The 144,179-nt window shown below is 45.1% G+C and overlaps 1 protein-coding gene across 1 annotated transcript; it reads left to right on the top strand.

Moving 5' to 3' along the window:
• The first annotated feature begins 24,020 nt into the window (after positions 1-24,020).
• On the top strand, positions 24,021-130,081 carry LOC309601794 (spindlin-Z). The gene is made up of 6 exons (XM_082334922.1): positions 24,021-24,322; positions 81,812-82,037; positions 107,414-107,462; positions 125,626-125,879; positions 126,869-127,102; positions 128,954-130,081. Exons 2-6 carry the CDS (start codon positions 81,986-81,988, stop codon positions 129,151-129,153), a joined length of 789 nt encoding a protein of 262 aa, XP_082191048.1. The 5' UTR covers positions 24,021-24,322; positions 81,812-81,985; the 3' UTR covers positions 129,154-130,081.
• Positions 130,082-144,179: the final 14,098 nt, after the last annotated feature.

Below are 144,179 nucleotides of genomic sequence, written 5' to 3'. Positions count from 1 at the left end.
TTTTACAACCAGGTTCTCTAACCGAACAGCAATATCTTGCCACAATGCGGCAGCCCAGATGGGTTTGCCTCTGCGCTGCCAGTTGCTCTGCTTCCATTGCTGCAACCACCCCCACAGGGCATTTGCCACCATCCATGAGGCAGTATAAAGTACTGGCCACTTTTCTCATTCAGCAATATCCAAAGCCAGCTGGATGGCTTTCACCTCTGCAAACTGACTCGATTCACCTTCTCCTTCAGCAGTTTCTGCCACTTGTCGTGCAGGACTCCACACAGCAGCTTTCCACCTTTGATGTTTTCCCACAGTAGGACAGGATCCATCTGTAAACAGGGCATATTCCTTTTCATTTTCTGGTAATTTATTATAGAGTGGGGTCTCTTCAGCACGAGTCACCTCCTCTGGAGATACTGAAGTTTCGACCTTCTGGCCAGTCCACAGTCACTTCCAAGATTCCTGAGTGGTCGGGGTTTCCCATTTGAGCCCATTACGTTATCAGTGCGACCCACTTACTCCATGTAGCATCAGTTGCATGATGTGTACAGGGGATCCTCCCTTTGAACGTCCAGCCCAGCACAGGGAATTGAGGTGCCAAGAGGAGCTGTGCTTCGGTACCAACTAATTCTGAAGCGGCTTGAATTCCTTCACATGCTGCTAATATATCTTTTTCAGCTGGAGCATAGCAGGCTTCGGATCCTCTGTATCCCCGGCTCCAAAACCCTAGAGGTCGACCTCGAGTCTCTGCAAGTGCTTTCTGCCAGAGGCTTCAGGCAGGACCATGGTCCCTAGCTGCGGCATAAAGCACGTTTTTCACATCTTGTCCTGTCTGGACTGGCCCAAGCGCTACTGCGCGAACTATCTCCCGTTTAATTTATTCAAAGGCTTGCTGCTGCTCAGGGCCCCATTCAAAGTTGTTCTTCCTCCAGGTCACTCGACAGAGAAGGCTTACAATGAGACTATAACCTGGAATATGCATTCTCCAAAAACCCACGACACCTAAGAAAGCTTGTGTTTCTTTTTTGCTAGTTGGTGGAGACATAGCTTTTATTTTATTGATCACATCCATTGGGATATGACGACGCCCATCTTGCCATTGTATTCCTAAAAACTGGATCTCCGGTGCAGGTCCCTTGACCTTACTTTGTTTTATAGCAAAACCAGCTTTCAAAAGAATCTGGATTATTCTTCTCCCTTTCTCAAACACTTCCTCTGCTCTGTTGCCCTACGCAAGGATGTCATCAATATATTGCAGGTGTTCAGGAGCTTCACCTTGTTCCAGTGCAGACTGTATCAATCCATAAAAAATGGCAGGACTGTGTTTCCACCCCTGGGGCAGTCGATTCCAGGTGTACTGGATACCCCTCCACATGAAAGCAAACTGTGGCCTGCACTCTGCTGCCAAAGGGATTGAGAAAAACGCATTAGCAATATCAATCGTTGCATACCATTTGGCGGCCTTTGACTCCAGTTCATACTGGAGTTCTAGCGTGTCCGGTACAGCAGCACTCAGCAGCGGCGTGACTTCGTTCAGGCCACGATAGTCCACTGTTAGCCTCCACTCCATTAGATTTTCACACTGGCCATATGGGACTAGTAAAGGGTGAATGAGTCTTACGGATCACTCCTTGACTCTCCAATCGCCAAATCATCTCATGGATGGGAACCAGGGAGTGTCAATTGGTGCGATATTGTCGCCGGTGCACTGTCGTGGTAGCAATTGGCAACTGCTGTTCTTTAACTCGCGGCAACCCCACAACAGACGGATCCTCTGAGAGACCAGGCAAGCTAGACAGCTGTTTAATCTTCTCCATTCTCAAGGCAGCTGTACCAAAAACCCACCAGTACCCTTTTGGGTCCTTGAAGTACCCTCTCCTGAGGTAGTCTATGCCAAGGATACATGGAGCCTCCGGGCCAGTCACAATAGGATGCTTTTGCCACTCATTCCCAGTTAGGCTTACCTCAGCCTCCAACACAGACAGTTCTTGGGATCCTCCTGTCACTCCAGAAATACAGATGGATTCTGCCCCTTTGTAACCTGATGGCATTAGAGTACACTGTGCACCGGTGTCCACCAGAGCTTTATATTCCCGTGGGGCTGATGTGCCAGGCCATCGAATCCACACAGTCCAGTACACCCAGTTGTCCCTTTCCTCTGCCTGGCCAAAGGCAGGGCCCCTCTGTTCCTGCTCAGAATCTTCATTACTTGATTTTTGTAACTACAAACCAAAAGTCCCTTCATCAGGGTTAAAAGTAAGATCAGCCCTTCTACTCTGCCCAACAGACACTGGAGCAGTCATTTTCCTGGATGGATGCCTCTTGGCTGTTGTTTTTCCTTGCAGTTCCTATATCCGAGCTTCTAGTCTCCAGGTAGGTTCACCATACCACTTCCTCGTGTCCTCCCCCGCTCACGCAGGAGGAACCACAGGGTTGCACGTGGTGTGTGCCACCGGTACTCTCTCCCTTGAACAGAAAAAGGCTGACTCTTAATAGACCTTGGTTGGTATGAGTGAGGAAGATCTATCCTTCTCGGCTTGCTCGGACATTTTTTGGGTCACTTCTTTCGCAGCCGAGATGCAGGCCCACATGGAGGAAGTGAGATTATCTTCGTATTCTTGGAGTTGTCTGGCCAATCCATCCACAGTTGGTGCCTCTGTGTCTGTCCAGCTCATTATTGCCAGGGTGTTGGCGTACGATGTCGATGCATTTTGTATAAACTTTCGCCACATGGACCGCCTGCACCGGATTTCATCTGGGTCTTTGGATACCTGGTCATCATCCAGGTTGTTATATATCACCTCCACCTCGGCTAATTCCCTCAGATACTGGATACCTCCCTCAATGGTGGTCCATTTGCTTTGGGAATTTGCCAGATCTTCCTTGAAGGGATACCTGTCCTTCACACTCAACAGGAGTCGTCTCCAGAGGCTGAGGAACGTTGCCCCTTTTCCAATCCCTTTGTCAATGGCCTTCCTTACCCTCTAATTCCTGACTACCGGCCCCAACATCCCAGCATCAGGGTAACCAGCTGAGAATTAGCTCACCTGATTGACGGCTAAAATCTTTTTGCATATCTCGCAGATCACTCAGGGATAGGGATCGGGTGGTTTCTGTCCCATTTATGATTTCAGTCCCTCCTCCTCCTGTTCTTGTGACTGCTCTGCTACAGAACAGGCTGCCTCTTCTGATTCTTTCTCCTGTTCCCTCTTAGGAGAAGCTTCTTCATCCCTTACTAAATGAGTTGACTTCCACTTCCATTGTTTCTTCTTGATTATAGGGGCGACAGATACAGTTGAGGGCTGGGTCTCTGGTTCAGCCATAGCGTCTGTTTGTATGTCTTCAGATCCAGAGACCCTCTCTTCTCCTTGAGGGTGCTGAATAGTGCTGAACAGTATTCGGTAGGCATAGACCAGGCCCCAGCACAGTATGATAAGTTGTGCCTCTTTCTTTGGAATAGCCAGGGCATATTTTTTTCAAACATTCTATCACTTCATCAGGATCCTGCGCTTGTTCAGGAGTGAAATCCCAGACCATCGGAGGTGACAACCTTTCTAGATACCTGCCCACATTCTCCCACATGCCTTGCCACTCATAACCACATTGCCTCAGGGCCTGGGTGATATTCCTAAATAGTTGGTTAACCATAGAAAAAGCCAAAACAATATTCCTAAGAAGTACCAATAGGAGTATTTTGGTTACCCAAGGATGTTCAAGATACTGAGGAATTATTGTAATGAAGGAGAAAACATCACAGAAGAAGGTGGTGAAGGTGCCATTCTGTATTTCCTCCACAAAAAACCTCTTGGAGAAAAAAGTGTAATTGTTAATTGTCTCCATGAGATGGTACCCGAAGTACAGTAATGGCTTCAGTACAGTGCCCAAATACCAGAATAAGCTCAAGGCCAGTGCTTTAACAATAAATCTCCCAGGGAAAGCATCACTAATCACTATAGAGCACAGCAAACTGCAAAAGCCAAAACCAGTCTTTAACATGTACAGCAAAAAAGGGAGCATGGCACAGATCAGATAAACTAATGTCTAGAACAGATAAGTCAAGATCACGCCCAGCAACTGTTAGCAGATATAATTATAAATTCCTTCTAATATGCTCTGGTTAAATCTGTTGTTATCTCAAACCTTTCAAGCCCCACGTTGGGCACCAGAAAGGACTGTCATGGTTTAACCCCGTCTGGCAACTAAGCACCACACAGCCGCTCGCTCACTCACTCCCCCAGCCAGTAGGATGGGGAAGAGAGTCAGAAGAGTAAAAGTGAGAAAACTCATGGGTTGAGATAAAGACAGTTTAATAATTTAAATAAATAAATAAATTAATAAATAAATAAAATTTGTAAGAAAAAAAAAAAAAAACCAGAGAGAAGAAAATAAAACCCAAGAAAAACAAGCAATGCAAAAGAAAACAATTGCTCACCACCAACTGACCAATGCCCAGCTAGTCCCTGAGCAACGGCAGCCCCCGCCAACCTCCACCTCCCCAGTTTTCTTGCTGAGCATGACCTCATATGGTATGGAATATCCCTTTGGTCAGTTGGGGTCAGCTGTCCCGGCTATGTCACCTCCCAACTTCTTGTGCAGCCCCAGCCTACTCGCTGGTGGGGTGGTGTGAGGATGTGCTGGTTTTTGGCTGGGATAGAGTTAATTTTCTTCACAGTAGCTAGTATGGGACTATGATGTTCTGGATTTGTGCTGGAAACAGTGTTGATAACACAGGGATGTTTTAGTTATTGCTGAGCAGTGCTTACACAGAGTCAAGGCCTTCTCTGCTTCTCACACCACCCCACCAGCAAGTAGGCTGGGGGTGCACAACAACTTGGGAGGGGACACAGCTGGGACAGCTGATCCCAAATGACCAAAGGGATATTCCATACCATATGACATCATGCTCAGCAATAAAAAGCTAGGGAAAGAAGAAGGAAGTGGGGGACGTTCAGAGTGATGGCGTTTGTCTTCCCAAGTAACCGTTATGCGTGATGGAGCACTGCTGTCCTGGATAAGGCTGAACACCTGCCTCCCGATGGGAAGTAGTGAATGAATTCCTTGCTTTGCTTTGCTTGTCTGCGCAGCTTTTGCTTATTGTGTCAGAGAAAAAGAGGGGTTTATAGGGACAATCTTTTTCCAGTGTCCTACTTGCAGTCATTAAAGCATTAGGTTTGAAAGGAACGTGAATAGTACCTGATATCAGAGGTCTGGGAACCTGCCCGGGTCCCACTGCAACTTGTTTTAGAGGAGCCTGAATCTCCAGTGCACTAGGAGATTCAGGGTCCTCAAAGTTGGGGGAAAATCGAGGGGGTTTAGTTTGGAAAAACTCCTCATTCGCCTGATCTTTATGGTTGAGTGGAGGGGGGCACTTCTTTCGTCAGGCGTAATTATTCCAAATATACCAATAGTCCATTTGTCCTGGGAATTGATTCTCTAATTGTAGATGCAAAACCTGCTGTCTACCTTCATGCAGACTGCCCATCTTGGGCCACTGTTGGTCTACAGTTCCAACAGAGGTCACCTCAGGACAGTTTAATTGGCATTACCATAATGCCCTTTTTTCTCGAGAGGCCATGAGTCCCACCTATTTTCAGCCAATCCTTTAGAACTTCTTCTAAGGTTGACTCTTTCACTATACTAAGTCTTCCTCCCATCATTAACGCACTTCTTTCAACACCCAAAAAGGATTCTTCCACTCACTAGCCTCTGCATTCAAGTTCCCGGGTGAACTCACCTTCTTGCCAGCAGCGGGACATTGAATCACAGGGGAGCGTAGCAACATGGTGAATCAGGCGAGTCGGCGGTATCCCATCTGGGGTGCCAACTGTAAAAGTCAGTTCTTCATCAGCTGAGGAGGGAGACAAGGACACTTAGCATAGAATTACCAAGGGAATTTATTCTCTTATTTTAGCTATGAGCATAGCGGTGCCCCAGCCTAATGCATGGAGGACCCCGATACAGAGGAAAGCAGGGTTTATATATGTTACAATACAGTTGTGTAGATCATTCAAATTATTCATGTTAAGGGGTGGGCTAATCAGTTACTATTGCTTACGTAATCAGTATGTGATTGTCCCATGCAGGATCAGTACATGCCTGTCCTGTGCAGGTGGTGTGGACGTATGGTCAGCAGTGTGTTAATCTTCATTGTTCTAAACCGATGTCCTGTGCAGGTGTGTGGGGGGGTTATACTAGATTCTGGTCGTTTGCTGTTCTGGCTATGGTTATATGCCTGGTTTTTTTGAAAGGTAAATCTTCTATTGTTTTATTGGAAGTATGGGATGTTCTCAGCTGGTGAGAGCTGGCTTAGGTTGGGTCTTCAGGTCACATTGGCCCTGAGGTAAAAGCTCATAGTCTCAGGTAGTGTTCATTCTTCTAAGCAAGTCATATTGCAGTTAGCATCTTGCCTTTCACACCAGTCGTCCAGACTGCAGTAGCTACAGAAACATATCGGGCTTCCTCCCCGCCTAACTGCACAGGTCATCTTGCAAAAGAAGCCAGGGTATGCAGAGGTATCCCCTCAGATCTCATTCAGTTGGGATGTAGTGTGGACCCAGTGAAATGCTTTTAAGTTTTCCCATCTAGATGTACTCAGTGCTCTACAAATCTATTCACTGAAGTAATTTATGCGATATCCCTCTCCAGTATCAGTCACAGCTCCTTATTTAATGCTTGCAAGTCTTCTTATCCACTAATGCTGTGTGTGTGTGTCTATATGTAGAGAGTGTTTATTTTCAGGGTGATGATACTCAGAGATATTTTGATGTAATTTTACTACCAGCATGTCCTTTTTTTCCTGTAAGATAATAGGTATATCATGTTATACTGAGCATAACAAAGAAGTTTTTAAATTGTGTAAGTGATCTCCATTCTCTGTTTTAAATAATGTTGTTTCAGTTTTGTTCCATTCTTCCATCCCATGCTCACTACTGAACGACAATAACTAAATCATTAAAAATGATACAAATGCAGATCTAAATATCAAATGTCAAGTTGTTTTCTTCTTCTTTCTCTTTAGGAATGGATTGCCAATTCATATGTCTTTCACTGGATCTTAAGCAATATATTAGCATCATAAAAATGTAAAGTATTCCTGCTGGAAATATATATGTGGTAAATGTCTAAATAGATTCAGGCTTGCATGAATCTTGTCTGACTTGGTGTATTTACTAAAACCTGATTATCACAGCCTTACTGTATTTTGAAGTCAAGGAGTTAGGGAGAACATAATTCCTTATAGATAAGTGTTAATAACAGCTTCTAGATGAAATTCACAAAAAATTGCAAACTCTTATTTGTTTAGATATTGCTTCTTCAACAAGTTTGTGCTGTGACTATGAAATTATATGCTACCACTCACAGAACAATTATAGTTACTTTAACATTTCAAAATTAACTGCATTAGACAGTATTTTAAAAATGTCTATATAATTTATTTCACTGGTTCTTATTTTCCTCTGTTGTATCTCATGGCATGTTATCAGTTCAGGTGAACCCATGCTCTTAATTGTATGCAACTGAGGACAGAAGAATGTGACTGGTCCCCACACTCATGTGTGAAAAAAGGTGATGGAATTGTGGAGTTCTTTTTGCTCGTCATCTAATAATGTTGCCCATAGTGGGATGCATATTACTGCTTGCTTTCCTAGAAAGATGTAGAAAAAGGTAACGTCTGGCTATAGAAGGAAATGAACCTTGCACCTTTATTGTATTCATGGGAGAGTCTAGTTTAATCCTCTGGATTGTTTCTGGACAAGATATTTAGTAGATATGTTAGCAAAATACAATGTAAAGAACAGCTTTCCCACTGTACTGGCTCTGGCTGGGATGGAGTTAACTTTCTTCATAGCAGCCTGTATGGTGCTGTGTTTTGCATTTGTGACCAAAACACTATTGATAACACACCAGTTTTCTAGCTATTGCTGAACAGTACTTGCACTGCATCGAGGTTTTCTTTTTCCCACTCTGCCCCCCAGCAAGTAGGCTGGGGGTGCGCAAGTAGTTGGGAGGGATCACAGCCAGGACAGCTGAACCCCAACTGACCAAAGGAATATTCCATACGATATGACATCATGCTCAGCAATAAAAGCTCAGGAAAAGAAGGAAGGGGAGGGACACATTCATGGTTATGGCATTTGTCTTCCCAAGTAACTGTCATGCGTGCTGAGGCCCTGCTTCCCAGGAAGTGGCTGGACATCTACCTGACGATGGGAAGTAGTGAATGAATTCCTTACTTCACTTTGCTTGCACGTGCAGCTTTGCTTCACCTATTAAACTGTCTTTATCTCAACCCATGAGTTTTCTTGCTTTTGCTCTTCTGATTCTCTCCCCCATCCCACTGGGGGGAAGGGTGAGCAAGCGACTGTGTGGGGCTTAGCAGCTGACCTGGCTTAAGCCACCACAGTCCTTTTTGGCACCCAGTGTGGGGCTCAAGAGGCTCAAGATAATAACAGATTTGATCAGAGTGTGCTAGATTGAACTTCTAACCCTTATACCTGTTTAGCTGAGCTGCTACCTGCAGCTGTTACTGTAGCTGGTTATGATGCTGACATATTTACTCTGGATGCTGATGTACTTATGTGTTCCTTTGCCTGCTCTGGTGCTTGATCCCTTTCCTGCTGTACAACAAACTCCAAATTTCATTAATGACTGTTTTCAATTTTTGCTGTTGCTTATCACTTTGTTTGCCTGAGAGAGCTATGATAAAAGCACTGGCCTTGAGCCTAATCTGTTATTTGGGCCTACATTGCTGCTGTCCCAGTACTCCAAGAACCATCTCATGGAGAAAATCAGCAATTACACCTTCCCCCTTTTCTCCTCTGAGAATGGCACTTACCCCTTCCTCTCCTCCAGGGCAGGTCTTTCCAGCCTTGTTGTAATGGCCCCTCAGTTTCTTGAATATCCCTATGCAATCAGATTGCATTGATGTGTGTCCAGTAGCCTGGGATTCTATGCTTGAACAGGCATGTAATCCTTTTGAATTGGAGGAGAGCCTTGCCTGCACCAATGAAACACAGCAACTTCTAATGCTCTGTTGGGGCCTAGCCCATGCCTATCAAGACACTGTCCATCACTTTCAAAAGCGTAAGAGGGCCTCCCAATCTATGGGCACACAAATTGACACTAAGAGGATCTCTCAATCAGAGGGTGTCCTGGTTTCGGAAGCAGCTGTGTGGTGCTTAGTTGCTGGCTGGGGTTAAACCACGACAGAGGGTCACAAACAGACTCTGAAAGGACCGCTCAATCTGAGGGCACACAAATGAACACTGTGGCTAAACTGGAGATGCAACCCTCAACTGTAATAGTTACTCCTGTAGTCAAGGAGAAACAATGGAAGTGGAGGTTGATCTGGTTAGTAAGAGAGGAAGAAGCTCTTCCTGAGAGGGAGCAGGAGGAAGAATCAGAAGAGGCAGCCTATTCTGCAGCAGGGCAGCCACAAGAACAGGAGGGGGAAGAGACAGAAAACATAAAAGAGGTAAAAACCACCTTGTCCCTATCCCTGAGCAAGCTGTGAGATATGCGGAAAGATTATGGCCCTCAGGAAGGTGAGCAAATTGCTACCTGGTTGCTCTGATGCTGGGATACTGGAGCCCACAGTCTGGAACTAGAGGGTAAGGAAGCCCAGCAGCTGGGATCCCTCACTAGGGACCATGAGATTGACAAGGGGATCAGAAGAGGGGCAGCAATCCACAGCCTCTGGAGATGGCTTGTATTGAGCATGAAGGCAAGACATCCCCTCAAGGAAGATCTTGTAAACTACTGAGGAGGCTTTTTATGTTTCAAAGTCCATATAAAGAAAATGAAGAGGAAATAAGAGGTATATTTTGGACTTCTTTGACTATCATAGAGACTTTCTCTACCTACATGGAAGTTATCTAGGGGAAAAAATGCTATACTTTGTCTACCAAAAGCCTGAGGAGTACTCTGTGTGTGTAAGGGAAAAATGAAGATACAAGCAAGGAGTGGGAGAAGGGTTTAAATTTCTGCAATAGTAGTATGATTCATTTGGTATTGTCTTGCTGTGACCAAAGACAGTCTGTTGAAGAATGGTTTCATCTTACATGACAGTAAGTCATATCTGTTTTAAAGGGATGTCTGACTAATATCAGTGACTTTTCTCTCCAGGCACATTTATTAGACTCTCTTTTTCCCCTTCAGTGGTTTATCATTCTTTGAGACATAGTAGGGATCATTTATTTACAAAAGCAATGTAACTACACTGGTAAAAGTGAAGAATTTTGTTGATATAAAGAAAAAATCTAATCATGGATTGATACTGAAATTTGGGAGGGGGAGGCACTAAAATTTTCCCATATAGACCAAAACTTGAGGATTAAAATCTTGACCTATATGTTATATATTTTTACAGCAAATCTACCAGCTCTCTAGTATTAGTTGTTGCTTTTTGAAAACCTTTTTACTGAGTTGAATTTATCTGTCCCAATAAACTGCAGGTTGAACTCATCCAACCTCTTAAATCTCAATTAGTTTTTGGATTTTGCTCAAATTGAAGTACTGACTTAATTTCTTTTAAATATGGTTTTCAATCTTTTTTTACGTATTTTCCAACTCTAAATAAAACTGATTTGTTACAAGCCTGTTCCTAGAAGTTAAATATGTTGTTCAGAAGTCACTGCTGGCAGAAGGAAGTAATATCTGATACAGCTGAGTTTTAATTTAGTAGTAATTGGAGTATTTCTCTTAAAAGCTGGGCTTTATTCACCACTTCCTGTAGTATGCAAGAATTTGCTTAAAGAAGGCAAATTTTCCTGAAGTGGTCACACAGTTGGACTAGATGATCATTGTAGGTCCCTTCCAACTAGAACTATTTATTTAATTTACATCATCTGAATTTGAAACTTACTGCTGTTTTATTCAAGTTGCTAAAAGATGGTTGGTTCCTGCTGGCATGACAAATTTCATCAATGTTGTAACCATGTCAGAGAGCAAACACATTGGAAGGAGGCCTCTGTTTCTGTTGACATTTAACTGATAGCTTTATAGTAGCTTGCTTGGAAAAGACAAATTAGCCAGGTAGCCAGATAGTTATCATCTCAAACGGATAACTGCTCCTTTAAGGTTAAATTAAAGCAAAAGTAGCTGATTGAAAGATATTAATTGAAGATCAAGCTCAGAAGCAAGATATCATTCCTCTTCAAATTCAGATCAAGCAAAGATCTGGCCACTTGAATTCTGAGGGTTCTTGATTCTACCATCAAATCAAGAGGGCTGTGATTTTTTTTTTCAGTAGTTAAGGCTGATTCTCTTTAGGCTGGGAGGATATCAAGAAAGCAAAATTTTCTGGGACCAGAGGGAACCTGATTCTCACCCAAACCTACTCAATAGCATTCAAAGCTTCTGGAAGAGTTCAGCCATTCTATTCCTAACCAAACTAGGCAGTACTTCAAAGCATCCAAAAAGACTAGGAAGTTTATGTACAGCTGTAACTGGTACCCCCTGCTCCTGACCCCTAGTAATATGCTTAGCATAACTAATGCCATTTTATAAGGTAAACGGCTGTTCTCTGTTAGCAAGCTGGTCACGTATCGGTCCCCTTATCCCTCCTCATCAGGCCTTGAAGATCCTGCACACCAGGCAGACTTCTTCTCCCCTTCCCTATCAGACTCAAGGTTTCTGGGCACCAGGCTGACTACTCCCCTCTTTACCAGCCTTGAAGGTCCCAGGCACCTGGTGAACCAGGTAGTGGTGACCCCGACACAGAACAGGGAAGCGTAGCAGCACACAGAGCACTGTCTATAAAATCAAGCAGTTACAAGTCTTAGGACTGGAACTGCTGCTGGATGGCAAAACCCGTGATCCTCCGGTGGTCAGGGATGCCTCCACCGTCATCTGCTTCTTCCAAGGATTGAGTGACTCATATTCTTTTGCGTATTTTGAGTCTAGATTATGATTGTTATATTGATATGCCAAGCCAAGTATTAAGATTTGACCTGAAATGCAGAGGGTCCAGGTGATTAGAAACCATAAGCTAAGCTGTGCTATAAAATTCTGTGCTATGCTACTTCTTATAAAATTGTGCTACACTGATTCTGCTTATTAAAAATCCTGTGCGACTCTGATCATAAGATTCTATGCTATGCTAATCATAAAATTATCCCTCACAAACAGAGACATAGACAAAGCAGAGATGTTTAATGATTTCTTCGCTTCAGTCTTCAACACTGAGGATGGGCTCTGGGACTCCCAGAGCCCTGGGCTAGAGAACCATGACTGTGAGAATGATAAACTCCCAGGCAACCCCGAACTTGTGCGGGATTTGCTGCTCCAGCTGGATCCCTATAAGTCAATGGGGCCCAATGGGATTCATCCCAGGGTACTGAAAGAGCTGGCTGATGTCATTGCGGGACCTCTCTCAATGATTTTTCAATGCTCTTGGGAATCTGGGGAGGTCCCAGCTGACTGGAAGCTGCCAAACGTTGTCCCAGTCTTCAAGAAGGGCAACAGGGATGACCCCGGTAACTACAGGCCTGTCAGTCTCACCTCTGTGCCTGGCAAAATCATGGAGAAGATTATTCTGGGAGTTATTGAAAAACACCTGAAAGACAACGCAGTCATTGGTCCCAGCCAGCACAGGTTCATAAGGGGAAAGTCCTGCTTGACCAACTTGATTTCCTTCTACGACAAGGTTACCCACCTAGTTGACCAAGGGAAGCCAGTCGATGTAATCTTTTTGGACTTCAGTAAAGCCTTCGAGACTGTCTCTCACAGTATCCTCCTGGACAAAATGTCCAGCATACAGCTGGATGAACTCAGAATGCAATGGGTGAGCAATTGGCTGATGGGTCGGGCTCAAAGGGTTATAGTAAATGGGGTTACATCGGGCTGGCGACCAGTCACTAGCGGGGTTCTGCAGGGATCTATCTTGGGGCCAGTGCTCTTTAATATCTTCATAAATGACTTGGATGCAGGACTTGTGTCCCGATCCAATGTCGAGAGAGGTTTCGATACGATCCCAAGGACGAGATTAAGACGCAAACGAGGTCAAATGCCGTACAACCTTTTGACTTTATTTTGGCGAACGAAGGGGTGAGGACCGGGTAGGGAGATAGGGGGAAAAAAAAAAAAGAAAAAAGGAAAGAAAGAAAAAAAAAAAAAGAGAGAGAGAAAAAGAGAGAAAAATAGAAAGAGCGTGCTCAGGCGGGTGAGAAAAGAGCCACGTAGGGGAACTAGCTACCGCCACTCCGAGTCCGGCGTTGTCCCGTCGATCAAAGGTCCAGTCGGTCCAGCCTCTGTGTCCGCAGGAGCAGCTTCCAAGGAGGTGCACGGTGAAGGACGAGGAGAAAAAAAGAGGACCTCAAAAGGCGCACGCGGTCCTTTTATAGGGCCATGCACATGCGCAGAGCAGGTCTGCGTACATGCAGTTTGCGCTTCTGCCTTTCGCGCCCTGGTCTCTGCGCAGGCGTGCGTGCAGCCCATGGCCCCGCCTTCCGCGTCCTGGCCTCTGCCTTTCGCGCCCTGGTGTCTGCGCAGGCGTGCGTGCAGTCCATGGTCCCGCCTTTCGTGTCCTGGTCTCTGCATGGGCTGTGGTGGTTTCATCGGGGGCTGGATGTCGGACCCAGAAGATGGCGGTAGAACGGCAATGTCGAGACAATTCTGATTAGTCCTCGACACCACCCCGTGGCTCGACATTGCAGTCTTCACAGTGGTAAGAGAGGTGGGAAGGGAAAAAGAGAGAGAGAGAGAGAGAGAGAGAGGACAGAGCAGAGGTGGAGACAGAAGCAGAGAAAAAGGGAACATGGGACATGGCAAGAGTGTTCAATTGCAAACAAACAGGAACATTGTCCAATGTAAACACTCCTTTTTCCTTAATCTTTCTAAGTTTAACAATGTTCAACAACCCTGAGAAATCCATTGCGCGAGGTAGTTCACCATTATAAGAAGTATAGAACAACTAGTGAGTATGACATGGGTAGGAATATGCAATTTTTTTTTGTTGTTGTTGTTTTGGTGTGTTTTTTGTTTGAGGTCTAAACAATGGTTATTGTGGTGGGTTCTACCCGGTGAACGGCACGGATTTGTTGTATGCCCTCGGGTGAGGTGGTAGGTATGAACTGCATATTAGATACCACATGTCGTATTAGCTGAACAAAACAGGGTATTATACAGGGTAAAAACATTAAAGTGGCAAATGCACATAGCAAATATAACAGCAACTGTTTCACCCAGGGCGCCCCCGGCAGCCAGGACCATAAATTACCATTCCAACCATTCCAGGTCTGGACGGGGACGTGGGCTATTTTCCTAATGTCTTTGGTTAATTGGAGGACTACTTCGCCTACATCGTCTATTTCTAAACAACAGTTAGAGACATTTAATTTCCCACATACCCCTCCTTCTTCAGCCAGTAAATAATCTAAAACCATACGGTGTTGAAGGATTGCCGTGCGCATTTGTTGAGACTGTTGAGTTAAAAGATCTATAGCGTTGGCGGTTTTATTGGTAACAATTTCTAAAACCGCTTGTAATCGGATTATACGGTTCAAATTATAGATTGGTTCCCTTGCCCCTGATATCGGTTCACTGGGGTTCCAGGTGGCAGGCCCATAATGTTGGATTATTCTTTCAGGAGGCCACTCATTTTCCCCCCATTTTTGTGTTCCACCTATGTTCACCTCAACAGCTCGCTTGCGGCGGGCAATCTTTCCATCTTCCAGATTATCGTACAATCTTATCCCCAACTGAGAGCCACCCGTTTGCGGAAGAAGGAAGAATAAAGGCCGGATAATTCCCACATAACAGACCCCTGACCAATGCGCTGGCAGTCGTTTATAGGCAGTATGTCCACAAATCCAATAATGGCCCCTTTTAGCTGTGGCCCCGTTGGCGAATGGTCCCGCTGCATCCCCGGGGAACTGGAAATACATTGTTTTGTCGTTGCCCACAGGGCTAAAAAAGACGGTTGGGTTATTATTCATCCGGCCGGTGCAATACCAGGCCCCAAAGCTGCTTTTCCATTCACAGGTTTGCTTGTAAGCGTGGTCCCTAGATTGTTGGAAAATTAACGTTTCATTTTTATTTGCCCAGTACCCTTTGAACCCTCGACTGCGTCCGGCACTATCAAGCCATGCCCATATGGAGATACCCCTATCTGCATTTACCAACTTGTTCGTAAGTGTCCATTGGCACTTGCTTTCTCCCACATAGACCCCTCCCTTTTGAGTACGATTTAAACAATATTGCCCCACAGCAGGAAATTGAACTGGCCATGTTCCACTATCACCCCAAGTGTCATTCGTGGTTTCACTATAATTACTCACAATTTGGGCTGGGGTGAGGGGTGTGGACGTCCACGGCCAACTCGACAGCCCCAGAGGTCCCCCACAAACCCAGCAATGACTTAAATTAAAAGCTCGGCTTATAGCTTTGGCTAATAATACAAATTCATTGTCCTTGAAGGGATCAAACGGGTCAGGGGAGGGTGAAGGAATTAGCTCTCCGCCACTGTTACAGGTACATTTCCAAACTAGTACAGCCACCAATAACGCGCGCATCCTGATTAAGCAGCAATCGGCGTCTGTCTAGTCTCCGTCGGGTGGTGTGTGTCCAGGTCAGCTGCTTCCTCCTGGAAAACAAAAATAGAAGCAAACTCGCTTCTCGGGTCAGAAGGAAGGGACAATCCATTTAGCATGAATTTTGTGGATCTTTCCACAAGCATCTTTTGCCTTCCACGTGTATTTATTCACTGGGGTGTCTAATGTTAGTGGTACTGCTCCCACGGTGGGGAGTTCAACTAAGACGGGTTGTCCGGGGAAACAGGATGGGTTGACGGAGTGGTCAGGGCCAGGTGAGGTGGGCATGATTGTAGGCGCTAGTGGGCAAAACGCCGTAATTTTTGGGCATCCGTTTGTTCCCCAACGGCTATTGACGCTAGTCACTGCATCTCCTACCCGCTCAGCCCACCCCGGTTTGTGCGGTTTCAGGAAGCGCTTCAGCAAGCCGTTTGTTCTCTCCACAATCCCATTTGCTTGAGGGTAGTATGGAGTGTGGAATACCCATGAAATCCCCTCCCGAGCCGCCCATTCCTGGACCATCTTGGCTGTGAAGTGTGTACCATTGTCAGATTGAATCAACTGCGGTTTAGGGAAGGTCCCAAACCATTCTTTCAGGGCCTTCACCGTATTCTCCCCTGTTGCCTTAGCGCAGGCTTTAGCCTGTGCTAGGCCAGATACTATTTCAACACCCACTAATACATAGCACTTCCCTTCTGATTTACGGAACGGACCAATGTAATCAACCTGCCAGGCCTCCCACAAACCTTTTCCCTCTCTCAAATGTAGGGGACTGTCTTCCAGGGGGTGCCTGTCTAAGCGGATACGACATTGCTCACAGGCCGAAATGCAAGTTTTGCAATTTTCTCGGGTAACCGGCCAGCCTCTGGCCTGAGCCTCTCGGTAGAGGTCTTGGGCTCCAGTGTGCCCTCTCTTAAGGTGCAACCATTCCAGGAGTCGCTCCCAATCCTCTGCTACTGGATCACTTTGCAAGGGGGCGAGGCGGGCCAGCTCATCAACCCTATTGTTCCAATGGCCGGACGGATTTTCTCCCGTCTGATGGGAGGCTACCCATCCTACCGCAAAGTTCCCCCGTCTGGCAATGGTTAAAATATCTTGCCACTTCTCCTTTTGCCATACAGGTATTCTGTTAACCTCCCACCCATTTTGTTCCCAAAAGGGGAGCCACTCTGTACACCCCTTAAAGACAGCAAAGGAGTCAGTGTAGATATAGATTGGAGAGGCAGATTGGGCTTCATGTTGAAAGACACTCCATACGGCCACTAATTCCCCTACTTGAGCGCTGCCTTCTCCTTCGGTAATTATTTTTTGGTCGGTCCTTATCTGTAGGGCGACAGCACGGTATTTCCAAGTTCTGCCCTCTCGTTTAGCAGAGGCATCAGTGAACCAAGCGTTCTGTAATTGTTCTGAAAATGGGGGGGCTACCTGCACAGCAGAAGGAGGCACGTCACCTTCCCGGTCTGGGGCCACTCCCTCTTGGATAACTAAATTTTTGGCAGCGCCCTCAGAAACTTCAAAAATACCACAATAATGTTCTATTTGCGCGTACCATTTCCGCACCGAAGCTCTTTGTGCCACCCCGTCAGGGGGAGGTGTCCCAGTTAAAACTGGTTTAATCACTTTGAAAGGACCTCTGAGCACTATTGGTTGCTGGCGAATGGTGCGCTCTGCTTCTCGTAAAGCCAGGCTGACTACGAACAGCCCCTTTTCCCACATGGTGTACCGTTTTTCTGCATCCTTGAAACTCCGAGAATAAAAGCCAATGGGCCGGATGGGCCCTGCTGGCCCCCGTTGCCACAAATGAATCGATAGCCCGGTTGCGGCAAACCCCCATTCGATCTGCACCGGGTCTGTCGGGTGGATAGGCCCCAGGGCTTGGTATGCATTTGCCTCGAACACCAACAGCCGTAGCGCCTCATCGTGGACCGGGGTCCACTCCCATTGCGCCCTTTTCCGTAGTAAATCATATAGGGGTCTCGCGATAATTGAGAAATCAGGGATATGCTTTCTCCAGAACACAAGCAGCCCTAACGCATGCTGTAAGTCTTTTTTCGATTCGGGTATCTTAATTTGGTCGAGGGAGGAAAGGGTGTCTGGTGGGATACATGTCATCCCTCCCTTCCACCAAATTCCTAAAAATTTCACCTCACTTGAAGGGGTTTGTATTTTCTCAGGTGGGATTGTCAATCCTATGCTCTCTAGATGGGTGATGATGTCCTTCTGGACTTCCCCAACTTCTTCCACCTGATTTCCCCCTATGAGTACATCATCTATATATTGGTAAACTTTCACCCCCGCCCTTATGGGAATTGCTTCCAGCTCCTGTGCTAGAGCGTGGTGGGCTAAGGTGGGGGAGTGCTTGTATCCCTGAGGGAGCCGTGTAAAGGTGTACTGTTGCCCCGCCCAGGTAAAAGCAAAGCGGTCCTGGTCCTGCGGCTGCAGGGGGACCATAAAGAACATGTCTTTAACGTCAATAGTCGCCATAATAGGGTGTGATTGCTCTTGAATGGCGGCTATAAGCTCGGCAATGTTCGGTACAGCAGCTGTTAATGGGCCTGTGTTGGCATTCAGCCTCCGGTAATCTACTGTCAACCTCCACTTGCCGTTTGGTTTTCGGACAGGCCATACCGGGGAGTTAAAGGGGGAGTGGGTGGGGACTATAATCCCCCTCCCCTTCAAGTCCTCCAGCACTGGCACGATTCCATCTCTTGCTCCTATCGGTAGCGGGTAGGGTTTCACGCTTGTCAGTTTGGAAGGGGGGAGGGCAGGCGCCGCTTGCAACAGGCGCACCCCCACGCCGGGGGCTTCGGCCAGCCGCCTGATCTGTGGGACGCCGAAAGACCACGAATTTCCCTGGGTGTCGCGCCACTGTCTGCCCTTTAAAACGTCTATGCCCAAGAGGTTCATTTGAAAGGGTCCTATGGCTGCCATGGTGTTCACCGGACTCTCATCTCCTGGTAGCCATAAGGTTACCGGGGTCATGGGCACAGATTGGGTTTTCCCTAGGGCGTTTAATACTATCAGGCGCTTAGAAGGAGTTGAGATGCCGCACCGTTCTGCCTCGCTTTGTTTTATTGCTGTAATTTGGGCCCCCGTATCAATTAAAAAGGTCATGGGCCTCTTCCTCGGCCCTACTGCGACGGTAATGAGGAGGTCCCCTTTATTGTTGCAGGTGAGTTGTCTAATAAACATCCACTCCCCGCCTCCCCCCTCACCCTGAGGGGGCGGAGGTCTTAGTTTTCCGCCACCCTTTCGTCCCCCTTGAACCCCTCCTCCTTATCCAGTGCCGGCACGGAGGGCGCGTTTGGTTTGGGAGAGGGTCCTTGCCCGGACCACCTCCGCACCAGGAGCTCTAATTTTTTGGTGGGGAGCCCATCCATTAGGTCTCGGGGCACACCCTTTTGCAGTCCCTTCTGCCACAATTCTTGTCGGAGCAGGGGTTTTTCCCTTTTTGTTGGGTCGGGGCTTGTCCCCGAAAAAGCCAGCGGTTTATTTGCCGGCTCCGCTGCCCGCACGGCCCTAGTTTCCACCTTGTGGTAAGTTCTGCCTACTGGCCCGTATTTCCTCCCATAGTTTATCAGTTCCTGAGCTATCTCCCCCCAGGTCCACACCTTCCTCCCCCACTGCCGCTGTTCGGGGGTTACTGTTCCCTCCAGGGCAGCTGCAATTCGCTCTTCACGAGGCACATTTTGGATTTTCCCCTGTAATTGGATCCCGATAGGTTTTAACGAGTCGGGGAGTCCTCTTATTAGCGGTGTCAGCCGCTCGGGGTCTACCGGTAACAACATCGGAGAGCTTAAATTTGGTTTAAGTTCCCGGTCATACATCATTTGCAGGCATGCTGCCTTTTGTACGTTTTCTAGCAGTTGCTCAACCGAACCAGTTATAGCTAGGGGATCCCCCCTTTCTAAGGGGTTCAGCCCCCCCGCCCAATATGCTGCCCTCTGGGTCAGAGACCATGGGGCCCGGCGATCGCCCGTGGTGAGGAAGACGCCGGGGCCCCAATACCCCTCTGCTTCTTTTTCCGATAGCGTGATCCCGTCCCCCCCCGACAGGGATATCCTCCACACATATTCGGTTTCGGACTCCCTTGCCGTCCTAGCAAAATCCTTTCGGAGTTTAGCCAGTTCGGTGGCGGTAAAAGGGATTTCTTTGGTTACAACTTGGGGACGGTTGTCGCTATCGTCCTCATATATATATTCCGTTTTTACCAGCGGGCACATATGGGGGGGGTTATCCACAGTCTCCCTTAATTGCTTTAAGTCTTTCTGGGGGTAGATTTGGCGTACCCCTTTCTCCTCCAACATTACCTCCGCCTCAGCGAGGGTGTCTGCCTCCCTCAGGAGCTGAACCCTCAGCTCCTCCTTCAAAATCATATTTTGGCGCTTCTCCTCCTCTAGCGCCCGTTTGGTCTCTAGTAGTTGCTCCCGCAGCGGCGCTATCGCCGCTTGCAACGCAGCGGCCACAGCCTCCGATTGGCAGGGCGCTCGTTTCTTGTCCTCCGCCGCCGCTGCCAGACACGCTCCTAACACGGCACAAACAACAGCCTTCCCTTTTCCCTTCTTCGCTCTAGCTTCTTTATGCAAAACCGCTATTCGGTCCATAACACTTTGCAGTTGGAACCAATGGTCCCGTGCCCAATCTCGTCCCGGAGGTGAGGGGCGAGAGCGGTACGTTTCTAAAAACTCATATAATTTCTCTGCCTCTTCACAAAAATCGCCTGCCTTTTGGGCGGCCATATCCTACAAAGGGGAGTTCGTCCCGGGAGGGTCAAACCTTAAAATAAACACCTTTCCCCTATACGCTCCCAGGAGGCCAATCCGCACACTACTAGAAGACAAATACGAGCCTACAAAGGGGATATCGTCCTGAGGGGGTCACACCGTACAATCCAAACTTCCCCTATACTCCCCCAGGAGGCCAGACCATAAACTACTGTAAGACAGAGCAGAGCCTACAAAGGGGATATCCTCCTGAGGGGGTCACACTATAAAATTCAAGTCTCCCCTATACGCCCTCAGGAGCTCAAATCACAAACTGCTACGCGCGTTTCAGTGCAAAGGTCTCAACATCCACTCCGTCCTTGCGCTTCGTTCGTCTCCGGCTGCTTCCCTCGCGGGAGAGCAGAACCGCGGATCGGAACTCCGCACTCGCTTCGTACTTGCTCGTACGTCTCGTTCACACACACTCGCTCAGCACACCGTAAGGTTGTATGACACTCTCGTCTCAAGGGATCCTGTCCGTGACGCCAATTAAATGTCCCGATCCAATGTCGAGAGAGGTTTCGATACGATCCCAAGGACGAGATTAAGACGCAAACGAGGTCAAATGCCGTACAACCTTTTGACTTTATTTTGGCGAACGAAGGGGTGAGGACCGGGTAGGGAGATAGGGGGGAAAAAAAAAAAGAAAAAAGGAAAGAAAGAAAAAAAAAAAAGAGAGAGAGAGAAAAAGAGAGAAAAATAGAAAGAGCGTGCTCAGGCGGGTGAGAAAAGAGCCACGTAGGGGAACTAGCTACCGCCACTCCGAGTCCGGCGTTGTCCCGTCGATCAAAGGTCCAGTCGGTCCAGCCTCTGTGTCCGCAGGAGCAGCTTCCAAGGAGGTGCACGGTGAAGGACGAGGAGAAAAAAAGAGGACCTCAAAAGGCGCACGCGGTCCTTTTATAGGGCCATGCACATGCGCAGAGCAGGTCTGCGTACATGCAGTTTGCGCTTCTGCCTTTCGCGCCCTGGTCTCTGCGCAGGCGTACGTGCAGCCCATGGCCCCGCCTTCCGCGTCCTGCCCTCTGCCTTTCGCGCCCTGGTGTCTGCGCAGGCGTGCGTGCAGTCCATGGTCCCGCCTTTCGTGTCCTGGTCTCTGCATGGGCTGTGGTGGTTTCATCGGGGGCTGGATGTCGGACCCAGAAGATGGCGGTAGAACGGCAATGTCGAGACAATTCTGATTAGTCCTCGACAACTTGAAGGTTTGTTATCCAAGTTTGCTGATGACACAAAACTGGGAGGAGCCATTGACACTTGAGGGCAGAGAGGCCCTGCAGAGAGATCTGGACAAATTAGAGAGCTGGGCAATCACCAACCGCATGAAGTTTAACAAGGGCAAGTGCTGGATTTTGCACCTGGGACATGGCAACCCTGGATGTACATACAGACTGGGGAACAAGAAGCTGGAGAGCAGCCCCGCGGAGAGGGATCTGGGGGTTCTGGTTGACGGCAAGTTGAACATGAGCCAACAGTGTGCCCTGGCAGCCAAGAGGGCCAACCGTGTCCTGGGGTGCATCAAGCACTGTATTGCTAGCCGGTCGAGGGAGGTGATTGTCCCGCCCTACTCTGCGCTGGTGCGGCCTCTTCTTGAGTACTGTGTGCAGTTTTGGGTGCCATAGTACAAAAAGGATATGAAGCTACTAGAGAGTGTCCAGAGGAGAGCCACGAAGATAGTGAAGGGTTTAGAGGGGAAGCCGTACGAGGAGCGGCTGAAGTCACTTGGTCTGTTCAGCCTGGAGAAGAGGAGACTGAGGGGAGACCTCATCACAGTCTACAGCTTCCTCACAAGGGAAGGAGGAGGGGCAGGTGCTGATCTCTTCTCCCTGACGACCAATGACAGGACCCAAGGGAACAGCAGGAAGATATGCCAGGGGAGGTTTAGGTTGGACATTAGGAAAAGGTTCTTCACCCAGAGGGTGGTGGAGCACTGGAACAGGCTCCCCCAGGAGGTAGTCATGGCGCCAAGCCTGACAACATTCAAGAAGCATTTGGACAACGCCCTCAGACATATGGTATGAATTTTGGGGTTGTCCTATGTAGGGACAGGAGTTGGACTTGATGATCCTTGTGGGTCCCTTCCAACTCAGGACATTCTATGATTCTATGAAAATTCTGTTAAAAAATAAAGCTTTAATTGAAACTACAACATAGTGTTGTCATCATTCTGCCAAGGATCCCTAAAAGAACCTATCTATCTGTCCCCGTAGCATCAGGTGACAACAGCACTTAAAAAAAAAAAAAAAAAAGGAAAATTTTAGGATATTATTAATTAGGTTAAGTTGCATTTTGGTTTTACAATATGATGGCCTTCAATCAAACTCTTCTTGACTCAGATAAACAACTCTTCATGGCTGTCTTCATGCATTGAAGTTTCTTTGGTTTATGATGTTGTAACAGAAAAATGTCCTATCATGTCATGCTATATCTGCCAAGGTCTACTTTGAAAAAAATACCCATTAGATTTGTTAAGGCAGACTGTGCCTCAGCTGTTCACCTGTTTTGATTTTTGAACCAATGACTTGATTTGACAGAGAAGAACATAATCTTACTTATCGATGTTTTCCATTTTGTTCTTTGTCAATCTAAAGCTATGAACAGTGCTTGAAGTTATATCCTTGAATAATGGAGAAAATGTGATAGACTATGATTTGGTGACAGTGCATCTTATTTTTATCATTTTGTCTAAATCTTTATTTTCATTTCTAGTAGGCATGATTGATATAAATTATTGAGACCACACATTCATTAGGAGCTAAGAACATTATTAGCATATAATTGCTGCATCATTATCTGGAGACCCAAGACCCCAAGGACAAGCGATCGACTAAGATAATTTTTTCAAGAACAGAGGTTTCCTTAACTGAAGGATCCATATCTAAGAGAAACATGAATTGCTGATGCCTAATAACTTTGCAGAAGTTGATGATGGAAACATCTGGATTAACAGATAAACCACAAGGATGCTGACAGATAATGATGCTGCAAGACCTACAAAATATATTTTTGTAGTGTATGTTGCTATGCTGTACCACGTTTATGGTTGGGTAATTAGAAATATGCATTAGTAGATAACTGGATGATTCATATCATACCCTTGTAGTGTAAGGTATAAAACCCCTAAAGAAAAATCCCTTGGGTGCACCCAGTTTGGCTGAGACATCTCATGCACGTGAATAAATGTTTACCTTCATAATTCTATACTTTGCATCCTAGCCTCTCTCCTCATTCGGCACGGGCAAAATTTGTAACACGGGATATCCATAACTGATTTTTCTTTCTTATGATGGCTCACACATTTTATTTCCTATGATGGCGAGGGGGCAGCGGGGAGCTGCTGGCTCCCAAGGCCCGTTTGGGGAAGCGGTACCGCTGCCATAAAGCACTGTGGCCACCTCGCGAGGCAACACTGGACTCACCGCGGCGGGCAGGCGGACGGGAGGGGAAAGGCGGACGTTCACCGCCCCAGGGCCTAGTGGCCTGCGTTTGGAGAAGGGCCAACAGACAACCATCTGCGAACGAGCACACACCACCCTCCACTACGAACGCCGACAGAGAACCGGAAGACGGCAGTGGAAGTGGAAGTGGAGGAGGAGGAGGAGGAGCAGGAGCAGCAGCAGCTACAGGCGCGACTGCGCGCTAGCGAGTAGTGGTGGACTGGGTGGAGGATTGCTTCCTGCACTCCTGTCGCAGTTCGGAATTTGCAGTGCGCCTGCGCGTTGGTAGAGGGGAGGAGGGCGGTGTCCGGCCCTGTGTTTTGAACGTCTCGATGCGGTTAGCTCACTATTTGGCAGGAAGGTGAGGAGGCCTCTATCCTGGTGGTGGAGCTCGTGGACGGAGAGGAGAATCCAAATGTGGCAGAGGCGAACAGGAGACAGCAGTGGTGACGGTGGAGGAAGACAAACAAGACAAGAGAAGCAGCTGTCTCTGCTGCTGTTGCAGAGAATCTGAGTGGCCTAGTGAGACAGGAGGACTGTTGCGGCTGCAGCGCTAACGCTCCTAAGCCGTCCTCCTGGGACTCCCAGGCGCCTATCCCCCTAGCAGGTAAGTGAGTAGCGAATGCGGGGTGGGGGGGGGGTGGGGGTGGGGGGGAAGCGGGAAAGCGTAGCCCGTCGCGCCGCCCTTGGCCTGGCTTAGCCTAGCTTAGTACCGGGCAGAGCCGGAGGGAGTCGCTGTGGGATGAGCTTGGAGCCGCTGCTCCTAGCTTTCTCTCCCCTCCCCCGAGGGTGACGTTATTTATATACTTGCGGTGTTCCGTCTTTGTTACCCTTTCTTCTTCACTGCCTGCCTCAACGGCCCGCCCGGAAGCCGCGGGAGGCGGGCGAGAGTGGGGGCCCTCGGGCTCGTGTTGCCGTTTCTATCTTCCCTTCCCACGTAGCGCCCCGGCTCCTTGGCAACCCCCACTCCTCCGGGCACCGGAGGACTGCTGCCTTCCTTTGGCACGGCCCCTCTCGGTATCCACCCTACACCACCCCCGCCCCTTACTGGAGGGGAGGGGTCGGGTTGCAGCTGCACATTCCCCCTTCCTCTCTGTGGACCTATTGTACTGTGGGCTGGGGCCTGCCGAGGGGCCCCCGGCAGATAAGCCTCTCTACCGATAGTGCACGTTGGGGGAGGCATGCCTCTGTCCTGTTATCCGTCCGCTCTTCCCACGAGAAAATGGGGCGAAGGTGATGTGAGGGTGGTGGCGGGGCTCGGCCGCGCCGCTGTAGCCAAAGGCTGGAGCTGGGAGAGTTGCTAACGTGCCGGGCTGGCAGTGCTGGGGTTGCACACGCCGCTGTCTGGAACACCCAGAGTGTGTGTATGTGCGCGCTCTGCTCGGTTCCTTTGTCTGCTGCTGCCGCCGCTTTCCCCTCCTCCCTCGATTCCCTCTCTCTCCTCCCTCCCCTCCTTTCTTTCCCCCTCCCTTCTTTCCCCTCTCTCCCAGACTTAAAACGCTACTGCAGCTGCAGGTTTGTAAATACTGGACCAACACACACAATATGGCTGACGCTCGCCCTGCTCCTTCACCAGGCTCTCCTCTTTCTCCCTCTGTCTCCGCTGCTTAGCCTCTCCTCCATTTAGGCTTTTGTTTCTTCCCCTTCATCTCCCATTTTAAAAAAAAAAAAAAAAAAAAAAAAAAGAAAAACAATTCACCCTCCTTATTGCGCGCATGGCGGGATTTCAAGGGTAAGGATCCTCGCTTTGGAGGCTTTCTCCTTTCGTTTTGCTGTTTACAACAAAATGAAACCTAAAATCAGAGGGGATTTGGGAACCTAGCAAGTCCGGGAGGGAGGGGGAGAATTGACTGAGCCCTGCTGAGAGAGGTTTGATTGGAATGCGCGTATCTCGGCGGGGGGGGCGGGCTGGTGCACGAAAGCGCTGGTGGAGATGAAATACTGTATTGTGCTTGCAAAATGATCTAGTGCCGTTTCTTTCATTTTAGGATGTAGTTCAATATAAGGTATCAACTCGGCACAGTCTTATTGAAAAGATCTGAACTAGTTATGTTACAATAGGCATTGTGTAGTGAAAAACCATAGTGTAGGTTTTTTGGGGTTTCTTGGCTTTCTCTGTATCTCCTTGTCAGTATCTTAAATAGCTTGCAGATCACAGGATATAAAACTGGAATTAACACTTGCCAGGTCTCTTTGCGTTGCTAGTTTTCTGTCACAGATTAATTTGCCCTTGTGATGACAATAGCACAAAGGGAAGCATTATTTTGGTTGTTAAAAGGAGCACTTTTTTTAAAAAAAAGAAAAGATACGGCATCGTGAACTGAAGTGCGATACTGAACTACAAGACAGCATGTTTCTGACCTCTCCTAACACAAGGCAAATGTTCAGTTCAGCACCTCCCAACCTCAGTTATTCAGAGTACCCCCTTCTGGCTTCGATGAAAATAGCTTATATTGTGATTTTTTTTTTTTTTTTAAATGACTTAAAGCCAAAATAACATTTGTATTTCTTGGGCATATCTAAAATGATCTGCTGGGGAACAGCATATCCAGGTTTTAATTTAAGGATGAATGCTCAAGGTGCAAAGGATGTGATGCTTTCTAAACATATGTGTTACTGTAACTCATAGTAAATGTTTCATTTTTCAAATATTATATTTAAAAACACAGTCTTTATTCAAAGCATGTACACATTGATAGCCATGACTTCTATCAGAGCAGTGCCCTAAAGTAATGTCCTGACTCTTTACTTTGGCTACTTTGCTTTGGAAGCTTCTAGTGGAGAAGCACTGGCATAGCATAATCATAGTTTTTATTGAGATAGAAGTAGTTACTGCATTTTAATGCTAGAAGTATCATATATTAATAATTTCTTTAATCTATGTTTTTTTCTCCCACTTTTTCCATCCCCATTAACAAGTGTTGATTAACTGGAGGAGAAAATAAATTATAGTATTGAGTTTACCACAATGTAAAACTTGAGTGGAGTCATACAAATTGCATTTTGGAATGTGTATTCATGTCATGGCTCCCAAGCCAACTGTAATAGTTCTAGATGGAAAAGTCTGAGCAAAAGTCTGTAACTTGATATGTTAGTGGATTTGTGCAGCACTCAGTTACTCTTAACTATTGTTAACTAATTAACAAATTAGTTAACTAATTTGTATTTTATCTATGAACAATGAAAAATGGGCCTGGGATCACTAAAGTAATTTTCAAGTAATGGTGAAATTATTTAATTGAATAATATACAGTACTTATTACTGTTTTCACCATGTGACAGTGATTGGATTTAACTTTCTGTCTTAATCTAAAATGTGAATTTGGTGATGGCATGCAGAATTTTGGAGATGAATTGATTTGGCTATCAGAGAGGTTGAGGAGAATGTTTCTACAATTGGAGATTGCCTTTTTATATTTCTTTTGTGTAACGTACGTTGTAAAACTGCTGTAAATCCATGTTAAGTCAGGTCTTGTTTGACTTGCTTGCTTGGAAACTTTATTGTATGTATTTCAGCAGGTTGTGGAACCATTACAAATTGTTGTCATTAACTGTGATGACTCTATTAGATTTATATGTTACCTAATTGCATTCTAGTATTTGCAGTTATTGCAAGGTGGTTGAGATGTGTTGTTAAATTATCTTTTATGATGGGATTTTTTTGGAGATCTGTAAAATAAGAGTTACCTACAGTATACTGTAAACATTTACAGGTAGGTTTCTATAGTGTTTTTTTGCTAAGGTTAGTTTTTAGTGTGTCTTTTTTTTTTTTTTAATGTTATTGTTGAATGCTCTTATGTGCTATTCAAGGTCTGCATCTCCAAATAGTGGTGAGAGTAGATCTTAAAATTAAGAGTAACTCTATGGATTTCAGCAATGCTTAACATGCAGATGAGCTGCTGAACTTTAGACCTTCAATTGCAGGTGGTAGTTTGAGCAGAGAACTTTATCTCTTTGTTTGTTTGTTTACTAATAATATTCCAGTTGTTTTTATATGGATGACTTACCATAGCCATTTATAGTGAGAACATTTTTATCATTGTGACCAATTGTTGAGTCCACTTGTTACTTCAAAAGATGACCTCTTTATTTTCACTGTCACTTCAGTGATCAGTGGCACGAAGTCTAGTTGGAGGCCAGTAATTAGCGGTGTACCCCAGGGGTCAATGCTGGGTCCAGTCCTGTTCAACATCTTCATTAATGATCTGGATGATGGGGCAGAGTGTACCCTCAGCAAGGGAGGAGTGGCTGATACACCAGAGGGTCATGCTGCCACCCAGAGGGACCTGGACAGGCTGGAGAAATGGGGTGACAGGAACCTCATGCAGTTCAACAAGGGGAAATGCCAGTTCCTGCACATTAGGAAGAACAACCCCAGGCACCAGTACATGATGGGGGCCAATCAGCTGGAAAGCAGCTTTGCAGAAAAGGACCTGGGGGTCCTGGTGGATGCCAAGTTGAACATGAACTAGCAATGTGCCCTTGTTGCAAAGGCGGCTAATAGTGTCCTGGGCTGCATTGGGCAAAGCATTGCCAGCAGGTCGAGGGAGGTGATCCTTCCCTTATATTCAGCACTGGTGAGGCCACATCTGGAGTACCATGTCCAATTCTGGGTTCCACAGTACAAGAGAGACATGGACATACTGGAGAGAGTCCAGTGAAGGGCCACAAAGATGATTCAGGGACTAGAGCATCTCGCACCTGAGGAAAGGCTGAGAGAGCTGGGAATGTTTAATGTAGAGAAGAAAAGGCTCAGGGGGGATCTTATTAATGTATATAAATACCTGAAGAGAGGCTGTAATGAAGACGGAGCCAGGCTCTTTCCAGTGGTGCCCAGTGACAGGACAAGAGGCAATGGGCACACAGTGAAACACAGGAGGTTCCATCTGAACATCAGGAAACACTTTTTTACTGTGAGGGTGACCGAGCACTGGAACAGGTTGTGGAGTTTCCTTCCTTGGAGATATTAAAAATCTGTCTGGATGTGGTTTTGGGCAAGTGGCTCAAGGTGGCCTTGCTTGAGCAGGGGTATTGAACCAGATGATCTCCAGAGATCCCTTCCAACCTCAACCAGAGGTCCCTTCCAACCTCAACCATTCTGTGATTTTGTGATTTCTGAGAGAGAGCGAGCGCACGTGGTTTTTTGTTTGTTTCAGTAACAATTGGTAATTAGAAGTTTTTAATTGATAATAAATTAAATTGTTTGAAATTCCCCAAAAATCAGTAAACTTTTTTGCCCTCAACACATTTATGTTAAGTTTTCTTGCTATCCTTTTTCAAATGCTGTGTCAAACATAATGTCTACTAAAATTCAGTACAGTTCTCTAGGTCTCTGGTATGCTTAGATAACTACCTATCATACTGATGAGCATTTCGTCTGTTCTTCTGTATGTCTGTAACTTATCTCTGGTCTTCAACTTGAACTGTAAAATGTTTGGAGTGTAAGCTATCTTTTGTAATTTTCTAGGAATGATACAAATAATGAAAGTAAGACTTGGAGGATGTAGGTTATCTAACCCATCTTTTACTCAAAAGACAGTCAGCTACATCTGTATGATTCTGGATGGTTGTTTGCCCATCCTGTTCCTTAATCTCATGTATTTTGGGCAGTCAGAAGATCTTTGTCTTAATGTTGAAAGAAGACACGAGGTTTTGTTAATGGCTGGTTTACCATCAGTGGAACTGCAGTTATAAGAGATCTGATCTGTCAAAATATATGCTGACAGGAGTATATTCAAAAAACAGCTTAACAGAAAATTCTGTCTCCTGTGTGGTGCAAATACTTTTAAAAAAATCTGACTCTAAAAGTGTTTAAGAGTTAGGGAGTACACAGGTGTTTGACATATTTGGAAACTGGAGGCCATTGGGTACTTATGCTTGACATCTTGTGAGTAGGGGGAGCATTCACAAAGGCTGCCCTAAGATCCCAGAGGGTCATCTCTCTACTGAGGAAAAAGCTTTTTCTAGAAGTGAATGAAGATAGAAATCTCTCTTGGTCCATTGACTACTGAGGGCACCTCAGGTGACTACTGTCTTTTTTTTTTTTTTGTTGTTGTTGTTGTTAGCATTTGTGTATTACATCTCTTTTTGATCTTCTGCCCTTCCTTATTGGTATAAACGTACTTTACTGTTAGGTGTCAGCCATAAGACAGAGGGCAAGCAACCTCTCTTCTGGTTTATGTGCTGTCCTAACAGTTTACTTGTTTAAAGTTGGGGGGGTGGATTCACTCCTACCCTCAGTTATAGTAGTGCTGGCCTGTATAGAGAGGATGATGAGGCAAACTTACCTTATTTCATATGACTAGAGATGTAGCTGTATCAACATTGGATGAAAAGTACATTTTTTAAATGGCAATGACTGGGAGAATGAAGAACCGCCCACTGTAGGAGATCAGGCTCAAGACCATCTAAGGAACCTGAAGGTGCACAAGTCCATGGGACCTGATGAGATGCATCCGTGGGTCCTAAGGGAACTGGCAGATGAAGTTGCTAAGTCACTCTCCATCATATTTGAGAAGTCATGGCAGTCGGTGAAGTTCCCGCTGACTGGAAAAGGGGAAACATAACCCCCATTTTTAAAAAGGGAAAAAAGGAAGACCTGGGGAACTACGGGCCAGTCAGCCTCACCTCTGTGCCCGGCAAGATCATGGAGCAGATTCTCCTGGAAACTATGCTAAGGCACATGGAAAATAAGGAGGTGATTGGTGACAGCCAACATGGCTTCACTAAGGGCACATTGTGCCTGACAAATTTGGTGGCCTTCTACGATGGGGTCAACTGACGTCATCTACCTGGACTTGTGCAAAGCATTTGACGCTGTCCTGCATGACATCCTTGTCTCTAAAATGGAGAGACATGAATTCTGTGGACGGACCGCTCGGTGGATAAGGAATTGGCTGGATGGTCGCACTCAAAGAGTTGCGGTCAACGGCTCTATGTCCAAGCGGAGATCAATGATGAGTGGTGTTCCTCAGGGGTCGATATTGGGACCAGCACTGTTTAACATCTTTGTCAGAGACATGGACAGTGGGATTGAGTGCACCCTCAGCAAGTTTGCAGATGACACCAAGCTGTGTGGTGTGGTCGACACGCCTGAGGGACGGGATGCCATCCAGAGGGACCTGGACAGGCTGGAGAGGTGGGCCTGTGTGAACCTCATGAGGTTCAACAAGGTCAAGTGCAGGGTCCTGCACTTGGGTCGGGGCAATCCCCGGTATCAGTACAGGCTGGGGGATGAATGGACTGTGAGCAGCCTGCCGAGAAGGACTTGGGGGTACTGCTGGATGAAAAGCTGGACTTGAGCCAGCAACGTGCTCTTGCAGCCCAGAAAGCTAACCGTATCCTGGGCTGCATACAAAGCAGCGTGGCCAGCAGGTCGAGGGAGGTGATTCTGCCCTTCTACTCTGCTCTGGTGAGACCCCACCTGGAGTCCTGCGTCCAGCTCTGGGGTCCTCAGTACAGGAAGGACATGGACCTGTTGGAGAGGGTCCAGAGGAGGGCCACAAAAATGATCGGAGGGATGGAACACCTCTCCTATGAGGAAAGGCTGAGAGAGTTGGGGTTGTTCAGCCTGGAGAAGAGAAGGCTGCGGGGAGACCTTATTGCAGCCTTTCAGTACTTAAAGGGGGCTAATAAGAAAGATGGGGACAGACTTTTTAGCAGGGCCAATAGTGACAGGACAAGGGGTAATGGTTCCAAACTAAAAGAGGGTAGATTCAGACTAGATATAAGGGAGAAATGTTTTACGATGAGGGTGTAGTGAAACACTGGAACGGTTTGCCCAGAGAGGTGGTAGATGCCTCATCCTTGGAAGCATTCAAGGACAGGCTGGATGGGGCTCTGAGCAACCTGATCTAGTTGTAGATGTCCCTGCCCATTGCAGGGGGGATGGACTAGATGACCTTTAAAGGTCCCTTCCATCCCAAAGCATTCTATGATTTTCCAGAGATGTCTTTATCACTGTTAATCAACCAACCTCTATAAACTTGCTCACAGCTACAATAAATTATTTGGGTCAACTTCATTTGTAAGAGAAAGAGGAAGGACAAAATACTAGCATTCTACTACTCAAAGTTCACTTGCGTCTACCTATGGTGGGTTGTCCTTGAGTGGCTGCCAGGTACCCACCAAGCAGTTCTGTCACTCCCCCTTGTCAACAAGGACAGGGAGAAAATAAGATGAAAAACTCATAGAGATAAGGGCAATGTAATGAAGAAAAGCAAAGGCTGTGCACAGAAGCAAAAAAGCAAAAAGATTTATTTTCTACTTCCCATCAGCAGGCAATGTCCAGCAACTTCCTGGGAAGTCCTGTCTAATTAAGTTGATATCCTACTATGATAAGGTCACCCGCCTGGTGGATGAAGGGAAGGTGGTGGATGTAGGTTTTCTGGATTTTAGTAAGGCTTTTGATACTGTCCCTCACAGCATCCTTCTGGACAGGTTGTCCAACTGTGGGATGAGAAGGTACACGGTGCGCTGGGTGAAGAACTGGCTGATCGACAGGGCTCAGAGGGTTGTAGTGAATGGGGCTACATCTGGCTGGGGACCGGTCACCAGTGGTGTTCCTCAGGGCTCAGTTCTAGGGCCATTTCTGTTCAATATTTTTATCAACGATCTGGATGCAGGAAATGAATGCACCCTTATCAAGTTTGCTGACGATACTAAACTGGGAGGTGCTGTTGACTCTCTCAAGGGACAAGAGGCCTTGCAGAGGGATCTAGATAGATTGGAGCATTGGGCAATCATCAAAGGCATGAAACTTAACTAGAACAAATACTGGATTCTGCACGTGGGATGGAGTAACACTGGAGACAAGTATAGATTGGGAGAGCAGTGGCTGGAGGGCAGCCCTGCAGAAAGGGATCTGGGGGTGCTGGTCGACAGCAGGCTCAATAGGAGTCAGCAGTGTGCCCTGGCAGCCATGAGGGCAGTCAGCATTCTGGGGTGCATCAAACACAGCATAACCAGCCGGTCAAAAGAGGTGATTATCCCACTGTATTTAGCACTGGTGCGGCCTCACCTTGAGTACTGTGTGCAGTTCTGGGCCCCACAATTTAAGAAGGATGTGAAGGTCCTTGAATGCGTCCAGAGGAGGGCAACAAAGCTGGTGAAGGGGCTGGAAGGCATGTCCTATGAGGAGCGGCTGAGGACTCTGGGTTTGTCTAGTTTGGAGAGAAGGAGGCTGAGGGGCGACCTCGTTGCTCTCTACAGCTCCCTGAGGAGGGGAAGTGGAGAGGGAGGTGCTGATCTCTTTTCCCTGGGATCCAGTGACAGGACACATGGGAATGGTTCAAAGCTGCGCCAGGGGAGGTTCAGACTTGACATTAGGAAACATTTCTTTACTGAGAGGGTGGTCAAACACTGGAACAGGCTTCCTAGAGAGGTGGAAGTAGGGCCCCAGTATGTGTAGTGGTTGCTTCTGAGACAAATGCCTTAATAAAGAATGTTACATCCTCCCCTTCTTAGTTTTTATTGCTGAACACGATGTCATATGGTATGGAATATCCCTTTGGTCAGTTTGGGTTGGCTGTCCTGACCTTTTGGGTGGGTGAGGGGGGTTGGAGAGACAGCCTTGATGCTGTGCAAGCACTGCTCAGCGATAGCCAAAACATTGGTGAGCTAAAAATGCAAAGCACAGCACTATGAGGGCTGCTATGGGGAAAGTGAACTCCATCCCAGCCAGACCCAACACAATCTCCACCCCTTTATTTCATACCATTTGCATCATGCTTAGGTCCTACATAATTTGATACATTCCGGAAATCCCCTCTTACCAATACTTCCAACTTGTACTATATACTTAAGCCATCTTTATACCAAACATATGGACTTACACATTCTCATTAACTACTGTTCCCTGTCCCTTAACTGATACATATTATTTCCCCATTGCATGGGCCTCCCCCACCCCCAAAAACGTCCATAAGAACAGGCTATGACTTGGGCCCCATCAGTCAAGGTGGTCTCTTAGGACAGGAGAAGCAGCATCTTCAGTCGTTAGGTGCAAACACCAGCTTGGTTTGGGTCATTGCTGCACTCACCCGGTTCCTTGCAAAGCTCACTCTTCATCGGTTCAGGTAGTTCCTGCTACATTACTTCCTACAACATACAACTCACATCACAGATTATTTTCCCTCAAGGTTAAATCTCCTTGAGGCACACACTGGGTCTCCCCATCCTTCCGCATTACCCACCAAGTATACCCAGGTCCTTGAGCGAAGAGAGTCCCATGAATGGGCTTGCCTTTTCCCAAGGGAGGAGCAACCCACGCCACCTTCCCCAGCCACTTCTCTTTTTCCCTGCCCTGGCTTCTGCTAAATTTATATCCCAGTGCCCAATGCACTCAGCATAGTCTTTAACAGTCCGTTATATCTCTCAGTCTTTCTGGAGGCTTGTGGGTGATAGGGCATGTGTACACCCACTCAATGCCATGTTTCTTGGCTCAGGAGTTTATGAGGTTATTTCAGAAATGAGTCTCATTGTCCGACAATTCTTTCTGGGGTACCATGTTGCCACAAAATTTGCCTTTCAAGGCCTAAGATGGTGTTTCGGGCAGTGGCATGGTTTACAGGGTATGTTTCTAGCTACCCGGTATTTGCTTCCACCATGGTGAGTACGTAGCGCTTGCCTTGGCGTGTTCATGGCAGTGGTCCAATATAGTCAATTTGCCAGGCCTGGCCATATCGAAAACCCAGCCACCGCCCTCTATTCCAGGGAGACTTTACTCGTGTGGCTCGCTTGATTGCGGCACACGTTTCACATTCATGGGTGACCTGCGTGATGGCCTCCATGGTCAGGTCCACCCCTCTCCCATCTGTATGTTGCATCTCTCCCTAGATGTCCCGATGTTTCATGGGCCCACTGAGCTACAAATAGCTCGCCCTTACACTCCCAGTCTAGGTCCCCCTGAGGCACTCCAGTTTTGTCAGCCTTGTCTACCTGTTCATTGTTTCGATGTTCTTCAGTGGCATGGTTCTTGGGCATGTGAGCATCTATGTGCTGTACCTTTGGAGCAATGCTTTCTACGTGGTGCAGTGATGTCTTGTCACAGCGCAACAGCCCAGATGGGTTTACCTCTGCGCTGCTGCCAATTGGTCTGCTTCCACTGCTCTTCTGTCTAGGTGGTGCTCTCGCTTTGACCTAATGGCGCTACTCCCAACATACATCAGGCCTTAGCATGAGCTGTGATAGCCAAAATCTGAGCAGGAGTTGAGTGAGCAGTCACACAATGCAGCTACCCAGATGGGTTTATCTCTGCGCTGCTGCCAATCGGTCTTCTTCCACTGCTGTAGTCTCCCCCTTAGGGCTTAGCCACCATCCAGGGGTCAGTACAGAGACAGAGTACTGGCTGCTTTTCTCGTTCAGCAATCTCTAGGTCTATCTGGATGGCTTTCACTTCTGCAAACGGTCTCAACTCACGTTCTCCTTCAGTGGCTTTGGCAACTTGTTATGTGGGACTCCACTCAGCAGCTTTCCACTTCCGATGGTTTCCTACAACACGACAGGATCTATCAGTAAACAAAACATAATGCCTTTCATCTTCTGGTAACTCCTTATATGGTGGTGCCCTCTTGGGCACGAGCCACCTCCTCAGGCAATGCTCCAAAATCTCTGCCTTCTGGCCAGTCCGTGATCTCTTCCAGGATTCCTGGGCAGTTGGAAATCCGCGTTTAAGCCCGTTGCATGATCAACGCTATCCATTTACCCCATGTAGCATCAGTTGCGTGATGTGTAGAGGGATTGTTTCCTTTGAACATCCAGTGCAGCACGGGCAAGCGCGGTGCCAAGAGGAGTTGTGCTTCTGTACCAACAACTTCTGAAGCGACTCGAACCCCCTCATATGCTGCTAGTATTTCTTTTTCACTTGGGGTGTAGTGGGCTTCCAATCCTTGATACCCCTGGCTCCAAAACCATGGAGGTCGACCTCAGGTTTCTCCTGGTGTTTTCTGCCAGGGGCTCCAGGTGAGACCATGCTCCCTGGCTGCAGTGTACATTTCGCACAGCTGGTCCTGTCCGGACAGGCCTAAGGGCTACCTCATGAACTACCTCTGGCTTTATCTGTTCAAAGGCTTGTTGCTCAAGGCCCCTGTGCTGGTTTTGGTTGGGAAAGAGTTAGTTTTCTTCAAAGTAGCTAGTATGGGGCTATGTTTTGGATTTGTGGTGGATACAGTATTGAAAACACAGGGATGTTTTCGTTATTGCTGAGCAGTGCTTACACAGAGTCAAGGCTTTTTCTGCTCCTCTGTCATGGTTTAACCCCAGCCGGCAATTAAGCACCACACAGCTGCTCGCTCACTCCCCCCCGGTGGGATGGGGGAGAGAATCGGAAGAGTAAAAGTGAGAAAACTCATGGGTTGAGATTAAGATAGTTTAATAGGTAAAGCAAAAGACGTGCACGCAAGCAAAGCAAGGAATTCATTCACTACTTCCCATCGGTAGGCAGGTGTTCAGCCATCTCCAGGAAAGCAGGGCTCCATTATGCATAACAGTTACTTGGGAAGACAAACGCCATCACTCCGAATGCCCCCCCCCCCCCCCCTTCCTCCTTCTTCCCCAGCTTTATATACTGAGCATGATGTCATGGTATGGAATATGCCTTTGGTCATTTGGGGTCAGCTCACCACTAACCGACCGATGCCCAGCCAGCCCCCAAGCAGCGGCCCCCCTGCTAACCTCCCTCCTAGTTTTATTGCTGAGCACGACCTCATATGGTATGGAATATCCCTTTGGTCAGTTGGGATCAGCTGTCCCAGCTGTGTCCCCTCTTAAGTTCTTGTGCACCCCCAACCTACTCACTGGTGGGCTGGCGTGAGAGGCAGAAAAAGCCTTGACTCTGTGTAAGCACTGCTCAGCAATAACGAAAACATCCCTGCATTATCAACACTGTTTCCAGCACAAATCCCAAACATAGCCCCATACTAGCTTCTGTGAAGAAAATTAACTCTCTCCCAGCCAAAACCAGCACATTCTCCACTCCTTATTCCATACCATTTATGTCATGCTCACGTCACACTATCCAATACATCCTCATTACCCCTGCTTCCCATCCTTTGATATAATAGACAGATATCATTCCCTTAGTCTATGGATCACTCCTGTAAAATGTCTGTAAATTGTCCATAATTGTCCACAAATGTCCATTGAGTTCATTTAGACGCATCTTCCTTAATTCCCCCCTAAAAAATCCTTGATGAGTGTAAACTCTATTCAGCAAGAACTAAAACATCAGTGTGTTATCTACATTATTCTCATCCTAATCCCAAAACATAGCACTATAGCAGCTACTAGGAAGAAAATTAACTCTATCCCAGCTCAAACCAGGACAGTATCCACCCCTTATTCCATGCCATTTACGTCATGCTGAGGTCCCACATTATCCAATACATCCTCATTAACCACCACCTCCCTTCCCATCCTTTGATACAATATACAGGTATCATTCCCTTAGTCTATGGACCACCCCTGTGAAATATCTGTAAAATGTCCATAAACATCCACAAATGTCCACATAATGTACATTGAGTTCATTTAGTCCATGACTTTGGGCTCCATCTGTTATGATGGTCACTCAGGACAGGAGAGGTGGTGTGTTGCGTGGAGTTACTGGGCACCAAAGCCAGCTCAGGTCGGGTCGATGCTGCACTTGCACTGCTTCTTGTAAGGCTTCTCCTCCATTGGTTCAGGTGGTTCCTGCTATAGTAATTCCTATAACATGCAACTCAAATCATGGGTTACAACAATTTAAAGGTATTTCCATTACAATCTCCACCTCTGGTCCCTTTGGGCCAGCTTATAGGGTTTAACATTGCAATGAACTCCTCCCCTTGCCCCTGCTCCAGCTTGGACTTAATCACAGACTGCAGTCCCTTAGGGGTGTACCTGCTCCAAGTGGAGCCTTATCTATGAGCCACAGTCTCTCCAGGGGTACACCTGCTGCGGCATAGACTTATCCACAGCCACAGTCGCTTTGAGGTGCACCTGTTCCAGCGTGGACATATCCTTGGGCCACAATCCCTTCAGAGGTACACAACTGCTGCAGCACAGATATAACCATGGCCACAGACGCTTCGAGATGTTCCTGCTCTGGCATGGGCTTATCCACGGCCACAGATGCTTTGGGGTCTCCTGCTGCCATGTGGACTCATCCACAGGTCACAGTCCCTTCAACTTGAGTTCACACTGGAGTTCCAGCCTTCCCAGTGCAGCAGCACATAAACAGCAGCAATGCCTTGGCTATCTGCCAGCCCAGGCTCATGTCCATTGTTGTTATCAAAATGTTCCCAGGCACAGAAGAGTAAGATGATAAGCAGTACAGCAAGCAGCAAAAGCAAAAAGCAGCCACTAACGAGCACTAGACTCTAATATACAGTAAGGCGAACAAGCCCCATGGCAAGCACAGGAGCTTTCTGATTAATAGCTAAACAGCAATAACGGCTATAAGTTCTATCTAGCACATTCTAATCAAATCTGTCGTTATCTCGAACCCTTCGAGCCCCACATTGAATGCCAAATAGGACTGTCGTGGTTTAATCCCAGCCGGCAACGAAGCACCACACAGCTGCTCAGTTGCTCCCCCCACCCAGTGGGATGGGGGAGAGAATCAGAAGAGTAAAAATGAGAAAACTCATGGGTTGAGATAAAGACAGTTTAATAGGTAAAGCAAAAGCTGCGCAGACAAGCAAAGCAAAGCAAGGAATTCATTCACTACTTCCCATCGGGAGGCAGGTGTTCAGCCTTATCCAGGACAGCAGTGCTCCATCACGCATAACGGTTACTTGGGAAGACAAACGCCATCACTCTGAACGTCCCCCACTTCCTTCTTCTTTCCCTAGCTTTTTATTGCTGAGCATGATGTCATATGGTATGGAATATCCCTTTGGTCATTTGGGATCAGCTGTCCCAGCTGTGTCCCCTCCCAAGTTGTTGTGCACCCCCAGCCTACTTGCTGGTGGGGTGGTGTGAGAAGCAGAGAAGGCCTTGACTCTGTGTAAGCACTGCTCAGCAATAACTAAAACATCCCTGTGTTATCAACACTGTTTCCAGCACAAATCCAGAACATCATAGTCCCATACTAGCTACTGTGAAGAAAATTAACTCTATCCCAGCCAAAAACCAGCACATCCTCACACCACCCCACCAGCGAGTAGGCTGGGGCTGCACAAGAAGTTGGGAGGTGACATAGCCGGGACAGCTGACCCCAACTGACCAAAGGGATATTCCATACCATATGAGGTCATGCTCAGCAAGAAAACTGGGGAGGTGGAGGTTGGCGGGGGCTGCCGTTGCTCAGGGACTAGCTGGGCATTGGTCAGTTGGTGGTGAGCAATTGTTTTCTTTTGCATTGCTTGTTTTTCTTGGGTTTTATTTTCTTCTCTCTGTTTTTTTTTTCTTACAAATTTTATTTATTTATTAATTTATTTATTTATTTAAATTATTAAACTGTCTTTATCTCAACCCATGAGTTTTCTCACTTTTACTCTTCTGACTCTCTTCCCCATCCTACTGGCTGGGGGAGCGAGTGAGCGAGCGGCTGTGTGGTGCTTAGTTGCCAGACGGGGTTAAACCATGACAGTCCTTTCTGGTGCCCAACGTGGGGCTTGAAAGGTTTGAGATAACAACAGATTTAACCAGAGCATATTAGAAGGAATTTATAATTATATCTGCTAACAGTTGCTGGGCGTGATCTTGACTTATCTGTTCTAGACATTAGTTTATCTGATCTGTGCCATGCTCCCTTTTTTGCTGTACATGTTAAAGACTGGTTTTGGCTTTTGCAGTTTGCTGTGCTCTGTAGTGATTAGTGATGCTTTCCCTGGGAGATTTATTGTTAAAGCACTGGCCTTGAGCTTATTCTGGTATTTGGGCACTGTACTGAAGCCATTACTGTACTTCGGGTACCATCTCATGGAGACAATTAACAATTACACTTTTTTCTCCAAGAGGTTTTTTGTGGAGGAAATACAGAATGGCACCTTCACCACCTTCTTCTGTGATGTTTTCTCCTTCATTACAATAATTCCTCAGTATCTTGAACATCCTTGGGTAACCAAAATACTCCTATTGGTACTTCTTAGGAATATTGTTTTGGCTTTTTCTATGGTTAACCAACTATTTAGGAATATCACCCAGGCCCTGAGGCAATGTGGTTATGAGTGGCAAGGCATGTGGGAGAATGTGGGCAGGTATCTAGAAAGGTTGTCACCTCCGATGGTCTGGGATTTCACTCCTGAACAAGCGCAGGATCCTGATGAAGTGATAGAATGTTTGAAAAAAATATGCCCTGGCTATTCCAAAGAAAGAGGCACAACTTATCATACTGTGCTGGGGCCTGGTCTATGCCTACCGAATACTGTTCAGCACTATTCAGCACCCTCAAGGAGAAGAGAGGGTCTCTGGATCTGAAGACATACAAACAGACGCTATGGCTGAACCAGAGACCCAGCCCTCAACTGTATCTGTCGCCCCTATAATCAAGAAGAAACAATGGAAGTGGAAGTCAACTCATTTAGTAAGGGATGAAGAAGCTTCTCCTAAGAGGGAACAGGAGAAAGAATCAGAAGAGGCAGCCTGTTCTGTAGCAGAGCAGTCACAAGAACAGGAGGAGGAGGGACTGAAATCATAAATGGGACAGAAACCACCCGATCCCTATCCCTGAGTGATCTGCGAGATATGCAAAAAGATTTTAGCCGTCAATCAGGTGAGCTAATTCTCAGCTGGTTACCCTGATGCTGGGATGTTGGGGCCGGTAGTCAGGAATTAGAGGGTAAGGAAGGCCATTGACAAAGGGATTGGAAAAGGGGCAACGTTCCTCAGCCTCTGGAGACGACTCCTGTTGAGTGTGAAGGACAGGTATCCCTTCAAGGAAGATCTGGCAAATTCCCAAAGCAAATGGACCACCATTGAGGGAGGTATCCAGTATCTGAGGGAATTAGCCGAGGTGGAGGTGATATATAACAACCTGGATGATGACCAGGTATCCAAAGACCCAGATGAAATCCGGTGCAGGCGGTCCATGTGGCGAAAGTTTATACAAAATGCATCGACATCGTACGCCAACACCCTGGCAATAATGAGCTGGACAGACACAGAGGCACCAACTGTGGATGGATTGGCCAGACAACTCCAAGAATACGAAGATAATCTCACTTCCTCCATGTGGGCCTGCATCTCGGCTGCGAAAGAAGTGACCCAAAAAATGTCCGAGCAAGCCGAGAAGGATAGATCTTCCTCACTCATACCAACCAAGGTCTATTAAGAGTCAGCCTTTTTCTGTTCAAGGGAGAGAGTACCGGTGGCACACACCACGTGCAACCCTGTGGTTCCTCCTGCGTGAGCGGGGGAGGACACGAGGAAGTGGTATGGTGAACCTACCTGGAGACTAGAAGCTCGGATATAGGAACTGCAAGGAAAAACAACAGCCAAGAGGCATCCATCCAGGAAAATGACTGCTCCAGTGTCTGTTGGGCAGAGTAGAAGGGCTGATCTTACTTTTAACCCTGATGAAGGGACTTTTGGTTTGTAGTTACAAAAATCAAGTAATGAAGATTCTGAGCAGGAATAGAGGGGCCCTGCCTTTGGCCAGGCAGAGGAAAGGGACAACTGGGTGTACTGGACTGTGTGGATTCGATGGCCTGGCACATCAGCCCCACGGGAATATAAAGCTCTGGTGGACACCGGTGCACAGTGTACTCTAATGCCATCAGGTTACAAAGGGGCAGAATCCATCTGTATTTCTGGAGTGACAGGAGGATCCCAAGAACTGTCTGTGTTGGAGGCTGAGGTAAGCCTAACTGGGAATGAGTGGCAAAAGCATCCTATTGTGACTGGCCCGGAGGCTCCATGTATCCTTGGCATAGACTACCTCAGGAGAGGGTACTTCAAGGACCCAAAAGGGTACTGGTGGGTTTTTGGTACAGCTGCCTTGAGAATGGAGAAGATTAAACAGCTGTCTAGCTTGCCTGGTCTCTCAGAGGATCCGTCTGTTGTGGGGTTGCCGCGAGTTAAAGAACAGCAGTTGCCAATTGCTACCACGACAGTGCACCGGCGACAATATCGCACCAATTGACACTCCCTGGTTCCCATCCATGAGATGATTTGGCGATTGGAGAGTCAAGGAGTGATCCGTAAGACTCATTCACCCTTTACTAGTCCCATATGGCCAGTGCGAAAATCTAATGGAGTGGAGGCTAACAGTGGACTATCGTGGCCTGAACGAAGTCACGCCGCTGCTGAGTGCTGCTGTACCGGACACGCTAGAACTCCAGTATGAACTGGAGTCAAAGGCCGCCAAATGGTATGCAACGATTGATATTGCTAATGCGTTTTTCTCAATCCCTTTGGCAGCAGAGTGCAGGCCACAGTTTGCTTTCATGTGGAGGGGTATCCAGTACACCTGGAATCGACTGCCCCAGGGGTGGAAACACAGTCCTCCCATTTTTTATGGATTGATACAGTCTGCACTGGAACAAGGTGAAGCTCCTGAACACCTGCAATATATTGATGACATCCTTGCGTAGGGCAACAGAGCAGAGGAAGTGTTTGAGAAAGGGAGAAGAATAATCCAGATTCTTTTGAAAGCTGGTTTTGCTATAAAACAAAGTAAGGTCAAGGGACCTGCACCGGAGATCCAGTTTTTAGGAATACAATGGCAAGATGGGCGTCGTCATATCCCAATGGATGTGATCAATAAAATAAAAGCTATGTCTCCACCAACTAGCAAAAAAGAAACACAAGCTTTCTTAGGTGTCGTGGGTTTTTGGAGAATGCATATTCCAGGTTATAGTCTCATTGTAAGCCTTCTCTGTCGAGTGACCTGGAGGAAGAACAACTTTGAATGGGGCCCTGAGCAGCAGCAAGCCTTTGAATAAATTAAACGGGAGATAGTTCGCGCAGTAGCGCTTGGGCCAGTCCAGACAGGACAAGATGTGAAAAACGTGCTTTATGCCGCAGCTAGGGACCATGGTCCTGCCTGAAGCCTCTGGCAGAAAGCACTTGCAGAGACTCGAGGTCGACCTCTAGGGTTTTGGAGCCGGGGATACAGAGGATCCGAAGCCTGCTATGCTCCAGCTGAAAAAGATATATTAGCAGCATGTGAAGGAATTCAAGCCGCTTCAGAATTAGTTGGTACCGAAGCACAGCTCCTCTTGGCACCTCAATTCCCTGTGCTGGGCTGGACGTTCAAAGGGAGGATCCCCTGTACACATCATGCAACTGATGCTACATGGAGTAAGTGGGTCGCACTGATAACGTAATGGGCTCAAATGGGAAACCCCGACCACTCAGGAATCTTGGAAGTGACCGTGGACTGGCCAGAAGGTCGAAACTTCAGTATCTCCAGAGGAGGTGACTCGTGCTGAAGAGACCCCACTCTATAATAAATTACCAGAAAATGAAAAGGAATATGCCCTGTTTACAGATGGATCCTGTCCTACTGTGGGAAAACATCAAAGGTGGAAAGCTGCTGTGTGGAGTCCTGCACGACAAGTGGCAGAAACTGCTGAAGGAGAAGGTGAATCGAGTCAGTTTGCAGAGGTGAAAGCCATCCAGCTGGCTTTGGATATTGCTGAATGAGAAAAGTGGCCAGTACTTTATACTGCCTCATGGATGGTGGCAAATGCCCTGTGGGGGTGGTTGCAGCAATGGAAGCAGAGCAACTGGCAGCGCAGAGGCAAACCCATCTGGGCTGCCGCATTGTGGCAAGATATTGCTGTTCGGTTAGAGAACCTGGTTGTAAAAGTACGTCACGTAGATGCTCACATACCCAAGAGTCGGGACACTGAAGAACATCAAAACCACCAGCAGGTGGATCAGGCTGCTAAGATTGAAGTGACTCCAGGTGGATCTGGACTGGTAACATAAATGTGAGTTATTTACAGCTCGATGGGCCTATGACGCATTAGGACATCTAGGAGGGGATGCAACATATAGATGGGCTCGTGATCGAGGGGTGGACTTTAATATTGATGCCATTGCACAGGTTATCCATGAATGTAAAACGTGCGCCATAATCAAAGAAGCCAAGCAGCTGAAGCTTTTTTGTTATAGAGGACAATGGTTGAAACATCAATATGGGTAGGCCATGTGCTTACCATGGTGGAAGCAACCACCGGATGGCTGGAAAGATATCCCATGCCCCATGCCACTGCCCGGAACACTATCCTGGGCCTTGAAAAGCAAGTCTTATGGTGACATGGCACCCCAGAAGGAATTGTTTCAGACAATGGGACTCATTTCCGAAACAACCTCATAGACACCTGGGCCAAAGAGCATGGCTTTGAGTGGGTATATCACATCCCCTATCATGCACCAGCCTCCGGGAAAATGGAACGATACAATGGACTGTTAAAGACTACGCTGAGAGCAATGGGTGGTGGGACATTTAAAACATTGGGATACAAATTTAGCAAAGGCCACCTGGTTAGTCAGCACTAGGGGATCTACCAGTTGACCTGTCCCGGCCCAATGAAAACCCCTGCGCACTATGGAAGGAGATAAGATCCCCGTAATACATATAAGGAACTTGTTGGGAAAACCAGTCTGTGTTATTCCTTCCTCAGGAAAGGGTAAACCTATTTGTGGGATTGCTTTTGCTCAAGGACCTGGGTGCACTTGGTGGGTGATATGGAAGGATGGGAAAGTCCAATGTATACCTCAAGGTGTTTTAATCCTGGGTGAAAATAAGCTATTATTTGAGTTGTATGATGGCAGTATTAGATGATGCTGTATGTCACCACTGCTGTGGCTGCCATATATCGATGGTATAGCAGGAACCTCTCGCTGTTAGCCAACCTAGAGGCAAGAGGAGGAATTCATTGCAATGTTAAAACTTAATGCCTAGTCCAAAGGGGCCAGGGGTGGTGATTGTAATGGATATACCTTTAAATTGTTGTAACCCATGATCTGAGTTGCATGTTGCGGGAATTGCTGTAGCAGGAACCACCTGAACCAATGGAGGAGAAGCCTTACAAGAAGCAGTGCAAGTGCAGCATCGACCCGACCTGAGCTGGCTTTGGTGCCCAGTAACTCCACGCAACACACCACCTCTCCTGTCCTGAGTGACCATCATAACAGATGGAGCCCAAAGTCATGGACTAAATGAACTCAATGGATATTTTGTGGACATTTTACAGACATTTCAAAGGGGTGGTCCATAGACTAAGGGAATGATATCTGTGTATTGTATCAAAGGATGGGAAGGGTGGTGGTGGTTTATGAGTATTTATTGGATAGTGTGTGACGTGAGCATGACATAAATGGTATGGAATAAGGAGTGGAGAATGTGCTGGTTTTGGCTGGGAGAGAGTTAATTTTCTTCACAGAAGCTAGTATGGGGCTATGTTTGGGATTTGTGCTGGAAACAGTGTTGATAATGCAGGGATGTTTTCGTTATTGCTGAGCAGTGCTTACACAGAGTCAAGGCTTTTTCTGCCTCTCACGCCAGCCCACCAGTGAGTAGGTTGGGGGTGCACAAGAACTTAAGAGGGGACACAGCTGGGACAGCTGATCCCAACTGACCAAAGGGATATTCCATACCATATGAGGTCGTGCTCAGCAATAAAACTAGGAGGGAGGTTAGCAGGGGGGCCGCTGCTCGGGGACTGGCTGGGCATCGGTCGGTTGGTGGTGAGCAGTTTTTTTCATTTGCATCACTTATCTTTCTTGGCCTTTATTTCTCTTTGTTATTTTCCTTTTCATTACAAATTATTATTATATTTTTTTCAATTATTAAACTGTCTTTATCTCAACCCCCGAGTTTTCTCACTTTTACCCTTCTGATTCTCTCCCCTATCCCGCTGGGGTGGAGCGAGTGAGCGGCTGTGTGGTGCTTAGTTGCCGGCTGGGGTTAAACCACAACAGTCCCACTCAAAATAGTTCTTCTTTCGGGTTACTTGATAGAGAGGGACTATAACATGGAATATGCATTCTCTAGAATCCCACAAGGCCTAGGAAAGCTTGTTTTTTCTTTTTGTTAGCTGGTGGGGACATAGTTGCTATCTTGTTGATCACATCCGTAGGAATGTGACGACGTCCATCCTGCCGTTTTACTCCCAAGAACTGGATTTTCCATGCAGGTCCTTTGATCTGGCTGTTTTTTTTGTTATGGCAAAACCAGCTTTCAGAAGAATCTGAATTAATCTTTTTCTCTTCTTAAAACGCTTCTGCTTTGTTGCCCCATACAATGTCATCGATGTATTGTAGATGTTCTGGGGCATCACCCTGTTCCAGGCCACGATAGTCTACTTCTGTCAGACTTTTGCACTGGCCATATGGGACTATTAAAGGGTGAGTGCGTCTTGCTGATCACTCCTTGGTTCTCCAGTTGATGAATTAGCTTATTCATGGGACCCAGGTAGTCTTGGTTGGTGCAATATTGTCGCAGGTGCACTGTCGTGGTAGCAATTGGCACCTGCTGTTCTTCGACCTGCAGCAACCCCACAACAGAAGGTTCCTCTGAGAGGCCAGGCAGGGTAGACAGCTGTTTAATTTGCTCTTTGTTCATGGTGGCTACACCAAAAGCCCATCAGTACCATTTTGGGTCCTTAAAGTACCCTCTCCTGAGGTAGGCTGTGCTGTGTATACACAGGGCCTCCAGGCCTGTCAGAATAGGGTGCTTTTGCCACTTGTCTCCTGTGCCTCCACTCCCCAGTTTTATTGCTTAGCATGATGTCATATGGTATGGAATATCCCTTTGGTCAGTTGGGGTCAGCTGTCCCAGCTGTGTCCCCTCCCAACTTCTTGTGCACCCCCAGCCTACTTGCTGGTGGGGTGGTGTGAGAAGCAGAGGCGGCCTTGTCTCTGTGTAAGCACTGCTCAGCAATAACTAAAACATCCCTGCATTATCAACATTGTTTCCAGCACAAATCCAGAACATAGCCCCATACTAGCTACTATGAAGAAAATTAACTCTGTCCCAGCCAAAACCAGTACAGAACCTTAGGGTGCCATGTGGCATGCGCTTGGGGCTCCCTTTCCCTCTAAACACGGTGGGAGGGGACTGGCTCCGTGGTGTGCCCCTGATAGCCGAGGTGTTGGCCTGTGGGAACAAGGAGGGAGAGAGATTTTCTTCAGTTTTGGAGCCAGGAAGCTGCTCACTCCGCAGTTGGTGTATCTGAATCTGGGCAATACATTGTTGCTAAGCTGTTAGAATATGATGCTGGGGCATTTTGGACCACCTTTTTCCACATGGCCCGCATACACAGGATGTCATCTGGATCTTTGGAGACCTCATCATTATCTAGATCACTGTAGATGACACCCAGCAACGCTAATTCTCTCAGGTACTGGATGCCTTCATCTGCGGTAGTCCACTTTCCTGGGGAGTTCACAAGATCTTCCTTGAATGAATATCTTGCCCTCACACTGGAGAGGAGCCGCCTCCTGAGACTGCTGCCTCTTTTCCAGTTCCTCTGCTAATTCCCCAGTCCCTAGCAAGGGATCCCAGCTTTTGGGCTTCCTTACCTTTTAATTGCTGACTGTTGGCCCCACTATCCCAGCATTGGAGCAGCCAGGCAGCAATACGTTCACCTGGCTGGTGGCTGTAATCTTTCTGCATGTCTTGAAGTTTTTTCAAGGTCAGGGACTGGGTAGTTTCCCCCTCTTGTGTGATTTCTCTCACTTCTTCCTCCTGTTTCTTTGCTGAAGGACTGGCTTCCTGATCAAACCCTTCCTCCTCCCTTACTAATTGATGATATGGACCCGTTGACCTCCTTGTCCACTGTTTCACTACTGGGGCAATTACTGTAGTTGTTGTTTGGGTCCCTATCTCAACCATGGTGTCCTCAGATGCGGTTTGGGTCCCTGTCTCAACTATCATGTTCTTGGATGTAGTTTGGATCTCAGTCTCAGTCATGGCATTCTCAGAGGTGGTTTGGGTCCCTGTCTTAACCACAGTCCCCTGATAGTACTGATTTGTGGCTTGATAGGCACAGGCCAAGCCCCAGTACAGTGCTAGAAGCTGCTGGTTTTCATTGGGGTAGGCAAGGCACCCTTCTATCAGGTGGCGTGTCAGTTTACCAGGATTGCTTGCCTGTTCAGGTGTAAAGTCCCAGACTATGGGAGGTGATAACCGCCCTAGGCACCTGTCCAAATCCTTCCACACACCCTGCCACCCAGGTACCAGCCGCCTCAGGGCATGTGTCAGTGTCTTCTCACCCAAAAGTTGTCTTCTCTTACACCAGGATGATACCAGATTCCACAAACCCGACAATAAGCCGACAGTGTTAATTGGTAGTATTAAACAGCTCACATAAGGGTGAACAAGGACCTTGGGAGCCTGCATAATAAAGCCACCCATGTCAATCCTGGATGAGAAGAGGGAGGTGTATTCCCTCATCCTCTCCACAGGATAGCTCCCTCAGCACAGTAAGGCATCAATGCCAGGGCCAAGTGCATAACCATTGTTTGTATTAACATGTTCCCAAGCTCAGCAAAATAAAGAGATAAGCAGTGCAGATAGCAACTTCGTGACCTACACAGAATCCTGCTACTTAATAATGACTATAAGTATAGCATGCTGAATTCAAAACTGCCGTTGCTTCGTGCCCCATTTTTGATGCCACAGTGTACTGAGGTGGGTTGACCTTGGCTGGCCACCAGGTGCCCACCAAGCTATTCTATCACTCCCCCTCCTCAGCAGGACAGGGGAGGAGAAAATACAGTGGAAAAGCTCATTGGTCAAGCTAAAGGCAGTTTAATGAAGAAAAGCAACAGTTGTGTGTGGAAGCAAGCAAAAAAGATTTATACTCTACTTCCCATCAGCAGGCAATGTCCAGCCACTTCCTGGAAAGTAGAGCCTCAGTACATGTAGTGGTTTCTTTGGAAGACAAATGCCTTAATAAGGAATGCCTCCTTCTCGTCCTCCTTTCTCTTAGCTTTTATTGCTGTACATGGTGTCATATGGTATGGAATCACCATAAGTTTGGGTCAGCTGTTCTGGCTATGTCCCCTCCCAACCTCTTGCCCACCCCCAGCCTACTGGCCTTTGGGGGGGTAGGAGCTTGGAGAAACAGCCTTGATGGGGCACTGCTCAGCAGTAGCCAAAACACTGGTGTGTTATCAACACCTTTCTAGCTACAAATGCAAAGCACAGCACTATGAGGGCTGCTATGGGGAAAGTTAACTCCATCCCAGCCAGACCTAATACATTACCACAGAATGGTAGCAAACACATAGGTTGTATAGTAATAAGCTTCTGCTATCATATCCTGGGTAGTGGTTATCTTTGTGCACATGTTTTTGGGTTTAATGGAAGAGGAGGATGGTTAGCTGTTATTAATGAGAAGCTAAGCTACTTCATATTTGCCATGATGCAAAAATGTTCAAATTAAGGCAATTACGCTAACCTGTGACAGCTTGTTACCCTGGTGTCTGTGCATGTTCTTTCCCTGCTGTTAAATGCAAGGTGACTTGAAGTTGAGTGAACAATTAAGGGTGAGTTAAGAGTACCTTTCTATCTTAGACTTAACATTTATTTTTGGGTGAAGGCATATGGGTAAAGATTTCTTGGGTTTGAATAAATAGTAGATCTCTTCTTTAAGTTGTCGATGAAAGCATTATTTTGTAAGATTTTTTTAAATATAGAGGACTGTGCATTTATTAAATGAACAGTCAGTAAGTTGTAACATATACAAGGTTTACTCAGCAAACAGATTTGTATTACCTGTATGTATGTGGATGCTTTAAAAACTCTTTGTGCTTTATAGAGTCCTGTCATATTGTGTCAGGGGGAATTGTAGCAATGGGATGAATAGAAATGAAGTCACATTGTAATATTTCCAAATAAGTGATAAACTTTGCCACTTTTTTTAAAGCTAGTTGGCTAAACTGTTATTGCTGTTTACAGTGGTTCCGTAGAGGGTAGAATACTGAAATTGAACTGTTGAATTCCTGCCTTCCTAATCCTTGTTCTGTTGGCATAGACAAGTCATTTCAGAATAAATATGCATCCATGCTGCATGAGGGAGTAGAGCTCTGAAGGAATTCTTTAAAAATGCTCTGTGTATATGTCTAATTTTATTTAGCATGAGACTAAATTTGAAACCTATAATTAAAATGAGCTTTTTTTTTCTCCCCCTCATCACTTTCTGAATATGGTATGCATGTGTAATTTCCCACTCCCATCCCTATTACCTCAAATTTTTCATTTTTCTGTACTGTTTTCATCACTTCAGTTTTGTGTCAGTGCTTTTAATTTTTGCCTCTGTGTGTTGATATCCAGCTTTTTTTCCTTTCGGCAGAATCCTATGCCTATAGCTAATTGTAACCACCAGTTGACATATTGATAGCTTGTCTGGTTTAGTGAACATGTAGTGTTATCACTGTCATTTATCTTATAATTAGCCCGCATGTCTTCAGGTTTAGTGTTTAAAGTCCATAACAACTGGTATGGTTCTTTCAGTAGTGGGTTATAGGACTTCCTTGGTCTTTTTTTCTTTTTCTAAAGAATTGCAGGGACATACAGAGCAGCATACACTTAAATAGAATGGCAAAGACTGATCATATGTTCCAAAAGTATTTCCAGTTTATTCAAAACCCAGCACAATGGGAGAAGCCATAATTTGTGAACTATTGAACTGGACCAGCCAAGATGATCGTCCTTTTTGCAGGTACCTCTATCTATTCATCAAGGGAAGATCAAGAACATTGAAAAGCTCTGGACAGAGACGATCTAATTCCTACACAGCAATACTGGTCTGTATGTTATATCCATAGATGGTTACATTCCTAATAAATTCTTCCTACATTTTGTATGAAAAGCAAAGGATGAAAAATAGATAAAACATTATAAAAGCACACCTTTCTTCTGATGAAAGCAAAGTTAGTAATCCCCTTTCTGTCCTTCGTCTTATATGTTTTTGCAATTCCACAAATGAAAAAATTAGCTGTCCTCTGGTTAGCTTATTTGTTTGGGGAGGGGAAGGAATTTTGCCTCAGTCTTTAATAGTCAGAACAGTTGTTCTCAGGGTACCCAGCCTTCTGAGCTGGAATACAGGGACAGGGAGCAGAATGAAGTCCCCATAATCCAAGGGGAAATGGTTAGTGACGTGCTACACCACTTAGAGACACACAAGTCTATGGGGCCGGATGGGATCCACCCAAGTATACTGAGGGAGCTGACAGAAGTGCTCACCAAGCCACTTTCCATCATCTCTCAGCAGTCCTGGCTAACCGGGGAGGTCCCAGATGACTGGAGGTTAGCAAATGCGATGCCCATCTACAAGAAGGGACGGAAGGAGGATTTGGGGAACTACAGGCCTGTCAGCCTGACCTCGGTTCCGGGGAAGGTCATGGAGCAGATCATCCTGAGTGCCATCACGTGGCACATTCAGGACAACCAGGGGATCGGGCCCAGTCAGCATGGGTTTAGGAAAGGCAGGTCCTGATTGACTAACCTGGTCTCCTTCTATGACAAGGTGACCTGCTTAGTGGATGAGGGAAAGGCTGTGGATGTTGTCTACCTGGACTTTAGTAAGGCCTTTGACACTGTCTCCCACGGCATTCTCCTGGAGAAACTGGCTGCTCATGGCTTGGATGGGTATACTTTTCGCTGGGTAAACAACTGTCTGGATGGCCAGGCCCAAAGAGTTGTGGTGAATGGAGTTAAATCCCGTTGGTGGCCAGTCACAAGTGGTGTTCCCTAGGGCTCAGTATTGGGGCCAGTTCTGTTCAATATCTTTATCAATGATCTGGACGAGGGGATCGAGTGCACCCTCAGGAAATTTTGTAGACGACACCAAGCTGGGTGGGAGTGTTGATCTGCTGGAGGGTAGGAAGGCTCTACAGAGGGATCTGGACAGGCTGGATCAATGGGCCTAGGCCAACTGTATGAGGTTCAACAAGGCTAAGTGCCGGGTCCTGCACTTGGGTCACAACAACCCCATGCAACGCTACAGGCTTGGGGAGGGGTGGCTGGAAAGCTGCCTGGCAGAAAAAGACCTGGGGGTGTTGGTCAACAGCTGCCAGAACATGAGCCAGCAGTGTGCTCAGGTGGCCAAGAAGGCCAATGGCATCCTGGCTTGTATCAGGAATAGTGTGGCCAGCAGGACCAGGGAGGTGATAGTGCCCCTGTACTTGGCACTGGTGAGGCCTCACCTCGAGTACTGTGTTCAGCTTTGGGCCCCTCACTACAAGAAGGACATCGAGGTGCTGGAGCATGTCCAAAGAAGGGCAACGAAGCTGGCGAAGGGTCTGGAGAACAAGTCTTATGAGGAGCGGCTGAGGGAGCTGGGGTTGTTTAGCCTGGAGAAGAGGAGGCTGAGGGGAGACCTTATTGCTCTCTACAACTACCTGCAAGGAGGTTGTAGCGAGGTGAGGGTCGGTCTCTTCTCCCAAGTAACAAGCGATAGGACAAGAGGAAATGGGCTTAAGTTGTGCCAGGGGAGTTTTAGGTTGGATATTAGGAAAAATTTCTTCACCGAAAGGGTAGTCAGGCATTGGAACAGGCTGCCCAGGGAAGTGGTTGAGTCTCCATCCCTGGAGGTATTTAAAAGACGGGTAGACGTGGTGCTTAGGGACATGGCTTAGTGGTGGATTTGGCAGTGTTATGTTTGCAGTTGGACTTGATGATCTTAAAGGTCTTTTCCAACCTCAATGATTCTATGATTACAACAGTAAAACTTTTACTTTTAAGTAATTAGCACGTTTGGGAAATGCCAGTGAAACTACCAGTATTGACTGTGGTGGATGGTAGGTGCTTAATAAATAGGAAGATGCTGTGAGTCAAGTTCTCACATTATGAGCAGGAAGGAAAACTTATTTTTTGTTTATCTTGTCCCATATATGAATTAAATAGCAATGCATCTCTTGGGTTGATCTAAAAAGGAATAAAGTTGCTTTGTTTCTTTGGTTAGCTACCCTTCTTCAAATCAGAAACATTGCTTACTTTAACTTATTTATGGAAGCTGTAGTATAAGAAAGAAGCAAATTATAGGTGCACACTGAGAGGTAGTTTTCATTAGGAAGGTTAGTTTCTTCTACCTACAAGAATAATCTACAGCTGAATTTCTTGCATGGTCTCCTAGGGAGTTCTGATAAACCATACTTGGCATGTCATTGGATTAGTTTTCATTCAAATTCCATTAGTGATTTGAAAGAGAAAATATAGGTATGCTTTCAAAATTTCAAAGAAGCATTTTGGGCTGCATGCTTCTTCAAAAATAATTGTAAAGTACAGAAAAACAGTAAACGGCAAACACAAGACTTGGAAAATGTGGCTTAGCTATAATCAACTTAACCTTCTGTCAAGAAAACCATTTAAATTAGATGATAGTTTTGAGGACTCTTCCAGGTCTATTTATCTATGATGCTATTTCATTATACATATTACAGAGAGGGAGAATGCACTTAACATCTGTCTCTGAAGCCTTCAGCATACAGAATAGTTCAGGAATAATTGGAAAAGCTGTAGACTGGTAATATAGACATTTTTATGAAAACCGTTGCTTTCTTTTTTGTATGAGTTAGTAACCTTTTTTTCCAGAAATGTTAGTAAAAGAAAATGCTGATAAAACTCAAATATACTTGAGAGTTTAGTTAAAGCATATTGTTTTGCATAACTGTTTTTAAAAAATTATTTGGGGTTGTATGGATCATGTTGTTTACTGCTGAGGAAAGTCGTCTTCCGCTATTCTCCAAAAAAAGCTAGAATAACATTTTTCTTAAGCTGTATGAAGAGAATCGAACGGCGTGATAAATTCTTCTGACTTCTGAGAGCCAGGATTAGCATACTTCATTAGGGGATTGAACTATCTACATAGTAGCAGAATTAAGTGTTAAGGCTCCCAATAGAAGAAATAAAATTCACCAACTTGTCAGTGAAGTCATAACTTAATTGCTAATGATGTCCTGGGAAATTAAGGGAATAGAAAGGAGAGGTTTCTTTTCTACCAAATGTTGTTCATATTTTTTATGTCACTACAGGAGAGACATTTGCTGAGTTCATCCATAACTTTACAAATACAGAAAAAACCCATCCCTTTAACGCTTCTCACAGAAACAAGATTACATTAAATCCCAGTGTTAACTTTTTCTGCTTAACAATTATACTGGATTAGTAGGAAAACTCAGCCAGTATTTGCATTGGTTATGGAACTTGATTCAAGCTCTTCAGGTGGACAGATCTTGCATGTGATAGAAACTAGGAGTTTTAGTTCTTCAAAGATATGATTGCACAAGATGTTAAAACAGATGGTCCAGAGGACTCTTCAGCTTTGACATTAATAGGTGGAAAAGTTAGCTTCTGTTTTAGAGGACAGGCAAGATTCAACCTTATGTCTGACTATTTTACAAGGAGGTTCAACTCACATGTCCAAGGCCGAATTACAATAATTTTTCATTTATTCAAAAAGAAAAAAACAATGCATTGTTAGTGGAGCTAGCTACTTGTGCTGCTTCTGAAGTTCTTCTAGAAATAGCTATGCTTGTAGAGAAACTGGGGATGAATTTTGAAATGCTTAGATCCTATAAAAAACAGCATGAGAGGCAGATGTTGAGTTTCTGGAAAATCTGGCCAGATGTTCTGTGTATTGTTCGCAACTGGAACGTTCTGCCTCTAAAAGGATATTGACAACGTCTGAAGCATTTTTAATACCAGTAGCTCTTCTTGTCGCAGGTTGCCCGCTATGTAGAGGAAAAAAGTCATGTCTCAAACTTGAAGAAAGATACTGTTGGAAATGAGAAAACACTAAAGGAACCATTTCTCCTCTGAAAACTTCAGCTGCAGAGAACAGGGAAGAAACTAATGTGTAGTTAGTAGTCATGCTTACACGTATACTGTTTCAACAAAGCAATGAGTGGTAAGCAGGTCTGAAAGAAGGATATTATATGAAAAACAAAACAACTATGAGCTGTTGGGTTTTATGTACCGTAATGAAAAAAATTGCTCTGGTTTAAAGTACAAAGGAAATAGTTTGGCAATAGTTCAGAAATTTAATTGTAAATGAGAGATCACCAGGTGGAAGGAGGGAAGGGACCACTGATTCTAAAACTTTGAAGCAATATGCTTCCTCTAACAGAATGAAAACACCAGTGTCTAGGAGCTGGTCAAAATTTGGACTGCTCCAAGGTTAAGGATTAAAAACGGTGTCCTCTTATTTCGGAGTTAATACAGCGTGCTAGGGTAGATGACATAGCAGATGGGAAATGCTTCTGAAGAAGGCATAGAAGAATCCTTTGGTACTGAGAGAAAATAAAAATAGTGCTGTGAGTTTGTCTATGGCTCTGTTTATGCTGGAAGCTACTTCATATTTAAATTTGGAAGTCCTTGTTTGCAGTTGCTTTTGAATGCTCAAGATCAGCCATTAAGACTTGTATTTCTCATTATAGATGTATGCTTTAAGCTACTTGGAATGAACTTCTAAGAAAACTTCAGCCAAAGAAAGAAACTGTAGCCTTTCTGGATCTAATATCTTAACTTTTAAAGCAGAGAGATGAAATTTTAGAGCACATATATCTTTGATAAGGACATAGCTTGTCCTAATGGAAAAACTAGTGAACTACTAATTAAAAAATTCAAATCTGGACAAATAAGCACTCAGCAATTGCTGTTCATGCATGCTTAGCAAAGACTCACTGGGGTTTGGCAACAGAGCTCTCTGAAGCCCACACGTATGTCTTCTTTCTATCCAGTATTATGTGGGGTGGGTAGAATTGCAACCATAATTGGGGAGTGTGGCATTTGTTGTGCTGCTGAAGACCAGAGAGGCTTTTTGTGTTTGTCTTGTGCTCTGCTTTACACTCTTTATGTGGTTTGGGTATTGACTGAAATGCAGAGTTTTTCCGAGGTGAAAGCTACAAGTTCTTTGTGACAATCAGCCCTCAGTGAGAAACCAGAAACCATGGAGAGGCCATGTATTGCAGCTAGCTGTGCAAAGGAAGAAATGCTGCAGTGATCCTGAGAGAGAGTATTGTTATGAGCAACTGATATGCAGAAAAGTTAGGCAAGTGATTGGACTGCTTGTTGTCAGATGACTGAAAGAATTTTTCTGTAAAGCGATGGTAAAATGACTTGGATGGAAGCTGAAGCTAGGGGGAAGGATAATACAGAAAGAACATTTGTGTAAGGCAATGCTTGGAAAGTAAGGTCTTTAAAACAAGTTTAGGAAGAAGTGAAAGACTTTTTGTCTTGTTTTGTTTGAACTCAGTATTCCGGAGTGGCAGGTAGCTTTAACAACCATGGTTTAAAGACAAATGGTTTTGGCAGGTCAAGAGACCTAGCCAGTCTGAAAGGAAAACTGACGTGTAATAGATGTGGGCAGAGCCAGGCAAACAAGATACTGTCAGTGGCAAGGACTTCTTAACCTGATACCCTCAATGGAAGTGCTTGGATGTATTGTGAGCTGTGGGATGAACACTTGCAGAAGGCTAAGTACCCTTACAGATTTAGAATGTAACCTATGTATGCAGTATTAATGGATACTTTTGTGCACTCATTAAGGCTTATCTCACCTCTAAAACAGTTAAAATCCAAATATTTTAAATGTTGTGGACTTTCAGAAGAGCAGAGCTCTAAAGAACTTGGAGATAATTAGTTCAAAGCAGTATGTGACTAGAGTGAAATAAATGTAACGTGTGCAAGACTGCCTTTAATATTTGTTTAACTCTTATTAAATAGTAATGTATTGTGCATGAAAAGCACCAGGGATCCTATTGGAGGAAAAATTTTGTAATGATTTAGCTACATACTTTAGAGCAACAGAAAAATTTTCCGGAAGCTTCTGTAGAATAAAACTCTTGAAGAAAAAATAAGTATTTGTAATGAATTTAGAAGGTGTGGATGGTAGGGTTTTTTTTTGTTTCGTTGTTTTTCTTTTATTATTTATCAAGCAATGTTTGTATGCAAAGAGGTTGAATTTTATATTTCTGGGGACTGGTTTTTCTTACATGCAATTTTTTATAAGGTTCATTTTTTTTATTATTTTATATTTAAAAGAAGAGAGATCAGTGAGTTAATAAATAGGATTTTTCAGAGGTTGAGATTCCTACCTAACTTTATACTTAGGAAAATTAAGCGGACGCTTCCATGTCTCTGATGGATCAGACTTGAATTTCTGCATTTTCTAACTAAGAATCTTTAGACATCTTGTTCTTAAAGCTTTTTCCTGCCCCACTGAAGATTAAATTGAAAATCTGAACTGGTACAACCTGGGGTGTCATAACCCTGAAGATAAATACCGGTTCTCTTATGGTGTGTTCAGACATATTTAAAAGGTTAAATTGTGTTTGAATAGGATGAAAATACTGTGTTTATACACACAGAAGGTTCTGCAAAGGAAGAAAAGCCTACATTCTTTCTAAGGGTATACCTGAACAGCAGATGAAGACAATGGTATTATGCAAAAGTGCCTGTCTACACATTTAGGTAGATAAAAGATGATATGAAGATTGGTGGCAAGGAACTGAGAGAGAAAGAGGGAAAGAAATAATAATGAAGTCCACACAGGCTGTACCACAGTACATGCTGTCTAGTTTTGAATGCTATAAAAAGGCTAACTCTGTACTACCTTTAATTTAGATAAAAAAAAAATATAAGCCAAAATGTATCATCTGAGGTACATCTGTGCTATCACTGTACAGATGTTCAGATAGCTATAGGGCTCTACTAGACTAACAGCTGACCTGCCATTTGAGTCATCACAGGTCAATTTATCTTGGACAGTTCTGGTGGGTTGACCTTGGCTGGTTGCCAGTTGCCCACCAAGCCACTTTATCACTCCCCCTTCTCAACAGGACAGGGGGAGAAAAATATAATGAAAAGCTCATGGCTCAATATAAGGACAGGGAGATCACTCAGCAATTACTGTCTGTATTGGGTTTATGTAGCAAAGTTTTGGTAGCAGGGTGCGCTGCAGGGGTGGCTTCTGTGAGAAGATGCCAGAAGCTGCCCTCATGTCTGACAGAGCCAGTTCCAGACAGCTCTAGGATGGACCCATCGCTGGCCAAAGCTGAGCCAATCAGCGACATTGGTAGCGTCTCCGTGACAACATATTTAAGGGGTAAAAACTGCTGTGCAACAGCAGCTGGAAGAGAGGAGTGAGACAATGTGAGAGAAACAACTCTGCAGACACCAAGGTCAGTGAAGAAGGAGGGGGAGGAGGTGCTCCAGGCGCTGGAGCAAAGATTCCCTTGCAGCCTGTGGTGAAGACCATGGTGAAGCACGCTGTCCCCCTGCAGCCCATGCAGGAGCAGGTTTTCTGGCCGGACCTGTACTTCGTGGGGGACCTGCACTGGATAGTCCAACAAAAGAGAGACATTAATTGTTGAGTGATCTCCCTGTCCTTACCTCAACCCACGAGCTTTCAGTTGCGTTTTTATCCCACATGTTGTTGATGGAGGGGCAGTGACAGAGCAGCTTGGTGGGCACCTGGTGGTTAGCCAAGGTCAGCCCACCACAACGTCATGGGCAAAACAGAATCGACTTGGGGAAATTAATTTAATTTATTACCAGTCAAATCAGAGTAGGATAATGAGAAGAACAAATCTAAAAAACACCTTCCCCCCACCCCTCCATTCTTCCCAGGCTCAACTTCACTCCTGACTTCTTTACCTCCTCCCCTCAAGCAGCGCAGGGGAACGGGGAATGGAGGTTGCGGTCAGTTCATAACATTTTGTCTCTGCCACTCCTTCCTTCTCATGCTCTTCCCCTGCTCCATCATGGAGTCCCTCCCACAGAAGACAGTCCTTCACACACTTCTCCACCGTGGGTCCTTCCCACAGGCTTCAATTCTTCAAGAACTGCTCCAGCATGGATCCCCCATGGGACCACAGGTCCTGACAGAAAACCTGTTCCAGCATGGGCTCCTCTCCACAGGCCGCAGTTCCTGCCAGGAGCTTGCTCCTGCATGAGCTCTCCATGGGGTCACAGCTTCCTTCAGGGCACATCATAGAATCATAGATTCATAGAACAGTTAGGATGGAAGGTACCTTTAAAGGTCATCTAGTCCAACCCCCCTGCAACGAGCAGGGACATCCAAAACTAGATCAGGTTGCTCAGAGTCCTGTCCAACCTGACCTTGAATGTTTCCAAGGATGAGGCATCTACCACCTCTCTGGGCAAGCCATTCCAGTGTTTCGCTACCCTCACTGTAAAAAATTTCTTCCTTATATCTAGTCTGAATCTACCCTCTTTTTAAAACCATTACCCCTTCTCCTATTGCTACAGGCCCTGCTAAAAAGTCTGTCCCCATCTTTCTTATAAGCCCCCTTTAAGTACTGAAAGGCTGCAATAAGGTCTCCCCGCAGCCTTCTCTTCTCCAGGCTGAACAACCCCAACTCTCTCAGCCTTTCCTCATAGCAGAGGTGTTTCATCCCTCCGATCATTTCTGTGGCCCTCCTCTGAACCCGCTCCAACAGGTCCATGTCCTTCTTGTGCTGAGGACCCCAGAGCTGGACGCAGGACTCCAGGTGGGGTCTCACCAGAGCAGAGTAGAAGGGCAGAATCACCTCCCTTGACCTGCTGGCCATGCTTCTTTTGATGCAGCCCAGGATACAGTTGGCTTTCTGGGCTGTGAGAGCACATTGCCGGCTCATGTCCAGCTTTTCATCCAGCAGTACCCCCAAGTCCTTCTCTGCAGGATGCACTCAATCCATTCATCCCCCAGCCTGTATTGATGCCAGGGGTATCCCCAACCCAGGTGCAGGACCTTACACTTGGCCTTGTTGAACCTCATGAGATTCACATGGGCCTACTTCTTGAGCTTGTCCAGGTCCCTCTGGATGGCATCCTGTCCCTCAGGCGTGTCAACTGCACCACACAGCTTGGTGTCATCTGCAAACTTGCTGAGGGTGCACTCGATCCCACTGTCTATGTCATTGCTGAAGATATTGAACAGTACTGGTCCCAATATGGACCTTTGAGGGACACCACTCATCACTGATCTCCATCTGGACATTGACCACTACTCTCTGGATGCGACCATTCCTTATCCACCGAACAGTCCATCCATCAAATCCATATCTCTCCAATTTAGAGAGAAGGATGTTGTGGGGGACCATGTCAAAGGCCTTAGAGAAGTCCAGGTAATAGAATCATAGAATACTTAAGGTTGGAAAAGACCCTTAAGATCATCGAGTCCAACTGTTAACCTATCACTGCCAAGTCCACCACTAAACCATGTCCTCGAGCACCACGACTACCCGTCTTTTAAATACCTCCAGGGATGGAGACTCAACCACTTCCCTGGGCAGCCTGTTCCAATGCCTGACCACCCTTTTGGTGAAGAAGTTTTTCCTAATATCTAACCTAAACCTCCCCTGGCGCAGCTTGAGGCCGTTTCCTCTTGTCCTATCGCTTGTTACTAGGGAGAAGAGACCGACCCTCACCTCGCTACAACCTCCTTGCAGGTAGTTGTAGAGAGCAATAAGGTCTCCCCTCAGCCTCCTCTTCTCCAGGCTAAACAACCCCAGCTCCCTCAGCTGCTCCTCATAAGACTTGTTCTCTAGACCCTTCACCAACTTCGTTGCCCTCCTCTGGACACACTCCAGCACCTCGATGTCCTTCTTGTAGTGAGGGGCCCAAAACTGAACACAGTATTCAAGGTGCGGCCTCACCAGTGCTGAGTACAGGGGCACTATCACCTCCCTGGTCCTGCTGGCCACACTGTTCCTGATACAAGCCAGGATGCCATTGGCCCTCTTGGCCACCTGAGCACACTGCTGGCTCATGTTCAGGTGGCTATCAACCAACACCCCCAGGTCCTTTTCCACCAGACAGCTCTCCAGCCACTCTTCCCCAAGCCTGTAGCGTTGCATGGGGTTGTTGTGACCCAAGTGCAGGACCCGGCACTTAGCCTTGTTGAATCTCATACAGTTGGCCCCAGCCCAATGATCCAGCCTGTCCAGATCCCTCTGTAGGGCCTTCCTACCCTCCAGCAGATCAACACTTCCACCCAACTTGGTGTCGTCTGCAAACTTCCTGAGGGTACACTCAGTCCCCTCATCCAGATCATCAATGAAGATGTTGAACAGGACCGGCCCCAGTACTGAGCCCTGGGGAACACCACTTGTGACCGGCCGCCAACTGGATTTGACTCCATTCACCACTACTCTCTGGGCTCGGCCGTCCAGCCAGTTTTTAACCCAGCGCAGAGTGCACTTATCCAAGCCGTGAGCAGCCAGCTTCTCCAGGAGAATGCTGTGGGAGACTGTGTCAAAGGCCTTACTAAAGTCCAAGTAGACAACATCCACAGCCTTCCCCTCATCCACTAAGTGGGTCACCTTGTCATAGAAGGAGACCAGGTTAGTGAAACAGGATCTCCCTTTCATAAACCCATGCTGGCTGGGCCTGATCCCTCGGTTGTCCCGCATGTGCCGCGTAATTGCACTCAAGATGACCTGCTCCATGACCTTCCCCGGCACCGAGGTCAGGCTGACAGGCCTGTAGTTCCCCGGATCCTCCTTCCAGCCCTTCTTGTAGAGGGGCGTCACATTTGCTAGCTTCCAGTCATCTGGGACCTCCCTGGTTGACCAGGACTGCTGATAAATAATGGAGAGTGGCTTGGCCAGCTCCTCTGCCAGCTCCCTCAGTATCCTCGGGTGGATCCCATCTGGCCCCATGGACTTGTGGGCATTCAGGTGGAGGAGCAGGTCAGTGACTGCCACCTCTTCGACAACTGGGACTTTACTCTGCATCTTATCTCCATCTCCCAGCTCAGGGGCCTGAAAACCCCGAGGATGACTAGCTTGACTATTAAAGACTGAGGCAAAGAAGGCATTAAGTACCTCTGCCTTCTCCTCATCCTTTGTGGCCAGGTTACCTTCTGTATCCAACAAAGGAGGGAGATTCTCCTTGGCCCTCCTTTTGTCGCTGATATATTTGTAAAAACATTTTTTGTTATCTTTAACGGCAGTGGCCAGTTTAAGTTCTAGCTGGGCCTTTGACCTTCTAATTTTCTCCCTGCATAACCTCATGACACCCTTGTAGTCTTCCTGAGTTGCCTGCCCCTTCTTCCAAAGGTTTTAACTTCTCCTTTTTTTCCCGAGTTCCAGCCAAAGCTCTCTGTTCAGCCAGGCCGGTCTTCTCCCCCGCCTGCTCGTCTTATGGCACATGGGGACAGCCTGCTCCTGTGCCTTTAAGATTTCCTCCTTGAATAACGTCCAGCCTTCCTGGACTCCTTTGCCCTTCAGGACTGCCTCCCAAGGGACTCTGTCAACCAGGCTCCTAAACAATCCAAAGTCTGCCCTCCGGAAGTCCGAGGCGACAGTTCTGCTGACCTCCCTCCTTACTTCTCCAAGAATCGAAAACTCTATCATTTCATGGTTACTGAGCCCAAGACAGCCTCCGACCACCACATCACCCACCAGGCCTTCTCTGTTCGTAAACAGCAGGTCCAGTGGGGCACCTCCCCTGGTTGGCTTGCTTACCAGCTGCGTCAGGAAGTTATCTCCCACACACTCCAGGAACCTCTAAGACTGCTTTCTCTCTGCTGTGTTGTATTTCCAGCAGATATCTGGTAAGTTGAAGTCCCCCACGAGAACAAGGGCTAGGGATTGTGAGACTTCAGCCAACCGCTTGTAGAATACTTTGTCTGTTTCCTCATCCTGGTTGGGTGGTCTATAACAGACTCCCACCACGATATCTGCCTTGTTAGCCTTCCCCCTGATCTTTACCCATAAGCACTCAACCTTATCATTGCTGTCGTTGAGCTCTAGACAGTCAAAACACTCCCTAACATACAAGGCTACCCCACCACCTCTCCTTCCTTGCCTATCCTTTCTAAAGACCTTGTAGCCATCCATTGCAGCACTCCAGTTGTGTGAGTAATCCCACCATGTTTCCGTGATGGCGACCACATCATAGTTTTCCTGCCACACAGTGGCTTCCAGCTCCTCCTGTTTATTGCCCATGCTGCGTGCATTGGTGTAAATGCACTTCAGTTGGGCTATTGATCTCTTCTCCAACACAGGCATGCAACCCCTAGGCTCATCCCTAGCCAGCCTGGTTTTATCCCCTTCCCCCTTCGCATCTAGTTTAAAGCTCTCTCAATGAGGCCTGCTAACTCCTGAGCCAGAATCCTTTTCCCCCTTTGCGACAGGTGGACCCCATCTGTCTCCAGCAGGCCTGGTGCCATGTAAACTGCCCCATGGTCGAAAAACCCAAAATTCTGTCGCTGGCGCCAGCCCCCGAGCCACGTGTTGATGAGGTGGGTCATCCTGTTCCTTTCCGTATTCCTCCCGGCTACTGAAGGGATGGAGGAAAACACTACCTGCACTCCTGATCCTTCAAGTAATCACCCCAGTTCTCCAAAATCCCTTTTGATTGTCTTGATGCCACTATCAGCTACCTCGTTGCTGCCAACCTGAACAACCAATAGTGGATAATAATCGGATGATTTTACCAGCCTAGGGAGCTTCCTAGTAATGTCTCTGACCCAGGCCCCAGGGAGGCAGCAGACTTCCCTATGGGATGGGTCCGGTCAGCATATTGGGCCCTCTGTTCCCCTCAGAAGGGAGTCGCCTATGACAATTATCCTTCTTTTTTTCTTACCAGTGGCCGTTGTAATGTGTGGGGCTGACTGGTTCCCCCTAGTCAACCCCTTGGATGGATCACTGTCCGTATCTTCATCCTCCTGGCCCTCGAGTTCCAGAGCCTCATACCTATTGTGTAAGGGCACCTGGGAGGGTGAGGTAGGCCGGGAGAGGATTTGCCTGCTGCGCCGAGCAGGGATCTGTTTCCATCCCCCTCCATCTCTTAGGTCCCCTCCTTCTGCCTGGTGGCAAGAGGGTGAGGGAGCCTCTCCTTCTCTTGATGCTTCCATCTGGCGTGCTCGTCTCAGGGATGGTAGGGAGTGGCTCCACCAGTCTATCTCCCTCTTGCACTCCCTGATACTCCTCAGTCTTTCTACTTCTTCTTTCACCTCTGCCACCAGGCTGAGCAGATCCTCCACCTGGTCGCACAGTAGACGACATCCATAGCTCTTCCCTTGTCCACTGATGTAATCACTCCATCATAGAAGGCCACTAGGTTGGTCAGGCAGGACTTGCCCTTGGTGAAGCCATGCTGGCTGTTTCGAATCACCTCCCTGTCCTCCATGTGCCTCAGCATAGCTTCTAGGAGCATATGCTCCATGGTCTTCCCAGGCACAGAGGTGAGGCTGACAGGTCGATAGTTCCCAGGTTCCTTCTTTTTACGCTTTTTAAAAATGGGTGCAATTTTTCCCTTTTTCCAATCTCCAGGGACTTCACCTGACTGCCGTGACTTTTCAGATATCATGGAGGGTGGCTTGGCAACTACATCAGCCAATTCCCTCAGGACTCTCGGATGCATCTCATTGGGACCCATAGACTTATGTACGTTCAGGTTCCTCAGGTGGTCTCAAACCTGATCTTCTCTTACAGTGGGAGGGACTTCATTCCCCCAGTCCCCATCTTGCGGTCTATCCACTCGAGAGGTGTGGGAAGAGAGATTGCCAGTGAAGACTGAGGCCAAGAAGTTGTTGAGCACCTCAGCCTCCTCCTCGTCTGTTGTTACCAGTTTGCTAGTCTTGTTCATTGGGAGGGGGGGTGCACTTTCTTTGACCTTCTTTTTCTGGCTGACATACCTGTAGAAGCCCTTCTTATTATTCTTTGCATCCCTCGCCAGGTTCAGCTCCAGCTGCCCCTTGGCCTTCCTGATCCCATCCCTACACAACCGGGCAGCGTCCCTCTGCTCTTCCCAGGATACCTGTCCTTGCTTCCACTGCCTGTGCATTTCCTTCTTGCCCTTTAGTTTGACCAGCAGGTCTTGACTCATCCATGCTGGTTTCTCACCTTCCTTTCCTGATTTCTTACACATGGGGATCGAGAGCTCTTGCACTCTATGGAAAGCATCCCTAAAGATCTGACAGCTCTGTTCTGCTCCCTTGTCCCTGAGGGCAGTTTCCCAGGGGGTCCTATTGACTTTGAAGAGCTGGAAGTTTGCTTTCCTAAAATTCAGGGTCCTGACTTTACTCTTCACCTGACCCATATTCAATAGGCTCCCCACTGATCGGACGGCCTGTAGTAGACCCCAACCACAAGGTTCCCTTTCTTGCCTCGGTCTCTAATTCTTACCCATAAGCTTTCAACCTGCTCATGGCTGTTCTTTGGAGACAGCTCTTCACAATCTATCCATTTCTTGATGTGGAGGGCAACCCCTCCGCCCCTCCTTCCTCACCTGTCCCTTCTGAACAGCTTGTAGCCATCGATAGCAGTGCTCCAGTCATGGGATTCTTCCCACCAAGTTTCAATAATGGCAACTGGGTCGTAGCTTTCTAGCAGCACAGTGGCTTCCAACTCCTTCTGTTTGTTGCCCATGCTGTTTGCATTGGTGTAGAGGCACTTCAGCTGGGCTGTTGGCCATGTCACCTTTTTGGAGGAACACACGTTAATTCCTTTGAGGTATTTCACTGGTGTTTCCCTGTTGGCTCCTATTACCTCAGGAGCCCCTGGCTCATCTCTAAGACTTCAAGTGTGCTCCAGTGTACCCAACACATCACAGAGCAACAGGCTGAGGGCCCTCGCTAGCACCCCATCCCTCAAACCTTGGCGTGTTGTCCCACGGCTTGTCACGGGCGAGCCTGATGTTATCCCCTTTCCCCTTCAAGTCTATTTTAAAGCTCTGTCAGTCAGTCCCGCTAGCTCGTGAGCAAAGACACTCTTCCCCCTTTGAGAGAGATGAATCCCATCTGATGCCAGCAGGCCTGATGCTGTGTAGCCCATCCCATTATCGAAAAACCCGAAATTCTGTCAGTGACACCAGCCACAGAGCCATGCGTTAATAGACTGGGTCTGTCTGTTTCTTCCAGTATTGCTGCCCACAACTGGAAGGACAGAGGAAGAAATAACCTGTGCTCCAGATTCCCTTACCAAGTGTCCCAAGGCCCTGAAGTCTCTTTTGACTGCCCTTGGACTATGCCTGGCAGCTTCATCACCACCCACATGGAAGAGCAGTAACGGGTAATAGTCTGAGGGCCATACCAGGCTAGGAAGTTTCCTAGTGATTTCCTTAACCCAGGCCCCAGGGAGGCATCAGACTTCCCTAAGAGGAGGGTCTGTCCAGCATATTGGACCTTCTGTTTCCCTCAGAAGGGAGTCACCTACAACTATAACCCATCTTTTCTTCCTCATGGAGGTGGTTGTATGTCCTGGTTTCAGCTGGGATAGAGTTAATTTTCTTCCTAGTAGCTGGCATAGTGCTGTGTTTTGGATTTAGGATGAGAATAATGTTGATAACACACTGACGTTTTAGTTGTTGTATAACAGTACAGTATACCAGTATACTGTATATACGGTATACTACCAGTATATAAGCTGGGGGAGTTGGCTGGGGGGCAACGATCGCTGCTCGGGGATGAGCTAGGCATTGGTCGGCAGGTGGTGAGAAATTGTATAGTGTATCACTTGCTTTGTATATTATTATTGCATTATTATTATTATTATTACTACTACTACTACTACTACTATTACTACTATTCTATTTCATTTTACTTCAATTATTAAACTGTTCTTATCTCAACCCACGAGTTTTTCTGACTTTTACCTTTCCAGTTCTCTCCCCCATCCCACTGGGGTTGGGGGGAGTGAGCGAGCAGCTGTGTGGTGCTTAGTTGCTGGCTGGGGTTAAACCACGACAGTCCTTTTTGGCGCCCAACGCGGGGCACGAAGGGTTTGAGATAATAACACCAGAGTGTATTAAGGAATTTGTATCTGTTAACAGTTGCTGGTCATAATATTGATTCATCTGCTCTCAGTATTAGTCTACCTGATCTGCACCATGCTCTTGTTTTTGCAGTACATGTTAAAGATTGGTGCTGGGTGCTGCAGTTTGCTGTGCTCTGCAGTGATTAGTGATGTTTTGCCTGGGAGATTTGTTATTAAAACACTGACCTTGAGCGCTATCTGGTATTTGGGTTCTGTAGTGAAGCCATTACTGTACTTTGGGTACCACCTCATGGAGACAATTAGCAATTATGCCTCTTCCTCTGAGAGGTTTTTTATGGAGGAAATACAGAATGGCACCTTCGCTGCCTTCTTCCATGATGTTTCCTCCTTCATTACAACTTTTCAGTATCTTGAACATCCTTGGGTAGTTAAGATACATCTATTGGTAGTTCTTGGGAATATTGTTTTGTTTTTGTCTAAGGTTAATAAGCAGTTTAAGAATATCATCCAGAGATCTGCCCCAAGGCTGGATAGTTATGAGTGGCAGGGTGTGTGGGAGAGCATGGGCAAATGCCTAGGACGGTGGGCCCCTCCAATGTTTTGGAACTTCACCCCCGAACAAGTGCAGAATCCTGAAAAACTTGTAAAGTATTTGGAAAAAGTATGCTGTCACCCTGGCAACTCCAGAGAGACACAAATCACTGCAACATGCTGGGGCCTGGCCCATGCCTACCGAGCCGTATTAAACACTATTCAGAACCCTCAAGGGGAAGACAAGGTCTCCGGATCTGATGACAAAACGACAGGCGCTGCGGCTAAACCAGCCCCCATGACAGGCGCCACGGCTGCGCCAGCCCCGGTGACAGGCACTGCAGCTATGCCAGAGAACCAACCCGTGCCAGTATCAGTTGCCCCTATACAGAAGAATAAGTACACAAGAATATCAGCTCATTTAGTAAGGGCTGTTGATGAACCAGGGCCATCACAAGAACAGGAGGAGGAAGAGGCAGAACCCATAAATGAGATGGTAACCACCCGATCCCTTTCCCTGAGTGAGCTTCGAGATATGCGAAAATATTTCAGCCATCATCCAGGCAAGCACGTTGTCACCTGGCTGCTCTGATGCTGGGATAATGGGGCCAGTAGCCTGGAATTAGAGGGTAGGGAAGCCAAGCAGCTGGGATCCCTTTCCAGGGAAGGGGGCACTGACAAAGCGATTGGAAAAGGGGCAAAAGCCCTCAGCCTCTGGAGGCGACTCCTGTCAGGTGTGAAGGAAAGGTATCCCTTCAAAGAAGATGTTATATGTCACCCAGGCAAATGGACCACCATGGAGAGAGGTATCCAATACCTGAGGGAATTAGCCGTGCTGGAGGTGATTTATGATGACCTGGACAACGAGGAGTTATCTAAAGATCCAGACGAAGTCCAGTGCACACGACCCATATGGCGGAAGTTTGTACGGAGTGCACCATCATCGTATGCAAACTCATGGGCAATAATGACCTGGAAAGATGAAGAGGGACCAAGGGTGGATGAAATGGCTGGCCATCTCCAACAATACGAAGAAAGTCTCTCTTCCTCCCTACGGGCCTGCATCTCAGCTGTGGAGAAACTGCCTGACGTGCTAGCTGAGAAATTATCCTGGGAGTTCCAGCGATTCAAAGAGGACATGTCCTACTCCTCACCTGTACGGACCAGTATCTCAGCTATTAGGAATAAGCATCCCTCTCTTCAAGAGAGAAGATATAGTGGATACACACCATGGGCCATCCTGTGGTCTTATCTGCGTGACCGCGGAGAGGACATGAGGAAGTGGGATGGAAAACCTACCTTGACCCTAGAGGCACAAGTACGTGAGTTGCAAGGAAAAACAACTACAAAAGGTGGTTCTCCCAGGAAAATTGCTGCTCCAGTTTCCAGTGAGCAGTTCCCCAGACAGAGTAGAAGGGCTGATTTTGCTTCCGATCTTAATAAAGGGATTTTTGATTCGCATTTACAACTGAGTAATGAATGCTATGACCAGGACTAGAGGGGCCCTGCCTCCAGCCAGGTGGAGGAAAGGGACAACCGGTTGTACTGGACTGTGTGGATTCGATGGCCTGGCACATCAGACCCACAGGAGTACAAGGCTTTAGTAGACACCGGTGCACAGTGTACCCTAATGCCATCAAGCTATGAAGGGGCAGAACCCATCTGTATTTCTGGAGTGACAGGGGGATCCCAACAGCTGACTGTATTGGAGGCTGAAGTGAGCCTAACTGGGAATGAGTGGCAGAAGCACCCCATTGTGACTGGCCCAGAGGCTCCGTGCATCCTTGGCATAGACTACCTCAGGAGAGGGTATTTCAAGGACCCAAAAGGGTACCGGTGGGCTTTTGGTGTAGCTGCCTTGGAGAGGGAGGAAATTAAACAGCTGTCTACCCTGCCTGGTCTCTCAAAGGACCCTTCTATGGTGGGGTTGCTGAGGGTCAAAGAACAACAGGTGCCAATTGCTACCACAACAGTGCACTGGCGGCAATATCGCACCAACAGAGACTCCCTGATTCCCATCCATAAACTGGTTTGTTGACTGGAGAGCCAAGGAGTGATCAGTGAGACTCGCTCACCCTTTAACAGTTCCATATGGCCAGTGCGAAAGTCTAATGGAGAGTGGAGACTAACAGTAGACTATCGGGGCCTGAACGAAATCATGCTGCCGCTGAGTGTTGCTGTGCCAGACATGCTAGAAGTTCAATACAAATTGGAGTCAAAGGCAGCCAAGTGGTATGCCACAATTGATATCGCTAATGCGTTTTTCTCAATCCCTTTGGCAGCAGAGTGCAGGCCACAGCTTGCTTTCACTTGGAGGGGTATCCAGTACACCTGGAATCGACTGCCCCAGGGGTGGCAACACAGCCCCACCATTTGCCATGGACTGATCCAGACTACGTTGGAACAGGGTGGGGCTCTGGAACACCTGCAATACATTGATGACATCATTGTGTGGGGCAACACAGCAGCAGAAGAGGTTTTTGAGAAAGGGAAGAAAATAGTCAAAATTCTTCTGGAAGCTGGCTTTGCCATAAAACAAAGGTCAAAGGATATGCACAGGAGATCCAGTTTTTAGGAATAAAATGGCAAGATGGATGTCATCAGATCCCAATGGATGTGATCAATAAAATAACAGCCATGTCTCCACCAACCAGCAAAAAGAAGCACAAGCTTTCTTGGGCGTTGTGGGTTTTTGGAGAATGCATATTCCAAATTACAGTCTCATCGTAAGCCCTGTCTATCAAGTGACCCAGAAGAAGAATGATTCCAAATGGGGCCCTGAGCAACGACAAGCCTTTGAACAAACTAAATGAGAGATAGTTCATGAAGTAGCCCTTGGGCCAGTCCGGGCAGGACAAGATGTAAAAAATGTGCTCTGCACCGCAGCCAGGGAGAACGGCCCTACCTGGAGCCTCTGGCAGAAAGCACCAGGGGAGACTCGAGGTCGACCCCTAGGGTTTTGGAGTCAGGGATACAGAGGATCCGAGGCTGGCTATACTCCAATGGAGAAAGAGATATTGGCAGCATATGAAGGGGTTCAAGCTGCTTCGGAAGTGGTTGGTACTGAAGCACAGCTCCTCCTGGCCCCTCAACTGCCGGTGCTGGGCTGGATGTTCAAAGGGAGGGTCCCTTGTACACATCATGCAACTGATGCTACATGGAGTAAGTGGGTCACACTGATCACACAACGGGCTCGAATAGGAAGCCCCAGTCGCCCAGGAATCTTGGAAGTGATCATGGACTGCCCAGAAGGCAAAGATTTCGGAATATTGCCAGAGGAGGTGGTGACGTGTGCTGAAGAGGCCCTGCTGTATAATAAACTACCAGAAAATTGGAAGCAATATGCCCTGTTCACTGATGGGTCCTGTCGTCTTGTGGGGAAGCATCGCAGGTGGAAAGCTGCTGTATGGAGTCCTGTACGACAAGTGGCAGAAACTGCTGAAGGAGAAGGTGAATCAAGTCAGTTTGCAGAGGTGAAAGCCATCCAGCTGGCTTTAGATATTGCTGACTGAGAAAAGTGGCCAATGCTCTATCTCTATACTGACTCATGGATGGTGGCAAATGCCCTGTGGGGGTGGTTGCAGCAATGGAAGCAGAGCAACTGGCAGCGCAGAGGCAAACCCATCTGGGCTGCCGCATTGTGGCAAGCTATCGCTGCCCGGATAGAGAACCTGATTGTGAAAGTATGTCACGTAGATGCTCACATACCCAAGAGTTGGGCCACTGAAGAACATCAAAACCACCAGCAGGTGCATCAGGCTGCTAAGATTGAAGTGACTCAGGTGGATCTGGACTGGCAACAGGAGGGTCAATTATTGCTAGCTTGGTGGGCCCATGACACCTCAGGCCATCAAGGAAGAGATACAACATATAGATGGGCTCGTGATCAAGGGGTGGACTTGGCCATAGATACTATTGCACAGGTTATCCATGAATGCGAAACATGCGCTGCAGTCAACCAAGCCAAGCAGTTCAAGCCTCTCTGGTATGGAGGACGATGGCTGAAATATAAATACAGGGAGGCCTGGCAGATTGATTATATCACACTCCCACAAACCCACCAAGGCAAGCGCCATGTGCTTACAATGGTGGAAGCAACCACCGGATGGCTGGAAACATATCCTGTGCCCCATGCCACCGCCCGGAACACTATCCTGGGCCTTGAAAAGCAAGTCCTGTGGTGACATGGCACCCCAGAAAGAATCAGGTCAGACAACGGGACTCATTTCCGAAACAACCTCATAGACACCTGGGCCAAAGAGCATGGCATTGAGTGGGTATATCACATCCCCTATCATGCACCAGCCTCTGGGAAAATCGAACGATAAAATGGACTGTTAAAGACTATGCTGAGAGGAATGGGTGGTGGGACATATAAAACAATGGGATACACATTTAGCAAAGGCCACCTGGTTAGTCAGCACCAGGGGATCTGCCAATCGAGCTGGCCTCTGCCCAATCAAGACTTTTACGTACTGTAGAAGGGGATAAAGTCCCTGTAGTGCCCCTAAAAAATATGCTGGGGAAGACAGTCTGGGTTACTCCTGCTTCAGGCAGAGGTAAACCCATTCGTGGGATTGCTTTTGCTCAAGGACTGGGGTGCACTTGGTGGGTGATGCGGGAGGATGGGGAAGTCCCATGTGTACCTCAAGGGGATTTGATTTTGGGTGAAAATAGCCAATGAACTGAATTGTATCATGTTAGTTGCTATATAATACTGGATGTCATCACTTCTATGGTTGCTATGTGCCATATCAACAGTATACAGTAAGAATCACCCAGATTAATGAAGAATGAACTTTGATGAAACCGAGCAAAGTGCAGAGGTGATGGAACCAGAACTGCCTTCAGCATGCAACAATCCAGCACCACACACCATCTCTCCTGCCCTGAAAGAATGTTATGACAGATGAAGCCCAAAGTCACGGACTTAAATGAACACAACGAAAGTTTTAGAGGGATAGCCCATAGACTAAGGGAATTATATCTATGTGTATATAGATGTATATGTATCAAAAGACTGGAAAAGTGGTGGTGATTAATTGGAATATATTGGTCCAGAGGAGGGCACAAAAATTATCAGAGGGATGGAACAGCTGTCTTATGAGGAAAGGCTGAGGGAGCTGGGGTTGTTCAGCCTGCAGAAGAGAAGGCTGAGGGGAGACCTTATTACAGCCTTTCTGTACTTAAAGGGGGCTTATAAGAAAGATGGGGACAGACTTTTTGGCAGGGCCAGTAGCGATAAGACAAGGGGTAATGGTTTTAAACTGAAAGAGGGTAGATTCAGACTAGATATAAGGAAGAAATGTTTTATAATGAGGTTAGTGAAACACTGGAACAGGTTCCTCAGAGAGGTGGTAGATGCCTCATCCTTGGAAATATTCAAGGTCAGGTTGGACAGGACTCTGAGCAACCTGATCTAGTTGAAGATGTCCCTGCCAGTTGCAGGGGGGTTGGACTAGATGACCTTTAAAGGTCCCTTCCATCCCAAATCATTCTATGATTCTTATGATTCTACTGGAAGGTATAAGACCGTGCCATGATGTAGATGGTATATAATAAGGGGTGGATACTGTCCTGGTTTCAGCTGGGATAGAGTTAATTTTCTTCCGAGTAGCTGGTATAGTGCTGTGTTTTGGATTTAGGATGAGAATAATGTGGATAACACACTGATGTTTTAGTTTTTGCTAAGTAGGGCTTACACTAGTTAAGGACTTTTTAGCTTCCCCTGCTCTGCCAGGTGCACAAGAAGCTGGGAGGGGGCACAGCCAGGACAGCTGACCCAGACTGGCCAAAGAACTATTCCGTGCCATATGATGTCATGCTCAGTATATAAACGGGGGGAGTTGGCTGGGGGCAGCGATCGCTGCTCGGGGATGAGCTGGGCATTGGTCGGCGAGTGGTGAGCAATTGTATAGTGTATCACTTGCTTTGTATATTTTTATTGTTTTATTACTATTGTTACTACTGCTATTACTACTATTCTATTTTTTTTTATTTCAGTTATTAAACTGTTCTTATTTCAACCCACGAGTTTTCTCCCTTTTACCTTTCCAATTCTCTCCCCCATCCCACTGGGGTGGGGGGAGTGAGCGAGCAGCTGTGTGGTGCTTAGTTGCTGGCTGGTGTTAAACCACGACATTGTGATACAGGAGGTAGGCTTTTCTGACCTTGGCAACATCTGTGGTGTAGATGGACTGTCATCTGCATCATCCATTGACTGGCCTTTCAAATCCAGAGCCTCATACCTTTTGTACAGAGGCACCTGGGAAGGCGAGGTGGGCAAGAGGGTGTTCGCCTGCCACCCCGAGCGTCGACTTGCCTCCAGTTGCTCCTTTCCTTTATGCTACTGCCTTCAGCCTGGCAGGGGGAGGATACAGGATCCCCTTGATCTTGTGTTTTTTTCTGGTGGCTGTTCCTGTTTCTGTCTCAGGAAGAGCAGAGCATGGTTCCACCAGTCATCTCTTTCTCAGACTCCCTGATGCTCCTTAACCTTTCTAGTTCCTCTCATAGCTCTGCCACCAGGCTGAGCAGATTGTCCACCTGTTCACACCTTAAACAGCTGTTCTCACTGCTGCCATCCATTACCAGTGAAAGGCTCTGGCACTCCCTGCAGCCTGAGACCTGGATGGCTGCATGTTTTCATGGGAGCTCTGTCTGGGTTGCCATATCCGTTCTGGCGAATGCAGAGGACATGGCTTTCTGCTGGGTGGATACCATAGCTAAGCTCCTTCTGAGAAGGTGATGACCACCAATTGAACGCACTTCTTGAGCTGGTAGGGCAACTAGGCCCTTCCACGCGAACTGCCGCACCACACCCTGGCTGACATGCCACGCCTTGTTTGCCCGCTCTGTTCGCTAGCACTCCTTGTCGCTAGCGCTCCCTAGGCCGCTTTTTTTATGTGTGAGGGTGGTCACGGTTGCTCTGGCAATGCCCAGGACTCATCAGCATCTTCCGTGAGAGCTGCCGTCTCTCCGCTGCCCCGGCGAAACCCGTCTCTCTGTTGCCTCAGGAAACCCTCCTGTGTGGCAAGATCTGCCACTGCTGCAGATCAGGCTGGCTTTGGAGCAGCTCCCATCAGCGACATCCACCTGCTCCAGAGTGGGGTCCTCCACAGGCTACAGGGTAGATATCTGCTGCACCGTGGACCTCCATGGGCTGCAGGGGGGACAACCTGCCTCACCATGGTCTTCACTACAGGCTGCAGGGGAATCTCTGCTCTGGTGCCTGGAGTACCTCCTCCCCTTCCTTCTTCACTGACCTTGGTGTCTGCAGAGTTGTTTCTCTCACATTGTCTCACTCCTCTCCTTCTGGCTGCTGTTGCACAGCAGTTTTTTCCCCTTCTTAAATATGTTATCACAGAGACGCTACCAACATCACTGATTGGGTCAGCTTTGACCAGCGGCAGGTCCATCTTGGAGCCAGCTGGAACTGGCTCTGTCAGACATGGGGGCAGCTTCTGGCATCTTCTCACAGAAGCCACCCCTGCAGTGCCCCCCGCTACCAAAACTTTGCTACATAAACCCAATACAACAGTTTACTGTTTATTCTCTGTTTCTACCAGTGGCCCACTGAGTGAAATCTTTGATACTTGTAAATGCAGTGCTGTTCTTAGGAATCCCTTGGAATTGCATGTATTGTATGCCACTTATGGAGTCTGCCACTTTTTAAGGACAAAATCCCACATTCATGTTGGGTATGGAATTTCCACTGTATTCTTAAGGCTAACAAAATATCAAGCCAGTCAGATGTAGATTAGGTGACATTGCCTTAATTTGTAGATTACTAGAATGTCTGAAATAATCCTTTGATTGCAGTAGGATTTAGAAGTGCATGAAAAAGTTCCTTCTTGGTACGCTTCTAAGAAATAGAGGTTCAATTCTAGATACCTAAACTTTCAAAAAAGTAGTTCTTGATATCTGGGAAAAATTTACCTCCTTCAGTGCTTAATTTCTAGACAGCTAAACTTTGGTAGTCAATTTCAGTGATGTGGCACTAGTGTTCTTGAGCTCGAAAACATTTGGGAAGTCTCACATTTTGTGGTTTTCATATGTGGATTTTATTTATTTTAAGAATGCGATGTGTACTTCTGTGAATGTTTGAGACAAACACTCTACCCTTCATTGTAGGGTGCTTAGAATTAACTTCAAAATTGATTTCTGTCCCAGTAATACAAAGCTTTTGAAGGTGCAGATGCTAGTGAAATATCTCCAAACTCTTGGTCATTGAATTGAATATAGTGTGGTGTTTCTGTAATTTAGAGCAGTTGTCCAGGATCGCAGTGTCAAATGTAATAACTCTGTGTTTGGGTTTTTTGTTTGCAGGTTTTTTTTCTGTAGAAGGTGGAAAAATCCTACTTGGCTTTTTGTCTATTGATAAATGGGTGCTATAATGCAGACAAGAACATGCTTAACTTCTGTGCCTTGTATTTCCCACAGTAATCATCTATGTAAGCATAAGGGTGCTACAGACTAGGCTAAAAACTATTCTATGATCTTTCTGAGGACATATTATGTTTTTTGTACTTTAACTACAATAAAATTTTTGAAACAGAAATAGGTGCTTTGTGACTTGGGGGGAGTGAAAATCCTATGCTTTCATGCTCTCTCTACTGGTGTTTTCATTACAATTTTCAAATGTAGTATGTGAGTTCTGAAAATTAGTCTTGTGAGATGATACTCTTTAGAAGTTAGGAGTGTGGTCATTGAGCCCCTGAAACTTAAATACTAAGCAAGTTCATTAAAATACTATTTTATAATACTGCCTCTAATGAAGTTCTTACTGCTGCCTTTACTGCTACTTAAGTATACACTCCATCTGCGATTATTTCAAAATATATCAATTGCAAAAATAAGACCTCTTAAATGCTGAATTGAATGAAGTGAGAGAGACTGAGTGCTTTAACAATGATATATGTCATGAGGAAAATCCAGTGGAAATAGAGAACAAACTATACTGCTTGTCTCAGTAACAACTATATCTTGCTAATTCAAGGGGAAGAACAAGTATGGCAGGAAACATTGGAAATGGTACTTTCAGGATTTCTGTCTCTGTCCTTTTTTTTAAATGAACTTTAAATGCAGTCTTTGAGGGTTATCGTTTACATGTGTTCTCATAAAACTACACTAATGCTTCAAGATCATGAACCTCATGTTTCACCTGAAATACTATGTCTAACTCCAGTGGAGCTAAGCTAAGGACATATGCTGAAAGGTGGTTTAGACAAAACTTGTTCAAACTATTGACTCAGATAGAAGGCTTCTGAAAAATTAATAGCCTTTGTAAAGCTACCTACCTAGTTCCGAAACATTTGGAGTATTACCTAAGGGGGGGAAATGTTGGGATAATTGCTTAATCGAATATTACTGTTAATAATTGTTCTTCCAATATGTTTTTTGATTTTTAGAACTCCTAAATTATATCAACTTCCGTAGTTTTATGCTATAATAGGGAGTTCTTGTCTCCAGACCTTTTCAGAAAACCTTTTTTTGCTCTACAATATGCTAAAATCCTCATCTAATCATTTGTTGTTGAAACAAAGTTGAAAGATAAAAGTTTACAAAAAGATTAAAAAACTTTTCATTCAGTTCCAGGATCATTATAAAATATTATAATCTGATCCCTAGAATTCATTGAGTGTATGCATGTGCTGAAGATAAAAGCCTGTATTTATATGAATATAATCTGGTCTGGTTTTCTTCTGGCTTCACTTTTTAAGATGTTTTGACTGTGGTGGTGGTAGAATGTATTTTATTATGCTGGCTTTTACTGAAAACATCTGTATACAGTGCATTGATTTTCTAGATATTTTCATATTAAAATGGGAAAGAAAACCAGATGAACTTCAGGTAGCACTTTTTTTTCCCCTTTAGCAGTAATGGTACAGCATTTATAGTCCCATTGTCAACAAGAGTCACTTTTGTAGACACCCTGTCAACAAGGGACATTTTGTACAAATTTCAGATTATTTCAACCTTCTGTTTAATAATCTACAGTTACATCAATATAGCATCTTAGAGTAAATGTAATTTGCAATTTTATTTTTATATATAAATATATATACACACACCCATGCACAGTTGTATACCAGTACTGCTTGTTTCTGTACACTTCTAGGCAAATAATAAATCTATGGATAGATGAAAAACTGTAGAGGATATCAGAGGGGAGGGAAAGTAGTGCTTGATTTGGGGTCTGTCAACTGATAAATCTACCGTTGAAATGTATTGCTCTTTGTGGTTGTCAGTTGTAAATAATTTTTGTGTTCACAGAGCTAGTTTACTATAATCTCTCTTCCCAGATGTCAGATGTTACTACTCCTACTAAATCCTAGTGTTAGGGAAAAAAAAGTTCTTAGTAATTGATATGCCAGATGAGTCTGTAGGATACTTTCATGCAGATTTGGAATTTGAGTGGATGAATTTTCATACCTCAGGGAAGTGAAAATGTCCAACACAAACTAAAATCAGGTGTATATGTTTATATTCCCCCCTGTTATTTAGGAGATATTTTAACATTGATTGTCTTGGGGGGAGGGGGGTATACAGAAGACTTGCATAGGGTCACCCATTCTATTCATATAATAAGAATTAGGGAATCTAAATATTATATTATATTATTAATATTATATTACTTCAGCTGAAATGTATATCAGCAATTCTGAATTGAGTTATGGAAATCAAAATATTACGTACCAAGAAATCTCTTCAACTGACATATTTCCTTTCAGAATTACTTTGTTCACAGAAGAATAGTCCCATGTGGTTTACAATTAAAGGTTTACAGAAGGGATTAAACTGGTTCATGAGGAAAACCATAATCTGTGCTCTGAGTGTACATTCTGGTTTTTCCCTTCTTTTGCCTTTATGCTGAAAAAAAAAAAAAAATAGCTCTATTTTCTTGTCTTGATATTGTTGTCTTCCTCCTTACCCTGATAGCATGATTGTACTATTATCATTAAAACTAGTATGATGACTGACAATTTGTAGGCCTTGCTGGTTTTAATCCATCATTTAACCTTTCTTGTGTGAAACACTCCAAAATAATTAGAACGGTATCATACAAAGTATTCATCTAACTTGCACATTGTTTTTCATAAGTGTATTCTGACCTAAGAAATAAAACATACCGAATATTTTTTTTTGTAAGCAAAACACTTGGGCTGGTGAGTAGTTGTAGCTCATGGCTAATCAGAAGAACATTCTTTAAATGAAACCTGCAACTGAGCTGTTGGTGACCTGTGCAGTCAGGTGTGGGGGCAATCAGTGCCTAACTGGTAGGCTGTGATGCTTTTCTAAAAGATACTGGTAGTCCATAAAGGCTATTATAATGTGTTCTGGGTGTGTCAGTTTGGATCAAAAAAAGCTACCTGTGTTTTATTTGCTATATGAAAGAACAAAGTAGTGGGTTTAGAATTGGTTCACTAAACTGTTATTAAAAAGGCTGACTTTCAGAAGTCATACTGAAATATTTTGAAGTGACTTAGCAGTTTCTCATTTTAAATTGCTCAAATACTAAACTATAGTGCTGTCAACAGAATTACCCTCAAAAGTTGATTGTTTTGTAAGTCATCTTATGTACATCCTTCTAACAAGGAATTTCTATTCCTTAACAGTATGGCTTCTTGTTACTTAGTATGTCAGAAGCACATTACAAATTTCTTTTGTGTGGAACATGGCATTCTTAGACTTATAAATATTATGAATGACAACAACACATTTAATGCTATCATGTAAATATTCCAAATCCTTAATATGGAAAATTATCAAGAAAAAAAATCAACCCTCAAAATTCAAAACCTTTTATTACAAAACTTTATTACAAAAAAATATATATGTTGTATATTTTTCTGATTTATTTTAATAAGACAAATTACTTCAAAAATTGTTACATATGCTTTAAAGTTCAAGATGTTCTCAAACTATATTAATTGATCTTCAGAAAATCTCATTTTATCCCTCCTTATTAATGCCTTTAGAACGGTCAGTGTGAAACTGACATGTAAAGAATTCAGAATACTAATTTTAGGAAAATTTAAGTTTCATTTCCTTTCTGTGAAAATCTTAAGTGTTGAATTCATGGAAGTTACTTGGCTTAGGTTATAGAAAATGTTTGAATTGCTGAATCAGCTTTTTACTTTAGTATTCTTGTGTCCTTAGGTTCAGAGAGCACAGTGAAATGCTGCTTTAAGTATTAGCAAACACATTGTGACTTTAAAAGGATTAGGAAGCCTTTTTCCTTCTAAGAGGTATGTCTTTGTTGGCGTAGTAGTGATTGGGGACAGATCATTCCAATAAAATGCTTACTAACTGGTAGAAAGCCAAAACTTGTGTGTTGTTTCATTTTTCTTTGTAAATATAGCTACTTAACAAAAAATGAAACTAAAATGTCTATATAGTATTTTACAATTTCAGTTTGCCATTGTGACTGACCAATAAACCCCTACAATGGAAGAAGGCTCAGTGGAGATGGGCAAGGGCAAGGGCAATGTGCCCATGAAGCTCAGAGAATGATGCAGGGTGTGACTGACCACAGCTGTTGCAAAGAAAGCTGACTTTTAGATAACAGTTGAGTGGATCAACTGATAGTATAAATGTTTCTCCCAGATTTCATTAAAAGAGTGTGAATCTCTCCCTGAGTTAACCGGAGCAGCATGGGTGGAGTGAATAGGTGGCTCAGTCCAACATATAGTATAAAACCTAGACAATTAACAAAAGAATTTTGAAGAGAGCAACAGACTTGAACTGGCTTCAACCCATGTATTCCTTCCCAATGACTGGGGATGTCCAGCATCATGACGGTGAGCATATTTTAGAGACCGGTAATGGGGATCACATTGGTATTGTGATTGAACTGTGTATTGCAACTGCTATATTTTGCTAAGTGTAACTTACATTTGTATTGTGATTTCAGTATATTGCTGGATCACTCTGCTAAATCAAAAATCCCATGTAACATCAGCTGTCTTCAGATAAGTAAATTTGATATTAAACATCACACCCTTCATGGGTGGAATATATAAAAGAGCCTGGTTAGAGAGCATTGGACTCTGGCAGCTATGGATTGGAAATCTGAAAAAAACACACATATAATACATACAGATGTTATGAAATATTTGCAACTTCCTGGATGACAAGTCAACAGCTTACTGGAAAAGGGTATTTTAATTAAGTGCTGATGTTTTTCATGTGTGTGTGGTTGGGGGTCTTTTGTTGTTTATTTAGTATAAAAGTATAATGCTAGATTACAGTTGATTCTCTCTAAATCATAATCTCTCATCTCATCTGGAGGAAGAAAGGTTAATTTCTCTTGCATGTGTACACAGTCCTTGTGAGACTGAATATGGAAGTGTATTTTAAACTATAGTGAAATATTTTTGATGTCTTTGGTATAAAAAAATTTCTCGTGTTCTAGTAAGCAAACTAATTGTGTTAGGCAAGCTAATTGCTTCCTGTTGTTTCTTCAAATGTGTTTTAAACCTTGAATATTGTTCCTCTGGTACTGTTCAGCATTACTGTGTATATAATGGGTAGATTTCAGGAAGAGATGAAATGTGGAAAAAATGATAAATTCCTTTAAATGGATATTTAAGTTTAATTTCACAAATTCTTATTGCTTCCTGACTGAATGTCTAAAATGTTAGTTCTTCCAAATATAGCACAGATCTTTCAAAAAACTACAAATTGCCAAATACTTGCTTAAATTAAAACACCAGAAACTATTATTTAATTTTGTTTGTGTCTCTATTGCTCTTTATTCCTAGGAATATTCCTCTGTATTGATCTAATATTCCTAGGAGTTAGTGGATGTGATTCATGGAAGAATTGGCAAAGTGTTAGTAGATGTAAATGCAAGTTTCAGCATAGCACTTGTACTATACCTCAAGGCATATCCTTGTATATTCAGTTGTTCAGTAAGGCATGAACATAAGGTACACCTTTTCCCACAGCTGGGTTACTAGTTAGGGTCATTTCTCTGTTTTTTACCCTTTTGTCAAAATTAACAGCAGGTTCCAAAGCCGCTGTTGGGAAGAAAAAAAGTGAAAGGGAGAAGGCCACCGATGACTGACAGATTAGAGAGAACATGATTACAGTAATCACATTTCTTAAGGAAACCAGGCTAAAAGGATGAGCTGACCTAACATGTTGTTTTAGCCATGTGCAGCATTGAAATGAACGGATTAATTAGGAGAAATGTTTGCTGTCCAGAAACATTAGTCTGAAATAGTTGATCTGTAATTCTTCAAAATTTTAGGTGATAACAAGTGTCTGTAACTTAAATCTTGGAAAAGACTTTAAGGCATTGTCCTTCCATATCTTCCTAATCTAGAGTAATGTGATTACTAAATGTTCCAGGAATCTGAATTTAGGTGTAGTGAATCACCAATGACTTTTGCAGATCTTCTATAAACTAATGATTTAACAAATTGGTAGTTTGAGTGTTGCAATAGAATCTGTGGGTTTTTTACCTTTTAAGTGTTAAGATTTTTTTCTACATTTTTTTTTTTAACTTACCTGTAGAGAAGGAATTCTGATATGTGGGTGTGAAGCATTTTGGTTTGTTTTCTAACAAATGGGAGTAATTGGTTTGTGCTTTACCTCTGGTGAAGGTAGTGCAGTTTCTTCTGCTTTCAGGCAGGGTTTTTAAGGTAGTAGTCATTCTTCCCTATACTAAGCAAAGTTGGGGTTTTTTTTATGAGGTTTTTCTATGTGTATCTGTCTGTGGATAACACTGATCTGATACAGAACTTGCATTGAGAATATGAGAAAAAGTACGAGCCTTAATATTTGGCTGTCTTCTTGCCTACCTGCCCTCTGTTTACTGAATGCGTCCAGAATAACAGAATATGAAGAGACTTCTCATTGAGCATGAAAGAAAAAATATTTTGTTTCACTTCAATGTTTATTTTAACCAGGTCTCAAATCAGACTATACTTTCTGGGTTGTTTTTCAGAGTGATATAATTGAAAGTGCTTCTCCTATATTTGAAGAAGAACAAATCGGTGATTGGATGGTGGATTAATAAGTAGCTGTTGTATTACGAGAGTAAGAAGATATTTTGGGAGTTGGGAAGAACCGGATTTTCACCCTAGTCTAGCAGCTTTGCTGCTCACTTAAACACAGATGAATGAAGACCCCATTTGGAAAATCACCAGGTCAGCGGTCCAGAGCTGATGCAGGTGAGGTGTTACTGAATTTGGGGGTTTTGTTTGTTGTTTTTTAGTGGGTAAAAAAGTGTCCTTATTTTATAGATTTTCTTATGTACTCATGGCTTTATGAAGCTGTTACTGTTTGTGGTTGTGGGGTTTTTCTGTGTTTTTTTTTTTTAAGATAAGAATTATTGCTTTCATTATAGAAACTGTGGAATTGAAAGGATATAAATAAACTTAATTAAGCTGTACAGACTTACATATAAGAAGTTGTACTGGTTTCGGCTGGCATGGAGTTAAATTTATTCATAGTAGCTTGCATGGTGCTATGTTCTGGTTTTGTGCTGAAAACAGAGTTGATGATAACACACTGATGTTTTAGTTATTGCTGAACAGTGCTTACACAGTGTCAGGGCCTTCTCTCTTTCTCATGCTGCCCCCCCCTACCAGCAAGTAGGCTGGGGGTGCACAAGAAGTTGAGAGGGGATACAGCTGGGACAGCTGACCCCAAATGACCAAAGGGATATAGACTAACACTTTAAGGGGAAAATTTCTCTTTTGCTCATTTCAGAAGTGCTGGAAAATAAACAGTAATGTATTCACCATATATTTATAACTTGCTGTAAAATTTTTAATGATTTTATAGAAATCGATCAGATAGTAATTGTGAAAGAGCATCTCTCAAAAACACTTCAGAAAGGTTTTTCTAAATGTACACAGAGATTATAGCTACATTGTGTGTTTCATAAATTGAAATAATTAGTCAAAATATTTTTAAAGAATTCTTTATTTGAAGAAACTCAAAATATGAGTAACCACTTAGCCTTTTATGACTGGTTACGCTAATTCAAAGTTTTGCAGCTTGATAGACTAATGAATCTCAGTAAGTCTTGTGGACTCTGTAGTAAGGATTATTAGCAATGACACAACAAAAGATCAAGTTACCAGTCAAGAATTGTACTGTATGATGGTATTTGGTCTTGTATAAACTAAGCCAGACTGCTTTAGCTGTACATTCTGTTTGGACTAGTGCGCAGGACGGAGACTAGAAATTATCATTTGCAAGTTAAGAATTCTACAGTCCAGCATTTTGTGGATGAAAATGTTTGCATTGGGTTTGCGTGGCAAGGTTTTAGTAGCTGGGGGCTATGGGGGTGACTTCTGTGAGAAGCTGCTAGAAGCTTCCCCTATGTCCGATATAGCCAATGCCAGCCGGCTCCAAGATGGACCCGCTGCTGGCCAAGGCTGAGCCAATCAGTGATGGTGGTAGTGCCGCTGTGATAACATATTTAAGAAGGGAGGGGAAAAAAAAACTGCATGGAATAATAGCAGCGGAGAGAGAGGAGTGAGAATATGTGAGAGGAACAACTCTGCAGACACCAAGGTCAGTTGAAAAAGGAGGGGGAGGAGGTGCTCCAGGTGCCAGAGCAGAGATTCCCCTGCAGCCCATGGTGAAGACCATGGTGAAGCAGGTTGTCCCCCTGCAGCCCGTGGAGGTCCATGGTGGAGCAGATATCCACCTGCGCCCTGTGGAGGACCCCACACCTGAGCAGGTGGATGCGCCTGAAGGAGGCTGTGACCCCGTGGGAAGCCTGTGCTGGAGCAAGCTCCTGCCAGGACCTGTGACCCCATGGAGAGAGGAGCCTGGCTGGAGCAGGTTTTCTGGCAGGACCTGTGGCCCCATGGGGGACCCATGCTGGAGCAGTCCATTCCTGAAGGACTGCACCCCATGGAAAGGACCCATGCTGGAGCATTTTGTGAAGAACTGCAGCCCGTGGGAAGGACTCACGTTGGAGAAGTTCATGGAGGACTGTCTCCTGTGGGAGGGACCCCACGCTGGAGCAGGGGAAGAGTGTGATGAGGCCTTCCCCTGAGGAGGAAGGAGCAGCAGAGACAAAATGTTATGAACTGACCACAACCCCCATTCCCCATCCCCCTGCTGCTCAGGGGGAGGAGGTAGTGAAAATCGTGAGTGATGTTGAGCCCGGGAAGAAGGGAGGGGTGGGGGGAAGGTGTTTTAAGATTTAGATTTTATTTCTCATTATCCTACTCTGATTTGATTGGCAATAAATTCAACTGATTTCCCCGAGTCGAGTCTGTTTTGCCCGTGACGGTAATTGGTGAGTGATCTCTCCTTGTCCTTGTCTCGACCCATGAGCCTTTCATTATATTTTCTCTCCCCTGTCCAGCTGAGGAGGGGGACTGATAGAGTGGCTTTGGTGGGCACCTGGCATCCAGTCAGGGTCAACCCACCACAGTGTTGAAAGTGAATGCTGTTCATTCGTTCCTCTGTTTAATTATTTGCTTTTTAGTTGAACTTAGCTGAGTAATGTAACTTTCTTTGTAGCTGTTTTCTCTTCTGGAATTACTTCATGTTGTTTGTCGGGGGGGAAATGATGCCCTTCCTACTTTGTACTGCAAAATTCACTAGTGGCCTGCACAGTGAAAAACTTTGCAGACAAATGGCACAGCACATCATCTAACCCTGACCATCATTTATTGGTGCTTTCCAAAAAATGTCATGAAACAAAATCAGTTTCATATAAAATTGGGAAAGCTCAACTAATTTTTAAAATACCCAAGTGATAGTCCATTATGGTGCTTTTAAATACTTATACAGTTCATTTAGAAGTGAAGCAATTGATATTGGAAGATTTCTTTGAAACCTTTTGGTTTCAAAACCAGGCTTTCAAAAACATTTTTATTTGTGACTAGCTTGCATTAATGTCAGTTTGCTGTCACTCATTTGAAACATCTAGCGATTTCAAAGAAGAAAAAAGAAGAAAGAAAGAAGAAACTCGGTGCAGAGTTTTAGACATTTGCTTCAATGACTTTTCATTCAGCCAACTGATATGAGCCATCCTTCTTAACACCACCAGAGTTTTTGTGGAATGAGAATTTTACTTGTAATAGAAGAGAAAATGTAGACATTAGGTTTTTAAAGGTAATTTTTAGAAGAATTTTGTCTAATAATCTAATAATCTAATTGTGACATACAATGAACAATAAGATGACAGCAGATTTGAGGAATCACAGTGTGAACTTTATGTAGAGGGTGATTTTTGTGAATGAAAATAGGTAATTTTACGTGTTGAGCAGACAAAAGAAGGGCCAGGGAGAATCTCCCTCCTTTGTTGGATGCAGAGGGAAACATTGCCACGAAAGATGAGGAGAAGGCAGAGGTACTTAATGCCTTCTTTACCTCAGTCTTTAATAGTCAAGCTAGTCATCCTCAGGTTTTTCAGGCCCCTGAGCGGGGAGATGGAGATAAGATGCAGAGTAAAGTCCCAGTTGTCGAAGAGGTGGCAGTCACTGACCTGCTCCTCCACCTGGATGCGCACAAGTCCATGGGCCCAGATGGGATCCACCCGAGGATAATGAGGGAGCTGGCAGAGGAGCTGGCCAAGCCACTCTCCATTATTTATCAGCAGTCCTGGTCAACCAGGGAGGTCCCTGATGACTGGAAGCTAGCAAATGTGACGCCCCTCTACAAGAAGGGCTGGAAGGAGGATCCGGGGAACTACAGGCCTGTCAGCCTGACCTCGGTGCCGGGGAAGGTCATGGAGCAGGTCATCTTGAGTGCAATTACGCGGCACGTGCGGGACAACCGAGGGATCAGGCCCAGCCAGCATGGGTTTATGAAAGGGAGATCCTGTTTCACTAACCTGGTCTCCTTCTATGACAAGGTGACCCGCTTAGTGGATGAGGGGAAGGCTGTGGATGTTGTCTACTTGTACTTTAGTAAGGCCTTTGACACAGTCTCCCACGGCATTCTCCTGGAGAAGCTGGCTGCTCACGGCTTGGATAAGTGCACTCTGCGCTGGGTTAAAAACTGGCTGGACGGCCGAGCCCAGAGAGTGGTGGTGAATGGAGTCAAATCCAGTTGGCGGCCGGTCACGAGTGGTGTTCCCCAGGGCTCAGTACTGGGGCCAGTCCTGTTCAATATCTTCATTGATGATCTGGATGAGGGGATCGAGTGCACCCTCAGGAAGTTTGCAGATGATGCCAAACTGGGTGGGAGTGTTGATCTGCTGGAGGGCAGGAAGGATCTACAGAGGGACCTGGACAGGCTGGATCGATGGGCCAGGGCCAACTGCATGAGATTCAACAAGGCTAAGTGCCGGGTCCTGCACTTGGGTCACAACAACCCCATGCAACGCTACAGGCTTGGGGAGGAGTGGCTGGAGAGCTGCCTGGCAGAAAAGGACCTGGGTGTGTTGGTCAACAGCCAGCTGAATATGAGCCAGCAGTGTGCTCAGGTGGCCAAGAAGGCCAATGGCATCCTGGCTTGTATCAGGAATAGTGTGGCCAGCAGGACCAGGGAGGTGATAGTGCCCCTGTACTCGGCACTGGTGAGGCCGCACCTTGAGTACTGTGTTCAGTTTTGGGCCCCTCACTACAAGAAGGACATCGAGGTGCTGGAGCATGTCCAGAGGGAGGGCAACGAAGTTGGTGAAGGGTCTAGAGCACAAGTCTTATGAGGAGCAGCTGAGGGAGCTGAGGTTGTTTAGTCTGGAGAAGAGGAGGCTGAGGGGAGACCTTATCGCTCTCTATAACTACCTGAAAGGAGGTTGTAGCGAGGTGGGGGTCGGTCTCTTCTCCCTAGTAACGAGTGATAGGACGAGAGGAAACGGCCTCAAACTGCACCAGGGGAAGTTTAGGTTGGATATTAGGAAAATCTTCTTCACCGAGAGGGTGGTCAAGCATTGGAACAGGCTGCCCAGGGACGTGGCTGAGTCTCCATCCCTGGAGGTATTTAAAGGATGGATAGACGTGGTGCTCGAGGACATGGTTTAGTGTGGACTTGGCAGTGCTAGGTTAACGGTTGGTCTCAATGATCTTAAGGGTCTTTTCCAACCTTAAAGATTCTATGATTCTATGAAATTTCACTATTTGTCCTCTTAATTTAAAAAAAAATATTTATTTTAGATGGTCACACTTTCGATTGTTATTTTATTATATTTTATACTATAATTGGCACCTTCATTTTGCACCATGCAAAAATCATTATAATTGACACTCAGATTTCTTTAGATGCCATTTTTGCTTTTTAATATCCCTACACAACTGTTAATATTTAGGTCTTTACTTTTTTTTCTGTATGAAGTTTGTTTAATCTTAACTGAGGAGTCCTTAATTTTTCCTTATGTCTGATTATATGTGGTTTCACTGTCTTTTTGATACACATGTCCAATTCATATACATTTGGTCAGTCTCAACTCTTGGCGTAGTTAGTCGTTGTCTAGGCTTGGATGTTGCCAGCTTCCAACATCTGGATATATATTCTTGAATATATATATATATTCTGACCTTGCTGTTGTTGCTTCTTCTGCTGATCATATTTCATGGTCTGTGGGTACTTGGCCTTTATTGCTTTTTGAAAAAAAAACTTATGTGGTGATGGAATTATCTGCTGTATGTTTCCTAATTATAGATGTGTATTAGGAAAGTGTGTATCAGGTAGCAATTATTAGGAGACTGCATAACCAACTTTATAATGTTTTTGTGTGTGTGTGTGGTTTTTTTTTGTTTGTTTGTTTTTTTAAACATACAACTACTGAGCAGGAAAGACTGAACACTTGTTTATCATCGTAGTTTCACAGATAGTGGTCAAATTCTTTGAAAAGAACAGCAAAAGCAGTAATAGATTTCATCAGAGTTTATAAAATGAAGATTTTGAAGGCTGAAAGAAAGACCTTGCAATGTGATATAAATTTAAATTATAGCGAGTTCATTGTATTTTATTAAAATAAAAAAAATAGGTCACTAGGTCAAGTGACAAGGAGGTAGAATTAGAAATCCAAATCAGTAGTAAAGACTTAGATGTGGTGGCTTCTTTGAAAAAGCTGGTTTTCCTCTGTCCTGTCTGCCTGCCTACAAAGGAAAAGCTTTTATTTGCTGTAAAGTAGGTTTAAAAGAGGAGAAAAATACATTTGACTAAAATATCCAGGTTTTTGAAGTCCGCCTCTACTGGGAAACAGACTTAATAGTTCCATCTTGAGAAATAAAGGATAACACCAAAGATGGAGAAACGAAGGAAAGCCAAACCTGTTTCTTACTTTTTCACAACAGTAGAGTGTGTGTCTGCAGCCTCAATGATTTTGTTAAAATATAGAGCAGCTTTCCAGGATATAGTTTCAGTAGATCAGCCAGCTGCTTTGTGCTTGCATTGTGCCTGTGCTTCTAATTAGTGCATGGTTCTCCCCAATATAGGTGAATCCTGATTTTTTTCATTAACATAATCTAATATAATTGTCTGTAAGATAAGTTGTAATTACCCTTGTTGTGTTTACATTTATATTTCATCTTTTTTAGTCTAGCGATCACCTGTTTTATGATGTAGAAGTGTAAGACATGGTCCTTTACAGTCCTTCCTAGCTGTTACCAGTACTGTCCTTGTGAATTAAGAAGAGATCCCACTCCCAGATGCGACATGCTTAAAAATGCAATGAAATCTTTTGGTCGGGAATTCATTTTACCACTCCTCTCCTGGTCTGGTTTCCCAAACTCTTAAAGTTGACATTGGGGAATATTAGGTCTGAATAAAAACATGTCTGTGGAATTTTTAGGTCCCTCAAATTAATTCTGAAAGAGCCATCAGATCAAGAATAATTCTCATGTGATTCTATGGTGTTTCCACAGCAGATTCTATGGTGTTTCCACAGCAGATTCTGAAATATAATTTTAAAATGTCCAGCTTTTGCTGCCTGTCATAAAGACAGGGGTTATTCTGAGAAATAAGGGGGGATATTCTGAGAAAACAGGGGATATGCTGAGAAATAAGAAGCTGTGGTGTGTTTTGAAGAGTCCATCTAATTTTGCTGGACTGAATGGAGAGTACCATCTGATATAACAACAATTTAAAACATTGCTAGTAGCTTTCTCCCATCCTTCTTCCTATTCTCTCCTCCTGCCTCCCCCAGTTGAAATGTGTGTACTCCCCCTTAGAGTCCAAACCCTCAAAGAATGTTTATTTTATTTCTGAGTTGTCTTACCCTTTTTCTTTCACTGTGAGAGTAAGGTAGAAGCATTCAGAAACATGCTCCTAATTTTGCTATTGAATTTAACAATCTATTTTAAGGATACATTAGGCAGAATTAATTCAGGATCAAAAAACACAGGCCAACTGACAATTAAATGCTTAATTCTTTTGTTCTTGACTGGGAGCTAGGAGTTTGTGTTGACTTTTTATTATGGAAAATATTTAATTTTGTAGTCATAAAAGATTTACTTTTGTAGTCATAAAAGGTTGAGCCATAAATATGGCAGACTTTGAACTGTTTAGGAGTCTGGTTGAGAGAGTCCCTTGGGAGGCAGTCCTGAAGGGCAAAAGAGTCCAGGAAGGCTGGACGTTATTCAAGGAGGAAATCTTAAAGGCACAGAAGCAGGCCGTCCCCATGTGCCGCAAGTCGAGCCGGCGGGGAAGAAGACCATCCTGGCTGAACAGAGAGCTTCGACTGGAATTCAGGAAAGAAAAGAGAGTTTACCATTTTTGGAAGAAGAGGCAGGCAACTCAGGAAGACTACAAGGGTGTCATGAGGTTATGTAGGGAGAAAATTAGAAGGTCAAAGGCCCAGCTAGAACTTAAACTGGCCACTGCCGTTAAAGATAACAAAAAATGTTTTTACAAATATATCAGTGACAAAAGGAGGGCCAGGGAGAATCTCCCTCCTTTGTTGGATGCAGAAGGTAACCTTGACACGAAGGATGAGGAGAAGGCAGAGGTACTTAATGCCTTCTTTGCCTCAGTCTTTAATAGTCAAGCTAGTCATCCTCGGGTTTTTCAGGCCCCTGAGCTGGGAGAAGGAGATAGGAAGCAGAATGAAGCCCCAATAATCGAAGAGGTAACAGTTAGCAACCTGCTCCTCCACCTGGATGCGCACAAGTCCATGGGCCCAGATGGGATCCGCCCGAGGATAATGAGGGAGCTGGCGGAGGATTTCGCCAAGCCTCTCTCCATCATTTATCAGCAGTCCTGGTCAACCGGGGAGGTCCCAGATGACTGGAAGTTAGCAAATGTGACACCCCTCTACAAGAAGGGCTGGAAGGAGGATCCGGGGAACTACAGGCCTGTCAGCCTGACCTCGGTGCCAGGGAAGGTCATGGAGCAGATCATCTTGAGTGCCATCATGCAGCAAGTGCGGGACAGCCAGGGGATCAGGCTCAGCCAGCATGGGTTCGTGAAGGGAAGACCCTGCTTGACTAACCTGGTCTTCTATGACAAGGTGACCTGCTTAGTGGATGAGGGGAAGGCTGTGGATGTTGTCTACTTAGACTTTAGTAAGGCCTTTGACACAGTCTCCCACAGCATTCTCCTGGAGAAGCTGGCTGCTCACGGCTTGGATGGGTGCACTCTGCGCTGGGTTAAAAACTGTCTGGATGGCCGAGCCCAGAGAGTGGTGGTGAATGGAGTCAAATCCAGTTGGCGGCCGGTCACGAGTGGTGTTCCCCAGGGCTCAGTACTGGGGCCAGTCCTGTTCAATATCTTCATTGATGATCTGGATGAGGGGATCGAGTGCACCCTCAGGAAGTTTGCAGATGATGCCAAACTGGGTGGGAGTGTTGATCTGCTGGAGGGCAGGAAGGATCTACAGAGGGACCTGGACAGGCTGGATCGATGGGCCAGGGCCAACTGCATGAGATTCAACAAGGCTAAGTGCCGGGTCCTGCACTTGGGTCACAACAACCCCATGCAACGCTACAGGCTTGGGGAGGAGTGGCTGGAGAGCTGTCTGGTGGAAAAGGACCTGGGGGTGTTGGTTGACAGCCGCCTGAACGTGAGCCAGCAGTGTGCTCAGGTGGCCAAGAGGGCCAATGGCATCCTGGCTTGTATCAGGAATAGTGTGGCCAGCAGGACCAGGGAGGTGATAGTGCCCCTGTACTCGGCACTGGTGAGGCCTCACCTCGAGTACTGTGTTCAGTTTTGGGCCCCTCACTACAAGAAGGACATCGAGGTGCTGGAATGTGTCCAGAGAAGGGCAACGAAGTTGGTGAAGGGTCTAGAGAACAAGTCTTATGAGGAGCGGCTGAGGGAACTGGTGTTGTTTAGTTTGGAGAAGAGGAGGCTGAGGGGAGACCTTATTGCTCTCTACAACTACCTGCAAGGAGGTTGTAGCGAGGTGGGGGTCGGTCTCTTCTCCCAAGTAACAAGTGATAGGACGAGAGGAAATGGGCTCAAGTTGTGCCAGGGGAGGTTTAGATTAGATATTAGGAAAAATTTCTTCACGGAGAGAGTGGTCAGGCATTGGAACAGACTGCCCAGGGAAGTGGTACAGTCACAGTTCCTGGAAGTATTCAAAAAACGTGTGGATGTCGTGCTTAGGGACATGGTTTAGAGGTGGTCCAGGCAGTTAGGTTAACAGGTTGGACTCGATGATCTCAGAGGTCCTTTTCAACCTTAATGATTATATTATTCTATATTTTCTCCTTCCTCAGATCTATCAAAGTTTGACTCTTTGCTGCTTATTATGAAGAAGCATAAAAGAAATCCAATCACTTTGTGTGTGTGTTTGGGTTTTTTTGTTGCTGTTGTTTAGTATTAACTTCTCTTTTTATATTCATGGCACCTTAGTTGTACAGAGTTTATTTTGAATGATATCTGAAACATGGAATTTCATGGAATGTGCTAGTTAGAACAGTAGCACTTGTCATTCCATAGTCAGAAGTAGGTAAAGGGCATGAACTTAAATCCATTCAATGACATTCATGCTATATAGAATATGATAACTCTCCATTATTGTTCTCTAATTACTGTTAACATCTTCGAAGCCATAGTATTGATTGAGACCAAACCATGCTTGACCCCAAAACACTTGATATACTAATTTTTCACTTGAAAGATTTGTGTGAACGTATTGCCCTTGAAATTGTCTTTCTTTGAATTGGGCACTTGACAGGGAATGACTAATGCTGACTATGCTTCTATCACAAGACATTTAGGTGGTATTAGAGGTTTCATGATAATTTGTGTAAGCAAAGTTGCTGCTTTGCTTGTTATGTTTGGCATTCTCTGCTAAAGGAGATGATCAGCAACATATATGTTAATAATTAACATATTAAAATATTAAAATATCTTAAATGTCTTAAGTCATTAAGACATAGTAATACTTACAACATCATACATTTACAAATACACATCTTTTTAAAGAAACTGTACAAGCTGTTTGGAATTCTAAAATGATAAAGAAAAGTCCTCTGCGCAGCTGATTTGTTGCCTTAGTAAGATAAAGTTTATGTTTATCTTACATTGTGAGAGTTTATTTCTTCCTTTAATCTTGGGAGAAAAAATTAAATACACAGGACTAAAGATATCCTCTCCCGGCCCACCTTACCCTTCCAGGTGCCCTTACACAACAGGTATGAGGCTCTGGAACCTGAGGGCCAGGAGGATGAAGATACAGCCAGGGATCCATCCAAAGGGTTGACTGGGGGGAAGCAGTCAGCCCCGCGCATTACAACGGCCATCGGCAAGAAAAAAAGAAGGGTAATTGTCGTAGGTGACTCCCTTCTGAGGGGAACAGAGGGCCCGATCTGCCGACCGGACCCATCCCATAGGGAAGTCTGCTGCCTCCCTGGGGCAAGATAAGAAACGTTACCAGGAAGCTCCCCAGGCTGGTGAAAGCTTCTGATTATTATCCACTAGTGGTTGTTCAAGTCGGCAGTGATGAGGTAGCTGACAGTGGCATCAAGACAATCAAAAGGGACTTTAGAGAGCTAGGGCGATTGCTTGAAGGATCAGGAGCACAGGTGGTGTTTTCCTCCATCCCATCAGTAGCCGGGAGGCATACGGAAAGGAACAGGATGACCCACCTCATCAACACATGGCTCGGAGGCTGGTGCCAGCTGTGGAATTTTGGGTTTTTTGACCATGGGGCAGTTTACATGGCACCAGGCCTGCTGGAGACAGATGGGGTCCACCTGTCGCAAAGGGGGAAAAGGATCCTGGCCCAGGAGTTAGCTGGTCTCGTTGAGAGAGCTTTAAACTAGATGCGAAGGGGGAAGGGGATAAAACCAGGCTTGCTTGGGACGAGCCATGGGGTTGCATGCCTGTGTTGGAGAAGAGATCAATAGCCCAACTGAAGTGCATTTACACCAATGCACGCAGCATGGGCAATAAACAGGAGGAGCTGGAAGCCACTGTGTGGCAGGAAAACTATGATGTGGTCGCCGTCACGGAAACATGGTGGGATGTCTCACACAACTGGAGTGCTGCAATGGATGGCTACAAGGTCTTTAGAAGGGACAGGCTAGGAAGGAGAGGTGGTGGGGTAGCCTTGTATGTTAGGGAGTGTTTTGACTGTCTAGAGCTCAACGAAGGTAATGATAAGGTTGAGTGCTTATGGGTAAAGATCAGGGGGAAGGCTAACAAGGCAGATATCGTGGTGGGAGTCTGTTATAGACCACCCAACCAGGATGAGGAAACAGACAAAGTATTCTACAAGCGGTTGGCTGAAGTCTCACAATCTCTAGCCCTTGTTCTCGTGGGAGACTTCAACTTACCAGATATCTGCTGGAAATACAACACAGCAGAGAGACAGCAGTCTAGGAGGTTCCTGGAGTGTGTGGGAGATAACTTCCTGACGCAGCTGGTAAGTGAGCCAACCAGGGGAGGTGCCGTGGAGTTTTCAATTCTAGGAGAGGTAAGGAAGGGGGTCAGCAATACCGCTACCCTGAACTTTAGAAGGGCAGACTTTGGGCTGTTCGGGAGTCTGGTTAACAGAGTCCCTTGGGAAGCAGTCCTGAAGGGCAAAGGAGTCCAGGAAGGCTGGATGTTATTCAAGAAGGAAATCTTAAAGGCGCAGGAGCAGGCCGTCCCCATGTGTCGCAAGTCGAGCAGGCGGGGGAGAAAACCGGCCTGGCTGGACAGAGAGCTTTGGCTAGAACTCAGAAAAAAAAGGAGAGCCTACCGCCTTTGGAAGAAGGGGCAGGCGACTCAGGAGGATTCCAAGGATGTTGTGAGGATATGCAGGGAGAAGATCAGAAAGGCGAAGGCGCAGCTGGAACTTAAACTGGCCACCGCCGTTAAAGACAACAAAAAAAGTTTTTATAAATATGTTAGTGACAAAAGGAGGGCCAGGGAGAATCTCCCTCCTTTGTTGGATACAGAAGGTAACCTTGCCACGAAGGATGAAGAGAAGGCTGAGGTACTTAATGCCTTCTTTGCCTCAGTCTTTAATAGTCAAGCTAGTCATCCTCGGGGTTTTCAGGCCCCTGAGCTGGGAGACGGAGATAGGATGCAGAGTGAAGTCCCAGTTGTCGAAGAGGTGGCAGTCACTGACCTGCTCCTCCACCTGGATGCGCACAAGTCCATGGGGCCAGACGGGATCCACCCGAGGATAATGAGGGAGCTGGCAGAGGAGCTGGCCAAGCCACTCTCCATCATTTACCAGCAGTCCTGGTCAACCGGGGAGGTCCCGGATGACTGGAAACTAGCAAACGTGATGCCCCTCTACAAGAAGGGTCAGAAGGAGGATCCAGGGAACTACAGGCCTGTCAGCCTGACCTCGGTGCCGGAGAAGGTCATGGAGCAGGTCATCTTGAGTGCCATCATGCAGCAAGTGCAGGACAACCGAGGGATCAGGCCCAGCCAGCATGGGTTTATGAAAGGGAGATCCTGCTTGACTAACCTGGTCTCCTTCTATGACAAGGTGACCCGCTTAGTGGGTGAGGGGAAGGCTGTGGATGTTGTCTACTTGGACTTTAGTAAGGCCTTTGACACAGTCTCCCACAGCATTCTCCTGGAGAAGCTGGCTGCTCACGGCGTGGATGGGTGCACTCTGCGCTGGGTTAAAAACTGGCTGGATGGCCGAGCCCAGAGAGTGGTGGTGAATGGAGTCAAATCCAGTTGGCGGCCGGTCACAAGTGGTGTTCCCCAGGGCTCAGTGTTGGGGCCGGTCCTGTTCAACATCTTCATTGATGATCTGGATGAGGGGATTGAGTGCACCCTCAGGAAGTTTGCAGATGACACCAAGTGGGGTGGGAGTGTCGATCTGCTGGAGGGCAGGAAGGCCCTGCAGAGGGATCTGGACAGTCTGGACTGATGGGCCGAGGCCAACTGCATGAGATTCAACAAGGCTAAGTGCCGGGTCACAACCACCCCATGCAACACTACAGGCTACAGGCTTGGGGAGGAGTGGCTGGAGAGCTGCCTGGCAGAAAAGGACCTGGGGGTGTTGGTTGACAGCTGCCTGAACATGAGCCAGCAGTGTGCTCAGGTGGCCAAGAGGGCCAATGGCATCCTGGCTTGTATCAGGAATAGTGTGGCCAGCAGGACCAGGGAGGTGATAGTGCCCCTGTACTTGGCACTGGTGAGGCCTCACCTTGAGTACTGTGTTCAGTTTTGGGCCCCTCACTACAAGAAGGACATTGAGGTGCTGGAGCATGTCCAAAGAAGGGCAATGAAGCTGGTGAAGGGTCTAGAGAACAAGTCTTATGAGGAGCAGCTGAGGGAGCTGGGGTTGTTTAGCCTGGAGAAGAGGAGTCTGAGGGGAGACCTTATTGCTCTCTACAACTACCTGCAAGGAGGTTGTAGCGAGGTGGGGGTTGGTCTCTTCTTCCTAGTAACAAGTGATAGAACGAGAGGAAACGGCCTCAAGCTGCACCAGGGGAGGTTTAGGTTAGATATTAGGAAAAATTTCTTCACCGAAAGGGTAGTCAGGCATTGGAACAGGCTGCCCAGGGAAGTGGTTGTCTCTTCATCCCTGGAGGTATTTAAAGAACGGATAGGTACGGTGCTTGTAGACATGGTATAGATGGACTTGGCAGTGATAGGTTAACGGTTGGACTCGATGATCTTAAGGGTCTTTTCCAACCTTGACAATTCTATGATTCTATATCCTAAAGCATCGGAACTTCAGTATTCCAATTAATCTTTAAATTCCTGTAGGGAAAAGAAAAACAGCACAGCATTACTATTGTGAATTTGTTCTAATGAGCTTTTACTACTTGAAGGAATAGTGCTTGCAGCCATTCGAAGACTGCTTCACATGCAAACATTTTATCTTTCCGTGGGTCAGACAATATTTCATAAATAAGAGATGAAAGTAATGGAGGTCCTTTTTGGTTTGTAACTGTTCCTTTGTGTTGGCAATAGTGGTTTGCCATGTTTTTACCACTGATATATGGTGCTTGCATGGTGCGCATCTAATTACTAATGTTGGAACATAGATTGGAGCATTGGGCTATGATTAATGGGATGAAATTTAACAAGTTGAAATGCTGGATTTTGCACCTAGGATGGAGTAATGCCTAGCACAAGTATAAACTGGGAGAGGAGTGGCTGGAGGGCAGCCCTGCAGAAAGGGATCTGGGGGTGCTGGTCGACAGCAGGCTCAATAGGAGTCAGCAGCGTGCCCTGGCAGCCATGAGGGCAGTCAGCATTCTGGGGTGCATCAAACACAGCATAACCAGCCGGTCAAAAGAGGTGATTATCCCACTGTATTTAGCACTGGTGCGGCCTCACCTTGAGTACTGTGTGCAGTTCTGGGCCCCACAATTTAAGAAGGATGTGAAGGTCCTTGAATGCGTCCAGAGGAGGGCAACAAAGCTGGTGAAGGGGCTGGAAGGCATGTCCTATGAGGAGCGGCTGAGGACTCTGGGTTTGTCTAGTTTGGAGAGAAGGAGGCTGAGGGGCGACCTCGTTGCTCTCTACAGCTCCCTGAGGAGGGGAAGTGGAGAGGGAGGTGCTGATCTCCCTGGTATCCAGTGACAGGACACATGGGAATGGTTCAAAGCTGCGCCAGGGGAGGTTCAGACTTGACATTAGGAAACATTTCTTTACTGAGAGGGTGGTCAAACACTGGAACAGGCTTCCTAGAGAGGTGGTTGATGCCCCATGCCTGTCAGTGTTTAAGAGGCATTTGGACAATGCCCTTAATAACATGCTTTAACTTTTGGTCAGCCCTGAATAGGTCAGGCAGTTGGACTAGATGATCATTGTAGGCCCCTTCCAAGTGAAAAAATACTATAGTCTATTCTATTCTATACTGCCTTTTTATGCTGTCTCCGGACTTTAGTGTAAGCACCCATTAGGGAAATAGTCTTTCACATGCTTCTGTTATACAGACAGGAATATGTACAACTTAGTGATGCAATTTCAAGGGTAAGAACACTGTTTAGAGTATAGTCTTCAAGTGTAAAACCAGTTTCCTGAGGTATAAAAACTGTGTTTGCTTGATATTTTTAATATCTATCATTATCTTGGCTAGTATTTAAATACATTATTTTAGATGCTTTTTATAATGAATGGGAGGAAAAGCAGTTTGAGACAGCTCTGGTATGCTACTGCCATTTTACTCGGATATCATCTTAGTGTAGTGGAAAACTATTAATATTTAAGATTTGAGAGGTCTGGCTAAGAAGTTTATTCGAACAAAGGGAAAATTCCTTTCATCTTAAAGCTAGCAGTCTGTGATTATTTCCAACTCCCACTTCTGAGCTACGATAATTGTCCTGGTTTCGGCTGGGACAGAGTTGGTTTTCTTCCTAGTAGCTGGTATAGTGCTGTATTTTGGATTTAGGGTGAGAATAATGTTGGTAACACACTGATGTTTTAGTTATTGCTGAGTAGTGTTTATACTAGTCAAGGACTTTTCAGCTTCCCATGCTCTGCCAGGTGCACAAGAAGCTGGGAGGGGGCACAGCCAGGACAGCTGACCCAGACTGGCCAAAGGGCTATTCCATACCATATGACATCATGCTCAGTATATAAACTGAGGGAGTTGGCCAGAGGGGCAGCGATCGCTGCTCGGGGACGGGCTGGGCATCGGTCAGCGGATGGTGAGCAATTCAATTGTGCATCACTTGTTTTGTATGTACTACTACTACTACTACTACTACTACTATTATTATTATTATTATTTCCTCTTCCTCTGCTGTCTTTGTCTCAACCTGCAGGGTTTACTTTTTTTTTGTTTTTTTTAATTCTCTCCCCTATCCCACTGGGGTGGGGGGAGGGTGAGCAAGCGGCTATGTGGTGATTAGTTGCCAACTGGGGTTAAACCACAACAGTCCTTTTTGGCGCCCAATGTGGGGCTTGAAGGGTTGAGATAACAACAGATCTGACCAGAGCGTGTTAAAACAAATTTGTTATAAGCATTCATTGTATTGGTTTAGTAATCGCTGGTCACAATGTTGATTTAATTGCTCTCAGAGTTGTGGTATTTGCTCTCAGAGTTGTGGTACGTAAAACCTTACTTGCCATATATACTGTTTGTCAGTACTGATGTGCTGTTTGTCACTTCTGGGAGATGGATTATGGTTGTCGCTTTGCTGTGCTGTGTAACACTGGCTTATGGTATGATAAAATTATTGGTCATGAGATCAATCTCATATTTCTACTCAGCATTGCCATCACCTCTGTATTTCAGGAGCCATCTATCAGAAATTATTAGTAATTACACTTTTAACTTTTTCTCCTCAGAGAGCCAGCCTATGGGGGAGACACCTTCCTCCATCTTCCCCTTCTTCTCCAGGTTAATTACAATAGCTCTTGAGAATTTTGAATATCCTTGGGATGTTCAAACCAGCATGTTCCTATTGCTATGTCTCCTGAATGTGTGTCAGGTCTTGCTTAGGGTTAAACAATTATTTAAGAATACTGTGGCTATTCCAACCCTAGCGACAGGCACTGTGCCTACTCAAACCCTGGTGACAGGTACTGCAGCTGAACCAGAGAACCAACCCGTGCCAGTATCAGTCGCCCCTATACACAAGAAGATATCTTGGAAGCGAGAGTCATCTCGTTTAGAAAGGGATGATGAAAAAACAGGGCCATCACAATGAGAGGAGGAGGAAGAGGAAGAACTTGTAAAGGAGACGGGAACCACCCAATCCCTATCCTTGAGTGAGCTGCGAGATATGCGAAAAGACTTCAGACGTTGTCCAGGCGAGCACATTGTCACCTGGCTGCTCCGATGCTGGGATAACAGGGCCAGTAGCCTGGAATTAGAGGGTAAATAAGCCAAACAGCTGGGATCCCTTTCTAGGGAAGGGGGCATTGATAAAGTGATTGGAAAAGGGGCACAAGCTCTCAGCCTCCAGAGGTGATTACTGTCAGGTATGAAGGAAAAGCATCCCTTCAAGGAAGATGATGTATATTGCCCAGGCAAATGGATGACCATGGAGAGAGGTATCCAGTACCTGAGGGAATTAGCCATGCTGGAGGTGATTTATAGTGACCTGAACAACGAGCAGTTATCCAAAGATCCAGATGAAGCCCGGTGCATACAACCCACGTGGCGGAAATTGGTACGGAGCGCACCAGTATGGTATGCCAACTCATTGGCAATACTGACCTGGAAAGACGGAGAGGGACAAACGGCAGATGAACTGGCTAGCCAGCTCTGGCAATATGAAGAAAGTCTCTCTTCTTCCCTTGTTTCAGCTGTGGAGAAACTCTCCCGGGAGTTCCAGCAGGATAGGTCCTACTCTCCACCTGTATGGACCAGTATCTCAGCTATTAGGAGTCAGCATTCTTCTGCTCAAGAGAGAGGATATAGTGGATACACACCATGGGGCACACTATGGTTTTACCTGCCTGACCATGGAGAAGATATGAGGAAATGGGATGGAAAACCTACCTCGACCCTAGAGGCACGGGTACGTGAGTTGCAAGGAAAAACAATCACACAAGGGGGTTCTTCCAGGAAAACTGCTGCTCGTTTCCAGTGAGCAGTTCCGCAGACAGAGCAGAAGGGCTGATCTTACTCCTGATTGTAATGAAGGAACTCCTGACTCGTATTTACAAGAAGTGAGTAACGAATGCTATGACCAGGACTAGAGGGGCCCTGCCTCCAGCCAGGTGGAGGAAAGGGACAACCGGGTGTACTGGACTGTGTGGATTCGATGGCCTGGCACATCAGACCCACAGGAGTACAAGGCTTTAGTAGACACCGGTGCACAGTGTACCCTAATGCCATCAAGCTATGAAGGGGCAGAACCCATCTGTATTTCTGGAGTGACAGGGGGATCCCAACAGCTGACTGTATTGGAGGCTGAAGTGAGCCTAACTGGGAATGAGTGGCAGAAGCACCCCATTGTGACTGGCCCAGAGGCTCCGTGCATCCTTGGCATAGACTACCTCAGGAGAGGGTATTTCAAGGACCCAAAAGGGTACCGGTGGGCTTTTGGTGTAGCTGCCTTGGAGAGGGAGGAAATTAAACAGCTGTCTACCCTGCCTGGTCTCTCAAAGGACCCTTCTATGGTGGGGTTGCTGAGGGTCAAAGAACAACAGGTGCCAATTGCTACCACAACAGTGCACTGGCGGCAATATCGCACCAACAGAGACTCCCTGATTCCCATCCATAAACTGGTTTGTTGACTGGAGAGCCAAGGAGTGATCAGTGAGACTCGCTCACCCTTTAACAGTTCCATATGGCCAGTGCGAAAGTCTAATGGAGAGTGGAGACTAACAGTAGACTATCGGGGCCTGAACGAAATCACGCTGCCGCTGAGTGTTGCTGTGCCAGACATGCTAGAAGTTCAATACAAATTGGAGTCAAAGGCAGCCAAGTGGTATGCCACAATTGATATCGCTAATGCGTTTTTCTCAATCCCTTTGGCAGCAGAGTGCAGGCCACAGCTTGCTTTCACTTGGAGGGGTATCCAGTACACCTGGAATCGACTGCCCCAGGGGTGGCAACACAGCCCCACCATTTGCCATGGACTGATCCAGACTACGTTGGAACAGGGTGGGGCTCTGGAACACCTGCAATACATTGATGACATCATTGTGTGGGGCAACACAGCAGCAGAAGAGGTTTTTGAGAAAGGGAAGGAAATAGTCCAAATCCTCCTGAAAGCTGGCTTTGCCATAAAACAAAGTAAGGTCAAAGGATCTGCACAGGAGATCCAGATTTTAGGAACCAACCAGCAAAAAGAAGCACAAGCTTTCTTGGGCGTTGTGGGTTTTTGGAGAATGCATATTCCAAATTACAGTCTCATCGTAAGCCCTCTCTATCAATCAAGTGACCCAGAAGAAGAATGATTCCAAATGGGGCCCTGAGCAACGGCAAGCCTTAGAACAAATTAAACGGGAGATAGTCCATACAGTAGCCCTTGGGCCAGTCCGGGCAGGACAAGATGTAAAAAATGTGCTCTACCCTGCAGCTGGGGAGAACGGCCCTACCTGGAGCCTCTGGCAGAAAGCACAGGGGAGACTTGAGGTCAACCCTGAGGGTTTTGGAGTTGAGGATACAGAGGATCCGAGGCTGGCTATACTCCAATGGAGAAAGAGATATTGGCAGCATATGAAGGGGTTCAAGCTGCTTCGGAAGTGGTTGGTACTGAAGCACAGCTCCTCTTGGCACCCCGACTGCCGGTGCTGGGCTGGATGTTCAAAGGGAGGGTCCCTTGTACATATCATGCAACTGATGCTCCATGGAGTAAGTGGGTCGCACTGATCACACAACGGGCTCGTGATAGAGGGGTGGACTTAACCTTGGACACTATTGCACAGGTTATCCATGAATGCGAAACATGCGCTGCAGTCAACCAAGCCAAGCAGTTCAAGCCTCTCTGGTATGGAGGACGATGGCTGAAATATAAATATGGGGAGGCCTGGCAGATTGATTATATCACACTCCCACAAACCCACCAAGGCAAGCGCCATGTGCTTACAATGGTGGAAGCAACCACCGGATGGCTGGAAACATATCCTGTGCCCCATGCCACCGCCCAGAACACTATCCTGGTCCTTGAAAAGCAAGTCCTGTGGTGACATGGCACCCCAGAAAGAATCAGGTCAGACAACGGGACTCATTTCCGAAACAACCTCATAGACACCTGGGCCAAAGAGCATGGCATTGAGTGGGTATATCACATCCCCTATCATGCACCAGCCTCTGGGAAAATCGAACAATAAAATGGACTGTTAAAGACTATGCTGAGAGGAATGGGTGGTGGGACATTTAAAACAATGGGATACACATTTAGCAAAGGCAACCTGGTTAATCAACACTAGGGGATCTGCCAGTCGAGCTGGCCCTGCCCAATCAAGACTTTTACGTACTGTAGAAAGGGATAAAGTCCCTGTAGTGCCCCTAAAAAATATGCTGGGGAAGACAGTCTGGGTTACTCCTGCTTCAGGCAGAGGCAAACCCATTCGTGGGATTGCTTTTGCTCAAGGACTGGGGTGCACTTGGTGGGTGATGCGGGAGGATGGGGAAGTCCCATGTGTACCTCAAGGGGATTTGATTTTGGGTGAGAATAGCCAATGAACTGAATTGTATCATGTTAGTTGCTATATAATACTGGATGTCATCACTTCAATGATCACTATGTGCCATATCAACAGTATACAGTAAGAATCACCCAGATTAATGTAGAATGAACTTTGAGGAAACCGAGCAAAGTGCAGCGGTGATGGAACCAGAACTGGCTTCAGCATGCAACAATCCAACACCACACACCATCTCTCCTGCCCTGAAAGACTGTTATGACAGATGGAACCCAAAGTCATGGACTGAATGAACACAACAAACGTTCTAGAGCGATAGCCCATAGACTAAGGACATGTACGTGTGTGTGTATATATGTATTAAAAGACTGGAAAAGTGGTGGTGATTAACTGGAATATATTGGAAGGTGTAAGACCTGGGCATGACGTATATGGTATAGAATAAGGGGTGGATACTGTCCTGGTTTCAGCTGGGATAGAGTTAATTTTCTTCTTAGTAGCTGGTATAGTGCTGTGTTTTGGATTTAGGATGAGAATAATGTGGATAACACACTGATGTTTTAGTTGTTGCTAAGTAGTGCTTACACTAGTCAAAGACTTTTTAGCTTCCCATGCTCTGCCCGGTGCACAAGAAGCTGGGAGGGGGCACAGCCAGGACAGCTGACCCAGACTGGCCAAAGGGCTATTCCATACCATATGATGTCATGCTCAGTTTATAAACGGGGGGAGTTGCCCGGGGGGCAGCGATCGCTGCTTGGGGACGTGCTGGGCATCCTTCGGTGGGTGGCGAGCAATTGTACAGTGTATCACTTGCTTTGTATATTATTATTGTATTATTATTATTATTTGTTTTTATTATTGTTGTTATTACTATTACTACTGTTCTATTTTTATTTTACTTCAATTATTAAACTGTCTTTATCTCAACCCATGAGTTTTCTCACTTTTACTCTTCTGATTGTCTCCCCCATCCCACTGGTGAGGGGGGGAGTGAGCGAGCGGCTGTGTAACCTCTCACGGTTATATCTACCCCAGCTATACAGCTTTATGGAAAGTCAAGGTAGGCCGTGCAGTACTTGACTACAATTTAACAACTTTAACAACCTTAGGAAAAGTGAAAGAGAGAGAGAGAAGGAAAAGAGAATCATCAGTCCTGGATCCAGCGTTGGTCCTGCCAACAGGGGTATTCGGTGAGGAAAGAAGAGTTAGGAGAAGTGAAGGTTCTTATAGAGATGTTGATTCTGCACAGGGTGCTCAGTGATGATAATTCCACAAATCACCCATGCACAAGGACGCACAAGCACAAGCACCCCATCATACAAACTACAGCACATTTATCAGGCTACATGATTAGTGTAAACCTGCCTAAATTTACACTTATTGGTTAGTGATTAACATTTCATCCTGAACTGAGTCGGTGGTTGCGATCTCCCCTCGCCGTGTTTACCTTTCACCTAGTTTCTGCAGTTTTATCTTCTCTGGCCACTGTCCAGTATTTGGTGCCAAGATGTTCCCTTTTATCAGCTTGTTAGCTCTTCTTCAAGGTTAGAGCTGTTAGTTTTCCACAGTTTGTTATCTTTTAGCTCCCTCCCAAATTCCTTTCCCAAGGCACAAGTGGTTAGTAGTTTTGCTAATTGGAAAATTACATCAGCGACCAGTCAAACCAAGAGAAGTAATACCAGGACTGTCCCCCAGGTAGTAGGTGGGGGGGGGGGGAATAAGACACTTCACAGACCACAGGGAATGGGGTTGAGGCAAGGCCGCCCTGTCTCCACAGGGCTCCCTCCCTCACCCTCACTCCAGGGTACTGTCTGGTCCTGGGTCCTGGCGACCGTCGCTCTGCATTGTGGTTTTAGCACCCAGGCTGTTTGAGAGATCTTGTTGTTTTGCACTAGCAGTTCTCTACAGTATGGGATATCCCTTTGGTCATTTGGGGTCAGCTGTCCCAGCTGTGTCCCCTCCCAACTTGTTGTGCACCCCCAGCCTACTTGCTGGCGGGGCAGTGTGAGAAGCAGAGAAGGCCTTGACTCTGTGTAAGCACTGCTCAACAATAATGAACACATCCCTGTATTATCAACACTGTTTTCAGCACAAATCCAAAACATAGTCCCATACAAACTACTATGGAAAAAATTAACTCTATCCCAATCATAAACAGCAGAAAGGATAAAACTAAAAGATGTTAAACGTAAGGATTCCTTATTGTTCCATCTCCCTATTTATAGCTGCTATAGGGGAGAGAAATATTCACTGTTCAGTGAACTCCTGTTACAATTTCAGAGGATGTGAATTGCTACACAGTTTAAGCTGAGATGTGTTTTAAGGGAGTTTACATTTCCTTGAGACATTAATACATTCAGACAATACAAAATACAAATGTGTATTATGGCCAATAGGCTTGTATTCAGTACTAGGATGATTTTGTCAAAATCATAGAATTATTTGGTTTGGAAGGGACCTTTAGAGATCATCTAGTTCCAACCCTTCTACCGTGGGCAGGGACATCTTTCACTAGATCAGGTTGCTCAAAGTCCTGTCCAACTTGACCTTGAACACTTCCAATGATGAAGCATCCACAACTTCTCTGGGCAACCTGTTCCAGTGTCTCACCACCCCCATCGTAAATAATTTCTTCTTTATGTCCAATCTAAATCTACCCTCTTTCAGTTTAAAACCATTGCCCCTTCTCCTGTCACTACAGGCCCTGGCAAAAAGTCTCTCTCCATCTTTCATATAAGCCCCCTTTATATATTGAAAGGCCGCAATAAGGTGTCCCCGGAGCCTTCTCTTCTCCAGGCTGAACAACCCCAACTCTCTCAGCCTTTTTTCATTGGAGAGGTGTTCCAGCCCTCTGATCACTGTCATAGCCCTCTTCTGGACCTGCTCCAACAGGTCCATGTCTTGTGCTGGGATCTTCATGTACCTTGTTATCTCTTCCTGTAAGTAGGCTATATTCACATTATTCATCTAAATGCCATATCTATATTAAACTGGGCACTACCTTAAGCTACCAACACAAGAAACCAAGCAGTACTCAGTTTGCTTAGTTGTCTTTTGTTTAGAGCTAGGTACATGAACAAGCAAGTTCTTGAAATCAGTCAGGAACTGTCAAGCTCATTTTCACCTGACAGCAAGAAAGGGTAGTCTTCTCTCAAACTCTTAGTTCAGTGTTGTTGTAAATATTTGTTGGTTTGGTACATGTCATTTCATGCATGGAGATTGTGTATGGATAGCCGAGAAATTTTGGACGTAAGTGAATTTGAGAGAAAAGACATCTGGCTGTATAGCTTGAATTCTATCAAAAATAAGAGGTGCTTAAGGTGAGCAGTTACTGAACAGGGCAAACACTCATTTTCTCAGTAGCGTGCACAGCTTCTCCTTTGTGGTTTTTGCAGCTTCTGTAATAGATCTTCCTTCTGTGTACCTGTAGAATTCCTTTTGTTTTGGAAGGCTAAATGTGTTGTACTGTATAATAAGATTCAGAGTCTCTGAGCAGAGGACAGAAAACAAGTTTTGTGCTGAACCACCCTGCTGAATACGTGGATGTTTTTTCTATAGCGTTTGAGCTGATTTAGTTAAATATTACTTTGTCTCATCAACCAGTAATGGAAAACATGAAATCTGTGTGTTCATGTTCTTTTACTTTGTGAGAACAGATTTCTTTTTTTTAAGAAGTATGTTTTAAAACTTTTTTCCTTGTATAACTAAGGGGTGGTTAATGATATGATGAGAATGCTTGTTTAGTGGTTGCAGTCAAGTGCCAAAGTCTTTTGGATTTCTATTCAGACTTTTTGTGATATCTTTTATTTTAATTTCTAGCTGATAGTTCTTATAAACATGTTCAAAGGGAAGTTCTATTTACTTGGTCTTTTAATAGTCAAAAATTGCAAATAGGATCTTTACTGTAGCTATTCGCATGGAGAGCCTCATTTTCAAAAACTTAAAATTCCGGCTGTTGTTAAAACTGGAGATGCATCTTTCCATGGATTCAGTACAAACTTGAGTGTTAGAAACAAGATGTATGTAGTCTTATTTTAATTCTGCCATTTCTGTCACTTGATATATGTCCTCTTTATTTCTCCATCTGAAAATCCAAAGATTAAAATATTTATGAAAACTTTTAAGGTTAATTGCGCTTTCAGTGCGTAACTCTTGTGTGACACTACCGCTATTATGAAAATTAATTTTCAAAATACATATGCCAAAGCTATGCTTGGAACATGCACATAATGTTAAAGTTAGAGTTTGTTTGGATCTGTAGAGAAACCTCAATTAAGTATTTCTCTGTAGGTGTGAATTTAAACATCCATAGATGAAATTCTGAACATGTTTCTATAGATACATGAGGGGTTTTTTTATTGATAACATACATGTGTCCAGCACTCTCCGACTGGGTTCTTTTAGATATTCCATATGTAGAGGGTTTAATGTTTAATACCAATTTTAGTTTTTTTAAGTTATTTGACATTACATGGGGCTTTGATTTAGCAGAATGATACAGCAATTTACTTAAATCACAGTACAAGTGCAAGTTACATTTAGCAGCGTATAGCAGTTGCAATATACAGTCGAATCAAAATACAGATGTGATTCTCATTACTGGTCTCCATCACGATGCTGGGCACCCCCAGTTAATGGGAAGGAATATGTGGGTTGAAACCGGCTCAAGCCTGTTGCTATCTTCAAAGTTCTTTCTGTTAGTTGTACAGTTTTTATACTGTATATGCTATACTGAGTCTTTATACTCAGTTTTGGCTCTATACTGAGTTTTTATACTCAGTTTGGCTGAACCACGTATACACCCACCCATTCTGGCCTCGCTAATTCAGGAAGATATGTATTTGCTTATTATTATTGTTGTTGTTGTTATTGTTATTGTTATTATTATTATTAACTCAAGGGCAGTTACACGGCCATTTCATTCCCTCAACTGTTGTAGCCATTTATCTAGAACAAAGACTACCTCCTATCTCCTTTGTGTTAAGTTCAGCTTTTTGTAACAGTTGTCATCAGTCACTCCCTACTTCTTCACTTAGCTTCATGAGTACATAGTCCTTGCCTGTATCCTCAGAGCCTCTTTCCATTGTAGGAGCTCATTGATCAATCACAACATGAAGTGTTTAATATTTTTTACTTTAAAAAGAGAACTTTTCTGGTAGATGATACCTTTTTGACATTGTATATAAACACACTTCATCATTGTTCAATAATTCCATCATTTATATTGTAGGTCATGCAGGAGTCTCTGCGAGCATGATGAAGAAAAGAACTTCCCACAAGTAAGTTGCTAATCTTTCCTAAAGTATAGTTCTCAATAACTGGAAGTACCATTCTAGAAATGTATCTATCTGTATTGTTCCAGTCATTTTGCTCTTGAAAATCATGTGGAGTAGTATTCAGACAGTGTATGTGTGTAGTGTCAGACTTTAATTCTTTTGGGAGGACAGTGGGAAAGAATGCACCATTGGTAGAGTTCTAAACATCATTTTGAATGTTACTCTGAGAGAAATTATCCTGTCAATGCAATTCTGTAATTTACTCTATAATTCAGAGACAAGAGGTTGCAAACCAGAAATTAGGCACATGTACTCTAGGATTAATTACAGCTTTAGTTTTTGAAAAGGATTTTTCACCTTTTTTTAAAATAAAGAACATACTGAAGTACTTCTATAAGGCAGCTGCTATTTGTGTGAAGGATACTTGCTTATCCTATACATTCATGGCATGTATTATTCTCTCTACTACATTTTGAAATAGTAGCAGCTAAATGCTGCTATGAGTAAATGTGAGAAGATAGAGGTAATAGCTTAGACATGATTGACCTTAGTGTCTAACAGCTAGATGTTGCATCTGGCTGCATCTCTAGTGGGTGAACTCTAAAATAAGCTGGGGAAAGGTGTAATTTATTAAAATACTACTAGTTATATTTTGAGTATGAAGTCCTATAGTAGTGATATACAACATGCATCAATCCAAAGCAATTTGTCTGTCAGAAATATCTTCTGTGATTAACATTTGAATTAGTATTAACTGTTTCCCAGACACAACACCTGATGTAAAACTACTCTAATTCCTTCCACCAACTCTTCGCTGTTCAGTCTTGTCTATCTCCTTACAAGGCAAAGATAAACATTTATTTGTCTAGAGACAGGTAGAGTTAAAATTTAATTTCTCTTGTTCTTTTTCAACCGCTCAGAGAAAGGAGTGTATGATGGGAAGACTATCAGAGGTGGGTTGCCTTTTGTACTTGAGGGTGGCTAGATTTGTCTTTATTGTTGTGCTGATATACACTTATTTAAATACCTAAATACCTAAATAGGTTGTATATTTTTTAGCATAAAGGCTTTTATGGGGCATATCCTAAGTCACATGATTTTGAGGCATTTAACTTAAGCGCCCAACTGAGTTTTATGTTAATTTAGCCTAGTTTAATTGTTTAAGAATTGTCTGGTAAAGGTTTTATTTTGTACCAAACCAAGATGACTTTGTGTGCTGTTCACTGACTTCTCTGAGAATGACAGAGACTAGTATGGAGTTGTTTTTATTTGATATTCGTTGCTTACATTTTTGAAATGAACAGTAAGTAGTGGTGTAGACATGTTTATAGTAAACAAGTGGGATATAAATCACTATTTTAAAATATATGCTGATACTACTATGAGCTGTTACAGCAGACCATGAATTAGTAATGCATACTTTGTCATTGATTTAGTTATGATGACTTTTACATTCCTCATTTAAAGAAAAAGAGGAACAAGTCTACTGGCACTTGAAGGCCACAGGGGAGATTCTAAACTAGGTTCGGAAGTTCAGGGCAGGGGAAGAGCCAACAGGATGGAACAGGGCATGGTCCAGTAACTGAGGAAGTGATAAAATGAGCTGTGTGGATTAGTCTTCTGAACTCTTCTTAACTAAAATGGTAGTTAACTATTGACCCTTTTGGAAGGGAGTCCCATGGTTATAGGTCAGCTGCATAAGGGCAGTTCTTCTGAGTGCTCTGTCAGTGTCAATGGGTAGTGATGATCTCTGTGAATATGAAGCTGACCCTATTTGTGTCAGATCAGTCAGTAGTCTCTCTCATCCTTTCCATCCTTGGTGCGTAAGGAAAGAGTGCACAAAACAGTGTAAGTATAAAATCTTCCTTATGCTCTCCAGGTTTCTCATAGTTGGCAGTTCAAGGACTTTGAGGTGGAGGTTGTATCTGCAGTTTAATTACCACTGTACTTCTCCCTTGTGAATTTCTGATCACACTTTAAACTATCTTGTTGTGGTGGGTTATACTTGGCTGTGGGCCAAACTCCCACCCACCCGCTCACTCCCCCTCCTCAGTGGGGCAGGGGGAGAAAATAGGATGAGAAAGCTCATGGGTCAAGATAAAGAAAGACAGGGAAATTGCTTACCAGTTACTGTCACAGGCAAAACAGGCTTGACTTGGGGAAAATTAATTTATTGCCAATTAAAATAGATTCAGGTGGTAAGAAACAGGAAGACAAACATTAAAACAACACCTTTCCTCCCCCCTTTCCCATGCTCAACTTCACTCCTTCACTCCACACTCCTCTACCACCCACCACTCCCAGGGTGGTGCAGGGGAAATCAGGGAAGGGAGTTTACAGTCTGTACATAACAGTTGCTCTCTGCCGCTCCTTCCCTCTTGTACTTACTTTCCCCCTGCTCTGGTGTGGATTCTCTACAGTCCACAGTTCCTGTTAGGAAAATCTGCTCCAGCATGGGCTCTTCCAGGGGAGACAGTCCTGTCAGGAAAACTCTGCTCTGGCATGGGTTCTCCGTGGGTTCTCCATGGGCCACAGTTCCTTCAGGAAATATCTAACTACTCCAGCATGGGTCCTACACAGGCTGCAGTGTGGATATCTACTCTAGCATCATGGAATACCTCCTTTTCTGAACTTGGTGTTCCTTCTGCTGTTTCTCACACTTTTTTTTTTTCCACTTTTTTTTTCCCCTCCTTCTCTGCTTGTCCATTGTTTTTTTGCCCTTTCTTAAATATGTTTTCCCAAAGGCGCCACCAACTTCACTGATTGGCTCAACTTTGGCCTGCAGTGGGGCTATTGCCAAGCCAGGTGGAACCAGCTGTGTCTGGCACAGGGCAGCCCCCGACTTCTTCTCATTGAGGCCACCCCTGCAGGTGTTGTCGTGTGTGTGTGTGTGTGTGTGTGTGTGTCCCCGCTACCTAAACCTTGCCACGTATACCCCATACACTTGTAATCCTAAGAAAATTAATTTCACAACTGAATGATGGCTTTTGAAGGAATACAGAAAGTACTTTAAAACTTCTGTCTCTAGTAATGTGCCTCATAGTCTGAATATTGAGGAAAAACAGTTTATAACAATTCTCTGATCATACGATCCCCTGTTAGTGACGGTCTGTAGTAAGATCAAAATTCTAATTTGGGCCCTATTTTTAATAACTTTTCTACATAGCACCATGAAATATAGAAATTGTACTGACCATTGCTACTCTGCTTCATTTGTACTATTTTCTAAATTTCTTTGAACTTTCCATCATCTGGTTCTGCTAATAAAACTTTTTCATGTAACAAGATTTTACTTATCAGCTTAATGCCTAGAAGATAAATACTCAGTCGCCGAGGTGAGCAGCTCCAGTGCCAGAACAATCCGCAGTGGAGCTCTCAATGGCAGTGTACAGGGGGTTTCCTGAACTAGGGGAACCTCAGGGGGAGCCACGAGAGCAGGAGCTTGCAGCTCATGCAACAGCGGCTGAGGAGACCTGGGCGGGGCCAGGAGCAATGGCCGCCAAGCCCCCCCCCTGTATAAAAGAAGCCCCTAGGGAGCGCTAGCGACCAGGGCAGGCAAACAGGGCAGGCAAACAGGGCGTGGCGCATCAGCAAGGGCATAGCGCATCAGCAAGGGCATGGCACGGCAGTTCACATGGAAGGGCGCTGAAGCTCTGCCAGCTCGACCAGGGAGCAATGGTATCTACCCATCAGAAGGCTATGTCCACTCTCAACTCTGCACCTGCCACGACTGACTCAGCTTCCCAGACAGAGCTCCAATGGGAACACGCTGCTACCAAGGTGTCAGGCTGCAGGGTGTGCCCTACTCTTATGCCAGTACCAGATGGTGGTAGTGAGCACACCTGTGGGAGGTACGCCCAGGTAGAGGAACTCCTCCACTTAGTAACAGAGCTCTGGGAGGAAGTGAGCAGGTTGAGGAGTATCAGGGAGTCAGAGAGAGAGAGAAAGAGAGAGTACTGGAACCGCACCCTACCTTCCCTGGGACAGGCCCAACAGGCAGACAGGACCCATGATATGGAGGATTCCCTATCCTCTCTCCACCTGGCTGAACATAGTGACTTAAGGGATAGGGGGCAATGGCAACAAGTTCCTGCCCAGCACAGCAGGTGCATCTCCTCCGTGACTGCCCCACCTTCCCAGGTGCCCTTGCATAATAGGTATGACACTCTGCAAGTGGAACCGAACAATGACGAGGACAATGGTTCATCTAGCTTGGAGGTGTCGCCAAGGTTAAGTCGGCCTACACCCTGCGTCAAAACTGCTTCCGTAAAGAAAAAAAGATGAATTATTGTCATAAGAGACTCTCTTCTGAGTGGAACAGAAGGCCCAATATGCAGATGGGACCCACTTAGGGAAGTCTGCTGCCTCCCTGGGGCCTGGGTTAAAGATGTGAAGAGAAAACTTCCTATCCTGGTATGGCCCTCGGATTATTATCCATTATTGCTTTTTCAGGTAGGCAGTTATGAAGTTGCAACAAGAAGTCCGAGGGCAATCAAGCGAGAATTCAGGGCCTTGGGATGACTGGTTAAGGGATCAGGAGCACAAGTAGTGTTCTCCTCCAGTCACAGGGAATGATGAGGGAAGACACAGGAAGAGCCAGCTGATCAATACCTGGCTCCGAGCCTGGTGTCACCAGCAAGATTTCGGGATTTTTGACCATGGGTTGGTCTACATGACAGGTCTACAGGCCTGCTGGCGACAGATGGGGTACACCTGTCTCAAAGGGGGAAAAGGATCCTAGCACAGGAGTTAGCAGGGATCATTGAAAGAGCTTTAAACTAGATTGGAAGGGGGAAAGGGATAAAACCAGGCTCGCTAGAGATAAGCCTGGGGGCGGCACACCAACATTTGAGGGTCAGTGTGCTAGTGAGGTCCTTCGGTCTGCCATCTCAGTGGAGGTAGGGGATGGAGATCCATGCGGCAGAAAAGATACAAGGGTTATTGATGTGTCAGAAACCACGGAAGTGCCTGAGAAGAGTCATATAGGAATTAGGGCTTCTCCCCCAAAAAAAGTGGCAGGATCAACAGCCCAACTGAAGTACATCTACACCAATGCATGCAGCATGGGCAACAAACGGGAGTTGGAAGCCATTGTGCAGCTGGAAAACTATGATGTACTTGCAATCACAGAAACATGGTGGGATGACTCGCACAACTGGAGTGCTGCAATGGATGGCTATAAACTCTTCAGAAGGGATAGGCAAGGAAGGAGAGGTGGAGAGGTAGCCCTGTATGTTAGGGAGTGTTTTGATTGTATAGAGCTTGACGATGGTGATGGTCGAGGGTTTATGGGTAAGAATCAGGGGAAAGGCCAACAAGGCAGGTATCATGGTGGGAGTCTGTTATAGACCACCCAACCAGGATGAGGAAACACATGAAGTATTCTATAAGCAGCTGGGAGAAGTCTCACGATCACTAGCCCTTGTTCTTGTGGGGGACTTCAACTTACCAGATATCTGTTGGAAATACAATATAGAGAAGAAACAGTCTAGGAGGTTCCTGGAGTGTGTGGAAGATGATAACTTCCTGACACAGCTGGTGAGGGAGCCAACTAGGGAAGACGCCCTGCTGGACCTGTTGTTTGTGAACAGAGAAGGACTTGTGGGTGATGTGATGGTTGGAGGCCATCTTGGGCACAGCAATCATGAAATGACAGAGTTTTCGATTCTTGGAGAAGTAAGGAGGGGGGTCAGCAGAACTGCTACCTTGGACTTCCGGAGGGCAGACTTTGGCCTGTTTAGGAGCCTGGTTGACAGAGTCCCTTGGGAGGCAGTCCTGAAGGGCAAAGGAGTCTAGGAAGGCTGGACATTCTTCAAGAAGGAAATCTTACAGGCGCAGGAGCAGGCCGTCCCCATATGCTGAAAGACAAGCCGGTGGGGAAGAAGACTGGCCTGGCTGAACAGAGAGCTTTGGCTGGAACTCAGCAATAAAAGGAGAGTTTAAGAGCTATGGAAGAAGGGACAGGCAACTCAGGAGGACTACAAAGATGCTGTGAGGTTATGCAAGGAGAAAATTAGAAGGGCCAAAGCCCAACTAAAACTTAATCTGGCTACTGCCGTAAAAGACAATAAAAAATGTTTCTATACATACATTAACAACAGAAGGAGGGCTAAGGAGAATCTCCATCCTTTACTGGATGCAGGGGGAAACATAGTGACAAAGGATGAGGAAAAGGCTGAGGTACTTAATGCCTCCTTTGCCTCAGTCTTTAATAGTCAGACCAATTGTTCTCCAGGTACCCAGCCCCCTGTGCTGGAAGGCAGGGATGGGGAGCAGAATGAAGCCCCCATAATCCAAGGGGAAATGGTTAGTGACCTGCTACACCACTTAGGCACACACAAGTCTATGGGGCCAGATGGGATCCACCCAAGGGTACTGAGGGAGCTGGTGGAAGAGCTCACCAAGCTGCTTCGAATCATCTATCAGCAGTCCTGGCTAGCCGGGGAGGTCCCAGATGACTGGAGGTTAGCACATGTGATGCCCATCTACAGGAAGGGCCAGAAGGAGGATCCGGGGAACTACAGGCCTGTCAGTCTGACCACAGAGATGGGGAAGGTCAGTGCCATCACTCAGCATGTACAGGGCAACAACGTGATCAGGCCCAGTCAGCATGGGTTTAGGAAAGGCAGGTCCTGCTTGACTAACCTGATCTCCTTCTATGACAAGGTGACCTGCTTAGTGGATGAGGGAAAGGCTGTGGATGTTGTCTACCTGGACTTTATTAAAGCCTTTGACACGGTTTCCCACGGCATTCTCCTGGAGAAACTGGCTGCTCACGGCTTGGATGTGTATACTGCTCACTGTGTAAACAACTGGCTGGATGGCCAGGCCCAAAGAGTTGTGGTGAATGGAGTTAAATCCAGTTGGAAGCTGGTCACAAGTGGTGTTCCCCAGGGCTCAGTATTGGGGCTGATTCTGTTTAATATCTTTATCAGTGGTCTGGATGAGGGGATTGAGTGCACCCTCAGGAAGTTTTCAGATGACACCAAGCTGGGTGGAAGTGTTGATCTGCTGGAGGGTAGGAAGGCTCTGCAGAGGGATATGGACAGGCTGGATTGATGGGCCGGGGCCAACTGTATGAGATTCAACAAGGCTAAGTGCCGGGTCCTGCACTTGGGTCACAACAACCCCATGCAATGCTACAGGCTGGGGTAGGGGTTGCTGGAGAGCTGCCTGGTGGAAAAGGACCTGGGGGTGTTGGTTGACAGCCGCCCGAACATGAGCCAGCAGTGTGCTCAGGTGGCCAAGAGGGCCAATGGCATCCTGGCTTGTATCAGGAATAGTGTGGCCAGCAGGACCAGGGAGGTGATAGTGCCCCTGTACTCGGCACTGGTGAGGCCTCACCTCGAGTACTGTGTTCAGTTTTGGGCCCCTCACTCCAAGAAGGACATTGAGGTGCTGGAGTGTGTCCAAAGAAGGGCAACGAAGCTGGTGAAGGGTCTAGAGCACAAGTCTTATGAGGAGCGGCTGAGGGAACTGGTGGTGTTTAGCCTGGAGAAGAGGAGGCTGAGGGGAGACCTTATTGCTCTCTACAACTACCTGAAAGGAGGTTGTAGCGAGGTGGGGGTCGGTCTCTTCTCCCAAGTAACAAGCGATAGGACGAGAGAAAACGGCCTTACATTGCGCCAGGGGAGTTTTAGATTGGATATTAGGAAAAATTTTTTCACTGAAAGGGTAGTCAGGCATTGGAACAAGCTGCCCAGGGAAGTGGTTGAGTCCCCATCCCTGTAGACATGGTGCTTAGGACTCAGTCGGTGAGGCACGCGGCGGCAGCAATGGTAAGTCCTGCGACTGGGCACTAGATTGGGGTGGAAAAGGGGGTTTCCTGTGCCGGGGAACCCAATAAAGAGCCTGGTGGGGCCTTTGCGCCAAAAACCGGCAGCTCTCTTGAGTGAGGCAGACAGGGCTTGGACGTTGCCGCGGCAACTGCAGGAGATTTAAATGCCCCTAGGCAGAGACTGCGACCAGGGTGGGCAAACAGGGCATGGCATGGCAGAAAGGGCGTGGCGTGGCAGTTTGCGCGGCAGTTCACGCTGGCAGGGCGCAGTCAGACGGTGAGCTCTACTTGTGGTCTTTGCCCTCTCGGAAGAGACCTAGCCATGGTTTCCACTCGGACAAGAGCCATAGCCAGAAGGGATGTGGCGACGCAGACAGAGCTCCCACAAAAACATACAGCCACCCAGGTCTCTGGCTGCAGGGAGTGCCAGAGCCTTTCTCTGGTGACGGACGGCAGCCAAGACAACACCTGCGTGAAGTGCGACCAGGTGGAGGATCTGCTCAGCCTGGTGGCAGAGGTGAAAGAAGAAGTAGAAAGACTGAGGAGTATCAGGGAGTGCAAGAGGGAGATAGACTGGTGGAGCCACTCCCTACCATCCCTGAGACGAGCACGCCAGATGGAAGCATCAAGAGAAGGAGAGGCTCCCTCACCCTCTTGCCACCAGGCAGAAGGAGGGGACCTAAGAGATGGAGGGGGATGGAAACAGATCCCTGCTCGGCGCAGCAGGCAAATCCTCTCCCGGCCTACCTCACCCTCCCAGGTGCCCTTACACAATAGGTATGAGGCTCTGGAACTCGAGGGCCAGGAGGATGAAGATACGGACAGTGATCCATCCAAGGGGTTGACTAGGAGGAACCAGTCAGCCCCACGCATTACAACGGCCACTGGTAAGAAAAAAAGAAGGATAATTGTCATAGGCGACTCTCTTCTGAGGGGAACAGAGGGCCCAATATGCTGACCGGACCCATCCCATAGGGAAGTCTGCTGCCTCCCTGGGGCCTGGGTCAGAGACATTACTAGGAAGCTCCCTAGGCTGGTAAAATCATCCGATTATTATCCACTATTGGTTGTTCAGGTTGGCAGCAACGAGGTAGCTGATAGTGGCATCAAGACAATCAAAAGGGATTTTGGAGAACTGGGGTGATTACTTGAAGGATCAGGAGTGCAGGTAGTGTTTTCCTCCATCCCTTCAGTAGCCGGGAGGAATACGGAAAGGAACAGGATGACCCATCTCATTAACACATGGCTCGGGGGCTGGCGCCAGCGACAGAATTTTGGGTTTTTCGACCATGGGGCAGTTTACATGGCACCAGGCCTGCTGGAGACAGATGGGGTCCACCTGTCGCAAAGGGGGAAAAGGATTCTGGCTCAGGAGTTAGCAGGCCTCATTGAGAGAGCTTTAAACTAGATGCGAAGGGGGAAGGGGATAAAACCAGGCTGGCTAGGGATGAGCCTAGGGGTTGCATGCCTGTGTTGGAGAAGAGATCAATAGCCCAACTGAAGTGCATTTACACCAATGCACGCAGCATGGGCAATAAACAGGAGGAGCTGGAAGCCACTGTGTGGCAGGAAAACTATGATGTGGTCGCCATCACGGAAACATGGTGGGATTACTCACACAACTGGAGTGCTGCAATGGATGGCTACAAGGTCTTTAGAAGGGACAGGCTAGGAAGGAGAGGTGGAGGGGTAGCCTTGTATGTTAGGGAGTGTTTTGACTGTCTAGAGCTCAACGACAGTAATGATAAGGTTGAGTGCTTATGGGTAAAGATCAGGGGGAAGGCTAACAAGGCAGATATCGTGGTGGGAGTCTGTTATAGACCACCCAACCAGGATGAGGAAACAGACAAAGTATTCTATAAGTGGTTGGCTGAAGTCTCACAATCTCTAGCCCTTGTTCTCGTGGGAGACTTCAACTTACCAGATATCTGCTGGAAATACAACACAGCAGAGAGAAAGCAGTCTAGGAGGTTCCTGGAGTGTGTGGAAGGTAACTTCCTGACACAGCTGGTAAGCAAGCCAACCAGGGGAGGTGCCCCGCTGGACCTGCTGTTTACGAACAGAGAAGGCCTGGTGGGTGATGTGGTGGTCGGAGGCTGTCTTGGGCTCAGTGACCATGAAATGATAGAGTTTTCGATTCTTGGAGAAGTAAGGAGGGAGGTCAGCAGAACTGTCGCCTCGGACTTCCGGAGGGCAGACTTTGGATTGTTTAGGAGCCTGGTTGACAGAGTCCCTTGGGAGGCAGTCCTGAAGGGCAAAGGAGTCCAGGAAGGCTGGATGTTTTTCAAGAAGGAAATCTTAAAGGCACAGGAGCAGGCCGTCCCCATGTGCCGCAAGTTGAGCAGGCGGGGGAGAAGACCGTCTAGCTTAACAGAGAGCTTTGGCTGGAACGCAGGAAAAAAAGGAGAAGTTAAAACCTTTGGAAGAAGGGGCAGGCAACTCAGGAGGACTACAAGGGTGTCATGAGGTTATGCAGGGAGAAAATTAGAAGGTCAAAGGCCCAGCTAGAGCTTAAATGGCCACTGCCGTTAAAGATAACAAAAAAAGTTTTTACAAATATATCAGCGACAAAAGGAGGGCCAGGTAGAATCTCCATCCTTTGTTGGATGTGAAGGGAAACATTGCCACGAAGGATGAGGAGAAGGCAGAGGTACTTAATGCCTTCTTTGCCTCAGTCTTTAATAGTCAAGCTAGTCATCCTCGGGTTTTTCAGGCCCCTGAGCTGGGAGATGGAGATAGGATGCAGAATGAAGAAGCCCCAGTTGTCGAAGAGGTGGCAGTCACTGACCTGCTCATCCACCTGAATGCTCACAAGTCCATGGGGCCAGATGGGATCCGCCCGAGGATAATGAGGGAGCTGGCAGGGGAGCTGGCCAAGCCACTCTCCATTATTTATCAGCAGTCCTGGTCAACTGGGGAGGTCCCAGATGACTGGAAGTTAGCAAATGTGACGCCCCTCTACAAGAAGGGCTGGAAGGAGGATCCGGGGAACCACAGGCCTGTCAGCCTGACCTCGGTGGCAGGGAAGGCCATGGAGCAGATCATCTTGAGTGGCATTATGCGGCACGTGCGGGACAATCGGGGGATCAGGCCCAGCCAGCATGGCTTCATGAAAGGCAGGTCCTGCTTGATTAACCTGGTCTCCTTCTATGACAAGGTGACCCGCTTAGTGGATGAGGGGAAGGCTGTGGATGTTGTCTACTTGGACTTTAGTAAGGCCTTTGACACAGTCTCCCACAGCATTCTCCTGGAGAAGCTGGCTGCTCACGGCTTGGATAAATGCACTCTGCGCTGGGTTAAAAACCGTCTGGACGGCCGAGCCCAGAGAGTGGTGGTGAATGGAGTCAAATCCAGTTGGCGGCCAGTCACGAGTGCTGTTCCCCAGGGCTCAGTGTTGGAGCCAGTCCTGTTCAATATCTTCATAGGTGATCTGGATGAGGGGATTGAGTGCACCCTCAGGAAGTTTGCAGATGACACCAAGTTGGGTGGGAGTGTTGATCTGCTGGAGGGTAGGAAGGCCCTGCAGAGGGACCTGGACAGGCTGGATCGTTGGGCCAGGGCCAACTGCATGAGGTTCAACAAGGCTAAGTGCCAGGTCCTGCACTTGGGTCACAACAACCCCATGCAACGCTACAGGCTTGGGGAGGAGTGGCTGGAGAGCTGCCTGGCGGAAAAGGACCTGGGGGTGTTGGTTGACAGCTGCCTGAACATGAGCCAGCAGTGTGCCCAGGTGGCCAAGAGGGCCAATGGCATCCTGGCTTGTATCAGGAATAGTGTGGCCAGCAGGACCAGGGAGGTGATAGTGCCCCTGTACTCGGCACTGGTGAGGCCTCACCTTGAGTACTGTGTTCAGTTTTGGGCCCCTCACTACAAGAAGGATGTTGAGATGCTGGAGCATGTCCAAAGAAGGGCAACGAAGTTGGTGAAGGGTCTAGAGACCAAGTCTTATGAGGAGTGGCTGAGGGAGCTGGGGTTGTTTAGCCTGGAGAAGAGGAGGCTGAGGGGAGACCTTATTGCTCTCTACAACTACCCGAAAGGAGGTTGTAGCGAGGTGGGGGTCGGTCTCTTCTCCCTAGTAACAAGCGATAGGACGAGAAGAAACGGCCTCAAGCTGCGCCAAGGGAAGTTTAGGTTGGATATTAGGAAAAACTTCTTCACCGAGAGGGTGGTCAAGCATTGGAACAGGCTGCCCAGGGAAGTGGTTGAGTCTCCATCCCTGGAGGTATTTAAAGAATGGATATATACGGTGCTCGAAGACATGGTATAGATGGACTTGGCAGTGATAGGTTAACGGTTGGACTCGATGATCTTAAGGGTCTTTTCCAACCTTGACGATTCTATGATTCTGTGGTTTAGTGGTGGACTTGACAGTGTTAGGTTTGCATTTGGACTTGATGATCTTAAAGGTCTTTTCCAACCTCAGTGATTCTATGATTTCTATGAAACAAGAGGATCTGAAACTTACTGCAATTGAAGGGCCCTTTACAATGAGGGTATAACTGATGCATCAAGAACTGTTTTTAGGACTTGGTGTTGCCTGGTTCTCCTGGCTCTGTGTGTTTTATATATGTTGAAATATTGAATGTCTAGGGGATTGAAATGTTATCGCGGTCTTTAAGAACAAAACTTTGTGGAATTTTAAAGATAATACTAATAAAACTGAAGTGAAACATTTTGGGCTTTCTGATTATAGCATCTCAAAAGGAAACAACATTCTGTTGAGATAAAAAGAGATTTGAGAAAGTTACTATTATCTTATATGGAAGTATATGGTTTGAGAGCAGCCCTGCAGAGAAGGACTTGGGCATACTGGTGGATGAAGAATTAGACATGAGCTGGCAATGTTCACTCTCATCCCAGAAAGCCACTCGTGTCCTGGGCTGCATAAAAAGAAGCACGGCCAGCAGGTCGAGGGAGGTGATTCTCCCCCTCTACTCCGCTCTGGTGAGACCCCACCTGGAGTACTGCATCCAGTTCTGGGGCCCCCAGTACAAGAAAGACATGGACCTGTTGGAGCAAGTCCAGAGGAGGACCACGACAGTGATCAGAGGGCTGGAGAGAGTTGGGGTTGTCCAGCCTGGAGAAGAGAAGGCTCCGGGGACACCTTATTATAGCTTTTCAATATATAAAGGGGGCTTATATGAAAGATGGAGAGAGACTTTTTGCCAGGGCCTGTAGTGACAGGAGAAGGGGCAATGGTTTTAAACTGAAAGAGGGTAGATTTAGATTGGACATAAAGAAGAAATTATTTACGATGTGGGTGGTGAGACACTGGAACAGGTTGCCCAGAGAAGTTGTGGATTACCCATTATTGGAAGTGTTCAAAGTCAGGTTGGACAGGACTTTGAGCAACCTGATCTAGTGAAAGATGTCCCTGCCCATGGTAGAAGGGTTGGAACTATATGAGGGGGAGGGGTAGCCCTGTATGTTAGGGAGTGTTTTGACTGTCTAGAGCTCAACGACAGTAATGATAAGGTTGAGTGCTTATGGGTAAAGATCAGGGGGAAGGCCAGCAAGGCAGATAGATATCCTGGTGGGAGTCTGTTATAGACCACCCAACCAAGATGAGGAAACAGACAAAAAGTATTCTACAAGCGGTTGGCTGAAGTCTCGCAATCCCTAGCCCTTGTTCTCGTGGGAGACTTCAACTTACCAGATATCTGCTGGAAATACAACACAGCAGAGAGAAAGCAGTCTTAGAGGTTCCTGGAGTGTGTGGAACATAACTTCATGACGCAGCTGGTAAGCAAGCCAACCAGGGGAGGTGCCCCACTGGACCTGCTGTTTACGAACAGAGAGGGCCTGGTGGGTGATGTGGTGGTCGGAGGCTGTCTTGGGCTCAGTGACCATGAAATGATAGAGTTTTCGATTCTTGGAGAAGTAAGGAGGGAGGTCAGCAGAACTGCCACCTTGGACTTCCGGAGGGCAGACTTTGGATTGTTTAGGAGCCTGGTTGACAGAGTCCCTTGGGAGGCAGTCCTGAAGGGCAAAGGAGTCCAGGAAGGCTGGATGTTATTCAAGGAGGAAATCTTAAAGGCGCAGGAGCAGGCCGTCCCCATGTGCCGCAAGTCGAGCAGGCGGGGGAGAAGACTGGCCTGGCTGGACAGAGAGCTTTGGCTAGAACTCAGAAAAAAAAGGAGAGCCTACCGCCTTTGGAAGAAGGGGCAGGCGACTCAGGAGGATTCCAAGGATGTTGTGAGGATATGCAGGGAGAAGATCAGAAAGGCGAAGGCGCAGCTGGAACTTAAACTGGCCACCGCTGTTAAAGACAACAAAAAAAGTTTTTATAAATATGTTAGTGACAAAAGGAGGGCCAGGGAGAATCTCCCTCCTTTGTTGGATACAGAAGGTAACCTTGCCACGAAGGATGAAGAGAAGGCTGAGGTACTTAATGCCTTCTTTGCCTCAGTCTTTAATAGTCAAGCTAGTCATCCTCGGGGTTTTCAGGCCCCTGAGCTGGGAGACGGAGATAGGATGCAGAGTGAAGTCCCAGTTGTCGAAGAGGTGGCAGTCACTGACCTGCTCCTCCACCTGGATGCGCACAAGTCCATGGGGCCAGATGGGATCCACCCGAGGATAATGAGGGAGCTGGCAGAGGAGGTGGCCAAGCCTCTCTCCATCATTTATCAGCAGTCCTGGTCAACCGGGGAGGTCCCAGATGACTGGAAGCTAGCAAACGTGACACCCCTCTACAAGAAGGGTCAGAAGGAGGATCCAGGGAACCACAGGCCTGTCAGCCTGACCTCAGTGCCAGGGAAGGTCATGGAGCAGGTCATCTTGAGTGCCATCATGCAGCAAGTGCGGGACAACCGAGGGATCAGGCCCAGCCAGCATGGGTTTAGGAAAGGCAGATCCTGTTTCACTAACCTGGTCTCCTTCTATGACAAGGTGACCCGCTTAGTGGATGAGGGGAAGGCTGTGGATGTTGTCTACTTGGACTTTGGTAAGGCCTTTGACACAGTCTCCCACAGCATTCTCCTGGAGAAGCTGGCTGCTCACGGCTTGGATAAGGGCACTCTGCGCTGGGTTAAAAACTGGCTGGACGGCCGAGCCCAGAGAGTGGTGGTGAATGGAGTCAAATCCAGTTGGCGGCCGGTCACAAGTGGTGTTCCCCAGGGCTCAGTGTTGGGGCAGGTCCTGTTCAACATCTTCATTGATGATCTGGATGAGGGGATTGAGTGCACCCTCAGGAAGTTTGCAGATGACACCAAGTGGGGTGGGAGTGTTGATCTGCTGGAGGGTAGGAAGGCCCTACAGAGGGATCTGGACAGTCTGGACTGATGGGCCAGGGCCAACTGTATGAGATTCAACAAGGCTAAGTGCCGGGTCCTGCACTTGGGTCACAACAACCCCATGCAACGCTACAGGCTTGGGGAGGAGTGGCTGGAGAGCTGCCTGGCGGAAAAGGACCTGGGGGTGTTGGTTGACAGCTGCCTGAACATGAGCCAGCAGTGTGCTCAGATGGCCAAGAGGGCCAATGGCATCCTGGCTTGTATCAGGAATAGTGTGACCAGCAGGACCAGGGAGGTGATAGTGCCCCTGTACTCGGCACTGGTGAGGCCTCACCTTGAGTACTGTGTTCAGTTTTGGGCCTCTCACTACAAGAAGGACATCGAGGTGCTGGAGTGTGTCCAGAGGAGGGCAACGAAGTTGGTGAAGGGTCTAGAGCACATGTCTTATGAGGAGTGGCTGAGGGAACTGGGGTTGTTTAGTCTGGAGAAGAAGAGGCTGAGGGGAGACCTTATTGCTCTCTACAACTACCCGAAAGGAGGTTGTAGCGAGGTGGGGGTCAGTCTCTTCTCCCTAGTAACAAGTGATAGGACAAGAGGAAACGGCCTCAAGCTGCGCCAGGCGAGGTTTAGATTGGATATTAGGAAAAACTTCTTCACCGAGAGGGTGGTCAAGCATTGGAACAGGCTGCCCAGGGAAGTGGTTGAGTCTCCATCCCTGGAGGTATTTAAGGAATGGATATATACGGTGCTCGAAGACATGGTATAGATGGACTTGACAGTGATAGGTTAACGGTTGGACTCGATGATCTTAAGGGTCTTTTCCAACCTTGACGATTCTATGATTCTATGATTCTGTGATCTTTAAAGGCTGACCATTCTACAGTTCCATTACTTGTAGTCAGTTAGAAACCTATGTTTTCTTTCTTATTACATGTTCAGATGCAAGCAAAAATAGTGTTTCTTTGGCAATTTATTCATTTGAAAATCATATTTCTTGCTATATGAACCACTACAAATGAGAATGAGTGCCTGTAGTACAGCCTTCAGACAAAGAAAAACTTGAACTGCAAGTATACCTAGCTGCTGCTTGATTTGTAACTGCATTTATAATGCTTTTTGTGCTCTGCAAGGCGTTTTAAAAGGTAGTTACCAATTTGAACTTAATTATGTAGTCTTTTTCCATCATATTTTTTTAAAATGACTAAAGCATTTTACTTAGTTGTGCAAATTTAAATGTTATGATTATGCTTTATAGGCAGAAAGAAAAATTGACTGTGGTTATATGTGAACAATATTATTTTACCTTTTTCAACCTTAACTTTTTAGATTCAGTAGCAGTTGGTTTTATTCTGTGAGGATGCCTTAAAATGGAATTAAGATTCATTAAAACTAAATAAATTAATTGCATGCAAACTGAACTCATTTTCATTGTGCCCAAGAACCAGATTTCTCATCTCTTTTCTTCATAATAAAATATTACTGAGCCTATTACAATTAAAAAAAAAAAGTAAGACTTGATCAAGAACTGGTATTTGAACATGTGTTCAAGTTTCTGTGGAAAATTAGAACCAATTTTGCAGGGGAGTGCCTTTTAACTGGAAGAGGTTAGCATTTTTATAACACTCCTAACTTCGACAACACATATTATGAATGCAGACTGACCTCCTTGAGAAGGTTAAATCATCACAAAAGTTAAATTTGACAAAAGGTACTGTGGAACTCTTCTAAGATTTTCATGGAGAATGAAAGTCTGGCAGTGGGACAAGCTGCTGAAGGAATTGTACTTCTTGTTTTTAATAGAGTTATCATTACATCTTCAGCATTACTAATTTTATATACTGTTTTTATTATTCTTTAAGACTAATAATAAGACTTTCCTGATATGATTTCTATTTGTGTCTTTTGGATCTCTGTCATACATGGGCTGCTCTGTGAGCTTTCATTGTTCCTGGAGACATTTCTCTTTGGTCGCTGCCACTAATCTAAGGATGGATGTTGTTTTTTGCAACTGATTTTTTTTTTGTAGATGCTGTTTTTAAGCATGCTAGTGATGTGTATATTTTATTGTCATTTAAATGAAGTGTACTATAACTGGTAACTAATCCAGAAATTTATTTTGGAATTAGCTAACGTTAGTGAGAATTTTAATCAGGCAACCCTCTAAATATCATTTTAGAAATGAATATGCATATTATAGCATGCTAAAATAAAGATAATAGACATTTATCACCAATGTACTGTTGTGATGTTCATATGTTTCTTCCCTTGTATTCACAAATGTCAGTTATTGGGTTTTTTTTAACTGAGTAGAACTTGTGTAACACTACTTTAGTGGGTTGAAACTGTCAAATAGCTTACATGACACTTTATCAGAGCAACTAATATTCACCGGAAGGAATTTTTCTGTGCAAGTTGGATTAAAAAACTGAGGAAGGGTAAAAAGTATATTTAATATATTATCTGCTTTAAAGAGTATCCCTTCTATTGCTGTGACCTTTGCATATCATTTTTCTTGTGTTGTACTAAAAAGGAATGTTAGAAGAATATTGTCACTACCATGTGTCTTTAAAAACACTTGAAGTCAAAGATACCTGTAAGTGCAGAGGGAAGCGAAATTTCCTTTGGGTGACAACACAGGTTAGGGAAAACAAATGCTTTGAAGAATTTTAGTCAACCACCACTAATGTTTTCACTGACTTCTTCCTCCTGGGGTAAGGGAATTATGTTTACTGTTCTGCAGAGAGCAACAAAGTAGCAAAAGTATAATACTGTTAGGTAACATTGCTCTTTGAGACCCGATTTAGGGTTTTAACAAGCAAGTTTTACTTTTGATGTTCAGTGTAGCAATGGTTAAAACAGTTCTTCTGGCTTAAGCAAACTAGTTTTAGAAACTACTATTATGAAAGCAACCTTATACAAAATGTTGAAAGTGTTCCACTACTTTTCAGAGTGTTTTTTTTTTTCTTTTTCCAGTGCAATGTAATATGCTTTATACCCTAATTTGAATAAGGTGCACTAAGCTGTATGTGTTAGAATTTAATGTATCTATCTTTATTAATATATAATGATATATTGCCTTCTTAAAGCATACAGCTCTTGTCCGGAGTAGAATTTTGAGTATGTACTTGTTTAATGTTATGTTTGTATCTGTGTACAGAAAGCATAGAAACAATGTTGGACCAAGCAAACCTATTTCTCAGCCACGAAGAAACATTGTAGGCTGCAGAATACAGCATGGCTGGAAAGAAGGGAGTGGACCTGTAACACAATGGAAGGGCACAGTTCTTGATCAAGTTCCTGTAAATCCCTCTCTCTATCTTATAAAGTATGATGGATTTGATTGTGTTTATGGACTAGAACTGCACAAAGATGAAAGAGTTTCAGCACTTGAAGTCCTTCCAGACAGAGTTGGTAAGAGGTTTTTTCCTATATGCACGTGTTGTCAGAACATTTAAATTTTATGAAATTACTTTTCATCACATGGCAGATAATCTAAATGTTCTGTCTAATTTTTCTTGATTTCACAAAGATTTGATGATACCAGAGAGCATAGTGCTGTCTTTTGTCTTTAAACAGTATGCAGTAAATTCTGTATTTTTTCTTGTTTAGAGTCTTATCCCTAACAAGCTTATGTACATGTAACATTGATATTTCTATTAAATTTTAAACTCTGAGCCCGCTGAGAAATGTCCTGGCTATGTTGTCTCGTGTGTGTTTGACAGTAATTATGTGTTGGGTTGTTTTTGGGTTTTTTTTCATGTGCTTTCCCTAGGTATTAATACAAATGGAGGGAAAAAAGCATTTTCTAAGTGAAATAACTTGACTAGTAACAAGGCTTTATTGGTTTTCATAATTAGCACTGAATTGTTAAACTGCAGGTTTTTCCAAACTGTAAAGTTCGAAGTTTACCCTAGTAATTACTTATTTCTGAATGGAATAAGTTCTTGTTTTTCCTGACTGCAGAGATCAGTAGCAGTCTCTAGAATGGGGTTAGGGGGAACCAAACCAAACACCACCTTCATTAATAACTTCATACAGCTGCTCTGTGATTTAACCTCTCTTCCTCCCCTCCCCCCACAATACAAATATTTAAAATACAGACACTGTTCTTTGCTATGGCCTATATTGGTCTCCCTTTACCTTGCATTATGATAGTTTGATTAATTGGGGGGGGGTACAATGATGGAAAATGTCAATAAGAGTGTTAACATGTTAAAATAATTCTTCAAGTTCTGCAGTTCTTTGGTCTTCAACACTCTGGAATGGACAGTATTTGTTTTGTATGTGAATTGACTAACTTTCAAACAAATTTATTCATGAATCTGGATAAAGATTATTTTTTACAAAGACTTATTTCTGTACTTTTGAATGGACATACTTATGAACTGCTACCATTTCAGCTTCATCTCGAATTAGTGATGCCCATCTGGCAGACACAATGATTGGCAAAGCTGTGGAACATATGTTTGAGACAGAGGATGGCTCAAAAGATGAATGGAGGGGGATGGTCTTGGCTCGAGCTCCTATTATGAACACATGGTTTTATATTACCTACGAGAAAGATCCTGTCTTGTACATGTACCAACTCTTAGATGACTATAAAGAAGGTGACCTTCGCATTATGCCTGATTCCAGTAAGTAGGCCAGTTACTTTTTTCTTCTGGAAAGCAGCATCTCTCTTTGTATTATTGTTTGGCTTATGGTTTATGTATGGAAAAGAGTAGACAAACAAGGATCTTTTTAAGTATCAAAACTAACAAAGGTTACAGTACAACAGAAAATACATCTGTATTAAACAACTTCTGAAATATTTTACTTGAATCAGTGGTGAAATATGCAATAAATACTGGAAAATCCTTTTCCGTAATAATTCCTAATTCTGATAAAGATATACATACTATTGTGGAAGAGATTACACTTTAGATTTTTTTAACAGAAACTGACAAACTAGAATCCTTCCACTGTTATTTTCTTATAGAAGTGTCACAAATCAAGAGCCATCTCAAGGAGCTGTATTTCTGAAGCAGTTCTTATAAGAATAATGTTTTGGGGCTAACTAAAATAGTCAGATTAATTTAGTTTGGGTAGGCGTCTTCAGTTTGGAAAGCTTTTTAATAGCTTCTTGGAGGAAAGAAGCACTAATCTTTTGAAAACTCATTTTCTCTCACATGTTTAAATACATAAACAAGAAAAATTTTTCAATAGGTTAGGAGGGATATTTTTTCTTCCTTTCTTGAAGTGAAAGTTATTGGGTTTTTCCTATAAATATAGAAGGATTTTCACAAAATCAGTATTGTTCAAGAGATTTGGATAGCTAGTACAAAAAAAGAAGAAAAAAGTTTGTCAAGAATATTGTACTCTCATTTCTCTCCTGCACCTCAAAAGCACTTCTCTGACAGAGAGGCAATTTTGGCTTTAAAGTAAATTTTTAATTAGATAACTAGTGTTTGGCTATGCAATGCACTACATAAATACTGATAACAAATAGTCTGATGGCTGAGTAAACAAGTGGCGCTTATTTGCATAACCTCTGTAGTAATCCTATGTTTTTAGATTTTTTCCAGCCTAACAAAAAGCAACATATCTGTGGCTTGAAGAGAGTGAGCCACAAATGTTAATGAAAAAAGTGACCTTCCTATTCCTAAAGAAACAAATAAAGCAAGCTCTTTCAGAGTTGGCACCTCCAAATGCCTTGCAATTCCTTTTTAAATTCTGCTTTGCTTTCTTCCATCTTAGAAAAATAAGCTAAAAGGCTTATGCTTTCCATATTTAAGAATTATGTCTTTAATGTGATCTTTTTTTCCTGAGACTATCTACTACTTACCTCTGTTTCTAAGACACTCTGAACTATGAGCTACCTTCCCTGAATTTGGATCTTTTACAGACAATGTGAATTGTGTCCTTGAGGATACTTCTGGGTAGATTTTGCTAGAAAGCAAATAATATAGTTAGACTTCTCAACAGTATCCATTCTAGTGTGAAATCAGAAGCCCCTTTTAACAGCATTATTGATTAAGGAGGTTACACTTAGCTTGGAAGATGTGGTTTTGTTGCAATGGCATGTTTGCATTGACATTTTGGATAGAGCGTGTGGGGAGAGGGAGTTCTAGCACACCTGCCTTTCTGTTAAAGAGACTCAGTGCCTTATTCTGCTGGGGGCTTAAATTCAATTATCTATAAACATGTTCTGTAATTGGTGTGTAAACCTTCATGTCAAAAGATTTACTTTTCTAACCAATCGAAGTGCTATTTTTTACTTCATAAAATTGAAGATGGTATTACCTAAAAAAAAAAATTCTGTGACTGTATTTTCTAGAAGCATAGCAATAGTTAGGTACTTGTCTGAACAACTCAACTTGTTTTAGACATACTCTGCATTTTAAACTTGTGATTGTTTTTTAACTTTTAAAGAAGACTCTGCAGTTTTATATATTGGAAAAAATCCATAAATGTCTACCAAAGTACATTGTATTTTCATATTACAGATGATTCACCTCCTGCAGAACGGGAACCAGGTGAAGTTGTGGACAGCCTGGTAGGCAAACAAGTGGAATATGCCAAAGAAGATGGCTCAAAACGGACTGGCATGGTCATTCATCAAGTTGAAGCCAAACCATCTGTCTATTTCATCAAGTTTGATGATGATTTCCATATTTATGTCTATGATTTGGTGAAGACATCCTAGACGTCATCATGAACTTCTGCCAAATTTGTGGAACTATTAAATGTAAAATTTGTAGACACAAAGACTTGACTGTTTTTCAGTTAAATGAAAGCTTAAATGTCCCTGCGAACCCACAATCTCTGCCAGCAAAACTGTTTTGTTCTGAATAATACAAATTTATGTGAACGTGACACATTTTGCGTAAGAGAACTCCTTTTCTTGAAGGAAGTCCAATATATTTGGGTGGGAGGGAGTTAAAAGCAAAGAACAGCTGCAAATTCAAGCTGTGTGAAGTCAATCTAGTATTGTAATCTAGATTTTTTCATAGATTTTAACTTTTTCTTCAATCTTGCACTCACCTGTTCAACTGCCACATGCAAGTGTAGTTTGCTATTTTCGATATGCCTTCTTTTGTAACATTAAATCTAATTTCTTGGCTACTGGCAGTCCTTGTTTTCTGGGTTGGGACAGAGGTGACTCTTCTGAAAGGTTTAAACAGTTTGTGCAGCAGTAAGGAGTGCCTAACCCAAGTAACATCAATCTACTGTGTTTCTACACTTTATTTCAAATTAAGCTTTTTAAGAACTTGCAGTACATAGAAATACTTGTGCATTTTTACTAGTCACAGGGCAGTAGGATATCAAGTGTTTGACTTATGCACCTTTCAGTGAAAAGGCTTTAAACTATAAAAATATATTTAATCTGTTTAACCAGTTAATTAGAAAATGCAAGTTAAGGACCTGTTGTAGGACAAGTTGTAGGAACCAGTAAAATACACACAACAAAGCTGCCTTTAATCCCAAATGTTGTACTCTGTTTTGTTATACACATTCTTAGCAGAACCCAAGTGCTTGGTGCCACAAGTTTAATAGTATATATGCTACTTAAGATGACTTTAGACTACGCATTGGCAATCAGTAGTCTCTCATTTAATATCAGAACCTAGCAACCTGGATGTTTGTTTGTGGGCTTAGAAACCTAATTGTAGTTAATCTTTTACACAATAAATACAATCTTATGGGGGTGGGGGTTCCTTTTACACTGAAGACCTCCTTTAGAGAAGGAGAAGTATTTGTTGCCTTCTGCTCAGTCTGCTGTATTCCTTTGGTTTGTTTTGGTTTTTGCTATTGTTTTTAACCATTTTGGTTCAAGAAGGCATCTTCTCAATGTATTCTTTTTCTGGCTTTTCCACATAAGGAGCATCCAGACAAATCTACAGTTTAAACCTGTTGTTGCCTTTTGTGGTGTCCTTGCTTTGAGGTATGCTGTTAACATGAATTTCATTCTATGAACACTAGAGTTCTGCATGCCAGTAGTGTACTATCTAATGGGAGCTATAGACGGTCTCAATGGTTCAGTCATCTGCATTAGATTGTGGATGTAAATAGCAGCCCACAACAGCAGAATCCTTTCACAGTTTTAATCTTGCAAGATAGTTGTAAATCAAGGTTAGGGTATTTGTTGTTTTTTAAGTGTAGCAACTTTTAAAAGCATCAGAATTGTAACAAGGATCAGCACAGCAACAAAATTGTCATGTTAAAGCAGAGCTCTACAAGCTTCAAAGCACTGCTTCACAGAAATACAATATGTGAAGAATGTGAATACATGATGGAAAGAAGGAATACATAGATATCCAACCTTATGCTGTTAGTGGAAGGATGCAGGAGAGGTACTGTTAATCAGAGATCAGAGGTCTGACCTCTATTGTGGATATTCTTGATATCAAAGACTCAGTGGTTTAAGCCCCTTTCTGTCCATTTTTTTGGCCTGATTCCGTATTTTAGCCTTAAGGCTTGTGCCTCATTATGCCGTTAAATGGTAATACTGTATAAATATGGTATCTTAATTCTTTGTCCCTTGCTGCTATATTGCATTATGTCCTGTATTTCATCATGGGCAACCAAAGGCAGGCTATTGTCTTTCAGTTCACAGCTTCTCAATCCAGTCTTTAAGCACTAAGTACCCGAGTCAGTAAATTTTCATTGTGTTTTGAATAAAGTGAGCAGATTTGCAACACAGTGCTTTCATCCTGCAGATCTGTTATGTGCTTTCTATTGACTCTTAAGAGTCCTGCATGTAAATCTCAAAGCTGAGCCTGGCTCCATGAGCCCAAGTTGATATTTGTGGCACAAAGATGAGTGTATTGATTACACACAAAATACATGAATAACTTAGTACAATAAATTTTGGGTTTCACATCTAAGGAATACAAGGTTTGTTTTGAAATATTTGAGGTTTAGGTCTACTGGAACATTTTTAGCATTAGGCTTGCATTTGTGGGTTTTATGCAAGTCACTCTAATACACCACATATTTTGCTAATTAGAATATAATCTATACACTGTCAAATTTTATGGTTATTTTTAGATGTCCCCATTGTCTGTTGCATGGGTTTTTTCTTTTAATCTTTTTTCTTAAGATTGGGGGGGGGGGGTGTTTTCGGTTTTGTGGTTGTTTTTTTTAATAGCTTAAACCACCTTTTTGAGACTTGAGACTAATTCCACTCCCTGCCATCTGCTTTGGGCTTTGTTTTAGGCTCATGTTTCAGATCTGCATGCAGTGCTGGCATTACCCTAGTAATTACATGTTGGTCCCTTGTTCTAGGGGTTCAACATTACTTTCCAAATTTATCATAGGGCTTGTGATGGCACAAGCCATGGATCTTTGTATAAAAGTTATTGGCCTCTCTCATTTACCTGCTGTAGTATTGTTGTATATTGTGTGTGTGCATGATGTCAGGCTGCCATGTAAAACTTTTAAAAAGGAAAAAAAAATCTTAAATGCAGACCATCCTTTTTTGCATGCTTAGAAGTTTAGAACGTTCAATGTAACAAACTGAAGTTGCATGTTATAATGTTTAGGTTTGGGTTTTGTTCTGTTTTTATTTTGTGTTCAGTTTTTTGTGAATTTGCTTATTGTGCTGTTTGAATGGTTGTTAGTAGGATTAAATGCACTGGTGAGGCAAACATAGTGCCAATGGAAGGTAATTTTCCAGTTGTATGTGTCATACAGCATTTGAAGGGACCACATATTCTGTTCAAGAATAAATAAAATACCAATCAATAAGTAAAACACTACATTTTCTTCTTTTGAGTGCCAAACCCTAAACTAAGTTGGACTACATATACACTGAAATACTTTGGGGAAAATCCTATTTATTGTAATAGGTATAAGCCTTCTTTAAATGAATTATTTAAAAATGGAGGCTTTATCTTCAGATAGAATAGATTACAGTTGCTTCAGGGAAAAAGAATTATGGTAAAAGCAGTTTCTGGTTCCTTGAAAATGCTGTGCTTTTTGTATTTTACATCATTAGTGCAATTTGGATGGTTCTTGGTATGTGTATAGTTCAAAGGTCTTCGTGTTCACATTTTACAATTAGGTAATGACTTCATCTTTAGAGCTTGGTTTCATTATTTTTATTTTATTTCTTTGCATTTAGAAGTATGAACACTTTAAATCTGTTACTTAATTCTGTAAGTAATTTTTATAATTATGATGTAACTCTATCCTTAAAACATTTAAAATAAATCCTTTATGTGCAACTCATGACTGTAAATTTTATTCTCATGAGCAAAATGTAGTGATGTGACTTCAGACTGTGAAGAAGCAGTTTCTTCAGTATTTTAATTAAAAAGGACTTAGTATTTTAAAGTTGAGCCATGTATGCTGGTATAATACTTTCCCCTATGAAATAAGTTTGCTTGCTAAGTCAAATATTTTTTTCTTTTTTTTTTGCCAAGTAAGTATGAATGTCAATAAGATGGAATTTGACTGAGGTAAAGCATAATGCTTAAATTGTATTTCACCAAAAGCAGAAAAATTCCTCCTCAGGGGTTTATGCAACTCTGTGAGGGAGCCTCTTATTTCCAGAACACACTATAGCTCACACTGTTATCAGTAGTTCAGCAGCAGGGAACAGTAGAAGTGTTTGTCAGTGTTTAGCTGATACATTTGTCTGCTTTGAATTGATGTGCTTAACTAAAATTTGAATTTTATTTTACTCACTAAATTAAAAAAAAAAAAAAGATAAGTAGAATTTATCCAAACCTAGAGGTGATGAGCAGTGAAGAAAATAATATCACAATGCTGTGAATTTCCTTAAGACACATAAGTTCTTCATATTAATGCATACTTAATTATTTTATGTCGTTAAAGGTAAATTACCAAGCCTGACTTTGAATATTGAAATGATGAGATTTTCCTTATTCTTCCCTCTTTCCTGATTATAGAGGGGAAAATCTTATATGGATACCCCAAAATATATTTTTGGCACCAAGTTGCAAACATCCCTGGACAGTGGGAAGGACTGCACTCTCAGCAGGTTCACAATTGATGCAAAACTGGGAGGAGTGGCTGACTGATACACCAGAAGGTTGTGCTGCCATCCAAAGGGACCTCGACAGGCTGGAGAAATGGGCTGACAGGAACTTCATGCAGTTCAAAAAGGGGAAGGGCAAAGTCCCGCACCTGGGGAGGAACAACCCCAGGCACCGGTACATGATGGGGACTTACTGGCTGGAAAGCAGCTTTGCAGAAAAGGACCGGGGCGTGGGGTGTGTCCTGGTGGACACCAAGCTGAACATGAGCCAGCAATGTGCCCTTGCAGCAAAGGTGGATAACAGTATCCTGGGCTGCATTAGGATATTGTTGCCAGAAAGTCGAGGGATGTGATCCTTCCCCTTTATTCAGCACTGGTGAGGCTGCATCTGAAGTACCATGTCCAGTTCTAGGCTCCCCAGTACGAGAGACATGAACATACTGGAGGGAGTCTGGCGAAGGTCCATGAAGATGATTAAAGGACTGGAGCATCTTTCCTATGAGGAGAGGCTGAGTGTCACCTGGCTCTATGGGGACAGACAGGTTCTTTTGGGGATCCTTGGCAGAATGATGATGACACTAAGTTATAGTTAGAATTAAAGCTTTATTTCTTAGCAGAATTTTATGATCAGCATAGAATCTTATGATCAGAGTCACACAGGTTTTTTAATAAGCAGAATTAGTGTAGCACAGTTTTATAAGAAGTAGCATAGCACAGAGTTTTATAGCACAGCTTAGCGTATGGTTTCTAATCACCTGGACCCTCTTCAAATCAAGTCAATCTTAATACATGACTTCCCGTATCAATATAACAATCATAATCTAGACTCGAAATACGCAAAAGAATACGAGTCACTCAATCCTCGGAAGAAGCAGATGACGGTGGAGGCATCCCTGACCACCGGAGGATCACGAGTTTTGCCATCCAGCAGCAGTTCCGGTCCAAGTCCCACTAACTAACTGCTTGATTTTATAGACAGTGCTCTGTGTGCTGGTACACTTCCCTGTTCTGTATCAGGGTAATCACAACCTGGTTGGCCAGGTGCCTGGGACCTTCAAGGCCAGTAACGAGAGGAGTAGTCAGCCTGGCACCCAGAAACCTGGAGGCTGATTGGGAAGGGGAGAAATCTGCCCCGTGTGCAGGACCTTCAGGGTGTGATGAGGAGGGGAAAGGGGACTGATACGTGACCAGCTTAGTAACAGAATGGCTACTTGCCTCATAAAATGGCATTTGTTATCTTAACCATATTAGGGGTCAGGAGCAGGGGGTACTGGTCACACTGAGAGCTGGGACTGTTTAGCCTGGAGAAGAGAAGGCTTGGGGGGGGGGGGGGGGGGGTTCTCATCAATGTGTACAAATACCTGATGGGAAGGAATGAAGAAGAGGGAGCCAGGCTCTTCTCAGTAGTGTCCAGTGACAGGTCAAGAGCCAATGAGCACAAAGTGAAACACAGGAGTTTCCATCTCAACATCAAGAAACCCTTTTTTTAATGTGAGGGTGACTGAGCACTGGAACAGGTTGCCCAGAGAGGTTGTGGAGTCTCCCTCCTTGAAGCTATTCAAAAGCTGTCTGGACATGGTCCTGGGCAAACAGCTCCAGGTGACCCTGCTTGGGAGTGCAGGTGAGTGGACTAGATGACTTCCAAATGGTTCCTTCCAGCATCAACCATTCTGTGATTTTTTTTTTTAGGATTGGCAGCCTGGGAAAAGTTATCAGGCTTCTAAGCATTCTTTTTAGGCTTTGCTCTTCCCATTTTACTAGTTTACTGCTCTGAATTCCTCAATGCCTCTTCCAAATTTGGAGTACAGCAGCAGTATATGTACAACATAATGTAGCTGAGGTCCCACCAGTGTCAATAAGCTGGTATATACATAACACTTAACTATTCTACTTGGATGTTAATTACTGCTTTCTGCTGCACATCCCTTTTCTTAAATCATTGTCATGATTTACATAACTTCAGTTGTACAAAAAATGTAAATGGCTTTTGTAGTCCGACAGTTAAAATACCTATATATTTGGGCATTTTTTTTTTTTCTCCAATTAATCCTTAAATTTACTTGTGAAAGTCAGACTCTGTTGAATACAAGTCCTTTTTTGAACATCTCCATGCTTTTTGGTGCCACACTGTTACTCAGGTCTCTGCACCAGACTACCCTGTTCAAAGCCGACTCTGGTAATGAATACTGACATCTATGCACTTCAGTTTGAGCAACCTTCTTTTGTGTTTTTTTTTTAGTGCGTTCCACCTAGACCTGACATTTCAGAGGCATACTTTTGTTAATAAATTAAGCGCCACAATTTAAAGCGCACTTTATGCTACTTTAAATGCACATTCAAGTTAAATCAATGGAAGTTTACATAGACAGCCACTATTTTGGGAAGAGAGAGGGCTGTTTTATTTTTTACAATGTCTAATAACATTTGTGTGGAAGACAGCTCTGAAAGGGCATCTAATCCTTTAAATATGTATAAGAAAATTTAATATCCTTATGCATTTTGCATAAAAAGAGTTTGGACTGCTGATTTTTAATTCTTTGGAACTATCTACATCTACTGGATTGTGGGATGTCTTCTTAAATTATCCTTACAAACATTTTGATCTACAAATGGAGTCATATGCTGGGAACGGTTTGTTGTGTTCTCCATAAAAGTTCTAATTAATTGGGTTTTATAGTACTGACTTCTAGCCATTTTTAACTTAGAAAAGCAGGTATCTAACTTAAATTCTTATGAATTTAATGAATTAGAAAACAAAGTAACCTTTTAAGCTATAACAGCAAACAACGTTAATAGCAGAAGCAGTACAAAACAAATCTATGATATGATTCAGAGATCATTCTCAAAAGTGTTAAGAAGGATGGCAACAGCAAGTTATGCAAGTGACTATTTTTGCTACGTTACCACACATTTCGTTGGGGAAGGGTGAAACTGTTTTCCTGGGGATCCTCACTAATCTCAGGTTTTGTGCACCCATTCTAAATTTGCCACCTTCAGAAAATATTCACTCTGCCTCATGCAAAGTTCTCTTGTTGTTAGTGAGGCTCAGTTTATTGTCTACTGGCATGTTGAAAGAATAAAAAAAAAAGTGAGAATTATCATGCAGTTTTCTGAGAAACTGAGGTGAAAAAGCTAACTTGATTGAGTCAGAATTTCTGATGGTAGGAAAACAAACATATATAGATCCAATTACTGAATTGGGAACTGAAAACGAGAGTTAATTCCAAAAGAATGAAAGAAATACTAACTACATAATAAACACAGGCCTTTAGACTTTACCGAAGAGAAAAAAATCTAAGATTAATTATATAAGGTTATGTGGAAGGGAATGTCTGCTCCTTTAAGGGCATCTGGTCAAGGACCTTTTTCAGTGCAAAAAGGAATAATAAGAAAAGGAGAAAGCCATAAACAAGAACATACCAGGGACAGAAACCTGATGACAAATGATAAGGGAGGCGGTGAGAAGAACCAAACCTGGTCAGGCACGGAATTGATGAGGGCATGCGAGAGTGTGAGAATGTTTATTCCAGCAAGGTTATCTGACTGGGGGCCTTCTCAGTTAGGAAACTAAGGGAAAAAGTGGGAAATCAGAAACAAAATATGCAGAGACACAGACCTCACAAAACAAATATGGAGACAATGACAAGAAACAAACCACACTAGTCACACTAATTGATGGCCTATCAAGAAACTACAGGCACCACTTCCAAGAAGACCAACCTGGACTTTGCAACTGATAAGATTGTAAATCGGGGGGATCCCAGACACTGGGGTGGGGGGGTGTGCAGGAATCTACAAACCCATGAAGCAACATGCAGGGAAAAGGGGGAGCAAGCAGGAACAAAGGGGGACTAGACAGAAAGGAGTATAAAAGGGGCTGGTCCCATGTAAAGTGGGGCCTGTCAGCATGCTTGTCTGGCTGAGCCCTGCACCTGATCACCACGGTCTGTCCTATCTTCTTATATCTTCTTATTAAATCTTTTCTTAACTATCACTCTGCGTAATCTCACTCTCTATCCTGTGTGTGTGTGTGCCACAAGGACTAAGTGCCAGCTACTGGTGAGACCTCTGTGTGTGTGTGTGTGTGTGTGTGTAATTTTGTGCCAGCTACTGGAGTCAGACTGGGGATGTAGGCACCCTGCAACCTGTGGTGTCATCTACTGGGGCGAGTGGGGGTCCTAGCATCAGTAATTGAGGGGCCATAGCTTTCTGGATCTAGGGAGAGTCCTGCAGACTTTGTGCCTGGAGTGCCAACTACTTTGGCAACTGGTGTGAGTGGACTGGGTGCCAGCTACTGGAGTCAGACCATGGTGAAAACACCCCTGGCCTGTGGTGCCAGCTACTGGAGTGAGTGAATGTCTCAGGGCCAGCTACTGGAGTGAGTTGGGGTCTTTAATCGCCAGCCACTGGGGTAGGAACGGGGGGGGGGGGGGGGGGGGGGGGGGGTCCTGAAAACCAGATACTATGAAGGATCAGCATGAATGAGGTGAATGAGGGGCTCAGCACCAGCAGCTGAAGCAGGACTGCGAGTCAGAGCCCATGTGAGCCGAGTGTCTGTATCTTCCCCAAACCTGGTGTGCACGGGTGTGTGGTGTGTAATTCCCTAGCAAACTTCAAGATGGACTAGCCATCGAGTAGGAACCTGTGAAGCAGGTAAGAGGGCCTGGGATCTGGGCAGGGATACTGGATGGACAGAGAGGGCTGTACCATACTCAAGGGATCTGCGAATGTGCATGTGTTTGTGAATCTACAGAGCGTTGTGTGTGTGCCTTCACTAGTGACCTTCTTGCTCTATCAATCAGCCGAAGAAGAGGAAGGGGACTTGGCTGTCTATGTTTGGTTTATGTGGGTCCTGTATGTGGGTGCTGTTGAAGGCAGCACCTTGTCTGTGGCAGTCTGTGTAACCAGCTGTGTCAGTGTCCTGTGTGTGTCTATCTGCATGTGTGTGTGTGTCTCTGGGATATACGTTCATCTTCGCTAATGGTTGAACCTGCAAATGGGAAAGCAGCAGTCATGTCCCTTAGCTTGGGCAGAGACCCCAGGTGAACCAGGCTGGGCTCCAGCAGCCGGGAAGGAGGAAGTCTTGGAGCTGCTGGAGGTGGTGGCTGTGCTCTTAACATCCCTTAACAAATTATTGCCTGGGATGGACAATGAAATACTACTATTTACTACTATACTAATACTACAATACTACTACTGCTATAAATGCAAACAACATTCTGCTGGTCCTTAACTTCATATTAAAAAAACAAGAGTGTATATGGAGGAAGATGCATAGTATTTTGGCTTCCATAGAATTAGTTTAACACATGGAATGTCTCATATTTAAAAATTATGTAGGCAAATGGCCTAAATTAACCTCACGTGCTCCAATTTCAGAATTTTTACAGTTCAAAAATAGTTAGTTACACTCTTACAAATAATCTGAAAGAGTGTGAAAAGGGAGATCTGAATTGCCTGAAATTTATAGAATATAGTAGTGTGTAGAAGGAAGGAAAATTCATAATGAGTGCTAAAATAAACACACTGTAGGAAACTTGTGATACATGCAGTCATCTTCCTCAAATATCTTTCACTTCCCACTTTATGTTGAGATGTTCCTCTAAGGAGTAAAAACCTCTGCATTCAATACTGGATCCAAATTGCAAAGAAAAGTGGTGCTGATGACTTCTTTCCACTGAGATCAATAAAGAGCAAGGGAAAGTCTGTGCAGTGCTGCTGAAGAGAGAAATTTGAATCCCATGGATTCTGCTTTCAAATATATTTCCATTTTTCCATAAACTATCTGATTATATCTCTGATAAACATTTTAGAAATAATCAATGTGATTTCAAGTTTATTTTTCTAACTATCTTATTTGGGGTTTTTTGTGACTGAGATTAGCCATTCTAAGTCTGTTATTTGTTTTCAGGCAGGTCAAAATCCATCTCAGAAGAAGAATTTGTGCCATAGCTAATCTGAGATGCAGATTGTGATGTGATTTCACTGTGAGTATTGAAAACTTAGGTTTTGAGGCTTCTTTAAAGCTTAACTCCCTATATATGCAGACAGCAAATCTACTCTGCTGCCCTGTAGAGCTTCCAAGTCCTTGCATCCTGAGCCTGACTTTCTGCCTCTTCACTATGTCCCATTTGCATTAATCTGTTCCTGTGGCTTTGCCCCAGAACCATCCCTGGAGCAGCCTGTTTTCAGAGTTAAAGAGTCTTCTGGAAAATTACTTTGGGCAAGACAGTAAAAGAGGTCCTACTGGGCACAGGTAGAAGGCTATGTACTTTAGGATCTTCAACCTGTAAATTGCATCTCATCTTTTCCAGCATTCTGGAATATGAAGAAGAGAGACTTAAATTCAAATACTTCCTCTTTCAAATTGTTGACCAAATTTTGGGATAAGGTTACTCTTTCCTTTGAAGACAAGAATAAAATAGCACTAGTGTTTTAGTCACAAATACAAAGCACAGCACCATACAGGCTATAAAGAAAGTTAACTCCATCCCAGCCAGACATAGTATAATCTCCACCCCTTATTCCATACCATTTGCGTCATGCCCAGGTCCTACACTGTCCAATATATCTTCATTAACTACCACCCTCCTTCCCATCCTTTGACTTATACACAGATATCATTCCCTTAGTCAATGGGCTACCCCTGTAAAATATCCATAAAATGTCCATCAAATGTCCATTGAGTTCATTTAGTCCATCTGTTATGGTGGTTGCTCAGGACAGGAGAGGCAGCATGTTGTGCTGAATTACTGGGCACCAATGCCAAAGCCAGCTCAGGTTACATCACTGCTGCACTTGTCCGGCTTTTTGCGAGGCTAATCCTCCGTTGGTTCAGGTGGTTCCTGCTGTAGTGCTTCCTAGAATACACAACTCAAATCATGGGTTATTTTCCCCCAAGGTTAAATCTCCTTGAGGTACACCTGGGATTTTCCTATCCTCCTGCATTACCCACCAAGTACACCCAGGTCCTTGAGTGAAAGCAATCCCACAAATGGGTTTGCCTTTTCCCGAGGAAGGAATAATCGAGACCGTCTTTCCCAGACAGTTCTTTATGTGTACTATGGGGACCTTATCTCCTTCCACAGCACATAGGGGTTCTGTTTGGGCAGGGCCAGGTGGGTAGCAGATCCTCTAGTATTAACTAGCCAAGTGGCTTCTGCTAAACTTGCATCCTATTGCTTGAATGTACCAGAAAACATCTCAGTATGGTTTTTAACAGTCCAATACATCATTCAGTCTTCCTGAAGGCTGGTAAATGATAGGGAATGTGGTCGACCCAGTCAATTCCATGCTCCTTGGCCCAGGTGTCTATGAGGTTGTTTTGGAAATTAGTCTCATTGTCTGACTCAGTTCTTTCTGGAGTGCTGTGCAGCCACCAAACTTGCTTTTCAAGGCCCAGGATAGTGTTTTGGGTGGTGGTATTGGTTCCAGGTTATGTTTCCAACCATCTGGTGGTCACCTTCACCATGATAAGCACATGGTGCTTGCCTTCACAGGTTCACGGCAGTGTGATATAATGGATCTGCCGGTCGTCCCCATATTGATGTTGCAGATACCATCTTCCGTGCCAGAGAGGAGCTGTGCTTCTCTACCAACAACTTCTGAAGTAGCTCGAACCCCCTCATATGCTGCTAATATCTCTTTTTCAGTCAGAGTGTAGCGGGCCTCAGATCCTCTATACCCCCAGCTCCAAAACCCTAGAGATCGACCTTGAGTCTCTCCAGATGTTTTCTGCCAGAGGTTCCAGGTGAGACCATGCTCCCTGGCTGCAGTGTAGAGCACATTTTGCACAGCTGATCCAGTACAGATGGGCCCAAGGGCTACCACGCAAACTATCTCCTGTTTGATCTGTTCAAAGGCTTGTCACTGGTCAGGACTCAACTAGAAATGGTTCTTCTTTTGGGTCACTCGATAGAGAGGGCTCACAAGCTGACTGTAACCTGGAATATGCATCCTCCATAATCCCACAAGGCCTAGGAAAGCTTGTGTTTTGTTTTTGTTAGCTTATGAGGACATGGCTGTTATCTTATTGATCACATCCATGGGGATGTGATGACGTCCACCTTGCCATTTTATTCTCAAGAACTGGATGTTTTGTGCAGGTCCTGTGACCTTGCTTTTTTTTTAACGGCAAGACCAGCTTTCAGAAGGATCTGAGTTATTCTTTTTCCCTTTTCAAAAACTTCCTATGCTGTGTTGCCCCACATGATGATGTCATCAATGTATTGCCGGTATTCAAGGGCTTTGCCTTGTTCCAGTGCAGTCTATATCAGTCCATGGCAAATGGTAGGGCTGTGTTTCCACCCCTGGGGCAGTTGTTTCCAGGTGTATTGGACACCCCTCCAAGTGAAAGCAAACTGTGGCCTGCACTCTGCTGCCAAAGGAATTGAGAAAAACACATTGGCAATATGTCAATTGTTGCATACCACTTGGCTGCCTTTGACTCCAGTTCGTATTGGAGTTCCAGCTCAATAGCAACCAGAGCAGTAATCTTCCTGGATAGACCATTTTTGGACTCTGTTTTTCTTCACAATTCACATACCTTGTCTTCCAGGTCCGAGGTAGGTGCATTGTCCCTCTTCCTCATGTCCTCCTCAGGGTTGCACAGATAGAACCACATGGTGGCACGTGGCATGTGCCCATGGTTTCCTTTCCTTTGATCAGGGAAAGGCCAACTCTGTATGGTACTCTTGATAGCTGAGACGCTGGGCTGTAGGGGCATGGATGAAGAGATATTCTCCACATTCTCTTTAAGTTGCTGGAACTGGCGGGACAGTTTTTCCACAGCTGAGATGCAGGCCTGTAGCAGGAGCAGGGAGAGAGATTTTCCTTGAATTGCTGGAGCTGTCAGGCCAGTCTATCCACGGTTGGTGCCTCGATATCTGCCCAGTCCATTATCGCCAGGGTGTTGGTGTATGGTGGTGTGCTCCATACAAACTTCCACCACAATGATAACATGCACTGGATATCTTCCAGATCTTTGGAGTCCTGGTTGTTGTCCAGGTTGCTGTAGACCATCTCCACCACTGCTAATTCCCTCAGATACTGGACATCTTCATCAATGGTGGTCCACTTTGCTCAGCAGTTGATGTGAGCAGCCATAAAGGTGGCCTAGTTAGAAGAGGAAAATTGCTGAACAAAGGAAAATGCCTGCCAGCCTGGGAGCTGTGAGCCTGGGGACCTTGCCTTGGAACCAGAAACATCCTTGAAAAGTGCAGATGGCCTCTTTGAAGTATAGCTGTGTGACTGTTCACTCAATTCTTGCTCAGATTTTGGCTCACACACAGTTCATGCTAAGGCTTGATGTATGCTGGGAGGAGTGCCATTAGGTCAAAGCGAGAGCACCACCTAGACAGAACAGGTGGCCAGAAAGAGCTAAAGGGCCATTATGCAGCCACTATCACCTGCAGATTGCTGTCTCCTTCCGCCATAATCCTTGCATGTTGATTGTCTGGCAGTTTTCTTTAGAATCCACTAACTCATGGAAATGGTATAGGCCAAACTTCCAAGCTGGAAGGTATAAATACGTCAGCTTACCCAAAAAGTTTTTGAAGTGGATCCAGCAGCAGCTGGACAGTTGAGGCTTTCGTGCTTTCCAGTGTGATACAGGGGATACCCACACCATGATGGAGGAGGAAAGATGAGTACTCTCACCATTGGCTACTTAACTATTTTGCTCATAGGTGCATGAGTTGTTACAAGTTATGAGTTACAAGCTGTGAGTTATGAATTAGCAAACTTGTGATTAATAAACCTTAAGAATTAAGTGGTGAATTAGTGAATTCATGTGATAGACTAGTCTGTGCAAAGGGGATTGAGCCCTTGTTTGTTTTGTTTGCTTTTTTTCTTTCATAATGAGCTCATAAAATAAAGTTTAATTTACAGAGTATGTTGTCCTGTAAATTTGAGAGATCCAAATGGACTGTGACAAGCTGCGGTACCTAGAAACCAGAGACATCCTGAGATACCATCAATAAGTGCAAAACCAATGAACCGTAACAGGAATTTATTGTCTGAAAAAGTGGAAACAACAATAAATTGGTCTGAAAGAACAGAAAACATTATATATTGGCTGTTCCAGGTGAAAAATATAAATTAACAGCACCTATTGGCTGCTTGGAGTGGTGGTGTCCTACACCATCTTATGCCTCTACAATATAAAAATTACTTCATTTTTATCCAAAATGGAGCGCCTCACTCTGAGAACTTCCCATGCTGCATGTACTCTTCCTTTCCTAAACAGGTTGAATTCTCCGCACACACTTTCTATGAGGTCCTGCTTGACTAACCTGGTCTCCTTCTATGACAAGGTGACCCGCTTGGTGGATGAGGGGAACGCTGTGGATGTTGTCTACCTGGACTTTACTAAGGCCTTTGACACCGTTTCCCACAGCATTCTCCTGGAGAAGCTGGCTGCTCACGGCTTGGATAAGGGCACTCTGCGCTGGGTTAAAAACTGGCTGGACGGCCGAGCCCAGAGAGTGGTGGTGAATGGAGTCAAATCCAGTTGGCGGCCGGTCACAAGTGGTGTTCCCCAGGGCTCAGTGTTGGGGCCGGTCCTGTTTAATATCTTCATAGATGATCTGGATGAGGGGATTGAGTGCACCCTCAGGAAGTTTGCAGATGATGCCAAGTTGGGTGGGAGTGTTGATCTGCTGGAGGGTAGGAAGGATCTACAGAGGGACCTGGACAGGCTGGATCGATGGGCCAGGGCCAACTGTATG

This window comes from Platalea leucorodia (genome assembly GCF_965183815.1).
Source record: "Platalea leucorodia genome assembly, chromosome: W".
Taxonomy (NCBI): domain Eukaryota; kingdom Metazoa; phylum Chordata; class Aves; order Pelecaniformes; family Threskiornithidae; genus Platalea; species Platalea leucorodia.
The sequence above is the reverse complement of the archived record's forward strand: the minus strand, read 5'-3'. Positions and strand labels throughout refer to the sequence as shown.

What these genes read in the sequence shown, in the direction of transcription:
- LOC309601794 (XM_082334922.1), top strand. Translation starts at nt 81,986, where the DNA reads ATGAAGACCCCATTTGGAAAATCACCAGGTCAGCGGTCCAGAGCTGAT. An exon ending in GCGGTCCAGAGCTGATGCAG is followed by an intron (nt 82,038 to 107,413) that starts GTGAGGTGTTAC and finishes TTTATATTGTAG; the next exon opens with GTCATGCAGGAGTCTCTGCG. An exon ending in AGTCCTTCCAGACAGAGTTG is followed by an intron (nt 125,880 to 126,868) that starts GTAAGAGGTTTT and finishes CTACCATTTCAG; the next exon opens with CTTCATCTCGAATTAGTGAT.